The sequence below is a fragment of the Nycticebus coucang genome, chromosome 18 (genome assembly GCF_027406575.1).
Source record: "Nycticebus coucang isolate mNycCou1 chromosome 18, mNycCou1.pri, whole genome shotgun sequence".
NCBI classification, from domain to species: Eukaryota; Metazoa; Chordata; class Mammalia; order Primates; family Lorisidae; genus Nycticebus; species Nycticebus coucang.
The window spans coordinates 59,362,005-59,490,487 of record NC_069797.1 but is presented as its reverse complement, the minus strand read 5'-3'; the positions used below and the strand labels follow the sequence as shown (position 1 = coordinate 59,490,487).

The 128,483-nt window shown below is 48.6% G+C and overlaps 4 protein-coding genes and 1 long non-coding RNA gene across 15 annotated transcripts; 3 read left to right on the top strand and 2 right to left on the bottom strand.

The window, feature by feature from the left end:
* The first annotated feature begins 33,179 nt into the window (after positions 1-33,179).
* On the top strand, positions 33,180-46,227 carry PYY (peptide YY). Of its 3 annotated transcripts, none has more exons than XM_053568417.1 (7): positions 33,180-34,196; positions 35,214-35,346; positions 40,021-40,120; positions 44,309-44,381; positions 45,466-45,653; positions 45,769-45,843; positions 45,994-46,227. In XM_053568417.1, the coding sequence occupies exons 5-7, from the start codon at positions 45,466-45,468 to the stop codon at positions 46,019-46,021; spliced, it is 291 nt and encodes a 96-aa protein (XP_053424392.1). In that variant the 5' UTR covers positions 33,180-34,196; positions 35,214-35,346; positions 40,021-40,120; positions 44,309-44,381; the 3' UTR covers positions 46,022-46,227. The 3 variants fall into 3 exon arrangements, with proteins under 3 accessions (XP_053424392.1, XP_053424394.1, XP_053424393.1); XM_053568419.1 differs by adding an exon at positions 44,880-45,002 and having other exon boundaries at positions 45,769-46,227; XM_053568418.1 differs by lacking the exons at positions 33,180-34,196; positions 35,214-35,346; positions 40,021-40,120 and adding an exon at positions 43,726-43,755.
* A 6,081-nt stretch (positions 46,228-52,308) lies between these two features.
* PPY (pancreatic polypeptide) lies at positions 52,309-54,254 on the top strand. Its single transcript, XM_053568420.1, has 4 exons — positions 52,309-52,695; positions 53,458-53,648; positions 53,867-53,938; positions 54,109-54,254. The coding sequence occupies exons 2-4, from the start codon at positions 53,458-53,460 to the stop codon at positions 54,131-54,133; spliced, it is 288 nt and encodes a 95-aa protein (XP_053424395.1). The 5' UTR covers positions 52,309-52,695; the 3' UTR covers positions 54,134-54,254.
* Positions 54,255-56,391: 2,137 nt separating this feature from the next.
* Positions 56,392-57,112, bottom strand: LOC128569837 (uncharacterized). The gene is made up of 2 exons (XR_008375471.1): positions 56,977-57,112; positions 56,392-56,876 (listed from the first exon to the last, which is right to left on the bottom strand). It is a non-coding gene; the product is annotated as an uncharacterized LOC128569837 (long non-coding RNA).
* Positions 57,113-66,713: 9,601 nt separating this feature from the next.
* On the top strand, positions 66,714-96,372 carry MPP2 (MAGUK p55 scaffold protein 2). 6 transcript variants are annotated; one of them, XM_053568409.1, is made up of 13 exons: positions 66,714-66,820; positions 69,462-69,525; positions 74,324-74,442; positions 89,663-89,815; positions 89,967-90,116; positions 90,511-90,738; positions 91,299-91,430; positions 91,545-91,650; positions 91,734-91,802; positions 92,029-92,190; positions 92,844-93,046; positions 93,345-93,473; positions 94,638-96,372. In XM_053568409.1, exons 2-13 carry the CDS (start codon positions 69,495-69,497, stop codon positions 94,812-94,814), a joined length of 1,659 nt encoding a protein of 552 aa, XP_053424384.1. In that variant the 5' UTR covers positions 66,714-66,820; positions 69,462-69,494; the 3' UTR covers positions 94,815-96,372. The 6 variants fall into 6 exon arrangements, with proteins under 6 accessions (XP_053424384.1, XP_053424385.1, XP_053424387.1 ...); XM_053568408.1 differs by lacking the exon at positions 66,714-66,820 and adding an exon at positions 67,064-67,158; XM_053568410.1 differs by lacking the exon at positions 69,462-69,525 and having other exon boundaries at positions 66,764-66,820.
* A 14,416-nt stretch (positions 96,373-110,788) lies between these two features.
* CD300LG (CD300 molecule like family member g) lies at positions 110,789-122,631 on the bottom strand. Of its 4 annotated transcripts, none has more exons than XM_053568414.1 (8): positions 122,588-122,631; positions 121,328-121,666; positions 118,900-119,001; positions 117,884-118,148; positions 116,943-117,055; positions 114,059-114,093; positions 112,361-112,486; positions 110,789-111,881 (listed from the first exon to the last, which is right to left on the bottom strand). In XM_053568414.1, exons 1-8 carry the CDS (start codon positions 122,628-122,630, stop codon positions 111,774-111,776), a joined length of 1,131 nt encoding a protein of 376 aa, XP_053424389.1. In that variant the 5' UTR covers position 122,631; the 3' UTR covers positions 110,789-111,773. The 4 variants fall into 4 exon arrangements, 3 of the variants coding, with proteins under 3 accessions (XP_053424389.1, XP_053424390.1, XP_053424391.1); XM_053568415.1 differs by having other exon boundaries at positions 117,884-118,001; XM_053568416.1 differs by having other exon boundaries at positions 117,884-117,983.
* Between the last annotated feature and the right edge of the window lie 5,852 nt (positions 122,632-128,483).

Genomic DNA, 128,483 nt, shown 5'->3' with positions numbered 1-128,483 from the left:
GGACTACAGGCGCCTGCCACAACGCCCGGCTATTTTTTTGTTGCAGTTTGGCCGGGGCCGGGTTTGAACCCGCCACTCTCGGTATATGGGGCCGGCGCCCTGCTCACTGAGCCACAGGCGCTGCCCACTGTTTTAGAAAAGGAAATAGGGCCCTCTCGGCTGGCGCCTGTGAGTAGGGCGCTGACCACCACCCGGCCCTGGCCAAACTGCAACAAAAAACAGTCAGGCCTTGTGGTGGGCTCCTGTAGTTCCAGCTACTCAGGAGGCCAAGGCAGAGAATCGCCTAAGCCCCAGAGCTGGAGGTTGCTGTGAGTTGTGATGCCACAGCACTCTACCAAGGGCAACAAAGTAAGACTCTGTCTCTAAAAAAAGAAAAAAGAAAAGAAATAAGGCCCTTTCCTGTTGTGCGGGAGAGGTGAGTTGGCCAAGGTCACACAACTTGTCAGTGTTAGGGCCAGACCCTAGGAATTCTAAGTTCCCACCCCCTGTTCTTTCTTTCCTTACATGGGGCTTTGTGTTCTCCATGCCAGGAATCAGGACTCCTGGGCCCTGCCTAAATGGAGAGCTTTTCTCCTGAGTATTCCAGGGGGTGCTGGGTGAGTGTGCTGAGACCAACGCATGTACACACTCCCAAGAAGGAGACTCAGGAGGGGGAGCTGACCTGTGCCTAACTCATTGGCTTTTCCATTTGTCTACTAAGAAATGTTGGGATTCAAGGCAGGGACTAAGGCATGAAGGGTCTTCTTTTTTTTTTGGTTTTTGGCTGGGGCTGGGTTTGAACCCGCCACCTCCGGCATATGGGACCAGCGCCCTACTCCTTGAGCCACAGGTGCTGCCCGGCATGAAGGGTCTTCACCCCCATGCCTTTGAGATCACTTCCAGGGCCTCTTCCCTCTTTACTGCCTTCTCCCAGAGGATACTTCTCAGAATCCACCAGAGGTGGTCTCAGACACTGAGGGCATAATAGTTTTCCTCTCCAAATTTTTCTCACCCTCAGAGCCCAAATCTCAAATGTGCCTCCCCTTCCTAGCTGTCTGTCTGAGCTCATTATCTGAGTCCCCACGCTCCCAGGCCACTCTCCTCTTAGGGATCCCAGTCCTCTTTGTCTCAGACTGGAGCTCCCTGAGGGCAAGGCTGTGTCTTCCTTCTCAGCCTGGGAGCTTCCGGAAGGACCAGGGCTTGGTGCCAACTGCAACAGGCCATTTCCCCTGAGCTTGAGGGGGCAGATGCTGGCTGGGAAGAGGCATCTGACTCCTTTGGGTTTCATCCCAGAGGGCTGTGTCCTAGGTAGCCAATGAGGCCCAGGGATACCCTGAGTAGATGATTAACTCCAGGCCCATTGACCCCGGGCCACTGTGTCCCCACTGTTTCTTCCTAGAGGAAGACCAGCCTCCTGGTAGGGGAACTGGCTCTGCTTCCTGGAGGAGATGAATGTGGATACCTGAGGTCAGCATCTCCCTGACCCTGCCCTTCTGAATTAAAGGCCCACAGGGTCATTCTTGGTCTGTGGTTCCAGTGCAAATTTTCTTCCCCCTTTCTGAAACTTGATGGTTGTTTTGTTTGTATAGAGCAGAGCCTATTGTCAATGCATCCAAAACCAGGGTCCCAGGGTGCCCTTAGCACAGGAGCTGGTTTGAAGGCCAAGGCTTTGCCTACAAATATAGTTGTTCTTGGCTGCAAGTCAGCACTGGGGGCATGGAGGTAACAGGAGTCTGGGCAGGACAGGGGTCTGGGGTTGACATCTGAAATTCCCACATTACATCCCCTGAGGGGGAGACAAGCACACATACACACAGCACACAAATATAGAGACTCGCTGTCCCTTGAGATGCACAGATACACGGGCATGTAGACACACAGGTGTATAGAGAGACACGGAGCACACAAACATGGAGTCCTGCACCATCCAGAGTCACACAGACACACACCTGCACATGGGGAGATACATGGCTATGGCCACCACACAGACACACAGAGGGACACAGCTCCACTCTGACATGTTTGTACACAGGATTGTACACATTCGCAGAGACTCTCAGCCACTGTGTCACAGAGAGGAATCCACACAGACGTGGAAAGGTACTGAGAACACACAAAATAGCCCAGCTGTAGTCCTTGACAACTACAGGATCTGAACACACCCAGAGAAGCACAGACCTCTCCTGAGAGTGCCATCTCCCTTATCTACAAAGACGCAGATACACCCAGGTCCAGCCAAAGGCAGAGGCAGGTCAGCCCTCTGGCTTTGTCACACTCCTCTGATAGAAAGCCTGGTTGAATCCACCCTCTATCTATTCTGTGCCGGCACCCTGCAGCTGAACATAAGTGATGGCTAGAGAAAGATGCACAACCTGTCTCACATTTTTTTTTTTTTTTGAGACGGAGTCTCACTATGTTGTCTTTGGTAGAGTGCTTTGACGTCACAGCTCACAGCAACTTCAAACTCTTGGGCTTAAAAGATTCTCTTGCCTCAACCTCCCAAGTAACTGGGACTACAGGTGCCTGCCACAACGCCTGGCTATTTGTTTTAGTTGTCATTGTTGTTTTAGCAGGCTTGGTCTGGGTTTGAACCCGCCAGCCCCAGTGTATATGGGTATATGGCTGGTGCCCTAACCCCTAAGCTATGGGTGCTGATCCCACTTATTTATTTATTTATTTATTTTTGCAGTTTTTGACCATGGCTGGGTTTGAACCCGCCACCTCCGGCATATGGGGCTGGTGCCCTACTCCTTTGAGGCACAGGCGCCACCCCATTTTTCTTTTCTTTTCTTTTTTTAACAGAGATGGGGTCTTACTATGTTGCCCAGGCTAGTTCAAACTCCTGGCTTCAAGCCATCCTCCAGCCTCAGTCTCCCAAGTTCCTGGGATTACAGGTGTGAGCTACTGTGCCAGGTTGGTCTCACTTTAAATTTACAGCCACCACAAACTAGAAACATCTGATTTGTGCTGCCAGGCTGAAGCCATTCATTCTCTCTCCTAAACAACCATTCCTCCTCTTCTCTCCTCACCGCCCCTCCATACCATCTTCCTAACATTCTCAGCCTCTTGGTTCACTGAGAAAAGAGAAGCTTTCAGATAAGTTTCTGTACCCATGTCTCTTTTTTCCACCTGTCAGTACAGATAAACAGCCCCGCACCCAACTAAAGCTGTCCCTGCCCGGGTGTGTGACCCCCTCCACTCCCTTCTGGCCCTTGCTCTGAGTCTCCCCTTTGTTAATCCATGGTCAAAATTCCCATCAGGACACACAGGCAGTTATTCTCCATCAAACCTCTAGCCTCAACCCCCCATTCCACTCCCTGGACACTGCCTACTGCCCCATTTCTTTGGTTCTTTTAGCTTCAAAATTCCAGGAAATAGCTGACAAAGTCTCTGCCTCCAGATCCTCACTCTTGTTCTGATTCACAGGCTGTCTCCCCCACTCCCACCAAAACTTCACTTGTCAAGGTCACTGATGGCCACAGTGTTGCTAAATCTAAGGGTCAATTCTCAGCCCTTCTCCCCTGGATCTATTTATTGGCAACCTTTACCCCCACCCCCTTCTGTTCACTTGCTTCCAGGAGCCCTGCTTCCTCCTCCCTTGCTGGCTGCTTTTTCTTTCTTTCTTTCTTTCTTTTTTTTTTTTTTTTGCAGTTTTTGGCCAGGGCTGGGTTTGAACCTGCCACCTCCAGCATGTGGGGCTGGAGCCCTACTCTTTTGAGCCACAGGCACCGCCCAAGCTGCTTTTTCTTACACCCCCTTCCTGTTCCTCCTCTTTCACCTGATCTCTTACTGTTGGAGAACGGCAGGGTTCAGGCCTTGGCCTTCCTTCCTCCTTTCTCTCTCCCTGGGGCCTTTCTAGTTTTATGACTTAAATACCACCTCCACGCTGATGATCCCTACCTTTTGAATTTCAGCCTAGACCTTTCTTCTGAACTCCAGGTTTGTGTCTCTAACTGCCGACTCAACTTCTTGGATCTGTAACAGACACATGGTAGACATCTCCCATTCAGTGTATGTAAGTCAGAGCTCCATTCTCCTACCCTGTGGCCAAGACTACTCACATCTTCCTCATCACAGTTGATGGTAACTCAATTTCCTGTTTTCTCAGGGCCCCAAATCTATGTTCATCCCTCATTCTACTTCTATATATTCTACTCATAAAATATATCCAAATTGCTTTCCACTTCCAGGCTGCCACCTGATTCAAAGAATAGCCTCCTGCATGGTCTCCCTGCTTTTATTCTGGCCCCCCAAAGTCTTGTTTCCACACAATTGCCTCAGTGCTGTTTTGAAAGGTAAGTCCCGTCTTTCCTCTGCTCTGAACTCTCCCGTGGCTCCCATTTCACTGAGAGCAACAGCCGAAGTCTTTGTGTGACCAGCTACTCGTCTGACCTCATCTCCTACTGCCCTCTGCCCTGGCCAGCTCCATCCTCTCCACCATGTGGACTTCTTCACCTTCCTCAAACACTGTCAAGCATAGTTGCCTTTGCACCATTGATCCTTGGGGGGTTGATCTACTCTGATTATTCATATTGCCAGAATTTTTCTGTTGATTTCGCCTCATGATTGTTTTTCACCTTTGCCTCTGGCCATCCTCAGAGTTGGGGAGGTGTCTCTCCAAGATTAGACCCCAGGGGGATCACGCTATTGTTGCTGGGTCTTTGTAGGGAGTGACCCTGTATAGTTCCTCTGGGGCTGACCCAGCTAGAGAGTTCTGTTTGTGGAAGCAGCTCTGGCTATGACACACCCGGATCCAGCAACAGGGCGGGAGGTGGTGCGCACGGTTCTGGGAGTGCCTGGCGCTCAGTGACTTTGGCACAGAGAGCCCAAGGAAGGCTCCAGCAGTCTCTGGCCAGGAGAAGGGCTCTGCGCAGAGGCAGCGAGGGCTCCAGAGGGCACGCGGCTACCAGTATCCCTGGCCAGACCAGCGGGCCAGTGTGGAGGCAGGGAGGATACAGGAGGGAGGACGCCGGGTTGCGGGGCTCCCGCAGTTTTTGGTCAGGGCATGCGGAAGCCCGGCGGGCGCAGGTCACAGGTCGGGGGTCGCGACGCAGCTCTTATGGAGGTCTGGGCGGCACCACGCTCAGGAGTTTGAGGTTGCTATGAGCTGTGACGCCACAGCACTCTACCCAGGGCAACAGCCCGAGGCTCCAGTGTACCAAAACCAGTCTCACTCTGCCCCTAAGGGTTAAGGCTGTAAGGCAGCTAAGTCCCCGCCCACAGTTGCTTTTGCTGTGATACTGGCGGTGTCCTCTGTGAGAGACACTTCCTGCAGACATCCCCATGGTAACTTCCTTTAAGGTTTGCTCAGGTATCACCTTCCAGTGAGGCCTTCCATGACCACTTTGTTTAAAATTGGGACACCCTTACCGCGGTGCTACTCCTCACCTCCCCACTTTACTATTTCCTTGTCTTTTCCGTAGGACTATCACCTTTTACCATGTATGTACACACACACATGCACACACATATGCATATTTATCATATTTATGGTTGTTCCAGTTACAATTGCTAATAAAAATTACCCCAAAACTCCATGTCTTGAAAGAACTTTTTTTTTTTTTTTGAGACAGAGCCTCAAGCTGTAGCCCTGGGTAGAGTGCCGTGGCATCACAGTTCACAGCAACCTCCAACTCCTGGGCTCAACCAATTCTCCTGCCTCCGCCTCCCAAGTAGTTGGGACTACAGGTGCCCACCACAACGCCTGGCTATTTTTTGGTTGCAGCCATCATCGTTGTTTGATGGGCCCAGGCTGGATTCAAACCCACTAGCTTAGGTGTATGTGACTGGTGCCTTAGCTGCTTGAGCCACAGGTGCCGAGCCTTGAAAGAACTATTTTATGATGCTCATGGATGCTGTCAGTGAGGCATTCAGGAATTCCTGGGCAGTCTGGTTCAGAGTTTCTCATGAGGTTGTAGTCAGATCATGTCTGGAGCCTGAACAGCAAGAAGGGGGACTGGGGTGGCTGAGAGCTGGTGGGCATCTCTGTCTCCACATGGTCTCTCTGGGCAGCTCATTTGGGCTTCTTCACAATATGGCAGCCTCAGGACAATTGGACAGCTTACAAGGCGGCTGGAGCCTCCAAGCTCATGTGATCCAGCAAACAAGGCAGAAGTTGCACTGTCTTTTTTTTTTTGCAGTTTTTGGCCAGGGCTGGGTTTGAACCCACCACCTCCGGCATATGGGGCCTGTGACCTACTCTGTTGAGCTACAGGCGCCACCCTGCCCTTTTTTTTTCTTTCAGTTTTTGGCAGGGGCTGGGTTTGAACCCACCACCTCTGGCATATGGGGCCAGTGCCCTACCCCTTTGAGCCATAGGGGCTGCCCTGCACTGTCTTTTATAGCCCACCAGCCTCAGCAGCCCAGCAGCATCACTTCTGCCATGTCCTATTGGTTACAAATGAGTCACATGCCCTGCCCTGAAGGGGAGGAGCCATCAGGCATGTTTCTTTTTCTTTTTTTTCTTTTTTAAAAAACTTTATTCAAATTAATATGAGGACACAATATTTAGGGTACATTGTTCTTACTTCCAGGGTAAAGTTCCATTTGTAGAAGAGCCCCTCACCCAGGGGGCGTGGTATACACCCTCACAATGTGCACAGTAGGTGAGATCCCCTCATGCCCGCCTTCCTGCCGCAGGTCCCTCCTTGTGCTTCCTTCTACTCCAGAACTGGACTATAATAGTGTTTTATTGTTCTTAGGTACATGTAATTATTTATATATTGATTTCATATTAGTATGGAGTACAATGGATGTTTAATTTTCCATTCTTGAAATACTTTACTAAGAAGAATGTATTTCAACTCTATCCAGGTAAATGTAAAAGATGTAAAGTCTCTATCTTTTTTTTTTTTTTTTTTGTAGAGACAGAGTCTCATTTTATGGCCCTTGGTAGAGTACTGTGGCATCACACAGCTCACAGCAACCTCCAGCTCCTGGGCTTAAGCGATTCTCTTGCCTCAGCCTCCTGAGTGGCTGGGACTACAGGCGCCGGCCACAGCACCCAGCTATTTTTTTGTTGCAGTTTGGCCGGGGCTGGGTTTGAACCCGCCACCCTCCGCATATGGGGCTGGCGCCCTACTCACGGAGCACAGGCACTGCCCAAGTCTCTATCTTTTTTGATGGCTGAATAATATTCCATGGTAGACATATACTACAGTTTGTTGGTCCACTCATGGGTTAATAGGTGCTTACCTTGCTTCCATGACTTAGCAATTATGAATTGAGCTGCAAAAAACATTCTAGTGCAAATGTTTTTGTGGTAAAATGATTTTTGTTCTTCTGGGTAGAGACCTAGTAATGGGATTGCAGGGTGAAATGGTAGGTCTACATTTAGAACTTTGAGGATTCTCCATACTTCCCTCCAAAAGGGCTGTGTTAGTTTGCAATCCCACCAGCAGTGTAGAAGTGTTCCCCTCGATCCCTATCCAGGCCAGCATCTGGTGTTTTGGGACTTTGTAATGTTGGCTAATCTTGCTGGGGTTAGGTGATATCTTAGACTGGTTTTGATTTGCATTTCTCTGATGATTAAAGACAATGAGCATTTTTCATGTGTTTCTTGGCCATTAGTCTGTCATCCTCAGAGAAGTTTCTGTTCAAATCTCTTGCCCACTTATAGAGAGGGTTGTTTACTCTTTTCTTATTGTTTAACTTGTGTTCTCTTTAGATTCTAGCTATCAGGCCTTTGTCAGATTTCATAACATGCAAAAATCTTCTCCCTTCCTGAGGGCTGTTTGCTCTATTTGTGGTACTCTTAATTGTGCAAAAGCTTTTTAGCTTGATCAAGTCCCAGTTATTTATTTTTACTGCAATTGCTAAGGATATCTTCCTCATAAAGTTTTTTCTAGGCTAATATCTTCAAGTGTTTTCCCCATACTCTCCTCTAGAATTTTTTTTTGTGTGTGTCTTAAATTTAAATCTTTTATCCATCAAGAATCAATTTTTGTCAATGGTGAGAGGTGTGGGTCCAGTTTCAGTCTTCTGCATGTGGATAACCAGTTCTCCCAGCACCATTTGTTAAACAAAGATTCTTGTTCCCATTGCATGTTTTTGTTAGGCTTAGCAAATATTAAATGACAATATGTGGCTGAGTTCATCTCTAGATTCTCTGTCCTATTCCATAGATCTGTGTCTCTATTTTTGTGCCAGTACCATGTTGTTTTGATCACTATAGCCTTGTAATATAACCTGAAGTCTGGTAATGTGATGCCTCCAGAACTGTTTTTGTTTTTAAGAATTGCATTTGGGGGCGGCACCTGTGGCTCAGTTGGTAAGGCACCGGCCCCATATACCGAAAAAAAAAAATAGCCGGGCATTGTGGTGGGTGCCTGTAGTCCCGGCTACTCGGGAGGCTGAGGCAAGAGAATCGCCTAAGCCCAGGAGTTGGAGGTTGCTGTGAGCTGTGTGAGGCCACGGCACTCTACCGAGGGCCATAAAGTGAGACTCTTGTCTCTACAAAAAAAAAAAAAAAGAATTTCATTTGGTATTCAGGGTTTTTTCTGGTTCCATATGAATCAAAGTACTATTTTTTCAAGATTTTAAAAGTATGACATTGGTGCTTTGATGGGGATTGCATTAAATCTATAGATTGCTTTGGGTAGTAAGGACATTTTAATGATGTTGATTCTTCCCAGCCATGAGCATGGTATGTTCTTCCATTTGTTAACATCTTCTGCTATTTCCTTTCTCAAAGTTTCATACTTCTCTTTATAGAGATCTTTCATGTCTTTTGTTAGAAATGTTCCCAGGTGGGGTGGTGCCTGTGGCTCAAGGAGTAGGGCGCCGGTCCCATGTGCCAGAGGTGGCGGGTTCAAACCCAGCCCTGGCCAAAAACCACAAAAAAAAAAAAAAAAAAAAGAAATGTTCCCAGGTATTTTATTTTTCATTTTCTTTGGTGCTATTGTGAAAGGAATAGAGTCTTTGATTTTGTTCTCAGCTTGACAATTGTTGGTGTATATGAAGACTACTGATTTGTGGAGATTGATTTTGTAACCTGAGACACTGCTACATTCCTTCATCACTTCTAAGAGCTTTGTACCTGAGTCTCTGAGGTTTTCCAGGTATAAGAACATGTCATCTGGGGGCGGCGCCTGTGGCTCAGTCGGTAAGGCTCCGGCCCCATATACCGAGGGTGGCGGGTTCAAACCCGGCCCCGGCCAAACTGCAACCAAAAAATAGCCGGGCGTTGTGGCGGGCGCCTGTAGTCCCAGCTGCTCGGGAGGCTGAGGCAGGAGAATCGCTGAAGCCCAGGAGTTGGAGGTTGCTGTGAGCTGTGTGAGGCCACGGCGCTCTACCGAGGGCCATAAAGTGAGACTCCGTCTCTACAAAAAAAAAAAAAAAAAAAAAAAAAGAACATGTCATCTGTGAAGAGGGAGAGTTTGACCTCCTCTGCCCCCATTTGCATTCCTTTGATCTCCTTCTCTTGCCCAATTGCCATGGCGAGGACTTCCAACACTGTGTTAAATAGCAGTGGAGACAGTGGGCAACTTTGGTTCCAGATTTGAGTGAGAATGCTTTCAGTTTTACTCCATTCAATATGATATTGCATCAGCCGCAGTTCTTGATGGGAGATGTCAAGGTCTCACAGAAGGACATGTGGGATGAGAGGTTTTTTTTTAAGCAGGCCTGGGTTGGGTTCAAACCCACCAGCCTCGGTGTATGTAGCCCTAACCACTGTGCTATGGGCACCTAGCCAGGATGAGAGGTATTTCTAGCCATTTGTGGAAAATATAATTTACCATGATTGTCAATAGTCTGTTTCCCCACACCCAGCCCCTCTAAAATAAGGACAGATGTCTTTGTTCTGCTTGTTGATCTATCTCAAACTTCTAGAATAGTGTCTGGCATATAAAAGAGGTTCAGTAGATGGGGGCGGCGCCTGTGGCTCAGTCGGTAAGGCGCCGGCTGGCCCCATATACCGAGGGTGGCGGGTTCAAACCCGGCTCCGGCTGAACTGCAACCAAAAAATAGCCGGGCGTTGTGGCGGGCGCCTGTAGTCCCAGCTACTCGGGAGGCTGAGGCAAGAGAATCGCTTAAGCCCAGGAGTTGGAGGTTGCTGTGAGCTGTGTGAGGCCGTGGCTCTCTACCGAGGGCCATAAAGTGAGACTCTGTTTCTACAAAAAAAAAAAAAGAAGGTCAGTAGGCTCAGCGCCTGTGCTGTGAGCTATGATGCCACGGTACTCTACCCGGGGCAACAGCTTGAGGCTCTGTCTCAAAAAAAAAAAAAGAAAAAGGTTCAGTAAATATTTAGTGAATGAATGAAGACAGAACAAAGAAAAAAAGTAAGTGGGTCTGTGGAAAGGGAAAGCTGGCTCTGTGGTTTGTAGGGTCTGTGGAATCTGTGTTTGTGGGGTTGGCCCTGGAACAGACAGCCCTCAGGTGGCCCTCTCCATCTGTGAGGAGGCGGAGCCTAATGGGTGCTGCACCTGGAGGATGTGAGCAAATGGAAGTGTTCAAAGGCCTCTCAACCAATCACAAACTTTTTTTGAGCATATACTATGTTCCAGGTATTGAACTAGGTGCTTTTAGGATGCAACCTTATTTTTCCTGGCAGGAAGACAGGAGCCCTGAACTCTGCCACTTTCCAAGTTGCAAATGTTTGTTCAAGGCATTTAACTTCTCTGAGCTTTAGGTTTCTCACCTGTGTGGTGGGGGAAAGGAGAATAAAACTTAATCTCATTGCAGTGTAGTGAAGAGAAAACGTTTTTCATGTCTGCAGTTGGCAAAATCCAGAAAATTTATAGGGAATTTTCCTGTGTGAAAATTTGTAGAACAGGCCGGGTGTGGTGGCTCACGCCTGTAGTCCCAGCGCCGTGGGAGGCCGAGGCGGGTGGATTGCCCAAGCTCAGAGGTTCGAGAGCAGTATGAGCAGCAGTGAGTCAGAGTAAGACCCCATCTCTACTAACATCAAAAACAGCCAGACGTTGTGGTGGGCGTCTGTAATCCCAGCTACTGGGGAGGCAATAGGACAGAGCATCGCCAGAGGAAGAACATTAAAAAAAAAAAAAAAAGGAAGAAAATGAACAACAACAACAAAAGAGTACTTCAAACAAAGAAGAATGAACAAGCAAGCTGAAATTAAAAATAAAAAAATAATATAAAAAATAAAAGAAAATTTGTAGGACAAGCAACCTGGTTTTATCAACAAACAAATTGCAAAGAAGAGAGTAGGAAAAAGAGGAATGTACATAAAAGATGTATTTTTTTTTTTTGAGACAGAGTCTCACTATGTCACCCTCAGTAGAGTGCCATGGCGTCACAGCTCACAGCAACCTCCAACTCTTGGGCTTAAGCTATTCTCTTGCCTCAGCTTCCCAAGTAGCTGGGACTACAGGCACACACTACAACCCCTGGCTATTTTTTTGTTGGAGTTGTCATTGTTGTTTAGCTGGCCCGGGCTGGGCTGGAACATGTCAGCCCTGTGCCAGCATGTGGCTGGCACCCTACTCACTGAACTACGGGCGTCAAGCCTAAAAGATGTATTTTTAAAGTCTCACTCTCTCTTTTTTTTTTTTCTTTTGAGACAGAGTCTCACTTTACTGCCCTAGGTAGAGTGCTATGGTGTCATCGTAGCTCAAAGCAACCTCAAACTCTTGGGCTCAAGTGATCTTTTTGCCTCAGTCTCCTGAGTATCTGGGACTACAGGTGCCTACCACAACACCTGGCTAGTTTTTCTTTTCTTTCTTTCTTTCTTTTTTTTTTTGAGACAGATCCTCGGACTGTCACCCTGGGTAGAGTGCCATAGCATCACAGTTCACAGCAACCTCCAACTCCTGGGCTTAAGCAATTCTCTTGCCTCAGCCTCCCGAGTAGCTGGGACTACAGGCGCCAGCCACAATGCCTGGCTATTTTTCTTTGGTTGTAGTTGTCATTGTTGTTTAGCAGGCCTGGGCTGGATTTGAACCTGCCAGTATATGTAGCTGGCACCTTAGCCACTTGAGCTACAAGCGCTGAGCCTTTTTCCTTTCCTTTTCTTTTTTTTTTTTGAGACAGAGTCTCAACCTGTTGCCCTGGTTAGGTGCTGTGGCATCATAGCTCACAGCAACCTCCAACTCTTGGGCTGAAGCTATCCTCTTGCCTCATTTTTTCTATTTTAGTAGAGACGGGGGTCTCACTTTTGTTCAGGCTGGTCTTGAACTTGTGAGTTTAAGCAATCCATCCACCTCAGTCTCCCAGAGTGCTAGGATTACAGGTGTGAGCCACCACTCCAGGCCCTGGCTAGTTTTTCTATTTTTAGTAGAGATGGGGTCTGGCTTTTGCTCAGGCTGGTCTGAACTCCTGAGCTCAAGGGATCCTCCTGCCTCAGCCTCCCAGAGTGCTAGGATTACAGGAGTGAACCACCGTCTGGCCCCCTATCTCTTTCCGTTTATGTAAGCTTGGACATTTTCAAAATAAAAAAAAAAATTCAATGAGTTCCCATATGTGCAAGTGCCCAGTATGACATAATGCAAATGCTCAATAAATGATAGTATTCTTCTTCCAGGCATAGTTTTCCTCTGAGGCATAAAGATGTGAAATACTAAATATTCCCCTGTTCATAGCACAAAGTAGAGGAAGAAGCCCCTGGATTAACAGATTTAAGAATTTCATTTCTGGGTGGTGCCTATGGCTCAAGGAGTAGGGCGCCGGTCCCATATGCTGGAGGTGGTGGGTTCAAATCCAGCCCCGGCCAAAAAAAAAAAAAAAAAAAAAGAATTTCATTTCTTCTTGTCCAGCAGGGGGCTCCCTACTCCCTGCCTGGGGATTTGTTGAAAGGAAGAGATTTTCAGCTCTGTGAGATAGGATAGAGACCTCTTTGATATGATTAGTAAAAAAACACGATGGAGGTAGAACGGGAAAGAAGAAGAAGAAGAGGAGAGGAAGAGGAGGAGGCCAAGGAGAAGAAGGAGGAGGAGAACAGAGAAAAAAGAATTTACCTAGGCAGCACCTGTGGCTCAAAGGGGTAGGGCGCTGGCCCCATATACCAGAGGTGGTGGGTTCAAACCCACCCCTGGCCAAAAACTGCAAAACAAAAAAAAGAATTTACCTATAACTCTATGATGTGACTGTGGCATGGAGCTCCTGCAGAAAGTGTGGCTGGAGAAGTTTACAAGTGGGGTTACTTAGGGAAAGCTATTTTCGTGAAGTTAAAATAGAGAACTTTCCCCCAGTCACTGTTCTAAGTGTGCAACATGTATTAACTTATTAACTTATTTAATTCTCACAATAACTCCATGAAGTAGGTGTTACCACTATTACAAGAGTTCCTATGAGGCTAGTTTTTTTTTTTTGAGACAAAGTCTCACTATGTCACCCTTGGTAGAGTGCTGTAGCATCACAGCTTACAGCAACTTCAAATTCTTGGGCTTTAGCGATTCTCTTGCCTCAGCCTCCCAAGTAGCTGAGACTACAGGCGACCACCACAGCACCCAGCTATTTTTTGGTTGGAGTTGTCATTGTCGTTTAGCAGGCCAGGGCCAGGCTCGAACCTGCCAGCCTTGGTGTATGTGGCTGGTGCCCTATTCACTGAGCTACAGACGCCGAGCCAATGAGGCTGGTTTTAGATAAGTGGAGGTTAGGTACTTTCAGGGCACAGGGGGAGCTTCCCAGCAGACAAGTGGAGAAGGGGCATGAAGTGGAGGAGAGAGATCATGGCAGAAGAGGTCCTGGAGAAGTGATGGCCAAAGCTCCTGAGTGTACAAACTCATAGTGGACTGGGGAGAGGGGCATGAGCTTCCAGAAGGGGCTATAGAAACATAGCAGCCCACATGGAGGAGAGGTAGGAGGGAGCCTAGAGGTAAGAGCCCACCAGAATCCATGGGTGGTGATGGATCAAGAAGGGACAGTCTACAGTGTAAATGCCTCAGAAATGAAATAAAGACCATTGGCCTCACTCATCAGTGACTTCTTTGTTGCATGGTAGAGGTCTGGGGGTGGGGATGGGGAGCCAGAGGCAATGATTGGGGGCAAGGCCTTGGGTGACTGTGGCACGGAACTCGTGCAGAAAATGTGGCTGGAGAAAGAAGCAAAGTCTCAGTACCCAAAGTGTCCACTGAGGCCTACTGAACCAGAATCTTCCTTTTAATAAGATCTCCAGGGTGTTGGGCGGTGCCTGTGGCTCAGTGAGTAGGGTGCTGGCCCCATATACTGAGGGTGGTGGGTTCAAACCTGACCCTGGCCGAACTGCAATGAAAAAATAGCTGGGCATTGTGGCCGGCACCTGTAGTCCCAGCTACTCAGGAGGCTGAGGCAAGAGAATCCCTTAAGCCCAAGAGCTGGAGGTTGCTGTGAGCTGTGATGCTACGGCACTTTACCGAGGGTGACAAAGTGAAACTCTGTCTCAAAAAAAAAAACAAAATCTCCAGGGTGATGGTACAGGTGGTAAAGTCTGGAAAGTAGTGGAGGAGAGGTGGGTGCTAGTCCCTTGGGGTAGAGGGAGGTAGGCTTTCTTTTTTTGTGTGTGTGTGTGATTTTTTTGGCCCGGGCTCGGTTTGAACCCTCCACCTCCGGCATATGGGACTGGCACCCTACTCCTTGAGCCACAGGCGCTGCCCATGGGAGGTAGGCTTTCTAAATGGGGTGACCCTAGTGAGCTGGAGGCAGAGGAGGCAAGAGAGGAGAGACTGGAATTTTGGGATGGAGCTGGTGATTGATGGCTGTGCGGGATTGGGGTGTTGTATGCGGCTCCTTCTGAAGGTATTGGGTTATCCATGTCCCATGGCTGAAATCTGGGCAAGGGGTATTCATCTGTGTGTTCCCCGGAAGAGAGAGGAGTGTGTAGAGGGGCTGCAGGTGTGTGCGTGGAGGAGCATGAGGAGTGGAGCAGAGTTCATGTGGGTCTTTGTTTTGTGTGGTGTGTGTGTGAAAAACAATCAACTAATGAAAAATTTATATGGTTCAACCCAATATGTGTATAACAAAATCAAGGTAAAGTTAACGTGTGGCTAGGGGGTTTTGGAGTATCAGGGTTCAGAAAAATATCCTCAGGATAAATATTTAGCCTTCTGGACTTAAAAATGAGAGCGCAGATCACGGCCCTCAGTTGGATAAAGGCGGAGGAGTCCATTTGCGCTTCACACTGTAATTACAAACATTGCCACCAGGGGGAGACGCCCGCCCGCCACGCGTTCCGAAGTCTCCGAAGTCCCCGAAGTCCCTAATGGCCGCGTTGGGTCTGCTGAATCCGCGGGGCTTATGGGAACTGCCCTGGGGCGGCGAGTCTGGAGTCGACTCTTGGTCCCCGGATGCCCAGGCTTAATGCTACTTCCCCGGGGCCCTGGCCACCACTAGCCCCAGCCCAGGCCCTCCCAGAGCCACCGCCTCTTGGCCCGCCCTGGAACCTCCAGCCCCAGGCAGGGCCCTCTGCTCCTGATCCCTCAACATTCTTGCGTGAAAACGCAGCTCCGGGGTAGGGGAGTGAGGGTGCCGCCTACGCTGGAGTCAGGGGCAAAGGCGTTGAAAGGGGAGGAGGTTTTGTTTGGGGCAAGGGTGGAGAGTTCTCTCCTCGGGCCCTGAGCCCGGAGAAGTGGACTCAGACATCTCCAGTCGGGACACTTTATTGAAGCAGGGTGCTGGGCGAGTGGACGCGGGGACAGGACGCCCTTGTTTCCTTCCACCTGGGTGAGAACACGAGGGTTCGAGTTTAAGCCCCGACTTTATGCAGGGCTTTTACTCCCACTGCAGGGACCCTCCCTTTCCTATCTTTTCAGTAGGTGAAGGCTTCCCTCTGTATCTTGTGTGGTTGTTGCGGCTGAGAGGAACCCAAGGAGGAATACCGATATTCCGAAGTTCACTGTTTTGACTGTTGGTGTGGTTGGTCAAGGACAAGGGGAGGAGAAAGGGCAAAGCCGAAGGGAAGGTTGAGGTCAGTGGTGGAGTACACGTTAAGGAGACCTGGCGAGCCACCACAGGATTTTGATTCCCCTCCTGCACTTGGAAGATAAGGAAGATCCCAGGCAGAGAGACCAGGAGCCTGGCTGTGGGAATGGATAGAGGGGCTCAATACTTATTGAGAGTATACTTACTATTTTTTAAATAAAACGTTTTTATTATAAAATTAATTTAGGAAAATTACCGAAAATATTGAAAGTTGGATAAACAAAACCTATCAAACCCACTAATTACAACTGCGGTTTGCATCGGTGTATTTAACTTCCAAACTCTGGTTGTTTTGTTTTGTTTGAGACAGGATCTCACGCTGTTGTCCAGGCTGGAGTGCAGGGGTGTCATCATAGCTCACTGTAACCTCAAATTCCTGGGCTCAAGTGATCCTCCCGCCTGTGCCCCCCACCCCAACCCCCCACCCTCGCCTCTCTAGTGGCTGGGACTACAGGCACCTGCCACAATGCCCAGCTAATTTTTCTATTTTTGGTAGAGACAGGGTCTCACTCTTGCTCATACTAGAATACCACACTGTTAACTTAGTTCACAGCAACCTCAAACTCCTGGGTTCAAGATATCCTCTTACCTCAGCCTCCTGAGTAGCTGGGACTACAGGTGCCTGCCATAATGCCCAGCTAATTTTTCTATTTTTAGTGGAGACAGGGTCTCACTCTTGCTCAGGCTGGTCTTGAACTCCTGAGCTCAAGGGATCCTCCTGACTTGGCCTCCCAGAATGGGAGGATTACAGGCATTAAAAGGCTTAAATGACATAGTGGTGGGGGGAGAGGAAGCACAGAGAAGCCACAGGAAGACAAGAAGCATTTTCCGTAGCCCATCAGCTGGGGATAGCGTCTACCAGCCTGCCTATATATTTTTATATAGACTTGCTACCCTTATTTTTTTTCCGAGTTGAGATCTTATTGCTGGTAACATATCCTGCTTTTCTCATTTAACATTAAGTCCTAGTTTCTCACATTGTAAATGTCATAATCATCTTTTAAGTGATTGTATAATGTTACACTGTAGGCATATTTCATAATCTAATGTAGAATAGGCTGTTATTAGAGATTTATGATGCTTTCAAGTTTTTCCTATTATAAATGAACTATAGTAAACATTTTTCTGCATATATCTCTGAACTGAGTTTATTTGGATAAGTGTCCAACAACTGAATTTCTGGTTTAAAAATGTATGAATATTATGAATGCTTTGGAGTTTTCAGAAGTTGCTTTTCAAAAGGGTTGTATCAGGGTGCATTCTCAACAGCCATGAATAAGCTAGGCCAGTGTGCCATCTATTTCCCTGCATTCTTTCTTTCTTTCTTTTTTTGGAGGCGGAGCCTCACTCTGTTGCTCAGGCTAGAGTTCCCTGGTGTCAGCCCAGCTCACAGCAACCTCAAATTCCTGGGTTCAAGTGATCCTCCTGTCTCAGCCTCCTGAGTAGCTGGGACTATAGGTGCTTGCTACAAGGCCTAGTTAATTTTTCAGTAGAGACAGGGTCTTGCTTTTACTCAGGCTGGTCCTAACTTTTGAACTCAGGGAGTCCTCCCAACTCAGCCTCCCAGAATGCTTGGATTATAGGCGTGAGCCACCTCATATTTCTTTGCATTCTTACCAACTGTGAGCTTTAGCTTCATCTTTTGGAAATCTTTACAGGTGAGACAAAGCACTCCCTTTGCTTTTTTTGGTTACCAATGATGATGACTATTTGTTCTTATGAATGCTTGCTAGTTGTTTTTTTCTCTTTTGGAGGTGTGTGTGTGTGTGTGTGTGTGTGTGTGTGTGTGTGTTAATTCTAGTTTTCTCTTTTGATTTATTTATTTATTTATTTTTTTTTGGTTTTTGGCCGGGGGGACCAGGGGCTGGGTTTGAACCCACCACCTCCAGCATATGGGACCAGCGCCCTACCCCTTGAGCCACAGGTGCCGCCCTATTTTTTTTTTTGTGTGTGTGGTTTTTGGCCGGGGCTGGGTTTGAACCTGCCACTTCTGGGGTATGGGACTGGCATCCTACCTCTTTGAGCCACAGGTGCCGCCCGAGTTATGTGTTTTTATTCATTTATCTTTAGGGGATTTTTTTTTTGTATATTCATTTTACATACAAAAGATATTAACTCTTTATCATACCTAACATCTGAATTTTTCTTAGTCTGTTGACTTTGTTTATTTTTTTTTTGAGACAGAGTTTCAAGAGTCTCTTGTCCAGGCTAGAGTGCCATGGAGTCAGCCTAGCTCACAACTACCTCAAAATCCTGGGCTCAAGTGATCCTCCTGCTTCAGCCTCCTGTAGCTGGGACTACAGGTGCCTGCCACAATTCCCATTTAATGTTTCTATTTTTAGTAGGGATGGGATCTCACGGTTGCTCAGGTTGATCTGGAACTCCTGAGCTCAAGAGATCCTCCTGCCTTGGCCTTCCAGAGTGCTGGGAATATAGGCATGAGCCACTGCCCTGGCCTGTTGATTCTATTTTTTTTATTTACTTTTTTTTTTTAGAGACGGAGTCTCACTTTGTTGCCCTTGGTAGAGTGCTGTGACATCACAGCTCACAGCAACCTCCAGCTCTTGGGCTTAGGAGATTCTCTTGCCTCAGCCTTCCAACCAGCTGGGTTCACAGGCGCCTGCCACAACGCCCGGCTATTTTTTTGTTGCAGTTTGACCGGGGCTGGGTTTGAACCCGCCACCCTCAGTATATGTGTCCGGCACCCTACTCACTGAACCACAGGTCCCGCCCCATTGATTCTATTTAAAAAAATAGTTATTAGTGGTCAGTGCCTAAGCCCAAGAGCCGGAGGTTGCTGTGAGCTGTGACGCCATTGCACTCTACCGAGGGCAATAGAGTTAGACTCTGTCTCTAAAAAATGATAAATAAATAAATAATAAATAAATAAAATAAAAAAAGGTTATTAGTTAGCCGGGCGTTGTGGTGGATGCCTGTAGTTCCAGCTACTTGGGAGACTGAGGCAAGAGATTCACTTAAGCCCAGGAGTTGGAGGTTGCTGTGAGCTATGTTGCTACAGCACTCAACCAAAGATGACATAGTGAGACTCTGTCTCAAAAAAAAAGTTATTAGGAAATTCAAATCAAAACGTTGTCACACCCATCAGAAATGGCTACTATCAGAAAATCTGGAAAGTAAGTGTTGGCAGGCATGTGGAGAAATTGGAACCTTGTGCACTGTAGGTGGGAATGTAAAAATAGTGCAGCTGCTGTGGAAACAGTATGGCAGTTCCTCAAAGAATTAACATGGTACCAGTCTGAGCAAGAGCGAGACCCCATCTCTGCTAAAAATAGAAAAACTAGCTGGGTGTTGTGGTTGGTGTTTATAGTCCCAGCTACTTGGGAGGCTGAGGCAAGAGGATCACTTGAACCCAGAAGTTTGAGGTTGCTGTGAGCTATAACACCACAGCACTCTAGCCTGGGTGACAAATTAAGACTGTCTCAAAAAAAAAAAACTGACATGGTAAATTTTATATTCTGTGTATTTTACCACATTAAAAAAATGGTAGGTCAGGCGTGGTGGCTCACGCCTATAATCCCAGCATTCTGGGAGGCTGAGGCGAGTGGTGCCTGAGCTCATGGATTCAAGACCAGCCTGAGCAAGAGCGACACCCTGTCTTTAAAAAATAGCTGGCTGGCAGAGCCTGTGGCTCAAGGAGTAGGGCGCCGGTCCCATATGCTGGAGGTGGCGGGTTCAAACCAGCCCCGGCCAAAAACCACACACACACAAAAAAAATAGCCGGGCATTGTGGTGGGCACCTGTTGTCCCAGCTGCTTGGGAGGCTGAGGCAAGAGAAATGCTTGAGCCCAAGAGTTGAGGTTGCTGTGGACTATGATGCCACAGCGCTCTACTGAGGGTGGCAAAGTGAGACTCTGGATCAAAAAAAAGAAAAATAAATGCTAGATACCCAGAACATAAAACATCCATTATGAAGAAAAATTGAGTTCTACTTTGTATTAAATGTTTCTGTGTGCTGGGCATGGAGATTATCCAAACACTAAAATGTAAAGGTGCCCATGACTCATGAAACATAAACCAGTCATCACAACATAGTTTCATCTCTGACCTGATAGAGGATTGAGAGCCATGGGGCACTTAGGGGTGACAGTCAACCCAGAGTGGGTGGGGTGTAGGCTGGGGTGGTCAGGGAAAGTTGTTTGGGAAGCTGAATGGAGGATAAATTAGGAGTTAGCCTGGCAAAGAGAAGCAGCTTGATCTGTAAATTTAGTTCTGCTTTTATGACATGCATGCTTGGTTAACGCTTCTATGAGCAAGACTGTTGACCTTTTTCTGTGATTTCTTCCAGGGCTTTTATGCATTTCAAGCTCTCTTCCCCCAAGAGGTCTGATTATTCTATTTCTTCCTGTTTTTCCCTGTTGGGTTTATTTTTACATTTAACTCCTTAACCTACCCAGAGATGATTCTGATGCTTGGTGGTGGGATGACACCCTGGTGGAAGAGTGAAGGGACAGAAATGACAGGGAATGTCCTCATTCTGCTGCCCTCCTTCCTGATCTGGCGGCTCTGGTGTTCCCACCGTTCACCTTCTCTCCTCCCTGTGGTTGTTGTAGTGATGGGTGGATGTGTGGCCACAGTCCTGGGTGATTGGAGGCAATGATCCAGTCAGACCATGTTGGCCTCGAAGTATGAGGGATGCAGACCAGACTGCTGTGAGGACTTCCCTCACGGGGGTTGACAGGATGGGAGGGAGGAGTATGTGCCATTTCTCTGTGCCCATCTCCTGCTCCTCAAGCTGTCACTCTCAAACTCAGTGTCCACTTCCCCACTCCCTATAAGTAATTTCATTTATCTGTTTATTTGCTTGTTTGGGGGCTGTGTTCCCTGTTAGACTGTAAGCTCCTGGATGGCACACACCATGTCTGTCTTTCTCTCCCCTGTATTCCCAGAGCCTGGAGCAGGGACTGGCACAAGGGAGATGCCCAGTGAGTATTGGTTGGATATATGAAGGGAGGGAACGTCCTCTTTGTGCCATTCCCAGATGCGTGTAGGCAGGTGGGAAGTCGAGAAGAGTTGCTGTTCTGAGCTGTCTGCTCCAATGCCCATGGGAGTAGGAATCTGTCATCTCTAATTTAGGCTCACCCCTCATAGTCTGGTCTTTGGGCCTGAATCCCATTGGTGGCAGGGACACCGAGAGGCTGGAGTCTTGCCCACACAGATGCCCTTTGTAGCTGGAGCACCAGGCAGTGGCTGGGCTCATGGGCTGGACCCAAAGGCAGAGAGGGCTGGCGGAAGCAGGCCTGGAGTCATGGAGGCAGCCACTCCTGATGAGGTTCCAGTCTCAGGGGCTCAGAGACATTCATCACAGCCAGGAGCAGAAGTAATTAAGCCAGAGCACAGTGGCAGGGAGAGGGGGAGGCCCCATTTTCTCATGAGGCTCTTAGTATAATTAATAAGGACAGGGGAGGGGAGAGCTCTGCCCAGGCTGGGAATATTGTTAATAGAGACATAGAGACAAGGCTTCAGGGCCACAGTCACCACATACATCCGTCCTGACCACCAGAGGAGGGGTTGAGATAGGGGCTGAGGAATGTGCTGGCATCTGGCTTCATGAGGCTGGAGCCAGACCAGCCTGAGCCCGAGCCCCGGTGTTGCTATTTACTATTGCAGGGCCTCTCTCAGCCCTGGTTTGCTTATCAGTAAAATAGAAATAATAACGCAGCCCTCATAGGATTGCCATGGGATTAAATGTGCAATGCCTAGCAGTGTGCGTAGCCTGCCACAAACACAGGTAGAGCTGGATCCAGAAAATAGTATGAGGCTGCCGGGCCTGAGAATCCCCTTGCAGGAGCACAGGCAGAGGGCAGGAGCATGTAGGCTGCCCCGACTCCGACTCCAGCCCCTGGTTCTGAGTCCTAGCCAGACATAGCAGCCTCAGGTAAGATTTAATGGCCCCCCTGCTGTTTACTCTTCCTTGTTTGTGGTCCTTACAATGACATTACAAGGCTGTTATGAGTCTTTGCATTGACAGATGAGGAAACCAAGGCTCAGAGAGGCAAAGTGGCTTGCCGAAAATCAGTGGGCTATAGCGCTGGGATTCCAGTTCAAGCCTGTCTGTTGTCACCATATTCAAATGATCCTTTCCTTTAAGCTGCAAGGCTACAGAAACTTGGGGGTGCACTGGGCACAGGAAACCACATAACCCAGTCCTGGGCTGAACCACAGGGAGCAATGGGCACTGGCCTCCTCTCATACATGCCCAGTGCCATCTCCCCTGGACACACATATGGGAACGTGTCTTCAAGGGAGAAAGACCTAGACATTCACTTCCCTCTTTATGGGCCAAGGGGGTGCCCTCACCCTGTTGCCTAATCCCAGAGAATCCTGGTCTCTCCTTCTCCCCATTCTGCTAGGCATTGGGCCTGGCTCCTGCCTTTTTCCTGCCAAGACCACAGTTCGTCTGGACTCTGGTCCTTCCTCACAGCCTCATTCCTGACCAGAGGCTGGAAGGGGGTCAGGAGAGGGCACTGGAAGAGGCAGCACTGGTGGGCCTTGGTGCTGGGACAGGGTATGAATAGCGGGAGACATTAAATCATGTCCTGAGGCTTCATGACAAGTTGAGGAGAGAGGAGACAGGTGCCATGGGTGGAACAAACCCTGGCTTGCAGAAGAGATTCAGGAAGGAAGGAGGTTTGGGCACGGCAACCATGGGGGGCAGAGACCAGCCTGAGGGCAGCTTTCAGGAAGTCTGGGGCCCCCATGGAGGAGCAAGTTGGGTCCCCTACCCCTGAGAAAACTTTAAGAAGGTGGTGTCCTGGCTGGATGGGGTAGCTCAACCCTGTAATCCTAGCACTCTGGGAAGCCATGGCTGGTGAATCGCCTGAGATCAGGAGTTCGAGACCAGCCCAAGGAGGAGTGAGACACTGTCTCTACTAAAAATAGAAAAACTAGCTGGGCATTGTGTCAAGCACCTGGTTGTAATTTCACCTACTTGGGAGGCTGAGGCAAGAGGATTACTTGAACCCAAGAGTTTGAGTTTGCTGTTAGCTATGATACCACAGCACTCTACTAAGGGCCACAGAATGAGACTCTGTCTCCAAAAAAAAAAAGGAAGGTAGCCAGGGCCAATGTCGGTAAAACGGAGGAAACAGTGCTTTATAGAGTGCACATTTTTGATGCTCATTGTTTTGGTTTGATTTTATTCTTCTCAAACCTTTTTTGATTATAAAAGGAATACATGTTCATTATAAATTGTATAAAAACTACAAAAGGCCAGTTGGGCATAGTGGCTTATGCCTATAATCCTACTGCTTTAGGAGGCCAAGGCGGGAGGAGAGCTTGAGGCCAGGAGTTTGAGACCAGCCCGGGCAGTATAGTGAGACCCCATCTTTAAAAAATATTGAAAAAAAATTAACTGGGCTTGGTGACACATTCCTATAGTCCTAGCTACTTAGGAGTCAGGAGGATCACTTGAACCCAGGAGTTCAAGGTTGCAATGAGCTATGATCATGCCCCTGTATTCTAGCCTGGTGATAGACTGAGACCATATCTCAAAAAGAACAAAAACAAAACAAAAACAAAAACAAAAAAAACCCTACAGGAAAATAAAGAAAAAAATTACTGTAATCTCACCCCAAGATATAACCACTTTTAACATTTTTTTTTAATTTTATTTTTATTTTATTTTATTTTTTTTTTTGGTTGCAGTTCAGCCGGGGCTGGGTTTGAACCCGCCACCCTCGGTATATGGGGCCGGAGCCTTACCGACTGAGCCACAGGCGCCACCCCACTTTTAACATTTTAATATATAGAATACACTTACAGTATTTCTTCCTGTGTATGTATGTGTGTATATATATCTTGTTTCCTTTTCTTTTTTTTCCGAGACAGAGTCTCAAGCTGTTGCGCTGGGTAAAGTGCCGTGGCATCACAGCTCACAGCAACCTCCAACTCCTGGACTCAAGTGATTCTCCTGCCTCTGCCTCCCAAGTAGCTGGGACTACAGGCACCCACCACAATGCCTGGCTGGTCTTGTACTCCTGAGCTCAGGCAATCCATCTGCCTTGGCCTCCCAGAGTGCTGGGATTACAGGTGTCAGCCATGGCCCCTGGCCTTTTTTTTTTTTTTTTTTGAGATAGAATCCTACTCTGTTGCCCAGGCTAGAGTGCTGAGGTGTCAGCCCAGCTCACAGCAACCTCCAACTCCTGGGTTCAAGTGATCCTCCTGCCTCAGCTTCTGGAGGAACTGGGATTATAAGTGCCTGGCTAATTTTTCTATTTTTAGTAGAGACAGGGTCTCACTCTTGCTCAGGCTGTAATTTAGTTTTTTATTGTACAGAGGAGTGTTAAATTTTAACATAGTCAAATAATAAAAATTTCCTTTATGTTTCTTTCATTTGTTTTTATATTTAGAAAGAGCTTTCCTGGCAGTGCCCGTGGCTCAGTGGGTAGGGCGCCGGCCCCATATACTGAGGGTGGCGGGTTCGAACCTGACACTGGACAGCTAAAACAGCAGTGGCAACTACAACAAAAATAGCCGGGCGTTGTGGCGGGCGCCTGTAGTCCCAGCTACTCGGGAGGCTGAGGCAAGAGAATCGCTTAAGCCCAGGAGTTGGAGGTTGCTGTGAGCTTGATGCTACAGCACTCTACCGAAGGTGACAAAGTGAGACTGTCAAATTAAAAAAAAAAAAAAAAAAAGAGGGCGGCGCCTGTGGCTCAGTGAGTAGGGTGCCGGCCCCATATGCCAAGAGTGGCGGGTTCAAACCCAGCCCCGGCCAAACTGCAACAACAACAAAAAAATAGCCGGGCGTTGTGGCAGGCACCTGTAGTCCCAGCTGCTCTGGAGGCCGAGGCAAGAGAATTGCGTAAGCCCAAGAGTTAGAGGTTGCTGTGTGCTGTGTGATGCCACGGCACTCTACCCAAGGGCAGTACAGTGAGACTCTGTCTCTACAGAAAAAAAAAAAAAAAAAAAGAAGAAGAAGAAGGAAAAAAAGAAAGAGCTTTCCGGCTAGGCGCTGTGGCTTACTCCGGTAATCCTAGCACTCTGGGAGGCCAAGGCTATGGATTGCTTAAGCTCAAGAGTTCAAGACCAGGCTTGGCGCCTGCAGCACAGTGGTTATGGCACCAGCCACATACACTGAGGCTGGCGGGTTCTAACCCAGCTCAGGCCAGCTAACACAACAATGACAACTGCAACAAAAATAAGAGCCAGGCATTGTGGCCGGAGCCTGTAGTCCCAGCCACTTGGCAGGCTGAGCCAAGAGAATCACTTAAGCCCAAGAGTTGGAGGTTGTTGTGCTGTGAACTGTGACTCCAGGGCACTCTACCAAGGGTGACATTGTGAGACTCTGTCTCAAAAAAAAAAAAAAAAAAAAAAAGAGTTCAAGACCAGCCTAAACAAGAGCAAGACACCATCTGTATACAAAAAAAGGACCTTTCCTTTTTCCTTATAAAAGTTATACAATCACTTTTCTATAACTTTGAAAGAGAAACAAAGTAATGCTCAATTCTACTGTCTGGTGCAACCAGACAAGGTTTAATTAAGAGCAAAATCGATATTTAATGAGCCCGCCAGATCTGGCCTAGACTTAGACAATCAATTTCAGTAACTTTAGAGCCGACTCTGCCCCTGACACCCAGATGCAGCGGGCAGGGCACAGACCTGGCCGGCAGAGGACTGCCTGCTATCCGCCTTTCAGGCTGCACCTCAGTTTCTGTAAATGGAGGAGGTTAACTAACCAGCTGGTCCCTTAGGAGGCAGGTGTAGACTTTGGGTTCTGACAGCACCAGGTTCAAATCCATACTCCTCCCCTCCCCCCACCGAAGGGCTGCTTGTCCTAAAGTTTTCGACCTAAGTAAGCAGTTTCCACCTCCATAAAATGGGGACAACAGTGCCTCTCTCACTGAATTTTTGGGAAAATGAACTGAAATGGCATTAAGTCTTCTCAGGCAGGGCTGCTGGGCAGTTAGGCCTCAGTCAAGCTAGATAGTAGTGCAATAGTGGTTGTGGTGGCAGCAGTGTTTAAGAATTCCTGCCTCTGGAGAATCGCCTAAGCTCAGGAGTTGGAGGTTGCTGTGAGCTGTGTGACGCCAGGGCACTCTACCGAGGGCAATAAAGTGACACTCTGCCTCTACAAAAAAAAAAAAAAAAGAATTCCTGCCTCCTGCACCCACCCGCGGGGAAGCGGGCTTGAGAGGTGGGGACCTGCAGGGAGCCACAGGGAAAATGAGGCCGGGACAGCGATGTCTGGGGTCAGCCAGGGCTGATGGCCACGGCCTGGGTACCCGGAGAGGAGTGAGCGCCGCCGGGGGCGGGGCCCTGGGAGGCTCTCGAGTGTCTCCGGATTGGGGACCCCGACAGTTGAGGGATGCTTCGGGGCGAGGTGCTGGGGAGGGCCGCCCTCTGGTCTTATCAGTGATGGGCGGATAAACGCACGCCGATAAGGGCGTCCGGACCCGCCGGGCGGCGGTTCCGGCGGATCCCGGCGCAGTGTTTGCGGGAGATAAGCGCCTGTGGCCCCGCTGAGTACACAGAGGCCACTTAGCTGTGCAAACAGCTGCCGCTCGCCTCGGGCCGCTCAAGCTGGGCATGGCACCGGACACGCGGCCTCCTGCACTGGCTGGTGCGAACCCTGGCAGGGCGGGCTGGGGTGCAAAGGCGGCCGTCACAGTGTCTGAATAAGGCGTAGGGCTGTGACCCAGCCCCAGGTGCTGACGAGCGCACGAGTGCGCGGGAGTGTGGCCAGGCGCGTGTGTGCAGTGTGCACCTGAGGCCCTGAGGGTGGGAAGCTGGGTACTGAGCTGGTGGGACGTGAGCAGTGGGTGGATGTCTGAGGGACTTTCCTATGATATGTGTGTTGAGGGGCCTCGGGGAGTCCCCAGGGCACAGCAATCACTCCCAGCGATGTCCCCTCTAGCCGGGTTGCTTCCTGCCCACAGCTCCCTGAGGGACAGGCACCCAGACCCCTGGCTTTGCAGAAGTGAAGCTTGACTTCCTGTTAACATTGTGGGCATAGAGCAGTGTACTTACTTGAATGTGCACTGCTCCCCCAACCCCCCATCAATAGTCCTGAACCAGTAGGGAAGATCTCTTCTTTTTTTTTTTTTTTGCAGTTTTTAGCTGGGGCCAGGTTTGAACCTGCCACCTCTGGTATATGGGGCCTGTGCCCTACTCACTGAGCCACAGGCGCCACCCCGGGGGAGGTCTGTCTTAAAAAGAACCCACACAGGCACTCAGAGCCATGCTGGAGAAACCATGCTCCCTGACCCACACAAGTGCAAGGGCTTTCACACCATTTCAGCCATGCTGACACTCTCAGAGTTGGCATTCACAGCCCAGCCACTCTGAAGTGACAGAGTGGTGACTGCCAATGAATATGGACCTGGCATTCAGAGTTGGGGAGTTATGTGTGGGTGTGAGAGTGTGGGTCTCAATGCACAAGGCTTAGAGACTTTCCAGGGCAGAGCTGGACAGTGCTAGGAAGTTGCTGGTGAAGTGACAATTTCATCTCATTCCTGTTCTAGCTGCTGATTTTAAATGTTTATGGAAATTGATACATTAGGCTATATTGATCATACATTTTTAAAAATTTTAGCAAATAATTTTATTTTTAATAATAAACAAGCCAAAAGATTCCAATTTTAAAGTATATTGATCATACTTTTAAGAGAATGGAAGTGCAAGCCACAGTGTAATCCCAGCACTCTGGGAGGCTGAGGCCTGTGGATCACTTGAGCTCATTAGTTGGAGACCAGCCTGAGCAAGAGTGAGATCCCATTTCTACTAAAAATAGAAAAAATAACCAAGCATGGTAGCCCATGCCTGTAGTCCCAGCTACTTGGGAGGCTGAAGCAAGAGGATTGCTCAAGTCCAAGAGTTTGAGGTTGCTGTGAGCCATAACGCCATGGCACTCTACCCAGGGTAACAGAGTGAGACTCTGTCTCAAAAACAAAACAAAATTTACAAAGAACTTTTACAAGTCCATAAAAAATGGCAGACAATTCAATAGAAAAATGGACAAAGGCTTGATCAGGCCATTCACAGTAGAGGATCACCAAATGGTCAATAAACATTTGAAAAGATGCTTGACCAGTCACCTATTAATCCTAGCACTCTGGGAGGCCAGGGCAGGTGGATTGTTTGAGCTCATGAGTTGACCAGCCTGAGCAAAATTGAGACCCCTGTCTCTACTAAAAATAGAAAAATTGAGACAAGAGGCTTGGTTGAGCTGAAGAGTTGGAGGTTGCTGTGAGCTATGATACCACGGCATTCTACCCAGGGCAACAAAGTGAGGATGTGGAGCAACTAGAACTCTCATATGTTGCAGGATAGAGTGTAAATGGGTACAACTGCTTTGGAAAACTGGCCATTGCTACTAAAACTTAACATATGTCCGCCCTATAACCCAGCAATTCCACTCTTTCTGTTTACTCAACAGAACTGTAAACACATGTTCACCAAAAGATACTTCCAAGAATGTTCACAGCAACAGTAATCACAATATTCCCAAACCTGAAACAACCCAGATGCTCATCAATAGTAGAATGGATAAATAAATTGTGACATGGTTACACAACAGACTCTTATATAGAGCTGAGAATGAAAAAACTATCACTGCACACAACAACGTGGATAAATCTCACAAGCAATGTTGATCAAAAGAAATTGGACCTAAGAGAATATTTACTGTGTGATTCCATTTATGTGTTAGAAATCAGGAAAAATGTTACCTTCAGCAGGGAAGTGATGGGAAGGGAGGGGCATGAGGAGGACATCTGGGGGGCCTGTGATGTGCTTTGATTCTTCATTTGGGCACTGGTTACACTAATGGGTTTCTTTCGTGAACACCCACTGTACCAAACATTTATAATCTGTGTGGTTTGCATATGTGTGCTTGTCTTCAATAAAAAGTGGAGCTAACATTTGGATGAAGTTAAGGACCAGCCTGAGCAAGAGCAAGACCCCATCTCTACTAAAAAACAGGAAACAAAATAGCTGGCTGTACTGGTGTGCACCTGTTGTCTCAGCTACTCAAAGGCTGATGGAAGAGGCTTTCTTGAGCCCCAGGGTTTGAGGTTGCTGTGAGCTCTGATGCCATGGCACTCTATCCAGGGTGACAGAGTGAGACTGTCTTAAAAAAGAAGAATTCTCCTTGCTTCCTTATAGAGGAGATCTCCATGTTGGCTGGTGGTGAATTTAGGAGCCCCAGGCTCTCGGACAGCAGCTTCACAAGGTTTTCCTAAGTAGCTCCAATTCTGAAGTGGGGACTCGAAGCGGGAAGCCGTCTAAGCAGAGAAGTGCTGCAGTTTCAAGGGACCCCAGAGCTGAGCTGAGGAGACAGAGAAAGTGGAGTGAAGGGGGGAGAGACAAAGTGGACAGAGAGGTGCAGGGAGATGAAAGCAGGGAGGGCCATGAGTGCTGTGTCAAGAATGGGCAGGGGTGGAAGGGTAGGCATGGGAGCAGCCTGCACCCCCTTCATCCTGTAGGAGGGAAGGAGTTCCGGTGCTGGGGGTGTCCGGCAGAGGCCCCCAGAACCTATGGCCTTGTTCTCCCTGGGAGGTAGCTGGAGGGCAGGAGTGGGTCATTTGTTTTCTCCTTTCTGTACTGTCACCTTCCACCCACCATTCTGGTGGATGGCACGGATTGAGTCACAACTAATAGCTTTCCTTGGAGCCCTGGAACTAATGAAGCTGCTAACGAGTGACTGAGTAAATGAGTCACTGCTCTTTCATCATCTGCCCCCTCCTGTTTTCCTGCCTCACTGAGGGCCATGGGCTGCACAGTGCCTCTGGATTCTGGGGACACAGAATAGGTTTGGGGGACAGAGCCTGTCAACGTAGCTGGGCGAGAAAGGCAGGGGCAGGGTGAAACAAGAGAAAAGGAAAGAGAGAGGGAGGAAGAAGGACACTGGGTGAAGGAGGGAAGGCTTTTAGACAGGGAGTTGGAGAGAACTGTGGGCAGAGATGGGGGATAGGCAGATGGCAGAGACATGAGAAGGGATGGGTGGTGTGGAGTGAGGGTCCCCTTCTGTGTAAGGCACTGGAGCACGAAGAAGGGAAAGCTCTCAACTTTGTCCTGGAGGGGACCACGGTTGGGTAGGGAAGGGAGATGTCTGCAGATATATCCACTGTTGTAGTTGTCATAAGAAGCTCATGACACATGCTTTATTATTTCCTTTTTACAATGAGACTCAGAGAGGTTAGGCAACTTTTCCAAAGTCTCTTAAGAAATGCAAGTGGGATTCAAACCCAGAACAGTCTGACTCCAGAATTCATACCCTTTCTACTACCCCTGGGTTTGTAAGTATGTGAAAAGGAAAGATATGATCAGAAACAAGTAAGAACAGATTACTCTTGGTTGATCTGATTTTTCTCTGTAGATGAAATTACTTGGTCAAGTCGGGGGTGGGGGCGGTGGTGCCACAAGCTTCTTGTGTCTGGATTTCAGCAAGACACTCAGCAAAATCTCTCCTGACATCCTGTGGACGCAAGGGTGATGTGTGGGCGAAATGGCTCAACTGCTGGATAAATTTGTAATTAGATGATGGGCTGGTTCTAGAGACAGGGATGACTGAGCCTGGTAGGAGCTGGTGGTGGTGGTCACAGGGCTCTGTCCTTCTTGCCGCTCTGTTTAAACTTTTTATATTTTCCCTTTCTGGTATTTATTTTTAATTATCTAAGTAATATATACCTGCTGTAGAAAAATATAAACTATGGATAAGCAAAAACCAAGAAAAAATGAAATGTCCTGACTCTCACCAGTATCACTCGCTGAACAGTCTTTGTGAACTTGCTATAACCTGGAACATTTTCATAATGAAATGTTGGTGCTAAAAATCCCACAACAAAACGTAAGCCACTATTCACAGGTGTATCCTGCCAATGCTTTTATTGCAAACAATAGCAATAAAATGTGGCCTGTTACCGGGCACTTACAATGAGCTGGCAACAGTCCTAAGCATCTGACAGTCATTATTCACTACATCCTTCTAACCTTTTACACTTACAACCTTCTTTTCATAGATGAGGAAACTGGGCTCAGAGATAAAACAACTTGCTTAGGTTACAGAGACCTGGGGATCCACTGAGGCTGGGTTGGAACCAGGTTTTGTTAGACTCTGGAGCTGGGCTCTGAGCTACTGCGGGGCACCTCCTTCCAAAAGTGCCCCCAGAGGCCTGGACCTGCCCTACTACCTGCTTCTTCCCCCCTTTTCTGGGGGGCTGTGCAGGATGATCGAAAATCTCCCTGTTGTGTTTCTTCTGCCTGGACAGAAGCATCTGGGACATTGCGTGGGATGTGATCCCATGGAAGGCACAGGTCACAGTGACCCCAGAGACTAGCTTGGTCTCTCAGCAGCCGCCCACGGGCATTTATTAGGTGTTTCTTTTTGTTTTTGTTTTTCTTTTATTCTTGAGACAGAGTCACACTTTATTTCCCTCACTAGAGTGCTGTGGTGTCATAGCTCACAGCAACCTTAAACTTTGGGGCTCAAGTGATTCTCTTGCTTCAGCCTTCCGAGTGGGACCACAGCCACCCACAACAATGCCTGGCTATTTTTAGAGATGGGGTCTTGCTCTTGCTCAGGCTGGTATTGAACCTTTGCACTTAGGCAATCCACCCACCTCGGCCTCCCAGAGTGCTAGGATTATAGGCGTGAGCCACCACGCCCGACCTACACAGGCAGAGTGCCACACAAGAAGCCAGGAATTAATTTATCTTTAAATAACAAGTACCTGGAGGGTCCAGTGGCTCACACCACTCTGGGAAGCTGAGGCAGGCAGATTGCTTAGGCTCACGAGTTCGAGACCAGCCTGCGCAAGAGAAAGACCCTGTTTCCACTAAAAAAATGAAAAACTGAGGCAAGAGGATTGTTTAAGTCCAAGAGTTTGAGGTTGCTATGAGCTATGATGTCATACCACTCTACCGAGGGTGACAGAGTAAAACTGTCTCAAAAAACAAACAAACAAACAAAAAAAAACACTTTTTCTTTTTAACTTTATTCAAATTAATGTTTGTATAAAAGTTACATTGTTCTCACTTCCAGGGTAAAGTTCCTTTTGTAGAAGAGCCCCTGGCAGCATGTGTTATACACCCTCATAATGTGCACAGTAGGTGAGATCCACCTCATGCCCTCCCTCCTTCTGCCAAACATCCTCTCCCCTCCCCCTTCCTGCTTCCCTCTATCCCCAAACTGGACTATAATAGCGTTTTATTGTTCTTAGGTACATGTAATTGTTTATATATTGATTTCATATTAGTATGGAGTACATTGAATATTTATTTTTCCATTCTTGTGATACTTTACTGAGAAGAATGCATTTCAACTCCATCCAGGTAAGTGTAAAAGATGTAAAGTCTCCGTCTTTTTTAATGGCTGAATAATATTCCATTGTATATATATATACCACAATTTGTCGATCCCTTCATGGGTTGATGGGCACTTAGGTTGCTTCCATAATTTGGCTATTATGAACTGATCCACAATAAACATTCTAGTGCAAATGTCTTTTTGGTAAATGATTTTTGTTTTTCTGGGTAGATAGTAATGGGATTGCAGGGTCAAATGGAAGGTCTACTTTTAGATCTTTGAGGATTCTCCATACTTCTCTCCAAAAGGGCTGTATTAATTTGCAATCCCACCAGCAGTGTAGAAGTGTTCTCTTCTCTCCACATCCACACCAGCATCTGGTGTTTTGGGACTTTGTGATGAACAAGCACCTTTTCTTTTTCTTTCTTTCTTTCTTTTTTTTTTTTTTTTAATTAAATCATAGCTGTGTACATTAATGTGATCATGGGGCACCATGCACTGGTTTTATATACAATTTGAAATATTATCATCAAACTGGTTAACATAGACTTCCTGGCATTTTCTTAGTTATTGTGTTAAGACATTTATATTCTACATTTAGTAAGTTTCACATGTACCCTTGTAAGATGCACCGTAGTTGTGGTCCCACCAATTCCCCTCCCTCTACCATGCTCCCCCCTCCCCACCTTTTCTTTTTTTTTTGTAGAGACAGAGTCTCACTTTGTCACCCTCGGTAGAGTGTTGTGGTGTAACACTGCTCACAGCAACCTTCAACTCCTGGGCTTAGGCGATTCTCTTGCCTCAGCCTCTCAAGTAGCTGGGACGATCGGCACCTGCCACAACGCCCGGCTATTTTTTTTGTTGCAGTTTGGCCAGGGCCAGGTTTGAACCCACCACCCTCAGTATATGGTGCCCACGCCCTACTCACTGAGCCACAGGCGCTGCCCCAACAAGCACTTTTTCTTTTTTTTTTTTTTCCACTTTTTCAAAGCTTACCATTTTCCAGGCACCATTCTAATTACTTTAGAAATTAAAATAATTCTTTTTTTTTTTTTTTTTCAGTTTTGGCTGGGGCTGGGTTTGAATCCACCACCTCTGGCATATGGGGCCAGCGCCCTACTCCTTTGAGTCACAGGCACCGCCCTTAATTCTTTTTTTTTTTTTTTTTTGAGATAGTCTCACTCTGCAGCTCTTGTTAGAGTGCAGTGTCATCATCATAGATTACTGCAACCTCAAGTGATCCTCCTGCTTCAGCTTCCCAAATAGCTGGGACTACAGATGTACACCATTATGTCCAGCTAATTTTTTTATTTTTAGTAGAGACAGGGTCTTGCTCTTGCTTATGGTCTTGAACTCCTCCGTTCAGGCAATCTACTTGTGTTGGCCTCCCAGGGTACTGGGATTATAGGCGTGAGCCACTACATCTGGGCAGAATATTTAAAAGTGATTTCTTAAAGTAACAAAACAAAATTAACCCAATTCTGTGATTTTTTTAACACATGCTTGGGTTCCTATGCCCACCACTATAATTGGGATGCAGAGTTGTTACATTACTCCAAAGGAAGTCCTAGTGCTGCCCCTGTGTACCCCACTCCTCTCATCCCTAATCTTTGGCAACCACTAATGTGTTATCCATCACTATAGTTTTGTCTTTTTTGATAATGTCATATAGGGCTGGGCGCCATGGTTCACTCCTGTAATCCAATTACTCTGGGAGGCCAAGGTGGGTGGATTGCTTGAGGTCAGGAGTTAGAGACCAGCCTGAATAAGAGCGAGACCCTATTTCAACTAAAAATAGAAAAACTGAGGCTAGAGGATCACTTGAGCCCAAGAGTTTGAGGATGCTGGAGCTCTGATGACACCATGGCACTCTCTCCAGGGCAACAGGGAGAGTCTTAAAAACAAAATAAAACAATGTCATATAAATGCAATTTTACAGTGTGTACTTTTTTGAGGCAGGCTTTGTTTATTTCTAATGCTTTTGAGATTAATCCAATTTATTCTTTATTAACAATTCATTCCTTTTTATAAACTATTATTCCGAGAAGTTATGCCTAACTTTTGCAGACAGGCTTTCACCACTTCAAATGCCTTTGAGGTGAGCCCAATTTATTGTATGTATTAATAGTTCATTCCTCTTTATTGCTGAGTAATAAATATCCTGATATATGAATGCAGCTGTGTACCAAAGTTTGTTTATTCAGTCATCCTTTGAAAGACATTAGTGATGTTTCTGGTTTGGGGAAATTATAAGTAGAGCTGTTATAAACTTCTGTGTGCAAGTTTTTGTGTGGACATATACATCTCTCTAGGAGAAATAGCCTAGAGTGGGATTTCTGCTCATATGTATATATATGTTTTATTTTCTAGGGTTGCTCTATGATTTTGTATTTTCTCTATTAATAGAGTTCCAGCTGGGCGGTGCCTGGGGCTCAGTCGGTAAGGCGCCAGCCCCATATACCGAGGGTGGAGGGTTCAAACCCGGCCCCAGCCAAACTGCAACCAAAAAATAGCAGGCGTTGTGGCAGGCGCCTGTAGTCCCAGCTACTTGGGAGGCTGAGGCAAGAGAATCGCTCAAGCCCAGGAGTTGGAGGTTGCTGTGAGCCGTGTGACGCCACGGCACTCTACCGAGGGCCATAAAGTGAGACTCTGTCTCTACAAAAAAACAAACAAATAAATAAATAAATAAATAGAGTTCCAGCTACTCTATATCCTTTTAACTCTTCTGATTGTCAATATTTTCTTCTTTTTTTTTTTTTAAATCTTAGAGGTAGATTGATTGACAATATATTTTTTTTATTTTTTTTGTGGTTTTTTTATTTTTGGCTGGGACTGGGTTTGAACCCGCCACCTCCGGCATATGGGACCAGCGCCCTACTCCTTGAGCCACAGGCGCCACCTGATTGACAATATTTTTAATATTGTCCATTCTAACATGTGTATGGGGTATCTCATAATAGTTTTAATTTGCATTTTCATAATGTTTAATGATATTGAATATCTATTCATGAGCTTATTTGGTGAAGTGATTGTTTCTTTTGTTTGTTTGTTTTGTTAAAGTAGATTGTTTGTTTTCTTTTTTCCTTTCCTTTTTTTTTTTTTTTTCTTGAGACAGAGTCTCACTCTGTTGTCCCAGGCTAGAGTGCAGTGGTGTCATAGGTCACAGCGACCTCAAACTGGACTCAAGCGATCCTCTTGCCTCAGCCTCCTGAGTAGCTGGAACTTACAGGAGCCATCACAATGCCCAGGTGACTTTTCAATTTTTTTTTTTTTTTTTGAGACAGAGCCTCAAGCTGTCCCCCTAGGTACAGTGCCATAGCATCACAGCTCACAGCAACCTCCAACTCCTGGGCTTACGTGATTCTCTTGCTTCAGCCACCCAAGTATCTGGGACCACAGGTGCCTGCCACAACGCCTGGCTATTTTTTGGTTGTAGTTGTCATTGTTGTTTGGTAGGTTGGGGCTGGATCCAAACCCACCAGCTCTGGTGTACATGTCTGGCGCCCTAGCTGGTTGAGCTACAGGCACTGAGCCCTGACTTTTCCATTTTTAGTAGAAACAGGGTCCTGCTCTTGCTCAGGCTGGTCTCCAACTCCAGTGCTCAAGCAATCTACCTGCTGTGGCCTCCCAGCATGCTAGGATTACAGGTGTGAGCACCACCCCTGGCTGGTTGTTGGTTTTCTTATTGTTGACTTTCAAAAGTTCTTTATAAATCCTGGATATAAATCCTTTGTTGAATATATGAGTTGCAACTATTTTCTTTCTAGTCTATAGCTGGTCTTTTTATTTTTCTCAACAATGTCTTTCACAGAGAAAAGGTTAATTATGATGAAGTTCAAGTTATCAATTGTTTTTCTTTTATGGCTCATGCTTTTGGTATCCTATTTAAAAACTCTTTGCCTAATCTGATATCATAAAGACTTTCCACCACTGTTTTCTAAAAGTTTTATTTGTTTATTTACAAGACAGGGTCTCACTCACTCTTTTGCCTAGTCAGGAGTACAGTGGTACAATTATAGCTCACTGCAGCCTTGAATTCCCAGGCTCAAGTGATCCTGTCACCTCAGCCTCCTGAGTAGCTCATGCCACTGTGCCTGGTTAAATTTTTTTTTGTCTTTTTTTTTTTTTTTTTGTGGTTTTTGGCCGGGGCTGGGTTTGAACCTGCCACCTCCGGCATATGGGACCGGCGCCCTACTCCTTGAGCCACAGGGGCCACCCTAAATTTTTTTTTTTTTTTTTTTTTTTGAGACAGAGCCTCAAGCTGTTGCCCTGGGTCTCACATCACAGCTCACAGCAACCTCCAACTCCTGGGCTTAAGCGATTCTCTTGCCTCAGCCTTCCAAGTATCTGGGACTACAGGCACACACCACAACACCCAGCTATTTGTTGTAGTTGTCATTATTGTTTGGCAGGCCCGGGCTGGATTTGAACCTGCCAGCTCTGGTGTATGTGGCTAGTGTCTTAGCCGCTTGAGCTACAGGTGCTGAGCCATTAATTTTTAAGTTTTTTTGTAGAGACAGGGTCTTGCTATGTTGCCTAGGCTGGTCTGGAACTACTCAAGAGATCCTCCCGTCTCAGCCTCCCAAAATGCTGGGATTTGCAAGGCACCACACTTGGCCCAAATGCTCTTTCTTTTTTATTTTATTTTATTTTTTGAGACAGACTCTTACTCTGTGGCCCTGGGTAGAGTGCTGTGGCTTCATAGCTCACAGCAACCTCGAACTCCTGGGCTTAAGTAATCCTCTTGCCTTGGCCTCCTGAGTAGCTGAGACTACACATGCCCACCAAAATGCCCAGCTACTTTTTATATTTTTTGTAGAAACGGTGTCTTGCTCTTGCGCAGGCTGGTCTCAAACATCTGAGCTCAAACTGTCCACATGCTTCAGCCTCCCAGAGTGCTAGAATTATAGGCCTGAGCCACCATGCCTGCCCTCAAATGCTTTTTCTTTATCAATCAATATGATCATTTGATTTTCTTACTTCAGGCTTTTAATATGGTGGATTACAGTGGTTGTATTTAGTGAAAGGGTGATATATGCAAAGTGACCTCCAAACACAGAAGGAGCTGAGAAACCAAAGAAAGAGGTAGACAAACCCAGTTTGTCAGTAAAAGGTAATGTATTGGGGGAACTCACAGCCAGAAGCATGGTTTTGGACAGGTAGATGTCTGTGCTGCTACACCCCAGACCCAGGCTTATATACTATAGAAAAAGGAGATAAGTGCTCCAGAAGGACAATTAAAGTCAACTCTTCCAGGAAAAGACATAAAATAAAATAAAATAAAAAAGAAAGAAAAGAAAGAGCATTTGGGCCAAGTGTGGTGCTATGAATACTATGTATGTCATAGCTTGTAATTTATGTCATGACATCAAGATTATTTTGACCTAAGGACAGGATTTCTTAGGTCAAAACAATCTTCTAAGTAAGTGCTCTTACACAAGGAACAATAGATAAACTAGAAATCTTAGAGGCATTCCTAAAACTGGGGTTAATTGGAAGTCAATATGGCAGATTAGCAACCAAGATGGAGTTACTTTAGCGTCTGGAAATTGCCCTTTTTTTTTTAAGAGACAAGGTCTCACTATGTTGCCCATGCTGACGTCAAACTCCTGGGCTTGAATGATCCTCCTGCCTCAGTGATTGCCTTTTTTTTTTTTTTTTTTTATAATGTCTTTGTTTAGTTTTGGTCTCAGGGTAATGTTGGCCTCATAAAATGAGTTGGGGAGTATTTGCTCTTGTTCTATTTTCTGGAAGAGATTGTGTAAAAGCAGTGTTATTTCTTCTCTAGTTACCCGCTCTGCTGCACACTTCCTGTGACTGTGCTCTTGTTCAGAGCCAAGTGGAAGGAGGACAGAGAGAGGAAAAAAGCAATGGGGCTTTGTTCCACCCTCTTTTGATTGGAGGGTCAAGATTCCCCTTACTCAGAGTTTTGGGTGTCTTTGGGACCCTGTAGCCACTGATGCTACTGTCACCACTGCCCCTAACATGGAATTGTCTGGGAAAGGGTCAGGAGAGAATGAAGAAAAGAAAAATGGAGGCTGGGCATGGTGACGCATGCTTGCAATCCCGGCACTTTGGGAGGCTGAGGTGGGAGGATCATTTAAGGTCACGAGTTTGAGACCAGCCTTAGCAACATAGCAAGACCCCATCCCTGAAAAAAAAATTAGCCAGGTGTGGTGATATGGACCTATAGTCTCAGCTGCTTAGGAGGCTAAGGCAGGAGGATCACTTGAGGCTGCAGTGAACTGTGGTAGTGCCACTGTACTCCAGCTCCACTGACAGAGTGAGACATTGTCTCTTAGGGAAAAAAAAAAAGACTTTCCTCTACTCTGAGTGTGACACTACCTGTTTTCACTCCTCGAGGCAGAACTAGAGCTTCTCCTCCAGATCTTTCTCGGTGCTCCAGTGCCCATTCTGGTTTTGAGGCTGGCTGGTGTCCAGGCTGGGGGACACCAGAGGAAAAATGAGAAACTCACTGCCAGTTCAGAGGTTCTTCCTAGCTTTCCTGCCCAGTTTGCTGGCCGCTGTTCACTTTCACACTCCTCAGATGGCTGCCCCTTGTGTTTCTGTCCAAGTGCTATATAGCATTAGTAGGAGAGGCAAGGTGAAGGGTGTTACTCTGTCTTACTTGGACTCAATAGCTTTTTAAATTGTCACAACTTTATGGAGTAGATACTATTGTACATTTGATAGAAGATGAAACCAAGGCCCATAGAGGTTAAGTAATCTGCTCAGGATCACAGAGCTAGTAAGTGGCTACCCTGGTCACCGTAGCCCTGAAATCTGCTCTGAGCTACTAGTTCTGTAGCTTCAAAGGGAGTTGAACACTATAGCTCTGGGGGGTGAGCTATGGGGCTCCTTTGCTGTGGGCAGGGCCTGCTATCTCTTCCCTTTTAGCCTGTGAGGCAGGTGGAAGGAGGAGGGTGAGGGAGAGTGCATAGTGTTTAGGGAATTGCATTCTTCCTTGACAAAGATCTGGAATGCAGTGGTATAGGAATAGACATTTTGTCTCCAAGACGTGTGTGCGTGTGTATTCACGCTTGTATCTGTGCCTGCATGTAAACCTTGCAGCCACAGAAAGTGAGGACGTGGCTCCATTCATTCAGCAAGTATTACCTGATCCCGCACCAGATGCCAGACACAGTTCTAGGCACTGAGGATACATCAGTGAAGGAAACTGACAAAAATCTCTGCCCTCATGGATCCTTCCTTCTGGAAGACGGACAACAAATATATACATAAATTAATCGCATAGAATGATAGAAAGTAGTAAGTACTAGGGAAAACATGGGGCAGATGAGGAGGCTTGCGAACTCTGGGGCAAAGGATTGGATATATATTTATTTTTTGTGTCTCAGTTTTATCTTTTAGAAAAGAGGGTGCTTGGCTTGGCACCCATAGTTCAGTGGTTAGAGTGCTGGCCACATATACCAGAGCTGGCGGGTTCGAACCCAGCCTAGGCCTGCTAAACAACAATGACAACTACAACAACAAAAAAAATAGCTGGGTGTTGGGCAGCGCCTGTGGCTCAACAGAGTAGGGCGCCAGCCCCATATGCCGGAGGTGGCGGGTTCAAACCCAGCCCCGGCCAAAAACTGCAAAAAAAAAAAAAAAAAAAATAGCTGGGTGTTGTGGCAGGTGCCTATAATCCCAGCTACTCGGGAGGCTGAGGCAAGAGAATCACTTGAGCCCAAGAGTTTGAGGTTGCTATAAGCTATGATGCTACAGCACTCTACCACAGGTGACATAGTAAGACTCTGTCTCAAAAAAAAAAAAAAGAAAAGAAAAACAAAAGAGGGTGCTAACAATGGTACATTACGTATTTGTCGTGAGGACCACGTTAATCTGGGTGACGTCCCTGCAAAGTACCCGGTACAGTATAAGTACTTGAGAAATGTCAATTCATTATTTTTGTTTTTTAGGCCACATTGAATTTAAGTTGACTGAGAGACAACCAAGTGGACATGTCAAGTGGCAGTGATTATGTGGATCAGGAACTTCACCAAGGAGCAAGTGACAGAGGTTTGGGGGTCATTAGCATAGGGGGTGGTTAAAACCGCATGGGGAAAAGGAGAAGTAAAAGGGTGTGCCTGTGGCTCAGTGAGTAGGGCCCCAGACCCATATACCAAGGGTGGTGGGTTCACACCCGGCCCCGGCCAAACTGCAACAAAAAAATAGCCGGGCATTGTGGCGGGCACCTGCAGTCCCAGCTACTTGGGAGGCGGAGGCAAGAGAATCGTCTAAGCTCAAGAGCTGGAGGTTGCTATGAACTGTGACACCATGGCACTCTACCGAGGGCGACAAACTGAGACTCTGTCTCTTAAAAAAAAAATAATAATCATAAGAGAGCCAGTGTTCTAATGTTGGAGAGCACCAAAGTCAAAAGGGCAATAAAAGAAAAAATCAGGGCAGAATAAAATTTTGTCTGGGTTCCTTTTTTGTTTAAACATTTTTTTTTTTTTGAGACAGAATCTTGCTCTGTCACCTCAGCCTAGCTCATAGCAACCTCAAACTCCTTGGCTCAAGCAAACCTCTCAGCTCAGCTTCCTGAGTAGCTAGGACTACAGGAACCTGCCACCACACCAACCTAATTTTTCTTAGTTGAGACAGGGTCTCACTCTTGTTCAGGGTGGTCTTAAACTCCTGAGCTCAAGGAGTCCTCCCACCTTGGTCTGTCAGAGTGCTAAGATTATAGGCGTGAGCCACTGTGCCAGGCCTAAAAGTTTCTTTTAATCTTTTAGTGAGAATGCTTAAGATCATCTCTCATCTCACTCTGAGCAGCAGTCAAGTCCTTATAGTAGCCTACGAGGCCCTGTGTGATGTGTCCCCTGCCCTGATCTCATCTCCTCCTAATTCTTGCCATTGCTCACTCCTCTCCAGCAACACAGGCCTCCTTTTCATTCCCCAAACTGCCAGACATGCCCCCGCCTCAGGGCCTTTGCACTTGCTGTTTCCCCTGCCTGGACCACTCTTCCCAAAGTAGCTTCATGGCTTCCTCGCTTCCTTCAAATGACACTTTATAGATGAGCCCTTCCTGGCTACCCAACATATAATAGGACCCCCTTACCTCAACATTCTTTGTTCCCCATACCTTGATTTTTTTCCTATAGCACTTTTCAGACAAACTCCATGCTTCTTTATTTTCTATTTCCTGCCACTTGAATGTGACCTCCATGAAGGCAAGAATTTTGTCTGTTTGTTCACTGTTTTGCCCCAGTGCCTACACCAGTACCTGGTACATAGTAGGGGTTTACAACAAGTAAGTGCTTGTTGAATGAGGACTGAATCTCTTGATGCAGGACAACCTGCTGTCTGTAGGATCCTGGGAATGAGGCTCTGCCTAAGGATGGAGGGCAGTGGACCAGCATTCCCCCTTGCATGAGTATCAAAGAGGCCTGTGTGTGGGTTGTGGGTGCAGGTGGACCTCACTGTACCCTTAGAATTCTAAGGTACTGAATTCTAAGCCTCTGGAAATGAGTGGCATATGCCACCCTATCTCAGTGAGTGGTCCCTGAGCCCATTGGGCAAGGGAAATTGTGGGCCAGGGTCCAGGTCCATGGCCTCCCTGAGGGGGTTGGCCTTGCCTGATGCTCTGAGAATAAGGACTCCAGTGCTTCTGTCCCCCTACTCTTCAGAGATAAGGTGTAGGAAGGTCTCAAATCTATAATAATGATTGTTTCTGAAGTTTCTCCCCTCATAGATGTCAGCCCCCACCACCCAGACATGTCTCATGGCAACTGAGTCAAACATCAATAATGGCGGGGGGAAGCTGAACCCATTGATCGGGGGCTGAGACATCCTCCTTGCTAATCAACAAATTAATAAACTCTTCCATGAGGAGGCGGTGATTAATGAACCAATCAGCTTGCCCTGTAATTGGGGAGTGGAACTTGAGAGCAGGGGCGTGATGGATAGGGGTTTGTTAGGATGTGGGAGGCTGGCTCCTGGTCCACACCGAGGGACCACTTCTGGCCCATTCGCTTTGGCTCTAAAGGTAAATAGGGAAGTGGTTTCTTCAGAGTTATAGCCTGAGTCTGGGCCACCTTCCATGCCCTCTAGCTTCTGTACTGTTTCTCCTCTCCTTCCATCTGCTCCTCAAACCCCACAGTCCCCAAGGCATGCTCTCTCTGAGCAGGATCAGTGCTCTAGAAACCCTCTATCATCACCCTGGCTGGTGCTGCAGGTCACAACAGCAAACAGCGCCCACTCTCTGATATCCTTGACCCCATTAGCTGGCAGGGTCCTTGTCTATACCCTGATCTACCGGATCACAGATGTCCTCACCAGAACCCCATCCTAGGTTGAGCACTTGCCATTTGTCTTTCTATGGAGTAATATTCTCTAATTTCTGCTCTCTCTCTCTTCCAAATTGGACACAGGCTTGTCTGTTGCTTTGTACCTGTGTTCTGGGAACTCCTCAGACCAGGGATCCTTAGGGAAAGTGGAGAGTCTTCCCCTTGGGCTGGGGCTTTCCCGTGATGCTGCTGTGCCCCTCACCTCAGGATCTCCAAGGATATGGCATGACTCTCCTCTGGGACTGGGGTTCTTGGAGACAGGACTATGCCTTGCCCCTCAAGCAAAGGCTCCCTAAGAAAAATGATTTTTATTTTTCTTCCAAGGGTGGGGCCCATATCCCTGGTGTCCTCTTCCACCTCCATGCTCAGCAGGCACCCTGGTGTTTCTTGGGATGTGGAGGCCCGTGGGGCCTGGCCATTTCCGGAGAGTACAGGTGATTGAACCCATAAAAAGGTGATTGATGGAGCCCTGGACTCTCTATCTGAGGAGAGATCTAAAAATAGCACCCGCAGCCATCTGTCCTGGAGGCTGGAGGAGCTGGCTTAGGACCAGGGGCCTGGGCAAGATGGCTCCTCCTGCTTGCCTGGACTGATGGGATGTCTGGCAGCATAGGATGGCTGGCCAGACCACAGAGAGGGGGGCTGGAAAGGGCTTTATGGCATGACCCCCTCCAATAGCTTGCTTTCTCCCTGGGGTGCGGGAGGTGTGTCTGGGGGGATTGGCAGTCTGGAGACCCTTCCCCTACCCTGGCTACTCAGAGAGGGTGGTGGTCCATGGACTCAGCCTCCAATGTCCCTGCTTCCAAGCCTGACTCCAGAGCTCCATGGTTATTACAGTGCTGAGCCTTTCTGCCCTCATGGTTGAGCGGGCTTCTTCCTGCCCCACCTCCTTTGTCCTGTTTGAATTATGGGTGACCTGGGCTGCTCCATCACCTATCAGAGCTTCAGTTTCATCATCTGGAAAGTGGAAAAAAACTCAGCTGCATTTAGGCCTGAAATTTTTTTATTTTTATTATTTTTTTTTGAGGCCCAGAGTCTTACTTTGTCACCCTCGGTAGAGTGTCCTGGCATCACAGCTCACAGCAACCTCAAACTCTTGGGATCAAGTGATTCTCTTGTCTCAGCCTCCCAAGTAGCTGTGACTACAGGAGCCTGCACAAGCCTGGCTATTTTTAGAAAATAGCCTCTCACTCTGGCTCAGGCTGGTCTCAAACTCCTGAGCTCAAGCAAACCACCGCCTCAGCCTCCCAGAGTGCTGGGATAATAGGCATGAGCCACTGCACCCAGCTAGGCCTGAAATTTTGTGTACACAGTATGTGCTTAATAAACAGTGGCCCTTTCCTTTTCTTTCAAAGACTCTGGGTGACGGGCGGCGCCTGTGGCTCAGTGAGTAGGGCGCCGGCCCCATATGCCGAGGGTGGTGGGTTCAAACCCAGCCCCGGCCAAACTGCAACAAAAAAATAGCCGGGCATTGTGGCGGGCGCCTGTAGTCCCAGCTGCTTGGGAGGCTGAGGCAAGAGAATCGCGTAAGCCCAAGAGTTAGAGGTTGCTGTGAGCCGTGTAACGCCACGGCACTCTACCCGAGGGCGGTACAGTGAGACTCTGTCTCTACAAAAAAAAAAAAAAAGACTCTGGGTGAGGATTTTGGCCCCAAAGCCCAGTGGAGACTGTAGTGGGCTAGAGACAGTGGCATGTGGTTGGGCAGCTTTGGCATCACTCAGCCCCAGAAGATACCAGTGCCCTGGATGACTCCTGGTTGGGGTTGGGAGTACTGTCCTTTGGGAGAGGGCTCTGGGCAGGGGATGGCTGCACCAGGTCTATATATGCCAGGATACACGAACCAGAGGCTGATTCAGCTGCTTCTGGGAAGGGCCCTGGCTTCTGCCTCCTCCTGACTTTCTCCCCAACCCTCTAGTGGACAGAGAACATAATGAGTATCCAGAGAAGACCTACCCAAGGACACCATAAATTGAAGGCCAGAAGTCAAGGTGATATGCTCCCATCCCTGCCTCCAGTAGAAAGACTATCCCCCATAGGTCTTGCCATTCCTCAGCCCTTCTCTGAGGTATTATCACATAGAGGCTGAAGGGGCTGCCTTTTGGAAAGAGTGGTCACAGGTCCCACAGGCTGGAGGAAATGTTTCCTTTCTCTACTCTTCACTCCCACTCATGGACAGGCTAGAGAAATGGAATCTCAGCCCTGGTCCTAGAGGCTGCCCCAGGAGTCTAGATCCAAAGGCTTCACTTCCTCAGGAGGCTAGACCTGCCACTGGGGCACTATGGGGTGAACATGGGTTTCAGTCTAGGTGCCCCATCCAGTGGGACCAGAATCTGAACATGGCAGCTGCCCCCTCAGCCACCACCAGACATCACGCACGCACTGGCTGGGTGTAAGCCTAGTGATCCAATGGGGGTAGAGGGAGGGAGGAGGAAGGGCCCTCCCCTTGCTGGCTCCCCCTTCCCTTGGGACTCCCCCTCCCTTTCCAGGCGGGATATAAGCGCTGGGTAAGCTCTGAGCAGAGGAGGCCCCAGCCTGACCTGCAGCAGTGCAGCCCTTGGGACTCCCCTTTGTCTTCACCTTTTGCTCATCTTGCTTCTGAAGCTATTGCTGTGAGTGGCTGGGGGCTTGGGAATGGTACGGTACTGGGGAACCTAGACGGTTTTGTGGGGAAACTGAGGCTGGGATAGTGAAAGCTGGGGGTGAGTGTTGGGAAGCTGTCCTGGAGGTTGAAGGGGCTGGCTGGAGGGGCTGTTGGATTTTAAGAGATGGGAAGGAGAGGCTTGGAAGCCCCGTTGCTAGCACAGCCCTCTTCCTCCATCTACCCCTCTGGGCAGCAGCGGGGGAGGGGTTGGAGGTAGGGCGGTAAGCAGGGCTGTGGCCCTCTGACAGATGAGGAAATTGAGGCCACAGTCGGCGCGGTGCCTGAGAACATATAGTAAGTTGGTGGCTGAGCCTTGGTTCCGACACCAGCTCCAGATAGGCTGCTGGAGCGTGGGACGGACGGCAGCCACAGCCTCCAGCCTTTGAGGGTCGAGGCTCAGCATGATCTGCACTCCAATGTTCCTTTCTCAGATGGTGACGGTGCGTAGGCCGTGGCCTGCTATGGCCACAGTGTTTCTGGCCCTGCTCGCCTGCCTGGGGGCGCTGGTCGACGCTTATCCCATCAAACCCGAGGCTCCGGGCGAAGACGCCTCCCCTGAGGAGCTGAACCGCTACTACACCTCCCTGCGCCACTACCTCAACTTGGTCACCCGGCAGCGGTGAGCGCATTTGCGGGGCGGGGAGCCCAGAACCTGTAGAGTTTGTGCTGTCCGTCCGGCTCCGCCTAAAGGCGTGACTATAAATGACCACACCCCTTTGTGGCCCCGCCCCTAGGTATGGGAAACGTGACAGCCCGGAAGCTCTTCTCTCCAAACTGCTCCTTCCCGACGGCAAAGACCGCCTGGTCAGGTAGCGGTAAAAGCACCTGCCTCACCACACACTCTACCTCCTGGAGCGCGGCCTAGTCCAGCCGCTCCACGGAAGCCCCACCCTGGCACTATCACCTACGACTTCTCCCAGTCTCGCCTCCCAGATCCAGTTCCCTTCTTTTCTCTCCAGCAGGTCAGAGGGCGGCGACAAGTGGTGATAACCCCCAAGGCCTCCTGGGAGTTATGCTAACTAAACGACCTTATTTGCATATTTGCTTCAGATCGCGGAACCTGGATTCCCCTCCCAAACCCCCTGCGACTGGGGAGGGTTGAGGGTGAACCCCTCCGCTCATTTCTCCGGGCCTGGCCTCCTAGATTGGAGGACTGTGTGTGGTCCTTCGTTGGTCCCAAAATAAAGAGCAAATTTCACAGAAATGGAGTGTGTCTTGGCATTTCCTTTCTCCTTCATGGAGGTGGCGTCTGGTGGGAGTGGAGGGTGGAGGTGCGAAGGCTGAAGAAGAGAAGACTGAAACTCAGACCAAAGGCGTCTCAGGACAAGGCTGGGGAAGGGTGGGGCTTCCCAGTTCTAGTAGCTGCTGGGAGCTACCGTACGGAGCTGGACAGCGCCCAGGCCCGGGGCCTCTTTGGAAGGAGCGCTAGCTGTGGGCCTGAGGGAGTTCTTGAAAGGGACAGGCGGAGAAAGAACAAGAGTCACCCGAGGATGGGGAGGTGGAAGGGAGCGTGCTAGGCAGCCTAGGACAGTAGATGGAGACCACACTGCCTTTCCCACCTCGCAAAGATGAAGACTGTTGGAGTGGTTGGAGCAATGGGCCAGGGACCAACACCCCAGCTCAGGGCGGTTCTCCCAGGAATGGTATTACTAGTGTCCTGAGCAATGGTGGCTGGAGGTGGAGTGGGATTCAAGATGGGGAAGTGCAGGAAGAGCTCTTTGGGGGACAAGGTGGGTAGTGCGTGCTGGGAGGAAGGATGGCCATTATTGCCCCCGTTTCCTGAGGAGCAAGGGGAGTGTGCAGGCAGTCCTTTCCTCCAGCAAGCACCCTCCCCCATCTTGCTGAATTCACACTCAGTGGATAAGTCACCAAATGTGCCTTCATAGTGACAAGCCCATAAGGACACAGTCCCGATTTTCCCTCCCCTGGTCTAGATACTGAAGTCTGAAGGTGCTGTGAATATTTGAATTGGAATCCAACTCCAATCCCTCACTACTGTGCACCCATTCCAGAGCCCACCTGCAGGCTGCTGTCCTGAAATCCTTCCCAGCCCTTTTCCTCCAGAAAGCCTGCCTTGATTGCCCCAATCTATACTCTTCCTCTTCTCTCTGGCTGCCAAGCTCTGTTCACTCAGAGTTCTGTGTGTCCTCTCTCCCTTCTAGGCCTGGGGTTCCCTGAAGGAAGGATCTGTGTCTCCCCCCTCAGACACAGCCTCCTCTGTTTGGGGGCTCTCTCCTGGGCTTCTAGTTCAGTAGGATCTGCCCAAGTCTGAGGTAGGAGGCTGGGAGATGAGGGGGAGAATCAGGTTGAGGCCAAAGCCCCAGACCCAGAGAGGGTAAGAAGGGCAGGAAGGCTGGATGGCATCCTCATGTAGGGCAAGGGCCACACAGGACTGTTTGCAGTAAGGTGGCTTTGGGAGGAGAAAAGTCAGTCTGAAACTGACTCTGCTGTAGCTGCAGGGGAGGCCCCTGCTTGGACACAACCTGCCCCAGGGGACTAGAAGCTCTGATGCCCACCTTCCCCAGTGCTGCCCTCCAGCCTCCATGGAGGTAGGGCCAGAAGGGTGAGGCAGAAGAGGCAGGGCCAGGGCCCAGTAGAGGTCACAAACTATATGGATTATTATGATGGTCTACCTTTGCCCTGGCATTCTCCTTGCCTGCAGAGCCCTTTCCCTCTCTTCAGCCAGGAAAATACCTTCAGTAGTGGTCACCTCCTCCCAGAAGCATTTCCTGATTTCCTGGGGATAGAGTTATTTTCTTTGGCTTCTTCTCCCCATTTTTCTCTCAGACCCACTTCCCATACCATTTTGCCTCCTATCTTCTCTTCTGCACCAGGACAAGTAAGATGGGAGCACACAGCAACTGTCTGGAGCTTTGGTTCATTTTTGGTTGGGCAGTGGGAGGATGTGTCTGTGTGTTGGCATCCATGGCTCTCTGTCTGTTGGTCAGCTTGGAAGAGCTGTGGTCAGTTTGGGGTTGATAAAACTGAATTATGCATAGCCACAGGCCATTTCTGCCCAGCGTGACTTGTCTGGTTGGCCATCACTGGCATGGGTTCACGTCATATCCACTCTGAGGACTGTTGAACAGGAGGTTAATCCACTGCTGATCAGACTCAACCTATGTTTAAGCCAGAGGGAATATTGGATATGGTAATGACAATAACAATTGCAACCTTTTAAAAAAAGCATTTATTGATATCTTAGATACTAAGCTATGTGTTTTATACATATCATATTGCTGGGATGTTGATTTAGATTTTTTTTTTTAAACAGAGGTGGGAGTGTGTGACTGTGAGTCTGTGGGAGGGAGCAAGTGTGTGTGACACATTGAAGAAAAAAAAAGAGGTGGAATTAACAGTGGCTTAAACAAGATAAAAGTGTACTTTAGTCTCTCTTACATAAAATGTGAGTGGGATCTGGGGAGTTGGCAGCTGTGCTCCATGAGGGCATCCAAGGGCCCAGGCTCATATTTTGTGGCTTTGCCTTGCCCTCATCTACAGGATTGGAGGTGGTCCACCATCACCACATCTGTGTTCTCTTCATTGACAAGAAAGGGATGGGAAAGAAAGGGCAGGTGTTTTGCTTACTATGTTATGTAACAAGTTACCCTAAAACTTAGCAGCTTTGAATAGCTATTGTATTATACTAGTTATTTTGTGGGTGAGGGCTTGGAAGGGCCCAACTGGACAGTTCTTACTGGGAGTCTCATGTGTGGTTACAGTTGGAGGTTGGTCAGGGCTGCAGCTGTCTGAAGGCTCCACGGGGCTGATACCCAGGAAGCCTCACTCCCATGGCTGGCGAGTGGTGCTGGCTGTTGACTGTGGTATCTACATGTGGCCTCTCCAGCATGATGTTCTTGGAGTAATTGAACTTAACATGGTAGCTGGCTCTTGGAATAGTGAGTATTCCAAGAGAACTAGATGGTGGTTGCATTGCTGTGTTAGTCCGCTAGGGCTACCATGACCAAGTACCACAAACCGAGTGGGTTTTTTTTTTTTTTTTTGAGACAGAGTCTCATTCTGTTGCCCTGGGTAGAGTGGCATCACTGTAGCTCACAGCAACCTCAAACTCTTGGGCTTTTTTGAGGCAATCCTCTTGCCTCAACCTCCTAAGTAGCTGGGACTACAGGCACCCACCACGATGCCCAGCTAATTTTTCTATTTTTAGTAGAGACAGGGCCAGGCTGGTCTTGAACTCCTGAGTTCAAGCAATCTACCCATTTCAGCCTCCCAGAGTGCTAGGATTACAGATGTGAGCCACTGAGCCCCCCTTAACCTGAGTGGTTTAACTGACAGTTCTGGAGGCCAGAATTCTGAAGTCAAGGTGTCTAGAGTTGGTTCCTTCTGAGGGGTGTGAGGGAGAGATCTGAGTAGTGACCCCTGCACCACTGCACTCCAGCCTGGGTGATAGAGGAAGACCCTGTCTCAAAAAAGAAAATCATAAAATAAATAAAGTAAAAAATAAAAAGAAATTAAAACCCAGGGTGAGGAATGGCTGCTGGATACTTATTCCTCCTCCTTTCTTCAGTGTCTTCACTTTCCAAGGCCATGCCCTGGCTCCTCCCTGGGCCCTGCCTCCTTGCAGAGCCCTTACTTCTTCATCTCTTCCCACTCAGCCCCCAAGGGGCTGCCTGGTATGAGGTCCAGGGTGGATGTGCCACAAATAACTGCTGATTGCTTAGTAATTGAAAGTAGCAGGGATTGAGATTAGACAGTTGTTGGAGGGTGATGGGGGCATGGTGCCAGTCAAACTCCTGCCCTTGTGGTCACGTATGTGAGGGGCCCTCATTTACCTGTCTTCGATCCTGGCATTTCTGTCGTGTTCCTCTCCCAGTCTCATGATCAGTGTACTGACTCCATCCCCAACACTGTCAAAGGCCAGCCTCCCTGTCCCAGAGGGCATGGAGCTGAGAAGAGGGAGAGGGACCATTGTCATCTCCGTTTAGCACATGTGCAGATGAGTGATCAATTGGTGCCTTCTTTAAGGCTCTGTGGCAGGCACTGTAGGGACACATGGAGATGAGTTAGAACCATCACTCTGTTCTGGACCTGGCCATGCAGTGTAGAAAGCACATCTACTACCACTTCTTCCTTGATTTTCACCACATCCCGGGAGGATCCAGAAGAGGAATCTGATGTTAGCAAGGGAGAAAAATGAAAGCTGTAGGTTCAGTTGACATTTGTGGCATACCTGTTATTTCCTAGGCACTGATAAAACTGGTTTACCTCTGCCACAGAACTATAAATGGCCTGGCACCTGAGTTAATCCCCAGATCCGCCATCGTCTGATGGGGCTGGGTTCTAATGTGGGTGGCAGCCAGAACAGGTCCCCTAGGCTATGGTGCCTAAGGGAGCCCAAACCCTTGGAACTACGATTGAACCTGGTGCCCCCTGGCGGAGTACCACAGTCTCTACTAGCTAAATCGGTTGCCTGCTTGGTACCAGCCACCTGTATTCCACTCTTGTAGAGCGTAAAAAAGGGCCTGGGTTTGCTGAGACAGAACAACCTCCACCCTTGCTTTGTGGAATGTAAGTTGCTGTCTGGTGAAACATTATTGTTCTTGTTGCCAGAAATCAGAATAGAGAAGAACGAGGCAGGACACAGCTGCCTTGGAGCCTTACTTTATCCTCCCTATCTTGAGATGGACGTGAAGAGCCCATTTTACAGTGAGGATATTTTACAGAGAGGAAAAGTGAAGTTCAGAAAAGCTAAAGGAATTATTTTCCCATGTTCATGCAGTTGGGAATGGAAAATGCAGGATTGGGACCCAGGCCTGTCTGACCTCTAAACCCACCATGCTAGATCCCGGGTGTCACATCCAGTCCCCTCCTTCCCAACAACAATCCACTCCCCACCCATGCACACATTTCTTGGTGTCCTGATTTGGGACAGCAAAACCTTAGGGCTGAGTGGTCCTTTGCTCCCTACACAGGCCTCAAGGTATCATTTAGACACAGCCAATTACTATTCCTTGGCCTGAGCTGAGAGGAGATTGGGGTTGGGAAGGGACACTGGGCAGAGGAGACACAGAGGCTTCTGGTTGGCCTGGGGGTGAGGGTAGGATTAGTGGGGTTGAGAATCCAAGCTAGAATTTCAGACCAAGATAGCTGTGAAATCTTTTCCTTTTTTATTTTCAGACAGAATCTCACTTTGTCATCCTTGGTAGAGTGCCTTGGCATCATAGCTCACACCAACCTCAAACTCTTGGGCTCAAGTGATTCTCTTGCTTCAGTTTTTTAGGTAGTTGGGACTATAGGCGCCCGCCACAATGCCCGGCTATTTTTAGAGATGGGGTCTCACTCTGGCTCAGGCTGATCTCAAACTCCTGAGTTCAGGCAATCCACCCATCTCGGCCTCCCAGAGTGCTAGGATTACAGGTATGAGCCAGGCGCCTGGCCATAGCTGTGAAATCTTGAATGAGTGTCTTTATTTCTGTGAGCCTCAGTCTTCTCAGCCCCCAAACAGGAAATGATAGCAATACTTCAACAGCCTCATATAGAAAAAAAGAAGTTTGGGTGGCGCCTGTGGCTCAATGAGTAGGGTGCTGGTCCCATATGCCAGAGGTGGTGGGTTCAAACCCAGCCCTGGCCAAAAACCACAAAAAAAAAAAAAAAATAATAATAATAATAAAGGCTCTTTCTAAAAAAAAAAAAAAGAAGTTTGGAGTTACACTTTGGAGTTAGTCTTTGTTTTAAACCCTGGGTCTTCCACTGATTAACTGTGTGGTCTAGAGCCAGTTACTTAACATCTTTGAGCAGACTTTCAGTTTCTGAATTAGTAAAATGGGTTGTTGTAGGACTTTAGTGAGGTGATTAAACTGGGAACTCTTTGAGGCTTTACAAGTGATGCTAGTTTTTATTAATTCTGGAGTGGGGGCTCTGGCTATCAGAAATTGGTCCTCCACCCCCATTCCTCCTGAATCCAGCCATGTATTCTCATTCTGCATCCTGTATGTCCACCAACTCTGTGCCTAGGACCCACTCCTTCCCACATTGCCTAAGGGCCTGAGGCCCATTCCATGTTCCCACCTTGTTCTAGATGCAAACTGGAAAGAAGGCCTGAGTTTCCTTCCTTCATCCTTGGAGGCTTGGAGCTACAGCCTCCATCTCTGCCCATCTGATGAGTGGTTTGGTTACTGGGAGATGGGAAGGGTGGTCCCAATGCCTGTGACCAAAACTTTCAGTCATCCTGAAGTCTGAGAATCCAGATCTTTTTTTTTTTTTTTGCTGTTTTTTTGGCTGGGGCTGGGTTTGAATCCACCACCCTCGGCATATGGGGCCAGTGCCATAGGCACTGCCCCAAATCCAGATCTTCTTGAGTTAAGCCTGTCCTGGCACCCAAAGGGAAGGGGCATCTGGGGTGGGGGACCACAGGAGACTTGAGACTTTTATAGTGACCCAGTTTTATCCATTATGTTTGTCTGGCACCCGCAGTACTGCCCTGTCCTCCTCCCATTCCTGGCCCCTGTGCTGGTGTTGCAAGTGCCAGGGAGATAGTGAGAGGAAAGGGTGAGGGCTGGGGAGTGACGGAGGCTGACAGGAGGCGGGGACTCTGTTGGGGGGCTGAAGGACTATAAAGGGGCACAGCCAAGAGGGCAGGGGGACCCATCTGGCCTGAGGCAGGTGCCCGCTTCGTCCATCACTGGCTCTCTGGATTCAGCGTAAGTGGGCTCTGCCTGCCCTGGACTCAGGAGGGCTCCTCGGGGCTGAGGCTTAGAATGGAGGGAAGGAGTTGGTGCTTTTCAGGCCTGGGGACCTTGCAAGGCCTAAGGTCTTGCTTGGGTCTTGCTCTGCATCTGGACAATTCTGTGTCACTCTGGAAGAGGAGACTGTTGACGCGAGTGTGTATGTGCATTTGTGTAGCTGTGAGCTGGAATGTGTGACTGAGACCTTGTGAGTGATCAGGATCTTTGTATGTGTCCCTGTCCCTCTCTGCACAGGGTGACATGGGCAATAGTGTTTTCTCCAGGATCCATAACTGTGTCTCTACCCTGGAGGGAGGGTCAGACCTACTAGGTCGTGGATTTCTGCCCCTTGCTTCACAAGTTCATTCTGTGCCCTGGGCCCAGGGGTGGGCTGGAGTGTCTCCCCTATTTCCCACCAGTCCCTTCCCTTGAATCCCCATCCCACTTCTGCCTCCTGTCTCCAGGTCTCATGTCCCCTTCTCTGCTATCCTTTTGTACCATGTCGAGGCTCTGACTGACCTTTGGCTGCTGCTGCCCTCCAGCAGTAGGAAGGGCTGCCCTTGCCCTCCAGAGCAGTGTCTGGGAGGTGGGGCACTCAGATCTGCCTCCTTGTCTCCAGGCTTGGAGAGATGGGTGATGAGCTCAGGGGCTGGGCAGGTGGGCCCAGCTTCCTGGGCAGAGAAGGATCTGCAGACTGGGTCCTATTGCACCTCCACCTGTCCACTCCCTGCTCATCAGATGGCTGCCACACACCACTGCCTCTCCCTGCTGCTCCTGTCCACCTGTGTGGCTCTGTTGCTGCCGCCACTGCTGGGTGCCCAAGGAGCCCCACTGGAGCCGGTGTACCCAGGGGAGAATGCCACACCAGAGCAGATGGCCCAGTATGCGGCTGAGCTCCGCAGATACATCAACATGCTGACCAGGCCTAGGTATGTGCAAGAGAGCAGGAGAGAGATGTGGCTCCTGGGAGCCTGGGCCCACTCTGCACTCCTGGCCATTCCCATCCCCTTCCACACCTGCTCTTGGGAAAACAGAGCATCTCTACTCTGTAGAGTGTCCCAGGCATGATGGTCCCTATGGGTAGGTATGAGGCAGGTGAACTGGCCCCTGGGCACAGTGCTTGCCCTAGCTGTCTCTTCCCTCTCAGGTATGGGAAAAGAGACAAAGAAGACACACTGGGCCCCTTGCAGTGGGGCTCCCCCCACGAAGCTGCCCCCAGGTGAGTCTGATTCTCTGCCTTGTCTGCCCAGCTTCCCAGGCTGAAATGGGGGGCTGAATCAGGGCTTGGGAAGATGAGGGGGAGGGAGAACATGGGCCCAGGGCTAGCCTGAGATTTCCCAAGGGCAAGAGGCCTGCTCTCCACTGCCACATTCTGTCCTGTCCTCACAGGGAGCTCAGCCCAATGGACTTATAATGCCACTTCCAGCTTCCTATGACTCCATGAGCAGCACCAGCCCAGCTCGACCCTCTACACCCTTTGCTCTGGTCAAAGCTTGCTCCCTGCTCCCATGCAGGCTAAATAAAGCAAATCAAAGTCACAGCCTCTGTCTGAGTCTCTGTGTACCCCTGGTGGGGGAAGGAATGGGCAAAATGCACTGGGGAAAAATGTTCCTGTGAGAAACAGGGAAGGCAGGGAGGAAGGGAAGGGGGAAGAGGGCTGTTGTAAGTGATTCAGAATGTCTACAAACTCATTAGTCACTAGGCACATCCTCTCCACTTCATAGAGTGACAAGTGGCCCAGGGACTCTCCCAAGGTTATTCAGCAAATCAGAACAGCGGCATTCTCTTTTTTTTTTTGAGACAGAGTCTCACTATGTCACTCTCGGTAGAATGCCGTGGTGTCATGGCTAACAGAAACCTCAAACTCTTGGGTTCAAGCAATCCTCCTCCCTCAGCCTCCCAAGTAGCTGGGACTATGGGCACCTGGGACAATGCCCAGCTAGTTTTTCTATTTTTGGTAGAAACAGGGTCTCACTTTTGCTCAGGCTGGTCTCAAATTACTGAGCTCAAGTAATGAGCCTGCCTCAGCCTCCCACAGTGCTAGGATTACAGATGTGTGCCAGCAAACCTTCCTATTTCAGCACCTCTAGACCTTTCTGAAAATGGCTCAATGACAACCCTGCCCCCAAATGTACCCCTCACCAGTGCTTTCCTATAGCCTAGATATTAGGTAAAGTACTAATTTATACTAAAGTATCTTTGGCACAGGGGCAGGGGCAATAGCCCAGTCCACAGGAGTAACTCTGGGGCTGAGGTTGTCAATGGTCACATTGGGTGTCTTCAGAGCTGCCCTCCAGAAAATTAGAGAGAATGTCCTGAGAGGTAGTGAACTCCTGGGCAGAAGAGGTATTCAAGATGCTGCAGGACAGGAGCATGAATCCAAACTACAACCACGAGTCCAATCTGTGGATTGTACACTCCAGCTCTGGGACTGTGGGGACTGGGGTTGGGGTATGTGTACAAAGGGGAGAAGTGAGAGAATTAGAACATTTCTAGTTTTCAGAATGGATTCTCTTGCCTCCTCTGCGTGAAGGGATGGGGCTTGTGGATTTAGTAATAGCAATAGCACCACAATCATGTTTCCCATCAAGTCCAGGCTCCATCTGGTATATAAATGATCTGGAAGTGGAACTTGGCCCTAACAGGGAAAGGGATTCTAGAGGCTGCAGTGGCTTGGCTCAGGCTGATTCTCTCTCTTTTTTTAGACAGAGCCTCACTTGTTGCCCTCAGTAGAGTGCTGTGGCATCATAGCTCACAGCAACCTCAAATTCTTGGGCTCAAGTGATACCCTTGCTTCAGCTTTCCAAGTAGCTCAGACTATAGGTGCCCGCCACAACACCTGGATATTTTTTAGAGATAGGGGTCTCACTCTTGCTCAGGCTGGTTTCGAACTCATGAGCTCAGGCAATCCACCAGCCCCGGGCTTCCAGAAGCATGAGCCACGGCACCTGGTCTCAGGCTGATTCTTAAATACACCCAGGGATGCCTGGGTAAGGAGCTGGTGTCAGCAGAACAGAATAGAGTTTGAGTTTGTATGGCAGAGTATGAAGTCCCAGCACTGTCTCTGATGATTCTGAATGGAGACAAGTTTAGACACTTCCCAGGGGACGGGAATTAGAACCTTGCTCAAGACACAGCTGAGTATGAGAGCTGGATCATGGCAGGGGCCTCTGGCCCTGCCCAGGCCTCTCTGACAGCTGTGGGCATCCTTAGAGGAGAGTGCCACCCTCAAGCCCACTTCTGAGGGACAGACTCTATCTAGCTAGGCTTCTTCCCTTCCGCTCCTGTGGTCACCAGCAGAGGGGCTGAGCGGGCCCAGGAGGCAAAGGAGGTCCCTGTACTTTGCACACTGAAGGGCGGACAGGGCACTGCTGCCAACACTGCTGAAAGGCTGACATTTGAGGCTGCCTTGTCTGTGTAGTAGAGCCTTGGCCGGGGTGGTGTGTGTATGTACAGTTATGTACATGCTGAACCCCCTTCTCTCACCTCTGTTCTCCCTCCAAGTTAGAGCCCCTACCCTAGTAGTGGTGCAGTGGGTGAGGTTGGGGAAGGTAAATGAGTTGCAGGGAAGACTCGGCAGGTAAGGAAATCCTGGGTCCCCTATTCTCCTTCAAAGTCAGGTCCCTTCTTGTTCCAGACCCACAGAAGCCCACAGAAGTCATCGAAGCAATAGAGATTTTGTGTCTTTTTATTGTTTGTACTGAGGGGGTGGGGTGGAGTTGAGGCCCTTTTCACAATATAAAGGTGTTGGTGGGCGGTGAGATCTAGTGGATCAGGTGTCTGGAGGTCAAGGTCCAGCTAGTTAGGAGAAGGAAGTCCCTGGGGCACTAGTACCTCAACCCGCAAGAGCTTCCTCTCACTCCAACCCAAGCTGCCCCCAGTTCCTAGGTTCCAGCAGTGTCTGTGCTCTCCTACCTGGGGCCCCGGGAAGAGGTGGCTGGTGGAGGCTCTACGCGTTCAGTGCCTAGACTTTCGTGGCGTTCGGCGGGGAGAGGTTCTTGGTGTTCGGTGGGGAGAGGTTCGTGGCATTTGGTTGGGAGAGGTTCTTGGCGGTCGGTGGGGAGAGGTTCTTGGCGGTCGGTGGGGAGAGGTTCTTGGCGGTCGGTGGGGAGAGGTTCGTGGCGTTCTCAGTTTTCTTGTTTATAAATTTCTTCAAGCTGGGAAACACGTCTTTGCAGCCCCGGCGGCGATGCGCGTGGGGGGCCATGTCCTCCCACTCCCTTCCTTCCTTCCTCCCACGCGCCCTCGCGAGCCTACCTGCTGCTGAGGAACTTTCCCACATACTTGTGGATCTGGCTTAAGTTCTCCAGCCAACTGGCCGGCCTGGGCCTGCGGGGCGGCAGCTCCTGCAGCTCCTCTCCGAGAGCGCCCTGGGGCCACTGCAGTAGTGACAGAAGGCACACTACGGCCAATGCGCACGCGCAGCGCAGAGCCGGCGTCTGGAGGGGGCGGGGCAGACAGAGTCGCAAGCTGTTACGTGACGGCGGGCCTGTGGTGTGCACAACACCCGGATGGGACTTGGGGACGCTTGGTCGAGGGGGCAAGCTGGGGTGAGGGGGCGTGCCTGCCTCTGGGACATACACAGGTGCGCGACCGCCGTAGGGGGATCCTGGTGTTCACCCGGACGTGCACAGTGATGCGCACAGAGTACGGGACCTGTATGTAACTGTGTCAGGTATTCATTAACATGTATTATTAGGTACCTCCCAAGGGTCAGGCCTGTTCCTGGAGTCTGCTCCTCTCTTGGACCGGGAGGAGCACTCCCTGAGATGGACGCACAGGATGGCGTGAAGCCGGTGTCACTAACCTCGCTGACTCGCCCGCAAGCTTCTCACCCCTCTCCTCCTCCTCGCTGTTCCCTCCAAACCCAGACATGCTGTTCTCTGCCTGGAAGACTCTTCTTCCAGACATCACATGGCCAGCTCTGTCGCCTCCTTTAGGCATCAGCTCAAAATTCGCCTTCTAGGTGGGTCCTATTCTGACACCCCTATTCAAAATTGCAACCCAAACCTCTCATCCTGTTCTTTTTTTTTTTTTTTTTTTGCAGAGACAGAGTTTCACTGTACCGCCCTCGGGTAGAGTGCCGTGGCGTCACACGGCTCACAGCAACCTCTAACTCTTGGGCTTACGCGATTCTCTTGCCTCAGCCTCCCGAGCAGCTGGGACTACAGGCGCCCGCCACAACGCCCGGCTATTTTTTTGTTGTTGTTGTTGCAGTTTGGCCGCCACCCTCGGCATATGGGGCCGGCGCCCTACTCACTGAGCCACTGAGCCACAGGCGCCGCCCTCTCATCCTGTTCTTTTTTTCCCCATTGCATTTTCTTTTCTTTCTCCTTCCTTCCTCCCTCCCTCCCTCTCTCCCTTACTTCCTGCCTTCCTATTTTGGAGACAGTCTCACTCTGTCGCCCAGGGTAGAGTGCCATGGCATCATCCTAGCTCACAGCAACCTTAAACTTTTGGGCTTAAGAGATTTTCTTGCCTCAGCCTCTGGAGTAGCTGCAGACCCTGGCTACAAAGGCACCGCTATTTTTAGTAGAGACAGAGTCTAACTTTTGCTGAGGCTAGCTTCAGAACTCCTGAGCTCAAACAATCACCTGCCTTGGCCTTCCAGAGTGCTAAGATTATAGGCATGAATCACCATGCCCAGCCCCCCATTGCATTTTCTAACTTACTACGTACTTATTTATTGTATTTATGGTCTGAGTCCCTTCTCAGTGATGCTCCTTCCTTCACTCTAAGCACCATTAATTACAGCTGAGCTCTTTGGCTGTTATGTCTATTGATATATCACAAGCACCTGGAACAGAGCCTGACACTTGGGAGGTACCTAATAATACATGTTAATACCTGACACAGTTACCTACAGGAATGCCAGTCCAGGTATTCACACACACACACACACACACACACACACACACACACACACACACACACACACACACACACACACACACCCTCCTAATGTACAGAGAATTTTGTGCCTGCAACACACAGGCACACACAACAATTTATAGGCTATGATGCCCAGAAACATAATATGCACTCCCAGAGCTTCTGAGCCCCTCAACCCTCTTAACAAGGAACTCCCTCATCCCATTGCCCAAGCAGGACAGGAAGTCCTGGCAACTGTTCTGGCAATTAAAATGACAGAGGAGGCTTCCCTGGCCTCACTCCTTCATGCCCTTAGTGGGCTTGGGGGGGGGGGCATTGGGACTAACCCTCATCCCCAACCTCCTGGAGAACACAACTGCCAGGGGCCCAGGCTTGGCCAGCAGACATTACCATGGTGCAGGGTAGGTGCAGAGCGGCACAGCAAAGGGTCTCTGGCCAGGGCCTCTGAGGCCCTTTATATTCCTTTGGATCCATGCCCCCCTTCCCTCTAAGGCTTCACCTCCAGATTGGCCTCCTCTTCCTGCCCCAGTGGTATAACCTGGAAGTTGGGAACAGACAGAGGGTGGGGGTGGAAGCACACAGGCTGCCAGCTGTCCTGACCAGAGCACAGTCCTTGCCAGGGGCCAAGATGTGTGGGTGGCAGAGGCGGGAGGTCTAGGAAGTAGGGCAATTTTTTGATCCAAGTCTCCAGATCTTAGGGAGGAACTGTCTCTGGGGTTGAGAGGGGGCTGTGCTTTTCCCAGGGGCTGTTCTCCTGGGGAAGGGTCCTATTCTGGGAGACCAGACAACCCTCCCCATCTAGCTGGACCCAAGGTGCCTCCTTTCCCTGCAGGGCTGCTATGGGGCCTCAGCACCCCTACTCCTGGCTCCTAGAACTTCTTGTCACTGGGGGATGAGGGGTGGAGTTGCAGTTTCTACCTTCAGGATTGCAGACCCCACTGCACATCTTGGAGGTTTTCTCAGCCTGCCTAGCCATTTCGGAGCCCCTGATGGATGATTTACTGAGCCTTCTGGAGGGGGATGGGTCTTGGCTGCTTAAATGCTAAACTCAGGCCTTGGGCTGCCTCAGGCTAGAGCTTCAGCTGGGTGGACTGTCAGGTCCCCTCTACTTGCTCACCTTTGCTGCTTTTCTAGTGCAAGGCTGTGAATCATGAGCTGATTCTTTGTTCCCACCTCACCTCCAGAAGGGACACCATAGAAAGAATAGGGGCTTCTGGTCAGGAATTGTGATTTTACCATTTCCTGGCTGTGACCTTGCTTAAAAAATATTATCTCCCTGAACCTTGACATCCTCATCTGTGAAATGGAGCTGATTAAACCTACAGAGTAGAAATGTTGTGAAGACTGACTGGGACGTTGTAGCTCAGACCCTGGACAGCTCCAGGCACATATGTGGGCCCCTCTATTCACAGACCAGACCTTCTCCCCAGCCCCACTTCTCCCTCAGTATATCATCCGCTGGCCTCCTCTCCTTATTAAAACTTGCTCATGAGGGAGGGGTGAGAAATGCAGTGTCAAAATCCCTGAAGTTTGCGAGACATCTCAGCCCAGTGAGACCAGGACTGCATTTCTTTGGAACTAAGAATTGCCAGAAAAAAGAAACGAGTTTCCCACGATAAAATTCCATAACTTAGGGGAGGAGGCCATATCTGGGAGTACCCTAACTACCAACAGGCTATTGCTTATCCCTGTGCACTGGGCACAGCCCTGTGCAGAATCCTCTTCACTATGTGTGTGTATTTAACTTTCACATAAAGAAACATCTTTCGGGCGGTGCCTGTGGCTCAGTCGGTAAGGTGCTGGCCCCATATGCCGAGGGTGGCGGGTTCAAACCCGGCCCCGGCCAAACTGCAACCAAAAAATAGCCGGGCGTTGTGGCGGGTGCCTGTAGTCCCAGCTACTCGGGAGGCTGAGGCAAGAGAATCGCTTAAGCCCAGGAGTTGGAGGTTGCTGTGAGCTGTGTGATGCCACAGCACTCTACTGAGGGCCATAAAGTGAGACTCTGTCTCTACAAAAAAAAAAAAAGAAACATCTTTTTCATTTTGCAGATCTTGATCAGCTGTTTTTTCATGTTCCATAGTGAGGACAGGACAGCTTCCTCTGAGTTAGGGGACAGAGTTGACTCTTGTTGATAGCATCAACTCTGTCCTTCTCTCAGATGTGCTATCAGGGACAGCGAGGATCAGAGACCTACGAGCTGCTGGAGGATGTGGACAGGGACCAGACGCTTCTTGGAAATCCCTGTTGGAAAGAAGGTTTTTATCTCTTTTATGAGCCCACAGGGAAGTTGTCTCCAAGATACATAGATGGATTTGAAAGGGAATTTAGTAATCTAGTCTCTATCTCCCAAGCTCTCATTTTACACATGAGAAAACCACAACCAAAGGGCTGAGTTTTCTGTGCAGGAGGAGGAAGCCCGAAGGCTCTGCTAGTAGGACATCCCTGCCAGTAGCTCTCAAGAGCTGCTAGCTGCTCAACTCCAGTGTCTGATGATAAAAGATTGAGAGCACATTAGCAAACATATCTTAATCAAGTCGGGAGAAATTCAAGATTAGATTCAGCCATGATGGATACCAACTAAGGATTAGCAAGAAAGATTACAAATTGTTCCCAAGAGTGTCTTTCTTTCTTTTTGTTGTTTGTTTTGAGACAGTCTCAAGCTGTTGCCCTGGGTAGAGTGGCGTCGCAGCTCACAGCAACCTCCAACTCTTGCGCTCAAGCGATCCTCTTGCCTCGTTTTTTTTTTGTATTTTTAGTAGAGATGGGGTCACGCCCTGCCTCAGGCTGGTCTCAAACCCTTGAGCTCAAGCAATCCATCTACCTCGGCCTCCAAGAGTGCTAGGATTACAGGCATGAGCCACCACGCCTGGCTGGGTTTCTTTTTCCTTTTTTTTTTTTTTTTTTTTGCAGTTTTTGACTGGGGCTGGGTCTGAACCCATCATCTCTGGCATATGGGGCCAGCGCCCTACTCCTTTGAGCCACAGACGCTGCCGGGTTTATTTCTTTTAACACTAATTATTGTTAAGTATAGTCTTAAGTCAAATTAAAATGTTTAAGTTCAGCTTTTTCTGAGAGTTATCAGTTTTGGGAATAGAAGTGCAATTGATGGAACACTAAGCAAATCTCTTTCCTAGCTGACCCTGTTAAGCCTAGCTCCCCTACATCCTTGCTGTGTGATCCTAGGCAAGTCATTTAACTCCTCTGACCGTCAGCTTCACCACGGAAGATGAAGTTAATCACAGCACCTGTGAAGTGAGGCAGAGCCTCTGCAGTGGAGCCTGAGGTCAGGCGGCTTAGGATCAGATCTCAGCTCTCCATTAACCAATGTGGGATCTTTCTTTGGTCGAGGTACTTGCCTTACATGATGGCAGAAGCTTCTCCACACTGTACTGATGGGCTGGGGGTGGAGTGGGATGAGGGACAGCCCCTCCCCAGTGGCTCTGGCCTAGAAAAGGGCCATAATGGGGGGGGGTGTGTGGCTTCTCTCCCTCCTGAGGCCCCACTGCTCCTACACAGTATGCAGGGAAGGCGGCTAGAGGCCCATGTCGGATGGCAGGAGACTGCAGGAAGTCCCCCACTCTGTTCCCAGGGACCTCAGAGAAGACCTCCCACAAGGTGAGCCCCAGTGGCTAAACAAAAATGAGGAGGGCATCAAAGATCCCTGTTAGGGGTGGAAGAGGCTGGAGCTGAGCCAACCGAGCCAGGCAGGGCTGGGGGGCAGAGAAGCCCCTGTGTGGCTGAGGCAGGGCAGAGCAGAGAAGAGCACTGGGGACTGGGGCTGTCCTGCATTCCTGGGAAGGGGGTGGCTGGGCATGGCCTGGTTGACTGGGGCTCCCCTGCCACAGCACTTCAGCAGGTGAGGTGGAGGTTGTGGCAAGTCCGAGGTCACCCAGTGTTCTGTGCAGCCTCTCACCCTCTACCTGTCTCAGCCCTGAACTAATCTATAAATGCTCCCTTGTTCTTTGGCCCAAGGCAAATGGGGAGGGAAGTAGCACAGGGCATATGTGTGTGAGTGTGTACACGCAGCTCTCCTCCATGTCACACTTTGAGTGGTGACACTCCTCTGTCATTTCTTTGTGTCTCCAAATAGCAACTCAAGTGCCTCACACCATCCCCAGGGTGTCTAACCTGGGTCTTCTTGCTACTTTGGTTCCCTTCTCAACGCTATTTCCAGAACCTCCCTCATCTCACCCCCATCAGTCCCTGCTCTGTCTAGGGTCTACAGGGGGCGCTCCAAGTTGGCTTGTAGAGTGTCTCCAGCAATGGACATTGGGTTACTGTAGTGGGGAGCAGGATTTCCCCCATCCCTAGGGTCTGTGCTGACTTGCAAGCTCTCCCCCACTTTGGTGATGGGCGGCCTGTTCCTGGCCCTCTCACATGGTGCTCACATCAAAGCCCTTCACACCTCTCTGTGGGCACTGGAGGGAAAGGAAGATAAGAGAAGTGTGTGGCTCAGATAGGGCTGGGCAAGGTGCCACCAAAGGGTGTGTGGGCAGCGGGAAGAGGACATGCTATCTGTACCTGATAACTGCAGACTCTAGAAGCCCTGGGGTGGACCCCATCTTCCCCAGGGCACATCAGACAGCCAGAGAGAAGGACTAACCACCCACTGACCCATTGGCACCTAGCTAAAGCCTGACCAGATCTATTTCAAGAAGGGAACTGCACTGATGGAGCACATTCTGTGTGCTTGGCACTATGGTAAAACACTCTACATATCATCTCCCAAGGTGGAGGTTGTTATCTCTTTTGTGTATATGAGAAAAACTGAGGCTCAGCAAGGTTATATAGCTGACCTAGGAAACACATCAAGTGGCTGAGCCAGAATTTCAACACAAAGTTGTCTAGTTCCAGAACTTTCTACTCTAATGGGGTGGTGAGCAGAGTAAAATCAGGAGACAGAGCAAAGTGCAAGTGTTGGACCAGGGCGGGATGGGAGCAGCTCAAAGAGGTTGCTTCTAAGAGAAGTTTTGGGGCTCTGTCTCCAGACAGGCAATCTGACCTCTGTACAGAGGTGATGGAGGGGGCTTCAGGCTCTGTCTTGAGGTAGGGTAGGGATCAAGGGGCCAGGACACTTGGTCTTCCAGAGAAACCTTTTTTGGTCCTGGAGAGGAACCAAAGTTATCTAGATTCATACCTGTCTGGATGTCCTATTGAGGCTGTGATTGTGGAAGGTCCAAAGTGGGAGTGTACCTAGAGGTATGCAAGAGGATCTTTGGGGGTAAGGAAAGAAAATGTTAGAACTTCCATTTACCAAAAAAAAAAAAAAAAAGAACTTCTATTTACAAATTAATTATTTTTAGTTTCTTTTTGGTTGTGAATGTTTTCTAACACACATAATAATTGGTTCAATAGGCTCAGCGTCCATGGCACAGTGGTTATGGCACTAGCCACATGCACGGGGGCTGGTGTGTTTGAGCCTGGCCCGGGCCAGCTAACCAACAATGACAACTGCAACAAGAAAATAGCCAGGCGTTGTGGCAGGCACCTGTAGTCCCAGCTACTTGGGAGGCTGAGGCAAGAGAATAGCTTAAGCCTAAGAGTTCGAGGTTGCTGTGAGCTGTGATGACATGGCACTCATAGTGAGACTCTGTCTCAAAAAAAAAAAATTGGTTCAATAGCACAAACATAACAATTTATTAGTAAATATTTATGCAATTTTATATAGCTCACTGGGACTCCAAAAAAATTCTTTTTAAACTGAGAGGTATATTCAATAGAGGTTTCCAGAACAAGGCCCAGGCAAGTAGCAGAAGGTAGGTTGTAGCTAGACTAAGGATAGAGGTTGGCGGCTCCTGCTGGTCATTTACAGGAAGTGCAACCTCACTAATGCAAAGCCAGATTTGCTAGAAATTCTCAACATTCACCCCAAAGTTTCATTTCTATCTGTGCCCTGATTCCCAGAGCTCTGGGCTGGTCACCATCACAGGAAAACCTTGATTTTAGGGGAAGCAGAGACAATTCCTGTACCCAAGTGACCTCTGAAGCTGAGGCTGGGAAGAAGGCAGGACTAATTATAAACCCCATAGACGAGGAAGCACTCAGTCCCCCCCAGGGGAAGGGGGATGTATTTCCCTTACCAACTATTTCATTTCCTCCCAGCAGCATCCTCATTCCTTTTGGGCCAAGTTTAGGACACTTACTGCACCTCTAGCATGACATTCAATTATTCAATATTCTAGCACTTTCACTAGAAAGTGCTTTTTGTGTCTATGTAACACAACCCTCCCTGACTTTAGACTATGAACTCCAGGATGTCAGGGTCCTTATCTATCTCAGTATCACAGAAACTGGCACCTCGTCTGGCACAGAACAGTAGCATCCTATTCTGCATGGAGAAATGTTTCTCCCCACTCTGTAACCTCACAGGGCTGTTGTGAGAATGAAACAATCTATCAATTGTAAGGTCCTGAACAGATGAGAGAGGCTGTCATTTTGTAAGGCCTATTAGAAAGAGGCTTGCTGACTGACTATGAGGTCTGCCAGTCTGTCAGAATACAGAGCAGGGCTAGGACCTGGGATCCCACCCTGTCCTGAGGATCCTGAATGGAATGGAAGGTTTGCTGCAGGTTGTAATGGAGTAACAGTTGCCTGATTGAGAAGTAATTAATTTTTGTAGGGATTCAAGATACTTCCTCTTCCCAGCCAAACAAAAAACTGAGTGATTGCCAACCCAGAGGTGGACAGTTGAGAGTGGAGGGTAGCTTTTGTATGGGAAGGGGAACTCTTACTGAGTTCAGTTAGGACAATCTTCTGGCTTGAAGGCAGAGGAGAGGGTTGGAACCAATGTGCTGTAGGAAGTTTCTTTTGGTCAGAGACAGAAGACTACCACTCCAGTCAATGCCATCTGGCCTAGCAGGGGTGGGGACCTGCAGCCTCAAGGCCACATGTCCCAGATCCCCCAAGTGCATCCCCTCTACCGAATCCTTTATTAAAAGGATTTATTCTGTAAAATTTGGATTCAATCAAAAGGCTATATTCAAGGATCCAGAAGGCCACTGTGTGGCCCCAAGGTCACAAGTTTCCCCCCTGGTAGGATACCTAAACAATGTTGCTTTCACACAATTTGGCTGCCCCTGTGGCTTTTGCCTATACCTATTACCTATACCCAAACCTGTACCCTCAGAGCTCAGAGGAAAGCTGAGTCTTCTGGGGTCTGGATACCAGTACCCTGCTTCTGGGATGAATTCCCAAATTTAAACCTGTTTCTGAGATTTCCAAGCAAGTTTTCAGGGTGCAATCTATTCTGATGTTAGGAGTTCATTTAGCAAGGAAGAGAGATAACCCTGTCATTTTGCAGAAGGCATCTGGAAGGGGTTGGGGGCACTGAGGTCAGAGAAGTACTTCAGCGTCCCCAAATTCTCTGCCCATGGCACAGGCACAGGGCTTTTAGTTATTTCTAGGCCCAGAATCTTTTACTAGCACGTTTGGGGAGAAGGCGGAGGCTGGCCAAAGGCGGGGCCAGTGGATTTAACCTTTTATTTACTTCTTGAGAAAGGATTCTGAGGAAGGAAAGTAACTTCTTTCTTTATTCTGTAGATAGATGAATGGATAGATGAATTTCTTTATTCCCTACCCAGGCCTAAAACAGGGTCTCATGCCACTTCACGAAGATATTTCCCTTTTGGGGGCAAATTTCCTGAAAAGTCCAGGATCCAGGTATTCATCATCCGAGGTCTTATGGGGGCTGGTATCCTCCTCTTTTGGGTATCTCTCTAAAATCCTCCTGTTCCTTTTCCCAATTGGGAAGCAGGTAACGAGAAAAGTGAGGCTGGGATGGAACCCAGCCTTAGACCCAGAAGGAGGGTCTAAGAAGACAGGAGAGGGCGGAGTAATCGAGCCCGCCCCTTCGCCGCTTTCACTGTGGCTCTTTAAAGAGATATCTGACTCCAAAGGGCGCTAATCGGTACCGGTCCCAATCTCCTGGGTGGGAAGCGAGCAGGGCGTCGTCGGCTCTGTGGTGTCTCCCAAACCACTATCTCGCTGCCCACCTACCTACCAGCTGCTAGAAGGATACTTCCTTGGAGTTATTCCACAGTGTCCACCTCCCTCTCCCTTCTTCCTCCCTCGCCCCTCCTCTCGGTCTCCGCCCCCTCGCGCGGAGGCGGCCTCGCCGCTTTAAGAGCCGGGCTAGCGATTGACAAGCAATAAACGCGGAGCGCCAGGCTGAGCTGGAGCCGCCCCGAGCTAGGGGCTTCCTTGGGCACAGGTAGGCGTCCCTACCCCTGGCCAGCACCCACACTTAGGATCCCTGCTTCCCTTCTGTCCTGACACCGCACTTAGGATCCTATTCTATGGGTTCACGCTCCCTCGGCCCCTTCCTTCCTCCCCATCCTCTGCCTCTCCTCACCCCGCCCCCGGGCCCTCTTTCTGGGGTGTGGGTGGGGAGAACCAAACCCTGCTGCACCTAGACACTGTCCCTGCCCCTGCGGTCAGGGTTCCTAAGTGACTTCCCGCGAGGAGGTGGAGAGCTCTGCTGGGCCCGGGTATCCGCACGGCCTCTCCGGGGACTGTGCGGATTGAGGGGACCTCGAAGCCTGGCATTACGTAAGAACCGCGCCGTTAGCGCTTCCGGGGGTGGGGGAGCGAGGCAGAGGTTTCGCTGGGGTCCAGGTGGCACCTTGGTCCCCCCGGAGGCCAACACCTCAGTCTTCCCTGGGAGGGGGTCCCGGGAAGGAGCGGCATTGTTTCTCTCCCTCCCCCTTCCCTCGCCCCGGCTGTAGGGGGGCGGGTCGGGGGCCAGGGTTAGGGCCTGGGGACTTGGGAGGGGACTGGTGCCAGAAGCTAGGAGCCGGGGTCAAAAGTTAGGTTACCTCAGGGAGGTCGGGAATGTGGAAGGGGGCGGGAGGTGGAGGACAGTCATTCAGTGACCTCATCCCCTAGTCTTCTGCGAGTGTGCACGCAAAGTGCCTTCTCGGGTGGCTCGCAACACGCCCCCCTACACCAAGGTCCTAGCGCCCCGCGAGTTAGGGCTGGGCTTGCAGGGTGCGCGCGATCTGATTGTCAGTGCACGTCGGCCTGGCCTGTAGACCCCATCCTCTAGCCCTTAGCTCTGTCCAGCCCTCCCCAAGACTTGTCGGTCTGCAAAGCACCTTTGTTAGAGCTTTCTTCTCACCTCTTTGTATGTGTTTTGGTAGAAGAGTGGGTGAGAGGTTGGAGAAAGCCTCCTCCTTTCACAGCTGGCGCATTACGGACGGACACTCTGGGAGATGTGTACAGCTTGCAGGCAGAGGAGAGAGGACACCTGGGCCCAGGCTTTTGGAAACCGACATGCGAGTTCCTAGATGTCTGGGCCCTGGACCTTGGCACGGAGCCAGGCCTGCTAGCCTGGCACTGCCGTTCTCCTGTGGGCACTGCCGGGCCCGCCCTCTCAAAGGCTGGGGGATGGCGATGCGGAGCTGGGAAACGATTCTCCAGGGAGAAACCTAGGCAGGCTGGGCAACACTTCTGGGCTTAGGGATTCTATACAGGATCCTCTCTGCCTCTTCCTACCCTGCACTCTATAGAGGAGGAGGACTCCTAGACTCTCTTCTCTAACCCTGTAGATACCTCCAAGTGGGAGAGCAGGGCCAGCAGAGAGAAGGCCCTAGGTTTCAGGTCATCAGGACCTAGCAGAGGGAAGGAAGAGATCTCTCTCCACTGCTCTCTAAGAATGGAGACAGGAGGGATTGGCACCTGGAACACTGGCTGGCAGAGTGGATCCTGGGCATTTTTTCCATCTTAGGTGCAAGCCAGAGAGGGAGTACCCTCCCCCCACCCCTCAAAGCCCCTTTCTTCCTTGTCCTTAGGGGCAGATCCAGGAGGAAAGGGAGCCAGCCCCCTCACCTTTGCAAGTCCTGCCACTAGAGCTCGGATCACCAGCTCAGGCATGGAAGGGGATGGGAACAGACAAGGGAACAGATTTTTTTGAAATCAGGTAGCAGTCCCTCTAGGAAGACGCTCCTTTTGGGGAAGAGGTGAAGTTGCTCTGGCTCCTCCCACCCCCCAGCACATTCTGTCCTAAAGTGGGCACTGCCAGATGCTCCCCCCACTTCCCCACCCCTGCTGTGAGCCACTGCCTCCTGTTGTCATGGCAACTGGGAATTAGGGTTTTAGCCAGCAGCACATACCCAGGAAGGCAAAGGGAGGAAGGGTGGGGTGTAAACCCCTCACCCTTTCTTGGGAGAATGGGGGAGCCACCCTAGCTTGGGGAGGCCCTTGGATGAGAGCTGGGGGTTGTAGACTCCTTGCTGGGTATTGCTCAGAGCCCCCCGTTATCCTTGTTCCATCTCTGGGCTAAGAAGGGGAGAGGGGGAGAGAGAGGAAGCAGAGAGGACTTAAGAGGTAGGATGTTGTTTCTGTCAGCCAGGCAGACAAGTATTGTGGAGCATTTGCTTGGACTCCAGAGGTAAATAAAATGAATGTGCTTCTTGTGCTCATGGAACTTACAGTCTGGGAACACTCAAATTTCCTGTTTTTTGACTCAAATTCTGGACTCTTACCTACCCACTCCCTCTTCAAAAAGAGAGAAAGAGAGATAGAGCAAGCAGGCAGAAACACTTTTTTTTTTTTTTTCAATCATAAAACCTGGATATGCATTGTAGCTCTTTTTAGTAGCTTTGTGACCTTGGGCAAATCAATTAACCCCCCTGATCCTCCTGGTCTCCTGCTCCTGTAATATCTGGCTCCTCCTGCCTTCCAGGACTGCTGGGATCTTTATTACTACCCATCCCCCGGCTTGTGGGCAGTGCCCTTCCCCCTACTTTGTTGACTGTTCTTTTGGGGGGGAGATTTTCTTTTCCCTTGTCCATAGCTTTGTCCTTGCTGTCTGTCATCTTCTTCTCTCCCCCTTTCCTCTCTTCCCACTCCAGGAGAGACTCTACAGAGCCCTTGCCTACCTCACCATGCCAGTCGCCGCCACTAACTCTGAGTCTGGTAAGAAGGCAGCAAGGAAGATATCAGCTTATTTCAGGGGGTCAGAGGGTGCCAGGTGAGAATATGGGGTGGGGGAGCAGTAGTCAGGCACTTACACAGCTCCAGGTAAGAACAAGCTGCCCCCCACCCTGCTCCATCCACTCAGATTCATTGCTGCAGCTTCTGTGGCCATCTCCTTTGTGTGGGTCCCTGTGTGGGGACACAGCAGAGGAGGAATAAAAGACCCACACCTGCTAGGGCTGGAGGCACAGCACCAGCACTTCTGTGGAGGGCTGGGGGATGCATACTCCTAAGATCATCCACATGACTGTGGGAGGGCAATGGCATGAGGCCAGGCTGGTGGCCTGGGAGCTGGGCCTTGGAGGTACGCTGAGGATGGAGAGAACATAGCACAACCGGGGGCTGGGAAGTTCATGGTGTGGTACTCATTAGACCAGCATGTGCCATAGCTGGGACACAGGAAGCTGTGACTGAAGGGCCAAGAAGACCAGATCAGCATCCGTGGACATAGCTCTGTAGGAGGCTTTGGGACAAGGGAGTGGGCCACTCAGACAAGCTAGGAAAGACCCAGGAGCAAGCTGCATTTCCGCTTCTGGAAAGAGATTCAAAGACTATGACAGGGGAAAGCATGTCACTGTTAGGAATAGTCACCATTATTATATTGCTACTGCTGCTGAGTTGCCATTTTGGCATTAACCCTGTGGTCTTGAGTCAGTCACCTTTCTGACTGAGGACCTGAGTTTCCCCTAAGATGAAGTGATGAGACAAGATTGATGTTTTTAGCTTTTAAAATCTGATGGCAGCAATGGGCCCTCATCATGAACACATGCTTCCATGCATGAACTCTGCATTCCACTTGAGGGGTTCATGGACCCCCTTAAGTGCATTCAAGGACCCACCAGGTTAAGTTCCCTGTGCTAGAGACTCTCAAAGTGCCCTTAGCAGCTGTCAACTGCTATGGTTTTGCTCTGAGTTGTCTGAGCTTCCCCTGCTCAGGCGCCTTTCTCTGTGCAGCTCCTTCCCTTGGTCTAGCCCTGCTGCTGCCTCTGCAAGAGGTTTCAGCCTCCTCATTTTGGTTAGAATGACTTCTAGTTCCTTTCTTCCAAGAAAGAGAAGGCTTCTGTGAGTGAGTCTGAGCCTCAAGTGTGACACCCTTATCCCTGAGGAAAAGCTGCTTCTCCATGTTGTGGGGAGATTGTATCAGTGTCCCCCTGTTTCTGTAGCACTGGAGGGCTCAGTGCCTCCATCTCGTGTCTGGTCTGCTGTGCCCGCTGCGCTATCCCCTTGCCTGGGCCCCACTGTAAGCTGCTTAGGGGTTAATTAAAGCCATCCCTGAGCCTATGATTAAAGGCCTCCCAATCTGGGCCTGCCCAGTAAACCCATTAATAGTGCCTGGCTGGGGTGGAGAGGGAGGAGCAGGCCCAGTGATTTGGCTTCTCTGCTTCAGGCCACTTGCTAGGGGTGTGGGGGGGTGAGGGGGACAGGGCAGGAAGGGGAGTCTAGAGGTGTGGGTATGGAGGCCTTGGGAGCTCCTGCTCCCTTGGTGATGTACCAGGTGCTGCTTCTGGTTTCCTATATCCAGAGAAGTACAAAGTGCTTTTCTTTCCTTGGGAACCTTCTGCCCCACTCTGGGCTGTTTTCGCACTCAGCCTCAAAAATCTCATAGTGATTCTGCTCCTTATCATCAGTGGTCATTAACCTTCCACAGGACAAAGACACAGCTGTGCTCCTGCCTCTGAGGTCAGGCTCCTCCCTCATTCCTCCTTCCCTGGGAGATCCCTGCCTTGGACCCTGAAGAGGGTGAAGCTTCCACCCTTCTCCCTGGGTTTCTGGGTCAATATGGTCATTTGGAGGGAAGGGAATGGTGTGGGTCAATTCCTCTTGCAGAGAGACCTCCAACTTTACTTTGAGTAAAGCGAGGGGCTCTTTTCTTTTTTCTTTTTTCTTCTTTTTTTTTTTATTGTTGGGGATTCATTGAGGGTACAATAAGGAGGGGCTCTTTTCTTGAGGGTTGAGGTGGGTTGGGGGATATTTAAGTGATGACAGGGGCTCACAGTTTAGAGATCTTGCCCCTAGTGTCTTCTGACTTGCATCTTTTCCCTCCCCTCCCCCAGAATCAAGGCTGGGACAGCGGAGGGGGGGGGAGGAGCTGCTTTCAGGTAGAACTGTTCCTTTAAATCTTTCTTGCATCCCTGGGTTACTGTCCTGGTGTGTAATCCTGATGCCATGGCAACCAGGGGTGCAATGCGACCTGGTGCCTCTCCTCAGGGAATGGCTGATTGGTGGCTGCAGCACCCTTGTGGTGGCCTCATGGGTACAGGGTCTCTGAGGAATGGAGGCACCGGTCTGGTGCCAAGTCCCTCCCTCCTGCCTACCCTTTTCTCCGCGGCATAAATATGCCCTCACCCTTTCCTTTTCCCAGTTCCAAGGTGGCTGACTTGCTTCCCGGGCATCACCCCCTTGGCCAAGGGGGCAAAGTTAATGGGAGATGAGGGGTCAGAAGGACCTTCACTTGCCCACAGTGCTGTCACCTCCCCCCATACCCCACTTTCCCCTGGGGTAAATGGGGGCCAGCAGGTACTGGGAGGCATTTGGAGCTTGAGGATTAGCACCAAGTCATAGTAGTGCTACCACCTCCTGGTGGAGGACAGAGTCGTTCTTGGGGACTTCATTATCCTGAAGGGGTCATTGTAAAGGAAACAGGGCCTGAAGAGGGGACAGATAGCAGAGGTCGGAGGGCACAAGGAGGAGGTGGCATGGATGTATTAGAGGAAGGACTTCCAGAAAAGAGGGGGCAGGTACAAGATGGGACCAAGATCCTCTTTCCGCCTGGTTTCCTGTAGCTGGCTGTGAGGAGAATATCGCTGGGCGCCGAACCTGTCGTGCAGGATGCTTAGGGCTTATACCTTCCCTCCTAAACCGTTTTTTAGCTGCCCCCTCCGCACCCCCACAGTTACTAAAACGCTGGGATCTGGGGATCGGCCCATCTGAAGGATGAGGACTCTCTTTCCCACCACCTTTCTCCCACCTCTTTTGCCGCCGCCTCCCCACCCGGTAGCGCCTGTACGGGCCTTGGCCAATCAGTAAGGCGACCACAGCGGCTGAGCCTTGCTATTGGCTGACTGTGCAGAGGGCGTTCCCCGAGGCCCGCCTTCTCTAGCTCTGCTGGGGTCTGGCTAGGGACTAGGCAGACCGTGGTGTGGGGGCTGCTCCTGGAGCCCAGGGCTGGGGGTGCCATGGCGGGCAGCACAGGCAGCGGGGCCTCTTTGGAGGGTATATCCCTGGGCTCTTCTGAGGAAGCGGAGCTCCGGAGGGAAGGTAGGGAAAGGCAGGCGGGGCGGGGACTAGGGAAGCTGGCTCCTTAACCTACCCTCCTTAACCTGCTAACCTCCTCTAGAACGGTTTGGGGCGTTTGGGGAGGGTGCCTCAGGAGTGGGCCCCAAGGAGCCGGAGGGATTTAGGGGCATGATCCTCTAGGAGAGCTGGCCTGGGCAGGGGGCACCAACTTCCCTAGCTCAGTCCTACTCTCCTGTAACTGGCAGGCTGCGGAGAGCGAATCCCAGCATACACTGGCAGAGTGGGAATGTTCCCTACTCTGGCCTCTTTCAGAGACCACCGAGGGCTTTGCGGGTCTCTGATCAATGCCAAGCCCAGGCTTGGGCAGGAGGGATCTGCAGGACAGGCTTAGATGTTTCTGGAGAAGGTGGGGAGAAGGGGGGAAGGAGATGGGAACCCAGGAGCCTCTGAATTATCTCTGCCAGCTGGAGTTTCATGTCCCTCCTCTCCACCCTCATTCCTTCTTGGAGGAGGGGCACACTGACAAGAGCGTTGAGAGGTACCAGAGAATGTATCTACCCCCCTCCTCCATGGCTTGGGTGCTGTTTTATAGATGTGGTCGTGGGTGGCAGGGTGGCAGAGTAATGATACCCCTTGCTATCTCTGCCTCCAGCTGGGCACACTCTACTTCTTTCTTCCTTCCCACAGCCTGGAGCTCCTACCTTTGCCAGTGCGTGAAGGCCACCCTCACCTCAGACCTTGTGGCCATTGCTGTGGCCCTGCAGGTGTTCTCATGTCCTTGGTTATGTTCTATCCTAGGCCTCTGGTGCCTGTTTCCCCAGCTCCTGCCAATGTTCTGAGCCTCATTTTTGGCTTCCTGTCATCCTTGTTAATTTCTCAATGATTATAGATCATTTTATGTCAGAACTGAAGGATTTGTAGATATCATCTAGTACAACCCACCCATTTTACAGGCTGGAAAGACTGAGGCCAGTGAGCGGCAGTGACTTGTACAATGTCACACTGAATTAGTGGTGGGGCTTAGACTGGAAGCTGCACAAAGTCTGGCCTCCTGTGTACTCAGGGGCATGCTCCTAGCTGTCTCTCTCATCCCTGAGCCCATCAGGTGCAGGGGTCTGAATCCTGGGACTTTAGCCCATCTAGAGAGGTTGAGTGAAGAACCTGTGGGTCTTTGGTGCTGGGCAGAACTTGGAGCCTGACACTTGCTTTCCTTTTTCCTCTCCCCCTACATCTAGGTCCTTTCCTGTTGCCTGGAGCTTCTCAACTCCCCAGGCTGGCATTACCTAGAGTAGAAAGAACAGGCCAAGGAAACTGCCTCTCTCTCCCTAGGGCCACTGTTCTAGGCCTAGGGTACCTGTTCTGGGCAGGAGGGATATGCTGCTGGGGAAAGGCCATCTTCTGTGGGACATGGGGGTAGGAGAGGGAGGAAGAGGTGCTGGGTGTTTGAGTCTTTGAGCCCAGTTGGTACCCATGTGTCTCACTGCCCACCCCTTCCCCCTAGCCATGCAGCAAGTCCTGGACAACCTGGGATCCCTCCCCAATGCCACGGGGGCTGCGGAGCTGGACCTGATCTTCCTTCGAGGCATTATGGAAAGTCCCATAGTAAGATCCCTGGCTAAGGTACAGTGTTCCAGGGAGGTGGGCATAATAGCATTGTGCCTGGGGAGGTACAATAGAGGATGGAGTGTTAGCTACAGGAGCTCCTGGGTATGAGGCATGTGGCATAAGAGGCCCCCTGAAGGGGTATGTGGAAGAGCATCATGCCCAGGTGATGAACCTCAGCGGCTGCAGGTGGAGGGGCTGCCCCCACACCTGGCTGGTGAGTACATGGACAGGTGGTTTTGGAGGGCATGACTGGTGGGGCCCAGCATGCCTGTGCAGTGGACTGTCCAGAGTTTATCCTGCCTGTCCCTCTGCCTTTGACTATTTCGTGAAGATGTCATTTTCAGGTCACATTTTAGGTGGGGGAGGTACTCACTAAAAGAGAAAATTGTATGACAATTTGGTAATTACAGTGATAGAATCAGATATACTAGGCATTTGGGGAACAGGTGCCTAACCTAGCCCAGGGTGGGCAGGGAAGGCTTCCTGGAGGAAGGGCCACTGGAGCTGAGTGTGGAAGAATGGAGGAAGGAGAGGGCATTCTGGGCTACAGGAAGATCTGTAGAGAAGCACAGAGGTGAGAAAGAGTCAGAATATGCAGGGGGTTGTAAGTGCTGGTGTGAGACTGTAGCCTCAGATGAGAGACAAGGGAAGTGAGCTGTGTAGAGGCTGGCAGGTCTGGGGGCTGCTGGTGGCTGTGCCTGGGGCCTTGGGCATCCTCTTGTGAGCATCAAAGAGCTTGTATTCTTTTTATTTTTTATTTCAGATTAATATAAGGGTATAAAGTTTGAGTTGTAGGTGAGTCCTTTATCCACGAGGTATACCATATACCCCTATGCTGTACCTATTAGGTGGGAGCTTACCAAATCACCTCCCCACTTCTTGAATAAAATTGTGTTTTTCTTTCATGGGCCCGTGGTTGTTCATCTACTAGTTTCAAATTAGTATGGAGTACATACATAGGGTGTTTGCTTTGCCATTCTTGAGATATTTTACTAAGGAGAATGTTCTCCAAATCCATACAGATACATACGAGAGATGTAAAGTCTCCATTTCTTTTTATGGCTGAATAGTATTCCATGGCACATACACCACATTTTATTAATCCATCCATGGGTTGATGGGGCCTCTGTGACTTTTAAGCAGTGGTGTGACAGTGGCATTGGAAGCTGGGGCTATGGTAGGCATTGAGGCAAGGAGAAGGCTGAGGCAGTACCCAGGATCTTCTGTGAGTGGTGATGGAGTGACCAGGAAGTCAGCAGTAACAGTAAAGGTGGGGAAGAAGGTAGTATAGCTAGATCGTACCAGGTGGGTTTTCTACAGGGTGGGACTTCTGAATCACAAGATGGCTGTGGCCAGCCTGGCATCAGGTGTGGATGTGGGGGAGGACCAGGTTCCACTGGAGGGAAGGAGCAAGGGCAAAGAATGCTGTCCTGGGGATGCAGCCTGGTCACATTGTCATCTGTGGAATGGTTGAAGACTCGAGGAGGCTGTTAACAACAGAAGATGAAAAGGCTGAGAAGGTCAATAGTGGGAAGTTCTCGGGGGTAGAATACTGAGCAGATTGAAGGAGATTGGAGAAAAGCAGGTTGCTTTTCACTCAGTACTTGAGGATTCTACCCATTTATTAAAAATAAGAATAAGTGGGCTTGGCACAGTGGCTTATACCTGTAATCCTAGCACGCAGGGAGGCTGAGGCAGATGGATTGCCTGAGCTCATAGGTCTGAGACCAGCCTGAGCCAGAGGGAGACCCTGTCTCTAAAATAGCTGAGTGTGGTGGCAGGTGCCCGTGGTCCAGCTACTCAGGAGCCTGAGGCAAAAGAATCGCTTAAGCCCAAGAGTTTGAGGTTGCTATGGGCTATGAGGCCATGACACTCTTCCAAGGGTGACAAAGTGAGACTTTTGTCTCAAAAAAAGAAAGAAAGAAAGAAAAAGAAAAAGAAAGAAAGAATAAGCATGCCTGTAATCCCAGCTACTCAGAAGGCTGAGGCAGGAGGATCACTTGAGCTCAAGAATTTGAGTCCAGCCTGGGCAACATAGCAAGACCCTCAATAGACACACACACATACATAGACACCAAAACAAGGAATTACACATATTTCAAACATAGAGAATGTTAGCTCCATGAGGGCAGGAATGTTTGTCTGGTTCCCTAGTGTGTCCCCAGAGCCTAAAATAGTGCCTGGCATGTAGTAAGTGCTCACTGGATATTTGTTGAATGAATAAATACAAAAAGAACATAGAAAATAATATAACAAATACCTAAGTATCCATCTCTATGGTGCTAGTGTAATACTGGCCAAGTTTGCTTTGGTTCTTTTTTTTTTTTTTGAGACAGTCTCACTATGTCGCCCTTGGTAGAGTGCTGTGGTGTCACAGCTCACAGCAACCTCAAACTCTTGGGCTTAAGCAGTTCTCCTGCCTCAGCCTCCCGAGTAGCTGGAATTACAGGCCCTGACCACAACGCCCAGCTATTTTTTGTTGCAATTGTCATTGTTGTTTAGCAGGCCTGGGCTGGGTTTGAAACCGCCAGTCTCAGTGTGGCTGGCACCGTAACCACTGTGCTACTGGCACTGAACCTTTTTTCTTTCTTTTTAAGAATTAAAAAAAAAAATGATGTAGTTAACACTTCCCCCTTCCTCTTTTTTTTTTTTCTTTCCCCCTTCCTCTTTTCCACTGTGTTCCCTTCCCAGAGGTAACCACTGGGCAGAGAATGATGATGCCATTTCCCTGAGTGCTTGTTCATCTTGCTTACATATGTATTTAGCTGTAAAGGATATTCCCTTGTTATGCGCATTTTTAAACTTTACATAAATTGAATAGTAGTGTAAGCAGCTTCTGTTTTGGACATTTCTAGTGTATACAAGTAGGAGAGTTGTTGACCTGAGTATAAATGTAGATACAGAGAGAAAGATTCATTTTAACTATTGTGTGATATGTATTTCAATGGAGCCCTGTTTATTTATTGGTTCTTCTACTGAGAGGCAAGTATGTTGTTGCTGATTTTCTTAAGGACAGTGCTACAGTGAGCATCCTCATAGCCATCTACTCTGGCACATATGTGAGGGTTTCTCCAGGGTGGACACTTGGCAATAGAGAATTGCTGAATATGCACAATTTTGAACCTCAGCATCTGTAATTTTCCCAAGCTGACTTCAGAGTTGGGTTTATTAGACCACATCACCTCTGGGTCATATTAGCTGTTGTCTCTACAGTAAGATGGTGAAACTACTTGCTGCATGGCTCTGTCCATCATTCATTCATTCATCTATTAAACAAATATCCATTCCTGTATACCGGGCACAGCACTGGGGCATTGAACTGCTAGATAGTTTGTCATTCTCCTGGTGGAGCCCAAGTCCATCTTCTCTCACTGGGCCCTGAAATACCCAAGTCCTGGGACCTCACAGTAAAGCCTAATTGGAAGATAATCATTGTGCTATATCAGATGGTAAGTAAACTGTTTTCTAGAAATGCTTTTGGGAATAAGGTAGCCAGAACTTTCCCCTGAGAAATTCTTGGTAAGGTTCCAGATGCACAGAAAACAACAGAAGATAATAGAGTGGACATTTCTCAACTCTGAGGTGCCCCAAAAGAGGCTGATGGGATAAGAATATCCAGTGACTCTTTTGACTCTTCTCCATTTGGTTGTGAAACAAGAAGTGAGTGCCCATAAAGGCCTTCCGGAGCTCATTCAAAAAAAGCCTTAAGTCCCTCCTGTCCCTGTACTGGTGACCCTTTGCAATGTAACTTTGCCATGATTTTCATTGAAATAGAGTTTCTCTCTCCAGTCTTCAACCTGGGCTTAACTATGACTTGCTTTGAACAAAAGGACCTACTTTTTCCTTCTCGTCAATTTTAATAATCATGTATACATAGATTTCTAACCTAATAGATAAAACACTTTGATCAAAAATGCAGCTGCAAAAACTTGGCTCTCCTGGCCAAGGAAAGGGACCAGGTTGGAACTACATGTGATAATTGTTGACCTTACCCTTAACCTTGTGATGCTGGCCTTGTGATGCTGGCCTCTCGGGATGTGGCAGACAGTGTAGGAGGGGCTGGGCTGGGCAGATCTGCAATCAGGGAGGTACAGGCCCTGAGGGGGCAAGCCCAGAGGCGCAAAGGCTCTGGATGAAAGTCAAATCTGGTAGGCAGATCATAAATCCAGGTGAATGGATGCAGACAGCAGGTGGCCACCTGCCAGGGCTGCTGCTTGTCAGCATCTGGGAGGGCTGACATGGATGCAGAAGCAGGTGTTTTCACAGCAGGCAAGGACAAGGTGAGGAACCCAAGGCAGGTGACATCCTGAAATTCTGAAAAATTGTTACCAAGGGGGACATCTGCCAGCTGAAAGTCACATGAAGGGAATGTGTGAACTGATCCACATGAGATGAAGAAGAAAGAATGAGGGGGTTGGAGTCAGAAGATTCACAGACTGACTGTGTGACTTTGGTATGTCTGTCAACCTCTCTGAGCTTCAGTTATTTCTTCTGAGAGGTGGGGAGAATGATACCAATTTCTGAGTTGTACTGGGACTGGATGGAGGTTATGGATTTTTAAAAATCTTTTTATAACTTTTTATAATAAAAGTTGTTATAATTGGACTGGACATTGGACTGGAGTTCCCAGGGAAGACTCTAGTCCTGTAGGGAGGTGAAGATGAAAGAGCTGGCAAAGCAAGATAGGACCCTAGAAGAATATGGGTTTAGTGAGGTCACTAAGATGGGGACTCTGATAAGGGAGCATGACAAGCAGAGGGTATAGAAGTGGCGAGCCCAGTGTATCAATTAGCTTTTGCTGCATAACAAACCACCCACTGTGTAATGGTTTAAAATATCCATGCTTTAGTTTGCCTGATTTTGTCTGCTGGTTGGGTGGTTTTCTGGTCTGGGCCTATTCAGCCGGTGCTGGATGACCTGGGATGGCTTCCGTCTTGTGTCCAGTGTTTTATTTATTTATTATTTATTTATTTATTTATTTTTTTGTAGAGACAGAGTCTCACTTTATGGCCCTCGGTAGAGTGCCATGGCAGCACACAGCCCATAGCAACCTCCAACTCCTGGGCCCAAGCGATTCTCCTGCCTCAGCCCCCCAAGTAGCTGGGACCACAGGCGCCCACCACAACACCCGGCCATTTTTTTGTTGCAGTTTGGTCAGGGCCGGGTTTGAACCCGCCACCCTCGGTACATGGGGCTAGCGCCCCACCGACTGAGCCACAGGCGCCGCCCTGTGTCCAGTGTTTTAGCTGGGAAGACTGCAATGTCTGGAATGGCCAGGCTCCTCTGTCTACATGGTTTCCTCCTCTAAGAGCAGCAGTTCTCAACCTGTGGGTCGCGACTCCTTTGGAGGTTGAACAACCCTTTCACAGGGGTCGCCTAAGACCATTCTGCATATCAGATATTTACATTACAATTCATAACAGTAGCAAAATTACAGTTATGAAGTAGCAACAAAAATAATTTTATAGTTGGGGGTCACCACAACATGAGGAACTGTATTAAAGGTTTGCAGCATTAGGAAGATTGAGAACCACTGTCTAAGAGGGTGGCCCAGACTTCTTCACATGGTGGTTTTTCTAGTAAGGGAGGACAAACCCAAATCATAAGCTTGTTCAAAGCCTCTGTTGGCATCACCTTTGCTAATGTTCCATTGGCCAAGTCACATTTGTCAAATTCACATTGAAGAATTCCTTTGCCTTCTGGCACACCACTCACTGGGACATCTTTTAGTTTTTGAACTACATAATTTTGAGCCTGGTCTTCAAATGAAAATTCTTTCTGCCACAGTCAGAGTGGGAGGATGGAGGGAAAAGCTTTCCAAAGTGATAGCTATGTAGTGTTTCTGCATTTGCAACCGACTGTGGCTCTGAATCAGGAACTGGCAGAGCTGGGTGCAAGCTCTGACCCCTGCTGTGAACCAGCTGTGTCCTTGGCCCAGGCTTATGGTCTATCATGAGCTTGAGCCCTTGCTTTGCTGAGGATGATTTTCAGAGCATAATGAAATAAATGGTTGCCACAGAAATTCAAATCACTCTTCCGGTTCTGGGGTCCGGAGCCTCTAATACCACATTTGTCATTTAATATGAAAAATGAGTATAAATCTTAGTAATGTAATAGTGAGTAAAAAAGTAGTAAGTAAAATGATTTTTTACTTACTGATATTAAGTAAAAAAAAAAAATCAGGCCCCAGGGATATATAAAATCATAATTTCCCCTTCATACAGGTAACATAACTATGCCCATTTTCGGAATATGCAGAGTACATATAGATACACATATTAAAACTTTTTGAGGGCGACGCCTGTGGCTCAGTGAGTAGGGCGCCGGCCCCATATACCGAGGGTGGCGGGTTCAAACCCGGCCCCGGCCAAACTGCAACCAAAAAAAATAGCCAGGCGTTGTGGCAGGCACCTGTAGTCCCAGCTACTCGGGAGGCTGAGGCAAGAGAATCGCTTAAGCCCAGGAGTTGGAGGTTGCTGTGAGCTGTGTGATGCCATGGCGCTCTACCGAGGGCCATAAAGTGAGACTCTGTCTCTACAAAAAAAAAAAACCAAAAAACAAAAAACTTTTTGAGCAGGAAGCCAGGGAATGATGAACACAGGGAATCAAGATGGGGTTTTCTGGGAGTGGGAGGGGTGGTGGGTGGGGCATGTGGTTAGATGTAAGATGATGTAAGATGATGTCAGGAGTCTTGTTTTTGGTTTGGGTGGTGGGTTCTTAGATTTTTGTTATATCAATAAAAATGTGTAATACTAACTAACTAAAAGAAGCCATATGCAAACCAATGATGAAAACATATCATGAAACAAAGATTGAGATTTATCCAATTCTGAGTTTCTAAAGTCCCCAAAAGTGTGTTGCAAATTGTGATCCAGGCTGGTCCATCTGCTGTTTAGATCAGCCTGCTGAGGGGATTGTTTTGTATTTGAATGATTAGGTGTGTAATGTTTCCTTTGGGCTGTGCAGGTTGAGCTCAGAGAGCTGTGCTTGTATAACCTTTGATATAAAGTGCCCAGAGCTGCCCGTAGGAGGAGGAATGAATCAGCCCTGGCTGGGGTGGGGTGTCATTAAGTTAAAGATGGTGGGTTAGTGGCTTAGGGAGCACCCTGGTGAACCCTCGATCAAGTGAATCTCCTGGGGAAACTTCTCTTCCATCCACCCATAGTGCCCAAGACGCTAAGGCCAAAATGAGTGACCTCTCTAATGCTCATGTCAGGACATCCGGGACAGAGCTGGCCTCGCTAGGATTGCCATAGTGAGGTCACCGTTTGAGTGCCTTTGTTCATTCTTGAACCTCAGTTATTGGGGCTCCAATTCCCAGCATGGTCCTAGGCACAGTGATAGCACAGAGATGTGGACACCTCCATCTCTCACTGAGGGGCTCTGTGGACTGAGCTGAATTACTAGGATCATGTAGGGCTTGGTGGAAGACCAAACCTTTGTGGCTTATTCCTGTCCCCAAGTTCTTCTCCTTTGCCTCTTCGGTTGTCTTTTTCCTCCAGCAGGAATACTCTGCTCAGTAAGGCTGTGGAAGTCAGTCCAAAATGCTGGCCACCTGGCAGAGGATGTTTTGGGTGACTATGGGGCCATGTGGGGTGCTGTTCCCTGGGATTATTTAGAGAAACAGAAGGAAGAATGGATCTAACCTTTACTCAGCATCTGCTGTATGCCAGGCACTGTGTCCATCTCACTAAATCCTTATAGTATTCCTATGAGGTGTTATTGAAATCTGCCTATCTCTGGGCTTACAAAAACTTTCTCTATGGAAAATTTCAGAGCTATATCCTGAACTCCCATCATCCATCACCCTGCTTCAACAATTAACAGCTTGTGAACAATTTTGTTTCATCCATACCTCCATCCGCTTCTCTTTTTCCTGAATTATTTTGAAGCAAATCTTAGATATAGTATAATTTTATCTGTATTTCAGTGTCTATATCAAAAGATAAGGATTCTTTAAAAAAAATCACACTATCATTCTCACTGTTGGGGACCAGCCCTAAACTATACTATGAGTTCTCTCCCATGGTCATGTTGCAAAGAGAAAGTTTTTTTTAGAGCAGCTGGGCTGGTGTGGCTGACTAACTTCAAGCATTAGGCTGGGTAGAAAGCCACTTGCTCCCAGCTAGCTCTGTTTTTATTTCACACCTTAAAGGGGGTTGGGGGTAAGGAGGAAGCTAAACTCTTATGTCATGGTTCTTGTTGGGCTTGCATTTCTTTTCTTTTTTTTTTTTTTTTTTGTAGAGACAGAGTCTCACTTTATGGCCCTCGGTAGAGTGCCATGGCATCACACAGCTCACAGCAACCTCCAACTCCTGGGCTTAAGCGATTCTCTTGCCTCAGCCTCCCAGTAGCTGAGACTACAGGCGCCGCCACAACACAGCCTCCCAGTAGCTGAGACTACAGGCGCCGCCACAACACCTGGCTATTTTTTTTTTTTTTTTGGTTGCAGTTCAGCCGGGGCTGGGTTTGAACCCGCCACCCTCGGTATATGGGGCCGGCGCCTTACCGACTGAGCCACAGGCGCCGCCCCTTGGGCTTGCATTTTCTAACCCAACCATTTCTTTAACAAACTACCTTAATTGCATTGATTTACTTCTTACTTTTATCACTCTACATTATTTTTGTTCCAAACACAAACAAAGCCTGGGACAGGAATACAGTCCAGGTGCAGGAGTCAAGGCTGACCCCAATTATACCCCAAATACAAACCCTAAGTGAACAATTAAGCCCCCTGTGAAGGCTTATGAGCAGTCCGGCACCTGCCATATTGAGAAATGGGAGGGGAGGAGTACTTTTCCCTCAAGAAACCTTTTCTCTCTTAGCTGAGATCAAAGCATTTGTGCTGTTTCCATGCCTTCTCTCATAAAGCTTCCCAATGCCCACCCCGGGCAACAGAGCAGTCCCATCTGTGGGGAGCCTGGCATCTCAGTACTGAAAGACCTTGAGGCCAGTAGCACTGGCGGAGGGGTGGAGCTGAGGCAAGACAGTTTCCTTGTTTTAAAGGGCCAGGCTTCCAGGCCATTGGACTTTGCAACAGATTATGGATTTCTTGTTTTGGCTCCTGTAGTCTCTTTCTATTTTTTTGGTCTTTATTTTTTTGGATCCTTTAGTCTCAATGTGTCCATGCTTTTCTCTGATACACTTCTCTTCTGTCTCTGTTCCCTTTGCCCATCATCAGCAATCATTTTCTTAATTCAATTTCTAATCTACTTATAATATACAATTGAATATTGGTTTTAAGCTTATTAAATCATTATTTCTAGTAGTACAAGACATCAAGATATGATTCTTCCCTTAAGTACTCACATGTCTACCCGGATCTCACAACTAAAAAAAAAAAAATCTGGGTGGCGCCTGTGGCTCAGTGAGTAGGGTGCCGGCCCCATATGCTGAGGGTGGCGGGTTCAAACCCAGCCCCGGCCAAACTGCAACAAAAAAATAGCCGGGCGTTGTGGCGGGCACCTGTAGTCCCAGCTGCTTGGGAGGCTGAGGCAAGAGAATCGCGTAAGCCCAAGAGTTAGAGGTTGCTGTGAGCCGTGTGATGCCACGGCACTCTACCCGAGGGCGGTACAGTGAGACTCTGTCTCTACAAAAAAAAAAAAAAAAATCTAAACAATTTTCTTATGAATTTTATTAAATGGTACTGGGACATCCAGATAGTCATTATGAAAGATATCACAGTGGATACATACCTCATACCATGCATCAGAATAAACAAGCATACCTGTAGTCCCAGCTACTCAGGAGGCTGAGGCGAGAGAATCACTTAAGCCCAAGAGTTTGAGGTTGCTATGAGTTGTGATGCCACAGCACTCTACCAAGGGTGACATAGTGAGACTCTGTCTCAAAAAACAAACAAACAAACAAACAAAAAAAACCCCAACAAAACCAAGCATATTAGAGATCTAAATGTGAAAATATAAATAATATTTATCCTGGAAGAAAACATGGATCTGTGTTTAGGGAAAGCCCCCCACTCCTTTAAAAAAAAAAAACTATGCTTTAAAATTCAGATGCATGAAAAATTAATAAATACAATCACATTGGGCAGCTCCCATAGCTCAGTGGGTAGGGTGCTGGCCATATACACTGAGGCTGGTGGGTTCGAACCTGGCCTGGACCAGCTAAAACAACAATGACAACTGCAACAACAAAAACAGCCGGGCGTTGTGGTGGGCGCTTGTAGTCCCAGCTACTTGGGAGACTGAGGCAAGAGAGTTGCTTAAGCCCAAGAGTTTGAGGTTGCTGTGACCTGTGATGCTACAGCACTCTACCTAGGGCAATAAATAAATAAATAAATACAATCACATTAAAAAAAATTTTTTTTGCATGGCAAAAATACTATAAGCAGAATCAACAGACAGATGACAAACCAGGGGGAAGTGATTTGTAAGAGCTATCATAAATAAAGGGCTAATCTTCCCAAAATAGAGGAAACTTTTTTTTTTTTTGTAGAGACAGAGTCTCACTGTACCGCCCTCGGTAGAGTGCCGTGGCATCACACGGCTCACAGCAACCTCTAACTCTTGGGCTTCCGCGATTCTCTTGCCTCAGCCTCCCGAGCAGCTGGGACTACAGGTGCCAGCCACAACGCCCGGCTATTTTTTTGTTGCAGTTTGGCCGGGACTGGGTTTGAACCCGCCACCCTCGGTATATGGGGCCGGCACCCTACTCACTGAGCCACAGGCGCGGCCCCGAGGAAACTTTTTTTAAATGGGAAAAAGAAAAAAATCCAAGACCTGGTAGGAAAATTGGCAAAAGATGTGAATAGATAATTCATAGACAAAGATTATGCAAATGGCCTTTAAACATATGAGAGATGGTTGGCTTCATTCATAATAAACAAAATGCAAATTAAACACCAATGAGAGATCATTTCTCACCCATGTGATTGGCAGACATTCAAAGGTTTGATGAATACTCTAGTAGTGAGCTTTAGGAAAATCACTCATACATTGCTAGTGGGAGGACAATTCACCCAAGTCTTATGGAAGGGAATTTGTCAATATAAAAAAAAAATTACTTATATATTTACTGCTTGACCTAGCAAGACTTCTAGGAATTTACATGGAAGATCGTCTCCACAGATATAGAACACTATGCCAAGACTATTCACTGCAGTGTTATTTGCAATAGTAAAATATTAGAAACAACCTAAATGCCAATGGAGAGTGGATGAATAAATTACTGGACTCCAGTCATGCAATGCTGTCAAATGCAGTAATTAAAAATAATGATAATAGACAAAGATCTCCAAGTGGCATGGAGTGATTTCTAGGGCGTATGTTAAGTTTTTTTTTTTTTTTTTTTGCAGTTTTCGGCCAGGGCTGGGTTTGAACCCACCACCTCCGGCATATGGGGCTGGCGCCCTACCCCTTTGAGCCACAGGCACCACCCGGGCGTATGTTAAGTTAAAAGCCAGATAACAAATCAAATCAAGTAAACAAACAAAAGGCCCAGGTTATTGAGGAGTGTATACAATGTTCTTTTATAGAAGAGAGAAAGAGACTATTTATTTTTATGAAAAGAAACAGGTAGGATAAATTGGAAACTGGCAAAAAGAATTAACCTGTATGGTATGGATGTGAGTGAGGTATAAGCAATGAGGATGAAATTGATGTTTCTTTGAGTTTACTTTTTATATAGAGTTGAAATTTGAACCATGTAAATGTTGTACATGTTCAAAAAACAAGATTAAATTTAAAAGAATTTAAAAGCAAATCCTATTTTTTGGAAGTTCTGATTTGTGGCAAAAAAAAAAAAAAAAAGCAAATCCTAAAATTAAGTGCAAGTTAACTGAGGCCAACCATATATCAAATTGTTAGCATAATCATATAGAAGAGGTATTAATTCAAGTGACTTTTGCCTACAAATATTCTGCCTAAGAGGGATATATTCTAAAGCTGTGCTATTTAATGCAATAACCACTAGCCACATTCAGCTATTTATTTAAATAGTTAAAGTGAAAATACTTGCTCTGTTTTGAATGTTTGTGTCCCCTCTAAAATTCATGTTGAAACTTAATTGCTAATGCAACAGTATTAAGAGGTGGGGCCTTTAGAATGTGAGTAAGTCATGAAAACAGAGCTCTCATGAATGGGATTAGTGACCTTATTGAGGGGATGGAGGGAGCCCTCTTTGCTCTTCTACCTTCTGCCATATGAGAATGCAACATGACAGCCTTTGTCAGACACCAAATGCCAGTGCCTTGGTCTTGGACTTTACAGCCTCTAGAGCTGTGAGAAATAAATTTTTATTATTTATAAACAACCTATTCATCTCAGGTGTTTTGTTACAATAGCAAAGTGGATCAAGATAGTACTTAAATGCTTAAATAAAATTAAAAAATTAGTTCCTCAGTCATACTTGTATGACTTGAAATTTATGGTCCTACATTTCAATAACCTTGTGTGGTTAGTGGCTACCATATTGGACAGAAGAGTTACAGAGCTTTCCATTAATGCTGTACATTCTAGTAGACATCAATATTTTGAGGACAAAGAGTTGGGCTGATGGCCTGGAGACCCAGCACATACATCTTGATTTTTTTTCTTAGTAGTTTTGTGATAGGTAGTAACAGTAGTATAGCAATTACGATACTTTTTGAATATTGAAGGACAGAACAAAAAAATAGATACGTTGATTTATGGGAAAGTAAGTTCCACTGAAGAAGAGAAATATAAATATGAAAACAGGACGATGAGGAAAATCATGAAGAGTTTGATTTTAATTGGAGCTATCAGTATTGCCTGTCTACTAAACAAATAACACCTCAGAACCAATGAACTCTGAGTGCCCAGATTTTGGTTTCTAAATACCATTCCCTGACAAAAGGAATCTGAGTTGCATGGAGAAATTGGTGATTCTAGATCTTATTTAGGGAGAGTATCAGATGAGCCTGTGCCAGAATGAAGTAGGTACTCAAGAACTGATGGAGAGCATTAATGTACACAACTATGATTTAATAATAATAATAAAAAAAGAACTGATGGGGAACATGTCAACAGGACACAGGTGTGAAGGGAGCTCCCTCTGGAGATATTTGGGGTAAACCAAGCCAATGGAGATAGCAACAGAATCGATCAGAACATATTAAGTGAAAACAAAAATCTACAATGATACTAGGAGAGAGGGAGAGGACAAGGTGTGGTGGCTCACATCTATAATCCTAGCACTCTGGGACGCTGAAGCAGGAGGATCACTTGAGGTCAGGAGTTCAAGACTAGTCTAAGCAAAGTGAGACCCCATCTCTCCTAAAAATAGAAAAAATTAGCCGGTGGTGCTGGTGGGTGCCTGTAGTCTCAGCTACTTGGGAGGCTGAGGCAGGAGGACTGTGTGAGCCCAGGAGTTTGAAGTTGCTGTGAACTAGGCTGACACCATGGCACTCTAGCCCAGGCCCAGGCAACAGAGTGAGACTTTGTCTCAAAATAAATGAATAAATAAATAAGAGGGAGAGAGAGAGTGTCTCAAAATAAATGAATAAATAAATAAGAGAGAGAGAGAGAGAGAGAGGAAGAAAAGAAAAGCTCATTCTTTTTTTTTTTTTTTTTTTTAGAAAAGCTCATTCTTATAGTAGAATGCTAACTAATAATTGTAGAAGGAAGGATAGATAATCACTATTTTTTTGTAGTCTCCAAATTGGGCAAATGTCATAAATGGTTGCTAAATCCATTGGTGAAGGATTATTGGGGAACTAGTCACATGGTCTCAAAGGATGGGAAAAACATAAGATCACCTATGTAAAACTCTTGCCAAAAGAATTATCTCAAGTCTAATCATGAAGAAACATTCAGATAAATCTAAAAATATACTGGAAGTCCAAAAGTTATTGGGGTCTGTTCTAAGTTAAAGGAAAATAAAAAGATGTAGTAACCAAATACAACATATGATAATTGATTAGATCCCGGGTCAGTCAAAAAAATATAGAACTATAATGAATATTTTTGGACAAGAGTCAACATTTGAATACGGACTCTCTGTTAGATAATATTGTTAACTGTTCAATGTTAAATTTATTTATTTATTTATTTTTTTGGCCGGGGCTGGGTTTGAACCCGCCACCTCCGGCATATGGGACCGGCGCCCTACCCGCTGAGCCACAGGCGCCACCCTGTTCAATGTTAAATTTATTTTATTTATTTATTTATATTTATTTTTTGAGACAGAGTCTCACTGTGTTGCCTTTGATAGAGGGCTGTAGTGATACAGCTCACAGCAACCTTAAAGTCTTGAGCTTAAGCTATTCTCTTGCCTCAGCCTCCCAAGTAGCTGGGATTACAGGCACCCACCACAAAGCCCTACTGTTTTTTGGTTGTAGTTGTCAGTGTTGTTTGGCAGGCCTGGGCTGGATTCGAACTCACCAGTTCTGGTGCATGCGGCTGGCGCCCTAGCCACAGGAGCCAAACCAATGTTAAATTTTTTGCATGTGATATGGGATTGTGGTTTATGCAGAAGAAATGTCTTCATTCTTAGGAGGTACCTGATAAAATACTTTGGGATAAAGTAGTTTGTATCATTTGCAACTACGTTTCAAATGAATCAGGGTGAAAAAAAGTCTTCATATATTCCTGAAATGAAACTCCTTTCCTCCCAATCCATCTAACATAATGCTCCTTGCTAGGCTGTCACTGGCAAAGGCTTCCTTTTCCCTTTTTAGAGCCAGTAGAGCCAGTAGAGCAAAAAGTAGGTGCAGGGCCCTCTCCTGGCACCATGTACTAATTTCTTGTCCCCTCACTTCTCTGAGAACACTGGGTTGAGGGCCTGGAGACCCAGGTTCAAGTCCCAGTGGCCTTAGGAAAGTTTCTCCACCTTCTTGGCTTCCTCATCTGGGCTACCAGGTCTCAGTGGCCCAGACAACCATGATGTTGGGTAGAAGAAGCTGTCCTTGAACTCAGATGCATATAGAGTGCTGGGAGCTAGGGACAGTTTGATAACTTTTGATGACCCCTTGTGGCCAGGGGATGGAAATGAAGGTTTGTTTTGTGGATTCTTTCTTCCCTAAACCAGGTCCTAATCAACATTTTGGGGAAGAAAGGAGAAAGCAAGGAATCCATGTGTGTGAGTGAGGCACTGGAGCTGAGACCAGCAGCAATGCCGTGGTGGGCCGTAAAGTCAGGACTTGGGGCTGGAGCTGTGAAGGGACTGGGGATGGGGTAGGAGCTTGTATAGCCTGTGAGCTATACAAGGACACTGTTTAGGATCCCAGCCCCACCTCTTCCGCCTCCACCCTCAGGCTCACGAGAGGCTGGAGGAGACGAAGCTGGAAGCTGTACGAGACAACAACCTTGAGTTGGTGCAGGAGATCCTGCGGGACCTGGCGCAGCTGGCGGAGCAGAGCAGCACAGCGGCAGAGCTGGCCCGCATCCTTCAGGAGCCCCACTTCCAGGTTCCTGGCTGCTGGGGTCGGAGTGGGGATCAGAACGGGTGGCGATGGGACATGCTGCTGGGGGGAGGGGTCAGCAGGAAGCTGGGAGCTGGAATAGGAAGGGATCACAGGGCACTGTCCCTTTGTCGATCTTCATCCACCGCCTCCCCAGTCCCTTTTGGAGACGCATGACTCTGTGGCCTCAAAGACCTATGAGACTCCACCACCCAGCCCTGGCCTGGACCCCACATTCAGCAACCAGCCTGTACCTCCTGACGCTGTGCGCATGGTGGGAATCCGCAAGACAGCTGGAGAGCATCTGGTGAGGGTGCCAGGCGGGGTTGGAGGTGGGGTCTGTGGAGGTGGGGATTGAGAGTAACCAGTGGGGGCCGAAAAATAAAAAATAACAAAATTTAGGAGAGGGCCAGAACACAGGTGGACTCAGCTTTGCCCTGGGTAGGGCCACTGCAGACCTAAGAGACCAGACGCCGTGCATGCAGCTGCACCCGTACGTGTGTCAGGATCCTCTCCATTCTGCCCAACTTTTTCCCATTAGCGCCTCCAGTAAGTGAAGAATTTGGGCAGAAGGACGGAAAAGGACTTAGTGAGGGCAGGAGTGGGCGGGCGGGGACAGGAGTGAAGGAGCTATTATAAGACCTATTGAAGATTCAGACTCAGCAGCCGGGGCCCCATCAGACACGCTCTCTGTACCCCAGGGCGTGACGTTCCGCGTGGAGGGTGGTGAGTTGGTGATTGCGCGCATTCTGCACGGGGGCATGGTGGCTCAGCAAGGCCTGCTACACGTGGGTGACATCATCAAGGAGGTGAACGGGCAGCCGGTGGGCAGCGACCCCCGCGCGCTACAGGAGCTCTTGCGCAGCGCCAGTGGCAGTGTCATCCTCAAGATCCTGCCCAGCTACCAGGAGCCCCATCTGCCCCGCCAGGTGGGCCCCTCCTCCCAGCCCTTCGCTGGCATTTTATGCAGTGGTCTTGGCACGCACGTGCAGCGCGCACGTACAGGAGCACATGCTCAGGGTGGGGCTTGTCACGTGTCCTAGACAGCTGCCTCCTGGATAGTGGATCCAGGAGGTTGGCTGCTCTGTCTTTCTCTCCTGTTGATTCTCTCACCCAGAGCTAGAGACCCTTCCAAAGGAAGGGGGTTAGGTGCAGGGAGTGATCCAGGATTATGGGGCCAAGGTCTGGTCTTCTACCCGGTGATCCTGTCTCCTTGGTCTTGAGGCCCGTCCAGGCCCTGAGCAGTTTCCTCAGTCCTCAATCTGAGTCCCCTTAGTTCTAGAGGCGAAGGGAGGCTGGAACCTGGGAGGTGGACCAAGTGGACCTGGTGGCATCACTCTTCTGGCACGGTGGAGGGAAGGGCAGTGCCAGCATCCCTTACATTTTTATGAGGGGGGGGCAGGGAGTGGACTGTGTGACACCCCTGTCTCCACCCCTGAGAGCATTCCCCTGCCCCTTCCCTTGACTCTTTGCTGATTCCTGTGCCCAGGTATTTGTGAAATGCCACTTTGACTATGACCCTGTCCGAGACAGCCTTATCCCCTGCAAGGAAGCGGGCCTGCGCTTCAGTGCTGGGGACTTGCTTCAGATTGTAAACCAGGATGATGCCAACTGGTGGCAGGTGAGCCCTGGGTACCCTGCAGCATCTCCAGGTATAGTGTGTCAGGGGCAGGGGAGGGTGTGGGGAAAGGTCCTGTCACTCAGGCAGGTCTTTTGTCATTTATGTCTATTACAGGCATGCCATGTAGAAGGGGGCAGTGCTGGGCTCATCCCCAGCCAGCTGCTGGAGGAGAAGCGGAAAGCGTTTGTCAAGAGGGACCTGGAGCTGACACCCACATCAGGTAGGAGGTCCCCTCACCCCAGACCCCCAATCTGGGATCTGGCAGGGCTTTTTCTGCCTCACTAACCTATCTCACTATGACAGGGACGTTATGCGGTAGCCTTTCAGGAAAGAAAAAGAAGAGAATGATGTATTTGACCACCAAGAATGCAGGTGAGTGTTAGAGCCCCTCTCCCCCACCCTTTTTAACATTGCATGTAGTCTCCCTCCCCCACCAATGACTTGGGAATATGCCCATCAGCTTTGTCCCTAGGCCCTGGGGTTCCTCCCAGCTCCTCCCTGCTTCCTTGGTCCCAAGCCCTTTTATCTTCCACTTCCCTGAGAGCTCTGCCCTCCCCACCGTGTAGCCTGATGAGCAGTGCCATCTCCCTGTGTCCAGAGTTTGACCGCCATGAGCTGCTCATTTATGAGGAGGTGGCCCGCATGCCCCCATTCCGCCGGAAAACCCTGGTGTTGATTGGTGCTCAGGGTGTGGGCCGGCGCAGCCTGAAGAACAAGCTTATCATGTGGGATCCAGATCGCTATGGCACCACGGTGCCCTGTGAGTGACAGCTGGGCAATGCTGGGTGGGGGACAGGGAGCAGAGGCTGCCCTGGGGTCGAATGTGCATCTTCACTGGTATCAGGTCACATGGCACCTTCGGTGTGCAGTGTTGGGTGTTCACCCTCAGTGGGTGGGTGGGTGGGGCCTGCAGGCTCAGAAGAGCTGAGGGAGTGATGTCCCAGTGGGTGGCCCATTGTGCTGGATGGCCTTCCTTTCTTGCTCTCATATTATACTTGCTAAAAGCTGTGGAAAAAAAAGTCAGTGTCCAGTTGGGGACCTGAGTGGAACAATGCTATGAGCTGTGTGTGGCCTTGTGGAAGACTGGGTTTCTTAGTGACAGGACCAGAGTGGGTGGTGGAAGCTGGTGGCTTCAGACTCTCATGCTGGCCCCATGTCTGCTTGGTCCTTACTGTGTGGCTTTGGGCTGCACATTACCCTTTCTGGGCCTTGGCCTCCCATCTGTGCTCATGGGCTTGGACCAGGTCCCCCCGGGCATGGACATCCCGTGCCCTGCACAGGCGAGGGTGAGGGTGGGAGTGTGGGAAGGCAGCAGTGCTGGCAGGGTGGAACAGGGAGCACACATAGGACATGTGCATGTGTGTTAGAGGTGGGGTGACCTGCCTGTGTCATCTGGCCCCTCCAACACCTTAGACACATCCCGACGGCCCAAGGACTCAGAGCGGGAAGGCCAGGGTTACAGCTTTGTGTCCCGTGGGGAGATGGAGGCTGACATCCGTGCTGGGCGCTACCTGGAACATGGTGAATACGAGGGCAACCTGTATGGCACGCGTATCGATTCCATCCGGGGTGTGGTCGCTGCCGGCAAGGTGTGCGTGCTGGATGTCAACCCCCAGGTACTGTCCCAACCTGCTCCTTCCCAGCTTTCTCTCTGCTTCCCCATGTATTTCTAGGCACTTGTCACCCAAGAACATTTCCTCCACCCTCAACTAGTACTAGGGACCTAGCCCATGTGGAATCTCTTTCTCTGCTTTGGCTACCCCTTGTGTCCAGGACTTGTGTCCCAGAGCCCCAGGCACTCCTTTCTCCTCCACTCTTGGGTGCCCAACCCCAGTCACCCCAGATGGCCTTCTTCCAATTCCCAGGATGGAGTTGGGGGTATCCTCCTAGATCTAGATCTCCTTTTTCCTGCAGGCAGTGAAGGTGCTGAGGACAGCTGAGTTTGTCCCTTACGTGGTATTCATTGAAGCCCCAGACTTTGAGACTTTGCGGGCCATGAACCGGGCCGCACTAGAGAGTGGAGTGTCCACCAAGCAGCTGACGGTAAGGGCACTGATGGCTGCTTGGGGGGCTGCGGGGTGGGGCCCCCTAATGAAGAGAAGTATGTGGTATTGAGTGAGGGGAGAGGTGGCCACTCAAGTTATCAGTGAAGTAGGACTGTGATCCCTGCTTTCTAGATGTGGAAAGGGAGGTCTGAGAGAGGAAGTGAAGTGTCCCAAGTCTCAGAGTGAGCCAGGGACATAGCTAGCCTAGGGCGCAGGAGCTCCTGAATGCAGGCCCTTTGCTTGGTCTGCTCTGCAGGAACAGAGGGCTAGCTGGAGGAAGATCCAGAGGGCTGGAGGGAGATCTGTGGGCCAGAAGTGGGTGAGGTAGGCTTCAGGTTGCTTATAGTTGGGAAGGGAGGAAGCCAGAGGCTGCACAGCTGGCTGGAGGGGTGTGTAAGCACAGACAGCAGGCAGGGAAGTAGGGAGGAGAGGCTGCAAGGTTGATGAGCAAGACACAGGCGCCTGCTGCCACCTTCTCTGGAGGTGTGGAGTTCGGGGAGTACTGAGCTCGGGGTCCCTCAGCTGGCCATATCTGATTCTGCAGCTCTCAGACCCCAGGGTCAGTGATGGTCAGATGCCAGGAGTTGGGGATCTTTTCTGCTGTTGGCCCCTTGAGGGAGCTCTAGCCACCTTCTCCCTGGCAACAGATGTGGCCAACTGGAGCCTCTGGGACACAACTGGCTTCGGCTTATTTAAGTCAGCCATCGAGTTCCCTGCTCCACCCTCCCCAGCCAGCTTCCTCGTGCCCCCTCCCCAACACTTGTGGGTTGCCTTGGTGCCAGCTTCTCATTTCCATAGGTAAGGGGGCCTAGGCAGCCTGGAGGGAGCATTGGCTTAGAAGTCAGGCAGACCCAGTTCAGCCCCTGGTGGGCTGTGTGGCCTCTTTGTACTTCAGTTTTCTCTATTGTAAATGGGAGGTAATTAATCCTGCCCTGCAGAGCTGTAGCGATTATGTGGATTGCAAACCATTTAGTGGTATGCCTGGTATTAATAAAGCTTATAACCTCCCTTCCCTCCTTCATTTGTCCATGGTTGCAGTAGAGCCACCATGGGGGCATGCAGGGAGAGATGGTGGTACCACTATGTTTGGGCTTTGGGAAGGGCGAGGTTGGGCAGACCATGGAGCCTCCTGACTGGCAGAGGTCCCCTGGTGTCTGGGCAGGAAGCGGACTTGAGGCGGACGGTGGAGGAGAGCAGCCGCATCCAGAGGGGCTACGGACACTACTTTGACCTCAGCCTGGTCAACAGCAACCTGGAGAGGACCTTCCGAGAGCTCCAGGCAGCCATGGAGAAGCTGCGGACAGAGCCCCAGTGGGTACCTGTCAGCTGGGTGTACTGAGCCTGTTCATCTGAGCCTCAGCCCCTTTGTATTGAGACCCAGAATCTGAATCCATCCCCTCCCCTCCTGTGGCCCCTGCCACAGTCCTTAGCCCTGTCCCTGGCTCTCTTCGGTAACCGCTCCCAGCTGGCTCTAAGTCTGACTTCCTCACAGAGGTGTGCACTGCCAGGGAGGTGGGCCTTCATGGGGTACCTCTGTGCCCAGGTGCTGCCCACTCCCAATGCCCATTGGCCACCAGATATCCCACCCTGAGGGCCAAGCTGTGCCCAGGAGTGTGTCAGCATCACCTCTAAAATGCTCAGTCCAGAGAAGAGAAAAGCTGCTTTGGGACTACATGGTCAGTAGCTACACTGCCCCCTGCCACCTCTCCCCAGTCACTGGTTCTCCTCTGGACTGGCTACCCAGCCCTGTTCCTGGGCTCCTTTCATCTCTCACCTTGCATCCTAGAGCAGGCCTTGTGCTGTTCCCCTGGGGCCGGGACAGTGACTAACCCACTGGCAGCCAGGCAGGCCCAGGCAGTGGTGCTAGCCTAATGCCATTCCGGAGCTTGGAGGGGCCAAAGTGCAAGCCACTGGCCCCAGTTAGGAAGCAGCTGGGTTCCAGGAGTGGACACTGCTCTGTCCCTTCTTCACCCACAGCATCTCACTGCCAGAGTCTCTCTACAGACTTCTCCAATGCACTCTGGCTGGTCAGCCCTGCTCCCCATGAGTGAGGCTGCCAGGAGCCAGCAGGTCAGCTTGGGTGTGGAGGGAGGTGGTTGAAGGGCTGAGCCCTACAACAAGGAGCCTGCTACTGCAGACTAAAGAGCCCCAAGACCTCCATGGCCCACAGTGGGGACATTTCTGGGCTCCTAGACCATGACCTTTGTCCATTTTGGCCTTCTCTTGGGCTGGGTCCAGATAGCCCACTTGCATCAGGGTTGCTGGTGTGGAGGGGCTGAAGAAGGGGGACTTTGTGAGCCCTGGGGCATGGAGCATGGGCTAGAAGAGGGATGGCACCCTAGCAGGTTCCTCATCCCAGGGGGTGCCATTCACACTGTATGTAGTCTGTTTCCATGTGCTAGGGTGCCTGGTCTTGTTCCTGCACTGGGGTGTGTTCGTGTGTGTGGTTTGGGGGGAGAGGAGAAGGGTGGGGTCTCCCATCATCCCCATTTCTTATGAGACCCTTTCCCCAGATTCCAGAGTCTGACACCTCTCCCCCATCCAGATGTCTCCTCCGCCCTTACTGTTCTCTTACTCTAAATGCCACCCTCCCATCCTTGGGGAGGGCAGTTTTGTAAAATAGAAGGATCCCCTTTAAGGAAAGAATGCTGTCCTAGACTTCCCTGGGCATCTCATCCTTCATCCTTCTTCCCTCTCTGTGACCCTTCCCTTGCGGGGGTGAGCCAGTCCTCCCAGGGGATCACCTGGGATGCCCCCACCCCTACCCCTGTGCCTCCCAGTTCTTCTGAGCGTCTAATTAGTCTTTGCTGCAGTGTCAGCCAAAGCTGGCCCCTGAACCACTGTGTGCCCATTTCCTCGGGAAGGGGAGAGAGAATTAACAGAATATTTATTACAAATGTTAGAAATATATTTATTATATTAGGAATCTCATTTACATTTGCATAGGAGATACACATGAGATGTAAAGGTCAAGCCTGCTCCTGTCTCATCTATATAGCTCTGCATATGCTATGCAGTCACCCTGTACCCTTCTTTTCCCTTTATTGATGTCCTTTTCATTCTTGACTCAGCTCTCCCTTGAGTCACCCTCACCCTCAGCCTAAGTGGACTGGGAGTGGAGAAAAATGGGGTCTTTTCCAGCTGACCTGAGGCCATGGGGTCATTTGTCAGTTCCCATTTCCCCGGGGAAGGGGACTTGGGAGTAGGGGCCAGAAAGGATTTGCTCTTATAGCCACTCCTGCCCCTTGGCTACCTTCCAAAGCACCCTGACCAAGTGACCACCATCTCTGCCTTGTGAGTATCCTCCCTCCTCCTATTGTGAACACTTGTACTTGGGGACTCAGGAGAATGAGCACCCAGCTGCCCACTGTGCACATTCAGTCCCAGCCCTAACTCTCCCTCAGCCATCCAATTCTCAAGTTTTCTCTCTATTTTTCTTTCTTTTCCTTTGATTAAATGTGAAGAAGAAAGACTTCTGGCTCTGTTTGTCTTTGGTTGGGGTTGGGTGGACACAACACAAATGATTCTAGAAGGGGCATCAGAAAAACATGTCTTAGGTTCTGTGTTTTCCTTTCCCATCCCTACCCTCCACACTCCCCAGCCCCAGAAGTCGCTTCTAAAGGCTATGCCAGGAGTCTGTGAGCATCGTGGGGAGTCCATGGCCAGTCCATTCAGCCCCACCTGGAACTTGTGGCCATAGGAGGTCCCTCTATCTCTTGGAACCTCAGGTTCACCCTCTGTGAAAGTGCCATGGGCTTGCCCAGTGATAACACTAGGATTGGTTTCAGGTGCTCAACAACAGCAGCCATCAGTGACATTGCAGTGCTATCCAGGTGTCACCACGGGCGAGTGTGTACATGGCTAATCCTTTGGGGTTATGGGATCTGGCTTCCCTCCACTTGAGGGGAGCCCAGCATGGCACTCCTTTGGGATTACTAAGGGTTCTCAAGAGGGGCCATTGACTGTTCCCTCCTTTCTGCAGTAGCCAGATATGCAGTCAGCCCTTCCTTGGATTTCCCCAAAGCATCCACTCACACAGGGATGAGTGTGGGCCAACTTGACTGGTGGTTTGGAGGTAGCCAAAAGGGCTCATACCATTCACCTCATTGCTCTGATGAGAAGTTAGAATTGGTTACTAAATAACCCTATTCTGGAATGCTCCCTAACTATTCCCTGTACAAAGAATGTCTTTCTGGTTAACCTTCCCTCTTTGGGACCACCTGCCTCACAGCATGTTGCCAAGTCCTCTCTCTTATTTATTTATTTTTTGAGACAGTCTCACTATGTCACTGTTGGTAGAGTGCCATGGCGTCACAGGTCACAGTATCCTCAAACTCTTGGGCTTAAGTGATTCTCTTGCCTCAGCCTCCCAAGTAGCTGGGACTACAGGTGCCCATCACAACACCTGGCTATTTTTTGTTGCAGTTGCCATCATTGTTTAGCTGGCCCAGGCTGGGTTTCAGTGTATGTGGCTGATGCTGTAACCACTGTGCTACGGGCGCCAAGTCCTCTCTCTTCTTATTTCTAGACAACCACCTCCCCATCTCCTGGGGCATCAGGAAATTCAACATTGCTCTGCTATACCTAGCCACTCTGCACTTGTATGTCTGTCCTTATCCAGTGGGTCTCAGCCTTGGCTGCACATTTGAACCACCTGGGGAATTAAAAAAACAACTGCCCGGGCGGCGCCTGTGGCTCAGTCGGTAAGGCGCCGGCCCCATATACCGAGGGTGGCGGGTTCAAACCCAGCCCCGGCCAAACTGCAACCAAAAAATAGCTGGGCGTTGTGGTGGGCGCCTGTAGTCCCAGCTACTCGGGAGGCTGAGGCAAGAGAATCGCCTAAGCCCAGGAGTTGGAGGTTGCTGTGAGCTGTGTGATGCCACGGCACTCTACCGAGGGCCATAAAGTGAGACTCTGTCTCTACAAAAAAAAAAAAAAAAAAAAAAAAAAAAAAAAAAAAAACAACTGCCCAAACCCCTCTCCAGACCAGTTGAATCAGAAGTTCAGGAAAGGCTAACATCTCAGTAAAAGAAAGGCTTCAGGAAAGGCTAACATCTATAGCCACATCTCAGTAACTTAACATCTTTAGTGTTCATACCTTGCTCACATCACATCTCAGGTGAGTTGGGGTGTCATTCCTAGCAGTGACTCAGAGATCTAGCCTCTTTCCATCTTGTGACACTGTCATCCTTACTGAGTGGACTCCAAAGGACTCATGCACAAGGAAGAGAGGGTGTAAAAGGTCGCTCACAAATTTTGTAGGCTAGGCTTACGTGCTTACATCTATTAGATGTGGTTGTCCAGAAATAAGAGCGAAGACCTGGCAACACAACCTAGTCCTGAGACTCCAGATCCTGCAAGGGAGTCTGGGAAATGTAGTCTTCCTTTGGGGTCAGGAAGGGGAAACAGGATCCAGCCGGCCTGAGGGGGGCTGAGGGTGGAGCCCAAGAAGTGATTTGTTTTAAAAGCTTCCCAGGTGCTTCTAATGTGTAACCAAGTTTGCCAATTTCTGCTTGTCAATTTTGGCCATACCCTTGGGGTAGAAGAAATTTCTTTTGGCCCCAATTAGCATCAGGGTATTTTCCTAATTAAATATCTAGTTGAATTTCTAAAAGGAATTGGGCTTCCAGTTTGTTTTTATTTTTTAAAAACCCCCTTCCCATCTTGGCACAACAGCACGCGGTTAGTAGTGCGAATGGATTCTTATCACATTACAGATGGAAAACGAGATAAGTGAAGAGCTTTGTCCATTGTCACATGGAAAGTCATCAGTAGAGCTGAAACCAGACCCCAGGACTCCTGGCTCCCAGTCTGGGGCTTTCTTCCCACGCTGCCTCCCAGAGTTGCGGAGATTGACTAGATTCAGGGGGGAGGAAGCGCTTTTTGAGCAGGAACATGGAGTAAAAGGGGACCATAAGGGAGAAGGTGGGATATTTTATCATCTCCAGATTCAGCTCTTCAAGAGATCCAAATGTCGTAGGTGACTGAGGGCATTACCAGCGTGCAGCTCACCCGGGAGTCCTGTGACTCCTCTCCATCTCCCTCATGGCCGGCTTTGGTGGTGACCATAGACTTCTAGGAGAGAGAGGTTCAAGGGAGCAGGGAGGACTATTTAACTTGTTCTATTGATCTAGTTGTCTAATTACCCTTATCATAGTTTTAATTATTTAGAGATTTCTGTGTTTTACTATCTAAAAAGTTTCCAGCTACTCTCTTGGTCAATTATCTTTCCTTAGCCATGCTTTCGTGTTTATCCTAGAAGGTAAACTTCTTTATCAGAGTACACTCTCTTCCTATTGGGATCTTAATTGGAATTGCTTTAAATTGATGCATTAATTTGGGGAGAATTGGCACTCTTCAGTGTTTGGTCTTTGACCAGGGGCCATGGTCTGCCTCTCCACATGCTTGGGTCTCCTTTTGGCTCAGGGCTCTCTACTTGACAGATGTGTTCTCCAAACAGCAGCAATATGATCAACAGAAAGGTTACACAGGGACTTTCTTATAAAGCAAAATCCACTTTTTTAAAAAAGAGCCTGTCCTTTATTTTTAGGTTCTTTCCTCCCTCCCCCTTCTTTTGGGCTAAAATAGCTCTGATATAAGATGTTTTTCCCCCTTATTTCTAAATGCATAAGTAGACTGTATGTTACTCAAGTCACGTTTGACTTCTGCTATGATAAGAGGTGCTCAATGTGATGTGTGTTCATCTTTTGTTATCAGCATAAATTGAATATTACAATTATTTTGGCACTGTGTGCCACGGCACTCTACCCAGGGTGATACAATGAAACTCTGTCTCAAAAAAAAAAAAAAGAAAGAAAGGAAAAGAATTGGTATTTAGTATTTTTGGTATCCTCAATGTGAATGTGTGCACATGTGTGAGACAGGGCTGATGCTGGTGGAAGTTTTGCTTAAGCCACAGATCAGGCAACTCTCTTCCACCTTCCATCCACAAATTACCAAGGGAGCACCCCTTACCCTTAATTTTCCTCCTTACTCTCAATTTCTCATCTGACTCTCAATTTCTCTCTTTTTTTTTTCTTTTTTTGAGACAGAGTTTCAAGCCCTGGGTAGAGTGCTATGGCGTCATAGCTCACAGCAACCTCAAACACTTGGGTTTAAGCAATTCTCTTGCCTCAGCCTCCCAAGTAGCTGGAACTACAGGCGCCCGCCACAACGCCCAGCTGTTTTTTGGTTGTAGTTGTCATTGTTGTTTGGCAGGCCTGGGCTGGATTCGAACCCTCCAGCTCCCGTGTATGTGGCTGGCGCCCTAGCCTCTGAGCTACAGGCCGAACTAGACACTCAGTTTTTCATTTGTTTCAGCTTTGGACCAGACATCAGACTTTTCACATGGATGTGTTGAAATGTGTTCCCCCATTTTTGCCTGTCTGGATGCTAACGTGCATCTTTAACTATGTATTTAATGCAGAAAATAAAGCTGTGTTCTCCAGAAAGGAACAAAAGAATGGGAACAAAAGGGAATGTAAGAAGCCAGTCTCTTCTGTGTTGTGCTGCTTCCAGTTTCCTCTCTTCTATCTGCCACACGTGCTCCCTGGGCCCCGCATCTCCCGTCTCAGTTACTTCCCACACACCAGGACTCCCAAGCCCTCTCTTCAACTGCTTACTAAAAATATATCCACCCAGATGAGAATTTCTTAGAAATAGTCTAAGAACTGAAAATTGCCAACACCTGCTGGTCACTCTCTCTGTGACTCTCTGCGAATCCCATCCACCCCTCTGATCACTGATCACTGGTTATGTGGCTGTCTCCCCCAATAACTGTGAGTTCCTGGCAGGCAGAAGCCAAGCTTTCTTACCCTTTGGCACAAGACTTGATACCATGATAATCAACCAGAACCCACTTATTTGAATACATTAATACTATTAACTGAGGATGCCTCTGTTGACATTTCCTTACCTTCAAAACTTCTGAGTTGGACCATGTTCTCTGGACTTCTGAACAGGAAAGGTCTTCTAAGGTGCAGGATGACTTCTATATTTTATTTACTCAGCAGAAGTGGACTCTGTGTGTGTTGGGGTGGGGGTAAGTTCTAAACCCCATAACTGGTTAGGGATCAGAGACTTAATTTTCTTTCTCATCACTAACTTAGTCAACCCTCTCAGTATAAATTCATCATAAAAACCTTAGATACTTCAAAAGGATAAAGTTAAGTTTCTTACAAATTAGGTAAATAGTATGAAACTTCCAACACGAGTGTGAGCTGTGAGAGTACGCACACACGCAGTATGAAAGGAAATGAATTTTATTTATTTATTTTGTGTTTTAGGAAATGAATTTTTAAAAGATACTTCTGAAAACAATCCAAGTCTCTTGATTGAAATTACACTTGCACATTGGCATTATGAAATCTCTGCTTGTGATTAACCAGCACTGCTGAAAGAACAAAACTGAAGTTACATTGTGGTGGGTGGCTCCAGCCTAAGTCCCAGCTATTCAGTGGTTGAGTGTGAGGATCTCTTGAGGCCAAGAGTTCAAGACCAGCCTGGGCAATATAGTGAGACCTCCATCTCTAAAACAAAACCAAAAAAAGAAGAAAATGTGAGGTTTAAATCCTAGTAGTAAGACCCTAATAATTACAGGAACATGACCACATTGCAAAAGTGTCTTAAGCGGAAATAACGTCAATGTGAACTGAAGATTGATTCTCTAAAGAAGATGGGCCAGGTGAATTGCTTTGGACCATTATTGTTCTGGAGAGAATTTGCTATGGCTGTGTCAAATGCTCTGGCAGGCAGTGCTAAGCAACCAAGGGAGAGCTAGGGGTGAGGAGCATAAGTGGCAGAGGGCACTTGCCACCTACTACTGGTTTGCCAACAAGCTTGCCTTGGGGGTGTGCAGGTGGTGGTCAGGTGCTTTCTGGAAAGAGAGGAACAGTCACATGCTGCCCTTTGATTGTAGGATAAATCTTTACTCTTTTAGCAGCTCTCCCCACCCCTCCCCCTCACTCAGGCAGTTCAGAAATCCCAGACTAGCCTTGGGGTACTCAGAAAGGCAGAAACTGGCACAGAGTGCACAAAAATAGATAAGATCTGATTCCTGTCCGCAAGAAGCTTATTGTCTGGGGATGGAGAAGTACCACCCAGAAGGTCACAGCATCAAAGACATTTTTGACTCAGGAGGTGTTTTGCGCCTTAGAGGAAAGATAGCTGTGTGTAGTCCCAGAATTTTCATGGTCCTAGAAGCCAGCCTTGAACACCACAGGCTGGGCATGACCCCTTCCTGGGGCACCCACGTGCCCATGGCCACTCCAGTGTTGCCCTAACCACACTCTACCACTCTCATTTATCCTCCTCTCTAGCCTGTGGGAACTTTAAGGGAAGGCACTCTGTGTTGGTCACCCAGGTTTTAATACAGCACGTGACATACAGCAGGTACCCAATAAAAGTAGGTGACTGAATTAATGAAATGTACGTGTCATGCACCTTTTCATTCCTGTAGCTCATCTCATTCTGTGGCACGTGCGGGGTTTGTTGCACATGAACCATCTTTCGTGTGTGTTTCAAGTTAGACCAGGTGATGGACGTGATCCGGGCTGGATGGACATGTGATTAACTTGTGAACAATATGGCCCTGGGACATGTGAAGCACATGATGAGCATTTGAAGGCGTTATGCCTTGTTTCCCCCCAAAAGGAAATAGAGCAAATGAATCCAATTAACGAGGAGGAAGGGTAAGTTAGGGGCCAGTTATTGCAGGGTTTTGGAGTAGTGATAACTTACTTTACAGAGACATGTACAAAGATGAGGTAAAAAGTGTCAACCAAAGTTAAGGCAGTTGAAGCAGAACTAATTCGATAGAGGTTTATTAGAAGCCAAGTGTTAGGATTGACCCTGGAAGTATACCAACAAAGTTGGACATGTTTTTTCCAAAGTCTGTTATAAGTTGGAATGTCTTTTACAAGAATGTTTAGGAGAAGGGAAGAGGACTCTTCACATGGGAATTTTCCTTTTTTTTTTTGGAGACAGAGTTTTCCTCTGTCACCCCGGGTAGAGTGCTATGGTGTCATCATAGCTCACAGCAACCATGGTCTCTTGGGCTCAAAAGGTCCTTCTGCCTTAGCCTCCCAAGTAGCTGGGACTACAGGTGTCTGCCACAATGCCTAACTAGTTTTTTTCTATTTTCAGTAAAGATGGGGTCTCACTCTTGCTCAGGCTGGTCCCAAACTCCTAAGCTCAAGCAATCTACTGGCCTCAGCCTCCCAGAGTGCACAGCCACCATACCTGGCCTGGAATTATTATATTTTTATTAGAGGGTAGAATACAGAGGTGACGATCATTGGCTATCGATTATAACATACTGGCTAAAATGTTTTACATGCAAGACAATGAGTAAAACTTCATTTAGAAAGAAGTCAATGTCCTTTTCCATGTCAGTAGGTTACATATTAATCATTCATGTCAGTAGGTTACATATTAATCAGTACATCAATATTTGAGGGACTCGGGATAAGATTCTTTATTCTGGGAGAGGATGTAAGACATGAATCATAAGATATTCCCCATGCAGTTAGTTTGGAAGGTTGCTAAATGCAATCTGCAGGTTTTCAAGAGATTTTCAGTAAAAATGATAGAGTTTACTACCAACAGAACTTTAAAAAACCTCTGAAATACAAGAATCTAAGCAAGCATTGTCCATGTGAAATATCAATGAACGATGACATCTAGTACATTTCCATAAAGAAAACTCCAGGCCTAGATGATTTCACTGATTATTTCTACCAAACATATAAAGAAATATTACCAATTCTTTCTCTCTCTCTCTCTCTTTCTTTCTTGGCAGAGTCTCAAGCTATTGCCCTGGGTAGAGTGCTGTGACATCATAACTCACAGGAACCTCCAACTGTTGGGCTCAAATGATCCTCTTACCTCAGTTTTTTAAATTTTTTTCTGTTTTTAGTAGAAATGGGGTCTTGCTTTTGCTCAGGCTGGTCTTGAACTTTTGAGCTCAGGCAACCCACCTACTTCAGTCTCCCAGAGTGCTAGGATTATAGGCATGAGCCACCGTGTCCAACCAATATTCCAATTCTTCACAAATTCTTCCAGAAAATTGAAGAGACGGAATGCTTCTCAAATTGCCTGATACCCAAATCAGAAAAAGATCTTAACAATGGGATGTAGAAAACTACATCCCAATATTCCTCATGACCAAGTCAAGTCAATCCCAGGAATAGAATATTGGTTTAACATTAGGAAATCAAAGACTTTTACAGACTAAAAAAGAAAGAACTATATAATCATCTCAAGAGTTGCAGGAAAATCATTGAGGAAATCAAAATCTATTTCTGATTTTTAAGAAAAGGAATAGAAGGGAATTTTCTCAATGTGATAAAGGGCATTTATGACAAATCTGCAGATAGCGTTATACTTGAATGGTGAAGTGCAGAATGTTCATTCACTAAGATCAGTGACAAGGCAAAAATATCTGCTTTCACCATCTCTTTTTTTTTTGAGACAGAACCTCAAGCTGTCGCACTGGGTAGAGTGCTGTGGCATCACAGCTCACAGCAACCTTTAACTCCTGGGCTCAAGCGATTCTATTGCCTCCGCCTCCCAAGTAGCTGGGATTATAGGTGCCTGCCACAATGCCCGGCTTTTTGCTGGTTGCAGCCGTCATTGTTGTTTGGCAGGCCCGGGCTGGATTCAAACCTGCCAGCTCAGGTGTATGTGACTGGCGCCTTAGCCACTTGAGCCACAGTTGCTGAGCCTCACCATCTCTTTTCAACATATGACTACTTGGAGGTTCTAGCTAATGTGAAAGATAGGAAAGAGAAATAAAAAGCAAGCAGATTGAAAGGAAAAAGTAAAACTGCCTTGATTCACAGATGACATGATTGTCCATGTAGAAAATTCTATGGAATCTACAGAAAAAAAGTTACTAGAACTATGAGATCCCTATACAAAAATCAACTCTATATACTGACAATAAATAATCAGAAATTTAATTTTAAAAATAAATACCACCTATAATAGCATTGAAAAATATGAAAAACGTATGGGTAAATTTGACAAAAAAATGTACAAGACCTATAAACTGAAAAGTCTGAAATATTGCCAAGAGAAATTAAAGAAGGCTAGAACGGACTGAAAGTTTCTGTCCCCTCAAAAATCACATGTTGAATCCCTAATTCCAATGTGATGGTATATGGGGATGGGGACTTTTGGAGGTAATTAGGTCATGAGGGTGAACCCCTCATGAATGAAATTCATGCCCTTATAAGAGGCCAGGGAACTAGTTAGCTCTCTTTCTGCCATTTGAGGATAGAAGTTGGCAGTCTGCAACATCTATGCTGTGATTTTTATTGTAATAGTTTCTCTCTAATTTGGTCTTCAGGACTCTGTCTTGAAAGTGGCCGTAAGCCAAGATAACAACCCTCTAGGAAGGCCTTGACTGGGAGAAGTTAGGGTCCAGTGTGTCAGTCAGGTGAGACAAAATGAAGTGAAACCAAAATGCACAAAACAAAAGAATTGTATCACTTACAGGTCCCAAAGAGGTTAGGGTTGCCAACTGGTTGCCAGGAGGAAGTCTGAAGGTGGCAGTGAACTCAACCAGCAGGTGGGGAGAGAGCAAGAGTGAAGGACCTTAGGGAAAGGCCTTTGTTAGGGTCCAGGGGTTTACACAAGCTGGTTGCCCCTGGGGAGTTCTGATTGGTGGGTTTAGAACAAGCAGGCAGAGGTTTTCTGTGGAGTCCTGCTGTAAGTACAGTGGCATAGGTGCACAGCTCATGTGAGATGTGGCGGTGGGTGGGGCAAGTCAAGTAGGTTGTATCTAGTTGTCCTCTAGGGAGGTGGTCACCAGGAGGCAGTTGTGTAAGGCAGATATGTGGCTTAACCATATTCAGGAACTGGGAGAAAATGGAGAATGCAAACTGTGTTAAGGGTGACCAAGCCTTACTTTTGGTATGAGAAAGTCGAACTTACATTCAAAACAGATGCCCAAGCAACATAAAAATGGTAAGAATTCGCTACACCAGAATAGGGCCCTCACCAGCACCCAACTATGCTGGCATCCTGGTCTCAGACTTCCAGCATCCAGAGCTGTGAGAAATAGGTTTCTCTTGTTTATTAGCCGCACAGAATATGGTACTATGTTAGTGTAAGTGGAACTAAGACAAAGACCTAAATAAATAAATAAATAAATAGTTATACTGTGTTCATGGGCTGGAAAAATCAATAATGTTAGGATGTCAGTTCTCCTCAAATTCATTCCAATCAAAATATTAGCAAACTTTCTTTTGGTACAAACTGCTAAGCTGATTGGAAAGTCTATATGGAAATCTTAGGAAAACAGAAGAGTAAAACCAACTTTGATAAAGAACATAGTTGGAGGGTTGGGTGCAGTGGCTCATGCCTGTAATCCTAGCACTCTGGGAAGATCCTTTGAGCTTAGGAGTTTGAGACCAGCCTGAGGAAAAACCCCATCTCTACTAAACAATAGAAAAACTACCGGTAGTTGGGCTTTGTTTGGGCACCTGTAGTCCTAGCTACTTGGGAGGCTGAGGCAAGAGGATTGCTTGAGCCCAAGAGTTTGAGGTTGCTGTGAGCTATGATGCCACAGCACTCTACCAAGGGCAACATAGGGGGACTGTCTCAAAACAAACAACCAACCCTCCCCAAACCTTATTCAGTAGTATACTTTAAACATGTACAATTTATTATATGGCAATTATACCTCAATAAACTGTTAAAAATAGTAATTAACAATGTTGTCAAATTTGTTGAGAGAGAGAGAAAGGACAAAACTAAAAACTGGAAGAAAATGGCCTGCAAGTGAGGAGGGAATGATGGGAGTTAAATGGATTTGGGATCCTGTATTATTCGAGGAAAGACTAAGGGATCTTAAGATAGTAACTTGTAGTCTTTGTTAATGATGCATATAAAAAGTTCAAGATTAGTTGGAACATATTCTTCTTAGTAAAGTATCTCAAGAATGGAAGAAAAAGTATCCAATGTACTCAGCCCTACTATGAAATTAATTTATAGCTTCAATTATAACCTAAGAATATGGGGAAAGGGGAAAGGGAGGGTAGGGGAGGGGAGAGGATCGGCAGAAGGAGGGTAATTGGTGGGACCACACCTAAGGTGCGTCTTACAAGGGTACATGTGAAATTTACTAAATGTAGAATATAAATGTCTTAACACAATAACTAAGAAAATGCCAGGAAGGCTATGTTAACCAGTGTGATGAAAATATGTCAAATGGTCTATAAAACCAGTGTATGTACACAGCTATGATTTAATAATTAAAAAAATGGATTAAAACTAAAAAAAAACAAAAAACGTTCAAGATCAGAAGCAGAGGAGGCTGGGCGTGGTGGCTCACACCCGTAATCCTAGCACTCTGGTAGGCTGAGGCAGGAGACTTGAGCTCAGGAGTTTAAGACCAGCCTGAGCAAGTGCAAGAACTCATCTCTATTAAAAGTAGATAAAATTAGCTAATGTGGTGGTGCGCACCTGTAGTCCCAGCTCCTGGGAGGCTGAGGCAGGAGGATTACTTGAACCCAGAGGTTTGAGGTTTCAGTGATCTATGATGATGCTACTGCACTCTACCTGGGGCGACAGAGCAAGACTGTCTAAAAAAAAAGGAAAAAAAGGTATATTCTTCATACTGTAGAGCAGTGGTTCTCAACCCTCCTAATGCCATGGCCCTTTAATACAGTTCCTGTGGGTCACGACCCACAGGTTGAGAACTGCTGCTGTAGAGGGAGAAAGAATGAAGAAAACAAACAAAAATACAAACAAAACTTAATCAGCTAAAATGCAATTTTAGCCCATTGTACATCGTAGGTCGCCCAGGGGACCAGGGCCTTCTCTGCCCTCCTCCACCCCCTGGGGGTTGGGGGCCCCTCTGCCCTTCTCTCTTGCACTTCCTCCCTCCTTTCTCTGTCCCCTCTACATTCTCTTTCATTCTTTCTCCTCCTTTCTAAGACTTAGTGGCTTCTACTTTCCTGAATTCTGCTTTCTTTTCCCCTCTGAGCCTCTCCCTCACCCACCTTGGATGAATTTACAGCATCTCTCCTTAATGGACTTCAACTGATTAGAATCATAATATCCAAATCCTTGTCAGAGTAAGCTGGGGAACGAGGCCCCAGATCATCCATTTTTCATATCAATACTCTGTTAGGTGTTAAAATGTTTATTTTGAGGAACCAGATGCAATGGTAAATGATAGTTTATTATTGTTATATATATATTAACCCAATTTGGCAAAACTAAATGTTTGCAACTCCAATATTCTCCCAATTTTTTCTGAAGTTTTATCTCCCACCCGAAGTCCCTGAACTAGAAAGCCTTGTCCTCGGGATGGGTGAACAGTGACTCATTGCATTCTTTTGTTTAAAGTATTGAATAGAATTGCACATAGGTACAAAAGATTGCAGAACTGAGTATTTTGGAACATAAATATATAACCAAGGTGGCTCAAAGCTCAGGATTGCAAGTGGCAACTGGTGAGGATGGGTCTTTGTCCCCTGCCTGTTGGGATGGAGGTGGAGCATCCTGGCAGCACCATGGGAATAACAGGAGAGTCTTACTGGAGTATCTGCTAGGTCCACTGAAACTTGGAAATGTGTGGATGCCAATCCTTGTTTGCCCTAGAGCAGCGGTTCTCAACCTGTGGGTCGCGACTCCTTTGTAACAATGAAAATACATCATGACATTAGGAAGGTTGAGGACCACTGCCCTAGAGGAAGGTCTGCCTCACAAAAGACCTCAGTTTATTTAGTCGGGACATGGTCTTCAAATGGGCAAAGGGTAGGAATAGAATGACCTAGCTGAGCACCTCCTGGTCCTCTGGAAGCCCTGGCTGCAGCAGGTGACAGGTTGAGAGGATAGGAGGGTCTCTTCCCTCAGCACATCCCCAGCTGAGGGGCTTTTTAAGGGGGATGCCTGTTTAGAATGAGCCATTAAGGTCTCTTTGAGACTACCTGAAACTTGCTGCTCCCTATCTCCCCAAAATTTGAGCACACACAGTGCCAGGAGCCTGGGCAGAGCCTGCAAAACATGGGCCTAAGAGTTCCCTCTCCCTGGGAGAAGGTGAGAGGTGCACATCCAGTGGTGGGTGGGGGGGGGTGGAGAGTGTTGGCATTTTCTGGTGAGCTCAGAACAGCTCCACTCTTCCCAGCCCCCTAGGCCCTTGAGGCTCTGACCACAGGAGCATTACTGGGCTGCAGGGACAGGTGCAGAGGCTGGTAAAGACCTTGAGAAAAGCTGATTGAAAGGCCCTGGTGGGAATAAAATTGGTACCACCTCTCTGGAAAGCTGTGTGTAGCAATAGGCCTCAATAACTTCAAAAATATTCACACATGCAAACAGTTTTTTAAGAAATTTCCCAACGGGGCAGTGCCTGTGGCTCAGTGAGTAGGGCACCGGTCCCATATACCGAGAGTGGTGGGTTTGAACCCAGCCCCAGCCAAACTGCAACAAAAAAATAATTGGGTATTGTGGCCGGTGCCTGTAGTCCCAGCTACTCAGGAAGCTGAGGCAAGAGAATTGCCTAAGCCCAAGGGCTAGAGGTTGCGTGAGCTGTGATGCCACAGCACTCTATCAAGGGTGACAAAGTGAGATTCTGTCTCTAAAAAAGAAAAAAAAAGAAAAGAAAAGAAATTTCCCAATTTTGGCAAGGCATAGTGGCTCACACCTGTCATCTCAGCACTTGAGAGGCCGAGGCAGGTGGATGCTTGAGCTCAGGAGTTTGAGACCAGCCTGAGCAAGAGAGCAAGACCCCATCTCTAAAAATATCCAGGCATCATGGCAGTTGCTTGTAGTCCCAGCTACTTGGAAGGCTGAGGCAAGAGGATCCCTGAGCCCAAGAGTTTGAAGTTATTGTGAGAGTCCCATGGGACTCTGCCCAGGGTGACAGAGTGAGACTCTGTCTCAAAAAAAAAAGAAGAAGAAGAAGAAGAGCGCTGGCAACATACACTGAGGCTGGTGGGTTTGAACCCGGCCCAGGCCAGCTAAACAACGACAAGTGCAACAAAGAAAATAGCCGAGTGTTGTGGCAGGTGCCTGTAGTCCCAGCTACTTGGGAGGTTGAGGCAAGATAATTGCTTGAGGCCAACAGTTTGAGGTTGCTGTGAGCCGTGATGTCAAGGCATGCTACTGAGGGTGACAAAGTAGGACTCTGTCTCTCAAAAAAGAAAAAAAAAGAAAGAAAGAAAATTTTCAATGTGGACATATCCCTGGGCAAAGATTCACCACCCAATTATTTACAATAACAGAAATAGAAACAAATGAAATAGTCTGTGACAGAGAAATCAGTTAAATAACTTGAGGCACATTGATAGAATGGAATATTACGCAGCTCAGCTGATGAACATTTTATTTATAACAGGTTTGTGAAACATGGAGAAATGCTTATGATGGAATAATTGAGAAAAGCAAGATGCAAAATTGAACACACAAGACGATTACTCTGTTAAAAAAATAAACGCCAGAAAATTAATGTGGAGAAAAAAAGAGAAGGAAATACAAGATGAAATAATGATCATCTCTGCTGAGTGGTGAGAATATGGGTTGCTTTTGCCTCTTCTTTTCTTTGCTTCCCCATCTTTCTAAGTTTTGCATACTAAGCAGCCGTCATTTCACTTTTTAAATAAAATAGAAAAAGGAAAAAAAAACCCAGTAGTTCTGTTATCTACCCCCACCTCCCACCCCTTCTGTAGGGGGCTAGACTCAGGGTCACCTTCAGGTTTCTGCCCTGTTATCTCTCTGTTCCCTTTTAGATCCTCACTCAGCCACTTGGTTTCCTTTCCCAGCTATGACTACCCACTGGGAAGTGACCCCTCCCAGACAGAAAAGGAGCCAAGGTTTTCTCCACTATTTTTCCAAAGGTATGGCTGGGGAGTCTACCAAATGTTGACTCTAAGCTGAAGGGTCTGTGTATTTCACAGGGCTACTGGTCTTCAAACTTGAATGTGAGAATCACTGCAAGCACTCTTCAGATATGCAGAGTCCTGGGCTCAGACACAAGCTTGGACCAGGTGCACCGAGCCTTGCTGGCCTGGTGTGGATCTGGCTGCCGTGTGCCCTGCTCAGGCATGTGCGCATATGGGGAGGTCCCAGTCTCTGGATGCAAATGTGAGGCCACCACACCAGGCTCCAGAGCTGGTGTGGAAATGCTTCTAGGTCAGATGGGGGCATGCAGGAGGGCGGCCGGAGGTGCGTGGAGAAAGCCCTGGAGTCTGGGCAGGTGGACTCGGAGGCTGAGGCAAGAAGCTATGGGAATTGGTGTAGAACCAGCCATTCAGCTTCATGGCCACCTGGCCAGGAGGGCCTTCTGCAGCTATACAGAAATGAACTTGGAGAAGCCCAGCTCCTCCTCACACGTGTGGGGCATTGGGATCAAGTCCCCTTCGGGAGCCTGGGAAGTGGCTTCCTCTTCCTCTGTAGTCTGTAAAAACAATAGTGGGGGTTGGGAAGCAGAGCCCAGCTAGGGGTCGTCCCCAGCCAAGCCTCTGTCCATCTGCAGGGGCACAGGACCTAACAATGTCTCCTCCCCAGAACCCCCAGGCTTTCACTTGTGCTCCCCTGCACCCTCTATTCACCCCTCCCCTGGGAAGAATCTTCAAGGCCTCAGGCCAGGGTCTGGCCACAGCTGTGGGCATCCTGCCAACCCAGGGCTCTTTGTGCTGAGACTCCCAACAAGCTATTCAAGAATTTTATGGACTGGAAAAAAAGAGGATATGAGGCCAAGAACCCTGGCTTCCTGGGTGAAACGCCTCGGCTTTTGTCTACAGTGGGGTAGGTGGGCAGATGCAGGGGTGTAAACTTTGGGGAGTGGTTGCTAAGAAAGAGCCTCCCTGACGTTTTAACATTGTCAGAGGGGAGTCAGGTAAGATGGCCCCAGACCCCAGGCCCTTCTGTCCACACCTGGCTTAGGTACTGGATCTTTGTGTAGAGGCTGGCGGAGGGCTCGGGTCTGGCGAGGGGCCCAGTGGGCCCTGCAGGGTGGATCATAGCGTACTCTGGGTGTCGGCCATTCCCATTCCCCGGGGGCTGTAATAGAGACTCAGTCAGAACAGCGCATTCTTGGCAGCAGGGATGGTGAGCTGAGCACAAGCAAAAGGAGGGAAACATGGGAGGGGGAGGGCAAGGCAGGAGAGGTGCAGAGGGGAAGAACACTTAGCTCCCATGTGGGCCCTTTCAGGGGGTTCTGTTCCATCTTTCTTCCAACATCTTGCCCCCTAGAGCCCTTTTGCTCATTGGTCCCTTGCTATTTCCTGTCCCTTCCCAACTCAGTAGGGCCAGGGCCAGATGCCTTGGGCAGGAAAAACTCCAAGGCAGCCCTTCCTAGAGTAGGTGGAAACTGCATTGTGGGAAGACATAGCTGATACAGGCGCCCTTGGCCTCCCCATGACCAACCCCCACTCTGGAGTTGAGAGGGGTAAGCCCCAGGCCACAGGACACACAGCCAGAAGGTTGGGCTCTAGTGGTGGCCATTGTGACCCCCACCCATCCATCCACCTCCATGACTTTTCCCTCAGTCCCTTCTACCCGCTTTGGCCTTATTGAACTTCCTGATACAACAACAGCTGCTTCCTAAGGCACAGGCCAAGGTCCCATTCCCACAGCAGACCCTCCCTTGAGAGATCAGGCCTGAGTCTTTTGTCCTCACTGGCGCCAGGAAAGAAGGTAATGGTAGCCCCCCTTTCTTGCCCTCATATTTAAGGGAATCAGAGTGTAGGCATCTAGGTAAACAGATGAGGAGGGAGGGGCTGGGCAAGGCGGGAGGTTGGGGCTGCGCTGTGATGCTGCAGGTCCGTTTGTGGGGATGCTGGCATGGGAAGGCATGGTCTCCTCTTGCAGAGCAGTCTTAGGGCAAATTCCCTGCTCCAGAAAGATGGGAACTGGGACCTCCATTCCCTCTGCCCCCTGGTCCCCTTGGCAGCCATTCCACCTCCATCTCAGAGCCAAGGAAGACTCAGAGAAAATATCAGGGTATTCTGGAAAGAGAAGAACAGGGACTTGAGAAATCTGGGTCCTGTGTGACCTTCGGCAATAACATAATTCTCTCTCTGGGCCTCAGTTTCATCTTTTTGCTTTTTGCAAAAGCACTAGAAACTACTAGCATCTGTATTGTCATACTCCAGAGTACTGCCAGAGTCCCTGGGCCCACTTCTATAGGGCTCAGCTGGGACTGGGGCCTGGGACAGCTATCTGATCCCCGAGTGTTCTGGAAAGGTTTGCTCCAACTAAGAGACAGGCTGGATTAGGTGATCTGAAAAGCTTCCTTGGGATCCGTTCTGATGTTCTGATTCTAAAGGAGGCGGGAGAGTAGGAAGCAGGTACCTGGGGGAGGGATGCTCACATGTGCACACCCTGCCTGCACCTGGTGGCAAATCACAGAGAGTGTGGGGGGGGGAGGGCACTCCATCTGGCTCACACCTGAAAGGCTGATCTCGGGGCTCACACACATTCCTCCAGGCTGGGGAGCAAGCCTGCCTCTAGGTCAGACATGGAGGACCAGGTAGACACAGAGGCAGGCCCAGGAGTCTGGACTTCTGGCCCCTGGGGGTTTTGAGCTTGGGCTTTGGTGGCTTCCATTCTTACCATGTGTGAGAGGTAGACCTTCTCATTCTTCTGTGTCTTGGCGGCCAGTTGAGCTGAGAGAGACATAGAAGGAGCACCTTGAAGCTAGGAGTAGCCAGGAATAGCCTGCAGCTGCTCCCAGAGAGGTGGACTGGCCTTTCTGCACCTGGGACCAGGGTCTTCCCAGAAGGAGCTGGCAGGCAGGTTGGACAGAGGAGCCCCTTTCAGCTCAGTATGTGGAGATCACCTGGCAAGGGCCTGAAACTGGCTGGGGAAATAAATCTGTGTGCTAAGGTTGTCACTTCTCAAACCTTTTTTTCTTTTCTTTTGAGACAGAGTCTTGCTTTGTCACCCATGGTAGAGTGCTGTGTCATCACAGCTCACAGCAACCTCAAACTCTTTTGGGCTTAAACGATTTTCTTGCCTCAGCCTCCCAAGTAGCTGGGACTACAGGCGCCTGCCACAACGTCTGGCTATATTTTTGTTGCAGTTGTCATTGTTGTTTAGCTGGACTGAGCTGGGCTCAAACCTGCCAGCCTCAGTGCATGTGGCTGGCGCCGTAACCACTGTGGTACATATGGGCGCTGAGCCTGCTTCTCAAATCTTAATGTGCATACAGGATCCCCTGGGAATTTTGTGACAATGCAGAGTCTGACTCAGTAGGTTGGGCTGGGGCCTGAGAGTCTGCATTTCTAATAGGCAACCAGGGGACCACAGTTTGAGAGGCAAGGTGCTAAGCAGCTCTGAGGTTGTCACTAGGAATGGCCCCATCCTTTGTGCTCCCTCCTGAACTTCTCGTAGGGATCCTGGGCAGATAGGTAAAGCTGACGTCTCATTCCTTTTTTTTGAGACAGAGTCTCAAGCTGTCACCCTGGGTAGAGGGCTGTGGCATCACAGCTCACAGCAACCTCCAGCTCTTGGGTTTAAGCAATTTTCTTGCCTCTGTCTCCCAAGTAGCTGGGACTACAGGCACCCACCACAATGCCTGGCTATTTTTTTTGATGCTGTTGTCATTGTTGTTTTAGCTGGCCTGGGCCGGGTTCAAACCCGCCAGCCTTGGTGTATGTGGCCAGCGCCCTGACCACTGAGCTACGGGTGCCGCCCTGACATCTCATTCTTGTGGTTACTCAGGGAGGAGACAGGAAGCAGCCCCAGGACCCCCTACCCTACCCCCAGCAACTTTCAGGGACGACGTGCAGACACTTTCCTGACACCCTCACCACCTAGTTGTGCAAACACAGGGCAAGCTGCTTAACCACTCTGTGCCTCAGTTTCCTCCCCTGTAAATGGGTGTACTCTGCAGTGCTGTGAGATTAAAGGAAATAAGAGGTGATTAGCAACAAGAGCTGCAGACACTGCCTGGCACAGGTAACTCTCAGCACTGTTACTTCAGTTAATTCTTTTAATCTGTGCCATCCAGCACCAGAGCCATAAGTCACATCTGGCCTTTTGACTACTTCAAATTACTTTGGGTTCTGATGACTCAGTATGCAAAAAACGGATGTGAAATATGTATTATTAATATTTTTATACTAATTACATGTTGAAATGATGTTTTGCATATATTGTTAAAGAAACTATCAATATATTATTAAAATTAATGTCATTACTTTTTTATATGCTACTAGAAAACTTATTTATGTAATATTTATTTATTATTTTTTGAGACAGAGTCTCACTATGTCGCCCTCGGTAGAGTGCCAGTGTGTCACAGCTCACAGCAACTTCAAACTCTTGGGGTTAAGCCATGAGCCTTAAGTGATGAGCTCTCTTGCCTCCGCCTACCAAGTAGCTGGGCCACAGGTGCCTGCCAGGCTATTTTTTTGTTGTTGTTACAGTTGTCATTGCTGTTTAGCTGGCCCAGGTCGGGCTGGCGCCGTACCACTGTGCTATGGGTGTTGAGCCATCGTATTTATTTTTTTATTTCATTTTTTTTGGTGGGGGAGATAAGGTCTCACTTTATTGTTCAGGCTAGAGTGCAGTGGCATCATCATAGCTCACTGTAGCCTCAAACTCCTGAGCTGAAGCGATCCTCCTGCCTCAGCCTCCTGAGTAGCTGTGACTACAGGTATGTGCCACTACACCCAACTACTTTTTTCATTTTTTGGAGAGATGGTATCTCACTATTACCCAGCTGGTCTTAAACTCTTGGGCTTAAGCTATCCTCCTCCCTCAGCCTCCCAAAGTGCTAGGATTGCAGGCATGAGCCACCATATCCACTCATACTACAGCATTTTAAATTACATATGTGGCTTGTGTGCTATTTCCATTTGGTGTATATCTATGATTTAAGGAAACTGAGGCTCAAGGAAATTAGGTGACTTGCCTGAGGTCACAGCTAACGGGTGACAGAGCAGGAATTTGAAGCAAGCCTAGGAAAGGGACTGAGCACCTTCAGAGCCCCAGTGGCAGGAATGGGGCCACGTGTCTATCTTGCTCAGGTTTAAGTGCTCGGTCCTGCATTTCCCCTGGCAGTCAGTCCCCACACAGGAGCTGGCTCTGCACAAACAGGACATGGATTCACTGGGAGGATAGGGAGGGAAGCGACTGATGGGCTTGGATAGACAGGAAGAAGCTGAGAACCCTTCATGCTCTCACTTCCCTATCTGAGTTGCTTCTTCCTAAGGTTGACGGCCTCAGTTTCCTCAGCAGAGAAGAGCAGGGTTCCTAACGCCCATCTCAGTGGCCTCCACTCACCTGCCCTTGCTCGCCTACCTCCACCTCTCCACCCACCTGCCCTTGTTCTTTTTTTTATTTTTGGCCGGGGCTGGGTTTGAACCCGCCACCTCTGGCATATGGGACCAGCGCCCTACTCCTTGAGCCACAGGCACCACCCCCTGCCCTTGTTCACTTGCTTCCCGCCGTCCACTCACTGGCCCTTGCTTGCCTGCCTCCCACCCTCTGCCCACCTGCCCTTGGTTACCTTTCTTTCTCCAGCGGAGAGCACGGCTTCCCAGGGCGATCAGGCCTGTGGCCAGCAGAAGGGTAAACAACACCAGGACTGGGGCCAACATGCGGACCATTGGGATGGACACCCTGGGGGCAAGATGCAAGAACCTAGTGGCTGTCACCAGATAAGCCAGAGTTTATATCCTTAGGGGTACCAGGCATGGGTCAAGAAAGCCACCTCTAGAGACTAACACTTGAAGAGATTAAGCACAGAGGTTTGGGAAGCTCTCCATGGCCTATATGGGGGTTGGCATCACTGGCACTGGCAGGCAGGGCAACATGGCATTCGTCTGAGTCCAGCCATGTCCCTTGTCTCTCCTGGGAGATCAGAGGGTGCAGGGCCCCAATGTCTGGTCAACCCTGATTGGTGTGGAAGAGCCTCTTCCCCACATTGCTGACTGTCCAGCATTGGCGTTGCTTTCTGCTGGGTCTGCACAGGCTGGCGGTGACCTGGATGTCAGTAACAGAGTGCAGTTTTAACCCCCAAGAGCTAATCCTTCAGGCTGGGACTCCAGTTGGGTAAGAAAAAAATATTCTTTCCTTTGGATTCCATCTTTTTGTGCTGGACACAGGGCTCAGTGCAAAATGTATAGGCAAAAGCTACTGAACTCAGTGGCTATCCCTTAGGGTGGGGCAGGGAGTGAGGTGGGAACTGTGGCCTTTGTGGACCTTGTCCTTGAGCGGATTCACACCCAGGGCAGTTGGGCTGCTGGTTCCTGTGGTGCATGTCATCCACTGCTCAAGGGCCCTATGTGTGGTGAATGGGGGCTGAAATCGGCCCTCTGTGCGGCAGGCTGTGGCCATGACAAGAGGATGTGTTTGCTTGGAAGGAGGAGTGTTGTGTTCTTATTTGCTCAAAGATATCCTGTGGTTGAGTGATGGCCTGAAAGGTGACCTTATTTGCTTGGGGCTCACCTGGGCTTGGATCTACTGCTGCTGGGAACAGGATGGGTGCCCTTTGCCGAGACGGAGTTCAGCTGTGTTGTTGGGTAGGAGCTCTCTGCATGAGAAGTCCCTGCGTGAGTAGAGGTCCCTGTGTGAGGAGAGGTCACTGTGCGAGGAGAGGTCACTGCGCGAGGAGAGGTCCCTGCATACGGAGAGGTCCCTGTGTGCCTGTACAGGGAGGTCCCTGTCTTCCCCTGCTTGGCTGTGGTGATTGTTGGGTAGAGACCAGGAGAAGCTACAATTCCAAAAACAATGGCTCAGCACCTCCCTGACCCTTGAGTCCCAGCATCCCCAGACCGCTGACCTCTGAACCCTGACCATAGCCTCCCCAGGACCAATTTATCAGGACATCCCCAGATAAAGGACAACTCAGTAAGCAAACAGGCCCAGATGAAGCCATTTGGAGAAACAGATCATATGTCAGGCACACGCCACACCTGTGCATAGTGCTCAGTCTTTTTGTGCCCGTGGCCTGTCCCCTCTGTGGAGAGGTATGATCACATCTCACCCCCACATCCATGACCCATTCCAGTGACCACTCAGTAGATGCCTTCTTGCCCTCCTCCTACAGTCCTGGCCAACTGTCATGTCCTCCCTCACCAGAAGGGCAGGTCCTCCTGTTCCCTCCTGTTACCATCGATGCCTATTCCCCCCTCTCCCATGCTCCTTCAACAGCCATGGGGACAGGCAGGGCAGGGTGGCAGGGATGAGTCTCGAGACCAGTGCCAAACGCTGGCTTTCTAGCTTGCCCCCTAGACTGTGGATGGAGCAGACAAAACATGAGCTTTGGAGTCAGGTGTGACCACTTCTGGGCTCTGCTGCTGCCCAGGTGACTTTGAGCAAATGACCTAACCCAGCTGAGCCTCCAATTCCATAGCTGGACAATCCAGCTGCCAGGCATAAAACACAGTGGCTGGACCAGGTAGGCTCTCATTGGACGTTTCCATAAATAGGGTGGAGGAGAAACAGAAGACCCATTCACTCACTCAATCCTGGGGGCTGGGTTTGCCAAACTTTTGCCTTGGGCTGCAGGCTTCTTGAAGCAAGAGGCTGGTAGGAGGGAGAAGGGGAGGGAGGACAGCAGGGCCCTAGAGGAAAGGGAGAGGGTGTTCTCAGGGGCTGTGCGAATCACTGTTCTGAACCTTGCTTTTCCTTCCTTGGGAGGAGCCAGCAGCTTTCCCACCCCTGATTTCAGCACAGAGCACCATCATCTTCTCACCTCTGATAACCAGGAGCCACGGGGCAGATCCCAGCTGATCCAGGGTCTTCTCTTCCTACGGCCCCCTTGACCTCCCACTTAGCTCAGACCCTCAGCTCCTGCCCCCACCTCTCAGACTGTTCCTTCCATTTCTCCCATCATGCTGGTGCCAGTTTGTCTCTAAAGTCCATGTCTTATCCCATCACTCCCTGCTTCAGAACAGTTGGTGGCTCCCATTGCCTGCATGCCCAAGTTCAAACTTTTTAGCAGGACTTTCAAAGCCTTTAAAACTCAGACTTCAAAGCACCTTGTCAGCCTCACCACTCTCCCTATCCATGCTCCAGCCATACAGCATTGCCCTCTATTCCCTATTAAGTGAGCCTCCTACCTCCATGCCTTCGACATGCTGTTCCTCTGTGTGTGACACCTTTCCCTTCCATCTCTGCCTAACATACTTCTGGCCTTTAGCACTAGCTCGAAAGTCAACTTCTCCATAATCTCTTCCCCAGAGGAGCAAGTCCCTCTCTCCTTTGAGCACACAGTGGTGAGTACCCCTTATCCAAAATACTTAGGCTCACACATGATGTGGATTTTAAATTTTGTTTTGGTTTTGAAATATTTGCTTTGTATTTGCTGGTTTAACAACCCTGATCCAGAAGTCTGATGTCTGAAATACTCAAATGGGCCTTTCCTTGAGCATCACGTTGGTGTTCAGCATTTTGGATTTGTGGATTAAGGATACTCAATCTAGAATACTATGTCAGTTTATCCTTGGATTTTTCTAAGTAGGTGATCAAATCTTTTGCAAATAAAGAGTATTTATCTTTCCTTTTCTAATACTTATACTTCTTTATCTTGTTGTATTTCACTGCCTATGGCCTCCAGGGGAAGATGAATAAGAGAAATCATAATGGGAAAATTTGTCTTGCTCTGACCTTCCCAGAAATTCTTCTAATGTTGCACTACACACAGCGGTGTGCTGGAGATGGCTCACACTGGTTCATGAGAGCAAATGGTTAACTTTTTAGGAGTCTCATGAGACAGCTGTTAAATTGTCGCTGCCTGGAAATTGGCCAGGGCAGGAGCATTTACACCGTAGAAATTGGCAAACACTATACATTAGAGCATCCTCACCTTTTGCTAAACATTTACCAACACACCTCTACCATGAGTCTTCTTTATTTTCAATATCTCGACTGTCATCAGAGTTCAGTAAGAGCTGACACAAGGGGATAATGCATATATCATATATGAATAAATCACTATAAATGAAGCTAAATATAAAATAAAGGAGAGCCTCAAATATAGGTAAAATTGATCATAACTAGGTAAAAATGACACATTTGATTCTACTGTTATTGTTTGGTGAATTTAACTCTGTTTTCCTGATTAAAATGAAGACCCATGATAATGGGGATCTGGCAGCATGGATGGGCCTGGGTTGGGATAAGTTCATGAGCAGACACCAATGCCAGCAAAGACCTGCATTTGAATACTGGCTCCACCAATTCCTGCCATGACACCTTGGGCAAATCATTTAGTCTCTCAAAGCCTCAGTTCCCATCTGTGAAATGGAGCTACAAAAACCTATCTTGCCCTCGCTAACCAGCAGCTGGGGCTCCCACTCCCCTGGGTTCTGCCTGGCTTCTTTCTCCTTAGCTCAGTAGGTCCAGGTGTGGTTCTGGGCACTCAGAGAGGTTCTTCATCCCCTGCCCACAGTGCTGCTGAGTTCAACAAACCTCTCCTTAAGGCATCCTACCCAGTAGCTGGTTCTCAGGCACCCCAGCACCTGTCCCCGGACTTCAAGATCTGTGGAAAAGATGGCCAAGAAGGGGAGTGAGGCAACAAGCCGGGTGAAGCCAGCATTGGCCAGGGCTTAGGTGAGGTTGCAGGCTGGATAGGGGTGTAGGTTGGCCCAGTCTCAGAGGGCTTTAGCAATATGTCTCACACCAAGCAGTGAGTCATCTTTATTCCCCCAGATGTCCATCTTGTCCCAACCCATGGCACTCTCCCTCCAGCACATCTGGGCGGAGAGAAAAGGCCCTGAGCATAGTCCTGGAGACATCTGTGCCCAGACATTGCGGCATACTTGACCCACAGGATACTGTGTCATCAAGATGCCTCAGAGGTAAGTACCAAGATTAGGTCTGACGGCCCCGCCCTCTTCCCCCTGCACCGTCTGGTCCGCAGCCAGGGGAAGGAGAGACACTTGTTACCTGAAGAGACTAACAGGGACATCAGGACAGCCTCATCGCGGCCCACTTTTTCTACCCCACACCAGTACTTCCCGGCGTCTTGCAGGGTGAGGTCCCGCAGGGTGACGGTGAACACTAGCTCTTGGGGGCTGTCGCGGATGGACACTCTGCCCTGCGTTGTCTCCTGGCCTTTTCCTGCGTAGATGGTGCTGGAGCAGCGGTAGAACAAGATCCCGACCTCGCGGCACCAATACTTCCTGCGGCCCTTCAGCTCTTCGCTGTAGGTGCACTGCAGTGTCACTGTGCCGCCTTCAAATCCTCTGATCTCCTTCGGACCCTGCAGGGCTTTCTGACCTGAAACTACAGCAGGAGTGGAGGGTGGAATTCCCAGGATCCAAGTACCAGGGTATGGACCAGAAACTTCCATTGTACTGGGAGGAAGGCAGGCTTTCCTTTGTCATCTCTTCTGGGGACATCCCTGTAAGAGCCAGTATTCTCCTTCCTCTCCCGCAGACTTTGGGGCAGGGCTGTTGCTGTTTCCCTAACCCTGGCACATTGGAAAATTGAGGTGGGTGGCCCAGGGTAAGGGAGGAGTGGCGGGAGCTCTAGATTCAGGCAGCCTGGAGCTTGAATCTTAGCACTGCACAGCTGTGTGACCCTGGGGGAAAACATTCGCCCTTTCGGGACTTCTAAGTTTTTCTCATCTATAGATGATAATGATGCCCTATTTCATTGAATTTAAGAGCTGTCACAAGTAAAAATAGGATTTGATGTGCCACTGGGAAACACCAGGGCCAAATGAACAACTGACATCAGTTAAAACACGCATCCTGATTTCAAGTGTTAAAAGGTAAAGGAAGAGGTTCAGTAAATGTTTGCTGAGTTTAGCAGGGCAACCAGATGGCGGTGTCTTGTCTGACTGCAGGCTTGGTGCAGGTTAAGGAAATGAAGATCAGAGAGGTTAAGCTACTCTTCACAGCCACACAACCACAGGTCAGGGAGAAAATCTGGCTCTGGGTTCCAGAAACGGCAAGTGTGATCCCTTCTGAGACCTAAGCAGGCTGAGGATAGGTGGGGTGGGGCAAAGCCTGGAAAGACCAGGCAGCTGGACATGGTCACAGCTACATGCATGTTTTGTGGGGAGGGGGGGGGGAGGAAATGTTGGTTTAGGAGGCCCTTCCTCTGCAGACCCATAGATGAGGTTGGGCATGTACCCCTGTTGGGCCTGTACCCAGGTTGGGCCTGTACCCCTCACCCCCATGACAGCCTTCCCCATCTCACCTGGGAGCACCAGGCAGCCCCACAGCAGGAGAAGAGGCCACATCTTGGGCCAGGGAGTGTGAGCTCCTCTTCCAGCCACTCAGGGTTTTAACTTCCTCCAGGAGCAGATCAGGAGGAGGAAAGGAAGTGGGGGGTGGGGGATGCGAGTAACCCTGGTGCATGCTCCGGATGGGCCTCTGCCCTACTTAGGGCTCAGGGGCCCCAGCACAGTTGTTGCCTTCCCCTCCTTCTCCCAAACTCTGCCCCTTCCAGGGAGACTTAACCAGTGGTCCCAGCACCCCAAGGGCTTAGTAAATAGAATTCAGAAAATTTGTGAGAGAAATTGGGAAGGTAGAAATTGGCTGGGAAAAGGAAGCAAGGTAAGAAATTGGGAAGGTAGAAATTGTGAGGTAGAATTTGGCTGGGAAAAAATGACAAATGGATTTTCACAAGCCTCTGGTATTTTGCTTTTCTATTAGGAGTGAAGTGCTAGATGTACCACACCACAGATTTGAATCCTTATCAAAGGGCTGAAACAAACACCCACGCTAGAGGGAGCCCTGACACATTGTTTTCCAAAATACCTTTTTCTCTTAGTTTTTCTTTCTTTCTTTCTCTTTCTTTCTTTCCTTCTTCCTTCCTTCCTTCCCTTCCTTCCTTCCTTCCTTCCTTCCTTCCTTCCTTCCTTCCTTCCTTCCTTCCTTCCTTCCTTCCTTCCTTCCTTCCTTCCTTCCTTCCTTCCTTCTTTCTCTCTCTCTCTCTCCTTCCTTCCTCTCTCTCTCTCTCTCTCTCCCTCCTTCCCTCCCTCCCTTCCTTCCTACCCTCTGTCTCTTTTCCTTCCTTCCTTTTCTTTCTTATTACAAAGTAATACAAGTTGTAAGCAAAATTTTACACCGTGCAGAAATATAAAAAGCCTGGTATGGTGGCTTACCCCTGTGGTCACAGCTAGTTAAGAGGCTGAGGTGGGAGGATCGCTTGAGGCCAGGAGTTTGGGACCAACTGGGTTTAGAGACCACCCTTCTCTAAAAAAGTACAGTAAGAATTGAGAATGTTTCCTGTAATTCCCTTTCAGCCTTAGAAAATCATTGTTAATATTTTGGTATATATTCTTCCAAATGTAAAGTTGGAATTTTACCCACTTGGGGACAGGTTAATATTTAAAACATTAATTAACTCAGTGTTTCTGGAAAGAGAGATTGTGTGTGTGTGTGTGTGTGAGAGAGAGAGAGAGAGAGAGAGAGAGAGAGATTCTGGTAATGTGGGGGATGTGTTTTGGTTTCACAATGATGGGGGGGGCACTTTAATGGGCAGGAAGAGCCATTCACCTTGGTACAAACCCTTGTTACCATGATCTCAGTCTGTTCTTTTTATATGTACAGACTACAAAAGTAATTGTTTTTGCAGTTTAAAAAACCTCACAGATTAAAATAATACCTATTGTAGCATTTGATAGTATATCTCTGCTCTTTTATTTATTTTTGTCCTTATACAGAATAATTTACAATCTTCTACTTTTCTTAAATCCTAACTTATTTATCATAATATGAGTGGGGACAGGCTTTTGGCACTTCGTTATGTTTTCTAGTGTCATGGGGCCTGAGCATTGACATATTGAAATATGTGTTATTTCGTTATAAATTGGTTTCCTTTTGTTTTTCTCCACAGTATAGCTTATGCATGATATTGTGATTAAAAAAAATTAAATGCCTGAGAAGCCATGTTATTTATGATTGCCATTTCAGGAGAGTAAGGGAGGTATAACTAAATGTTTATTTATATAAAGAGGGTATTGAGTCTAATGGGAAAGTCCTCCCCCTGCACCTGACCAGCCCCACACCCAGCCCAGGGGCCAGGCTTAAGAACACCATTGGAAACAGATCTGTAGAGCCCAGAAGTGGAGAGTTGAGGAGGAGGAATAATTGAGGTGCTGGTGTGGGCCTTGCACCTGGTCTTACCCTCAGGCCATTCCCTGGGGTGGATGGGGGCCAATGGAGGGACTGCCCTGGTGGGTTTAGGGTTCTGGAGGAGAGGACCCTAGTAGTTTGCTTCTCATCCAGATCACAGTGCCTGGGAAGATCAACTGGGCAGAAGGACTCGTGGGCTGGAGGGCTAGTGGCAGTCTCATCACATCCTTGTGAAGGACTCTTTGTGTCCCAGAGAGGGTCAGCAGTGCCTGGAGACATAATGGCAGGGATGAGGTGACCCAGCTGCTTGGTTTTCAATGCTCATCTTGGTCCAATTCATCTGTCATTTGGACTTCTTGGACTATGTCACTTCAGCTGGTCTGAGATCGGAATTTGTTCCCCTTAGAGCAAGGTTTCTCACCCTCAGCACTATTGACATTTGGGGTCAGATAATTCTCTGTCGCTGGGGACTGTCTTCAGCTTTATACAATGTTTAGCAGCATCTCCAGCCGCTGCCTGTTAGAACAGTAATCTCTCGCCCCAGTTGTGACAATCTAAAACGTCTCTAGACTGTTGTCAAATGTCGTTCTGGGAGGCAAAAATAATCTAGATTGAAAACTACTGCCTTAGATGATGAATACACAGAACAAAAAAGTGTACTTTTGTGTAAGTTGTGTTGTTGCAGGGATAGTAACAAGGGTTTGGGTATAGGAGAGCGGGCTTCCTAATACCGAACCCCGGAATTAGGTAGGCTTCATGCAGTCATAGGGAGTGCTGAAAAGCTGCACCCTTCCCCCACCCTGGGGTTAGGGCCCTTCCTGTAACAATCAAGGATCAAGGTAAGGTGTGGAGCAGCCATTCAGAACACATACTCTCTGAAGGAGGGCCAGCTCCCCAGGGAAAGGGAGGGACAGTGCTGGGTGACACACGTCTCATTTCTCCTTCCACATTCATCAATCAAATCAACGTGTAGAGACAGACCAAGACTGTTATACCAGTGGAGCTCTCTCCTCATGGAAGGAGACATCAGGATGAGGGGAGATGTGTCCTCAGCAAAGATGGGTGGGCCACAACATGAGGAGATTTAGATCCCTGAGCCCCCAGTTGGGAGAAAGCTGCCCTGGACAGCTACCAAGCCTGCAGTAGGCTTGGCGTGAGTAAGAAAGAGACTTTTCTGTGTTCGGCCATGAAGATCTTGGAGTCTCTGTTGCGTGGCATGGCCTGGACCACCACGAAGTTTTTTATTTTCTCTCATACACTCCTTCCTTCATTCTACAGCTCTCCCACCCCCAACCAGTTGCAAACTCAGTTTTTCAACTTCCTCCCCTAAAAAGAATCTAAAAAACTCCATTTCAAGTTTTTTATGTGGACTGTTTTATGAACTTTTTATTAGTGCCTTTAAGAATAGCAGTTACGGGCGGCGCCTGTGGCTCAGTGAGTAGGGCACCGGCCCCATATGCTGAGGGTGGCGGGTTCAAACCCAGCCCCGGCCAAACTGCAACAACAAAAAAAATAGCCGGGCGTTGTGGCGGGCGCCTGTAATCCCAGCTGCTCGGGAGGCTGAGGCAAGAGAATCGCGTAAGCCCAGGAGTTGGAGGTTGCTGTGAGCCGTGTGAGGCCACCGCACTCTACCGAGGGCGGTACAGTGAGACTCTGTCTCTACAAAAAAAAAAAAAAAAAAGAATAGCAGTTACAATGCTGGGGAAGGACTCTACTAGGCAATTAGGCTTGCCCCATCAGAAGCTGGTGAAACAAATATAAACTATTTCAAAAATCTCAAAACCATTGAAGGCTAACTGCAGTGTGGTATCTTGGATTGGATTACAGAACAGAGAAAGCATATTAGTGGAAAAGGTAGTGAAATATTAATAAAGTCTAGTGTTTAATGAATAGCAATGTACCAATGTTAATTTCTTAGTTTTTTTTTTAGAGACAGAGTTTCACTTTGTCTCCCTCGGTAGAGTGCCGAGGTGTCACAGCTCACAGCAACTTCCAGCTTTGGGGCTTAAGCGATTCTCTTGCCTCAGCCTCCCAAGTAGCTGGGACTACAGGCACCCGCCACAAAGCCTGGCTATTTTGTTGTTGTTGTTGCAGTTTGGCCAGGGCCAGGTTGGAACCTGCCACCCTTGGTATATGGGGCAGGCACCCTACTCACTGAGCCACAGGCACTGCCCATTAATTTCTTAGTTTTGACTGAGGTACCATGGTTATGTAGGATGTGAACATTACAGGAAACAGAGTGAAGGGTATTCAGGGATCGTCTGTACCATCTCTGCAACTTTTTTGTAATTCTAAAAGTATTCCAAAATGCAAAGTTTATTAAGAAAAAAAAAAGCATTGAAGAGCTAACAATAGCATGAGGGGTTCCCAGGCCGAGATCTGCAAGTAGCCAGATCTCTCTCAGAAAGAGGAGCTCAGTGTGAGAGGTGCTTTTGTCCCAGGGAACTTTTGTCCTCTGGGAGCATTTACTGAGATTCAGAAGTAGCTAAAGAGGAAGCACCAGGTGTCTAGAGCCCTCTAAGGGTGGGGAATGGAATTTGGTATAATATTAATCACATTAGACTGGGACTCCCCCAAAGAGCTGTACATTGGGAAATAAAGCAGACCACACTGGGTGGCGCCTGTGGCTCAGTGAGTAGGGCGCCAGCCCCATATACCGAGGGTGGCGGGATCAAACCCGGCTCCAGCCAAACTGCAGCAAAAAATAGCAGGGCGTTGTGGCAGGCACCTGTAGTCCCAGCTACTGGGGAGGCTGAGGCAAGAGAATCACCTAAGCCTAAGAGCTGGAAGTTGCTGTGAGCCTTGATGCCACGGCACTCTACCGAGGGCAACAAAGTGAGACTCTGTCTCCAAAAAATAAAATAAAATAAACCAGGCCACAATGGACTTTCACTCAGCTTCCTGTTGGTGTCCTGGGAAACTTGAAGTTTCAAACTTGAATTAAAAGCATTCTTGTCTGATAGCGCCCTCCCCACTCTCTGGTACCTTAAAGATACCATGAAAACTCTTTTCTGGAGGAAAGTTGCATCAGCCTAAACCTCAATTTATTTTTACAAATAGTTTTTCAAATATCATCCAAAATATAACCAAAGATAACCAAATATATGAGGGGACAAGACTCCATAAGCAAGAATCTACAGAGACAGTGGACAACAGAAACAGGCCCATTGGGACTCCAGATATTGCAAATAGCAGGAACACCTTAACACAACTATTTTTACTGTGTTTAAAGAAGTAAAAGTCGGGCGGCGCCTGTGGCTTGGTCGGTGAGGCGCCAGCCCCATATACCGAGGGTGGCGGGTTCAAACCCGGCCCCGGCCAAACTGCAACCAAAAAATAGCTGGGCGTTGTGGTGGGCACCTGTAGTCCCAACTACTTGGGAGGCTGAGGCAAGAGAATCGCTTAAGCCCAGGAGTTGGAGGTTGCTGTGAGCTGTGTGAGGCCACGGCACTCTACCGAGGGCCATAAAGTGAGACTCTGTCTCTAGAAAAAAAAAAGAAGTAAAAGTCAAGCTTGCCATTTTGGCTGGGAATTGGAAAGTATAAAAAGTGATAGCAGATTTGCAAAAAAGAATAACACCAACATTTTAGAATGGAAAAAGTACAATAATTAAGATTAGGAATCCAGTGGATGAGTTTTAAACAGATTAGACCCAACTGAGGAGATAATAGTAAACGGGAAAGACATCAGAAGAAACCATCCAGAATGAAACATGGAGAAACAAAAGGATAAAAAATAGAGAGGAGGGCGGCGCCTGTGGCTCAAGGAGTAGGGCGCTGGTCCCATATGCCGGAGGTGGCGGGTTCAAACCCAGCCCTGGCCAAAAACCACACCAAAAAAAAAAAAAAAAAAAAAAAAAATAGAGAGGAGAGGGTAAGAAAAATGGAGAATAAAGAAAAACCAACATACATTTTACTGGAGACCAAGAATGAAAGAAGACAGATGATGTGACACAAGCAATAATGAAATAAGTAATTGCTGAGATCGTTCCAAATCTGAAGAAACACACACTA

Excerpts from the sequence above, each read along its gene's own strand:
- PYY (XM_053568417.1), top strand. The coding sequence starts at position 45,466 with ATGGTGACGGTGCGTAGGCCGTGGCCTGCTATGGCCACAGTGTTTCTG. Across the intron at positions 45,654-45,768 it reads AACTTGGTCACCCGGCAGCG|GTATGGGAAACGTGACAGCC; the intron begins GTGAGCGCATTT and ends CCCCGCCCCTAG. Across the intron at positions 45,844-45,993 it reads GGCAAAGACCGCCTGGTCAG|CAGGTCAGAGGGCGGCGACA; the intron begins GTAGCGGTAAAA and ends TTTTCTCTCCAG.
- PPY (XM_053568420.1), top strand. The coding sequence starts at position 53,458 with ATGGCTGCCACACACCACTGCCTCTCCCTGCTGCTCCTGTCCACCTGT. Across the intron at positions 53,649-53,866 it reads AACATGCTGACCAGGCCTAG|GTATGGGAAAAGAGACAAAG; the intron begins GTATGTGCAAGA and ends CTTCCCTCTCAG. Across the intron at positions 53,939-54,108 it reads CCCCACGAAGCTGCCCCCAG|GGAGCTCAGCCCAATGGACT; the intron begins GTGAGTCTGATT and ends CTGTCCTCACAG.
- CD300LG (XM_053568414.1), bottom strand. The coding sequence starts at position 122,630 with ATGTGGCCTCTTCTCCTGCTGTGGGGCTGCCTGGTGCTCCCAG. Across the intron at positions 121,667-122,587 it reads GGGCTGCCTGGTGCTCCCAG|TTTCAGGTCAGAAAGCCCTG; the intron begins GTGAGATGGGGA and ends CTCCTGCTGTAG. Across the intron at positions 112,487-114,058 it reads AGACACAGAAGAATGAGAAG|CCCCCGGGGAATGGGAATGG; the intron begins GTCTACCTCTCA and ends TCTCTATTACAG.
- MPP2 (XM_053568407.1), top strand. The coding sequence starts at position 72,762 with ATGGCGGGCAGCACAGGCAGCGGGGCCTCTTTGGAGGGTATATCCCTG. Across the intron at positions 72,844-74,323 it reads AGCGGAGCTCCGGAGGGAAG|CCATGCAGCAAGTCCTGGAC; the intron begins GTAGGGAAAGGC and ends CCTTCCCCCTAG. Across the intron at positions 91,803-92,028 it reads TTTGACCACCAAGAATGCAG|AGTTTGACCGCCATGAGCTG; the intron begins GTGAGTGTTAGA and ends CCCTGTGTCCAG.